This window comes from Brienomyrus brachyistius, chromosome 8 (assembly GCF_023856365.1).
Source record: "Brienomyrus brachyistius isolate T26 chromosome 8, BBRACH_0.4, whole genome shotgun sequence".
NCBI classification, from domain to species: Eukaryota; Metazoa; Chordata; class Actinopteri; order Osteoglossiformes; family Mormyridae; genus Brienomyrus; species Brienomyrus brachyistius.
In genome coordinates, this window is record NC_064540.1 from 1,630,380 (window position 1) to 1,772,440 (window position 142,061).

The following is a 142,061-nucleotide window of genomic DNA, read 5'->3' on the forward strand; positions in this document are numbered from 1 at the left end:
ATTGTGTGTCTAAGTGTCTGTATGAGAAAAACAATCATTCAGATCAGTCTAACTGTGTAACTAGGTTTGGAGGGGCAACGGTTATTTGGCTGCTCACACACACATATACATAGTGTTATGCAAAAGTTTGGGCACCCCTGATAATATTCATGCTTTTCCTTTATGAATCACTGGTTGTTTGGAACAGCAATTTCAGTTAAATATATCATATAGCAGACAAACAGTGATATTTTAGAAGTGAAATTAAGTTTATAGGATTTACAGAAAGTATGCAATAATTATTTAAACAAAAATTAGGCAGGTGCATAAATTTGGGCACCCCAACAGAACAATTACATTAATATTTAGTAGATCCTCCTTTTGCAGAAATAACAGCCTCTAAACGCTTCCTATAGCTTCCAGTGAGAGTCTGGATTCTGGTTGAAGGTATTTTCGGCGATTCCCCCTTACAAAACATCTCCAGTTCAGTCAGGTTTGATGGTTTCCGAGCATGGACAGCCCACTTTAAATAACACCACAGATTTTCAGTAATAGATGGTGTGTGAGTGTGCCCTGCGATGGGCTGGCCCCCCATCCTGGGTTGTTCCCTGCCTCGTGCCCATTGCTTCCGGGATAGGCTCCGGACCCCCCGCGACCCAATAGGATAAGCGGTTTGGAAAATGGATGGATGGATGGATTTTCAATAATATTCAGGTCTGGGGACTGAGGTGGCCATTCCAGGACGTTGTACTTGTTCCTCTGCATGAATGTAGATTTTGAGCAGTGTTTAGGGTCGTTGTCTTGTTGAAGTATCCAGCCCGGCGCCATTTCAACTTTGTCACTGATTCCTGAACATTGTTCTCAAGTATCTGCTGATATTGACTGGAATCCATGTGACCCTCAACTTTAACAAGATTCCCAGCACCTGCACTGGCCACACAGCCCCACAGCATGATGGAACCGCCACCAAATGTTACTGTGGGTAGCAGGTGTTTGTCTTGGAATGCTGTGTTCTTCTCCCGCCATGCATACCGCCCCTTGTTATGTCCAAATGACTCAATTTTAGTTTCATCAGTCCCCTGCTTAATTTTGTTTGAATAATTATTGCACACTTTCTGTAAATCATATAAACTTCATTTCACTTTTGAAATATCACTGTGTTCGTCTGCTATATGATATATTTAACTGAAATTGCTGATCCAAACAACGAGTGATTCATAAAGGAAAAGCATGAAAATTATCAGGGGTGCCCAAACTTTTGCATAACACTGTATATGGGAGGAAAAAGCTAACTCCATATACACAGAAAGGAAACTTGTCTTAAGGGCCTAACGAGGACATTAAGTTTTTGGTAAAAGGATTCGAACCGGTGACTTTCCGTTCAATGGCACACACACTGCTGAGCCACATACAGCCCTCCCTGCCTTGTGCTCTGAGTTTCCTTAGATAGGCTTCAATCTCACCACAATCCTGATCCATTAATTGGCTAATTGCGGGACATAATATTAGATACAGTTGTAATAAATCACATCGATTAATTCAGGCGGACAGCGGTTACGAACTTCTTATGACCCCTTTGAGTCTCCGTAGGCACCACATCCATCACTTCCGGTCGCGGTCACGTCCGGTGAATGTCGCAGCTAAGCGGAGAGCTAAGGGAAGTTCAACCGTGGAGTTCTGTATTTACGCCTTCCCATCACATCCAGGCTATAACATGACCCAATCTTTGCTCCGAATCTAACCATAAAAAAGACAAACTGCATTGTGTTTTAAAACGCTACGCTCTTTATGCGTACGTACCGTCCAGTTCGTGCGGATTAGGAGGTTTGAGGGCGAGTCTCTCTGGGTGTTTGGCTAGTTAAATAACTAGCTAGCTAGCCGGCTAGCCAGAGGGGACTGCTTTGTTATTTAGCAGGTAGTAATAGTTAACATCCATATTGCTTGAGGGAGGCATGGCAACTAGGCGCCTGACTGATGCCTTCTTATTAATGCGGAACAATGCAATCCAAAACCGGCAGATTTTGGCTGAGCAAGTGAGTACACACGAGCCCCGTCGTGATCTGAGTACACGTAGCAATGCTGCGGTGAGTCTAACGTTAACCGTCTGGATTGTTTTGACTTTTTGTGTGTGTGTGTGTGTGTGTGTGTGTGTGTTAGTTTGCTAGTCAGCTAGGTGATCCTTCTTTAATATTAGGTAGCGAGATCATTGCTGCTCCGCTTAATGTTGTTAATCTCCTGTTTAACGCTGTGCTGCTAAGTGGCTTGCTGTCAGCCTGACAAACTAAATTATTTGTTGGTTCTGGCCTGCAGGGATAAACGCATAAATGCTCCGTGCCTTTTTGTTATTGGGCTGTATGTTATGGATGATCCAGGGTTATGGAATACGCCCGCTTTTTCGAGTTTAAATATACTATGTTACTTGGTTGTTTGGCAATAATAGGAACAAATGCTTGTTGCATGTGATTGCTTAATATTCCTGTGCATCTAAATTGCTTAACTGTCGTTTCATCTGATAACGGTTTTATCGGTTAATTGCACTAAGCATTTAACCGTTCGGGTCAAGTACTTTCCCCTGAGGTACAACCCGCTCTCCTCGAATTTGACCCGGCCACCTTAGGGTTACGAGTCCATATCGTTAATTACTATGCTTCTCCTTGCATTCTGGGATATTTGTATTTTATGTATTTTTTTTTTTAATTGGAAGACAAGATTTAAGGTTTCATTGTATAATAATAGTAATAAAATCGCAAGTGTATTTAAATTCAGACGCAGCGCTTTAAGTACCGCATCCAGGCCCGCTGTAAAGGCTGGTTTACAGGATGCGCCTTTCAGTATTTTAAGAAATGGACGTCACGCTTATTCTCCGGTTATTTTGAAATACAGTCCGTAAGATACGTATTAAAGTGCCTGTGCGCTTCATTTCAACGATAGGATTCAAGCTGACATCAGCTGCCTGTCCATTTATCCCTGTATTGCCAGGCCAGTCTCCCGGATATTTCTCGATTTTACGAGTCTCCTTAAGTGTTTCCAGTTTTCTTTGCGCTGACGCAGTTATCAGTTTGATCAATTAACTGGCAATTTCGACGATTTAAAGTGGAAATGAAACGTCGCCTCATTTCTCTGACCATCAGTGTGAATGAACGACTGCAGCAGTAGTGACAGGTTTGAGTCATAAAGCAAAAATGACAACTCTGTAATAATGCTGTTACGTTACTATTAAAACGCAAATCACAGTAGTAAATATTTACTTGTGTTTTTCCGTTGTGTACACAAGAGAAGAAAATTCCTTATATAGTAGCGTGGAAGGCAAACTCACAGGTGCATATAGAGCAGCAGGTAAATATGCCTGTGATCGATTCAAACAACAAAGCATTGTTAAGGATATGCAGCAAAATCTATTAAGGTTAATGGGTTAAATTTTGAAACAGTGCAATATCCTGGTGAATGATGGAAGATTCTAGAATAAAATTGTGTGGTGTTAATGATGCGTAGGTACACTGCTGGGCTTCTCCCCTCGAGGCTACTCTGCTGTTCCGTAGGGATGACTGAGAGTAATGGTGCTGTTTTCTCTTTGGGAAGGTTTTTACATTCCCATGCTTGTGTTGGTTAGCAAAGTACAGTAAAAATGTACCAGTGGCCCACATCACTAGAGAGATGTACCACAGGGGGGCCCAGGCTGAATTCCCAGCATGCTACGCATTAGGGCAGCACTTATTTAAGCTAGTTACTTACGGCTTTGCCTTTGAGGTGTCTTTATTGCAGCTGTCTTTCGGTTTATTTAGCAAATAACCACATTTCTGAGAGATCGTGAATGTCTTTATTCTCTGCTGATCGGTGCACTTAGTTCAGGGAAAATCAGGGCACAAATGACTGACAAGGAATTTAACCTGACCCTGCCAGTGCAAGGCAAACATACTCATGAGGGAAATGTGTAGAATTCAATAAGAAATTAAATTACTAGACTTAAATTTCCAAGCAAAAGGTTTACAGGAAAGTCCACTGACAGAAGTTTTGACAGGAGTGTTTACCAGAGTCATGCAGATATTCTCATCATTGTATGTGTGTCTTACTTCATCTACATTTTGTATATCTATGCCTTATGTGCTGTGGTTTTTAACTCTTTTGGTTCTGGAGATAAATTTACATTAGGAGTAGAGATTTGTATCGGTATCGGCGCCGATCCAGACGTTTTTGGCGGATCAGGTATTGGCCGTAGGATATGTGACCGATCCATGTCACATATACTTACTCGTTTAGTTATTGGCAGTCTCTAAAAACCATAATTCCTATTTTGTGTTAGATCTATTTGTACAATCAGTCGCACAACAGTTCTTTCACATTTTAGATGGCAAAAAAAAAAATTCTTTGAGGTGGGAGTAGCGTTTAATGACACATCCAACTAAACAAAGCACACGCAATTGTGTGAGACAACGTGAGCAATATGAAAAAAGGCAATGTATGATTTGGGAGTTGCTGTCCCGGGCTGTTAAAAAAATATGAATATATATAAAGTATAAATATATATTACACATTTATTATATTAAAATATTAAAGTAATAGGAGGTCTTGTATCAGAATCTGTATCAGCATCAGCAGTTGTGTATCAGAATCAGATCGTAACTGGAAAAATGTGGATCGGCGCATCCCTGATTGGGAGTCACTCCCTTAGAAGGGGGCTAAGGTGACCAAGTGTGTGTGTCCCCCATAATCCATTTTCTTATTTCAGCGTGTACATTAAAATTTTACCATGGAATGGTCAACGAGGCTGGTCTTTCATTTCCACTTGACTTTTGGCTTCTGAGACGAGTAAATTTATTAAATATGTAGCAGCTAGACGCGCAAAGGGAACTTCTGTAAGGGTTTTTTCGTTAACCTTTAGTAGCAAGTGTTCAATTTAAATCCTGGACCTCGGCATAAATTTATTGCAGTGATAAGGCAGCTGCAGGCGGGCAGGAGGCTGAATCACCCAAGTCAAATACAGCAGCATCGTGTTCTGATTGCTCTGATTGTTCTGATTGCTCTTAATTTAGGGATGTGAGATGGGATTTGCCTCTGTTTTGTTTTGCTGCTGTTATCTTAATATGCCTGCTTGTTGTGTGTATATATATATATTGCATGCGGTTTGCCTGCTTTTTTGGAATCATGCTGATGTGTTCTTGCTATGAGTGTTTCAGTTTGTGTTTGCTGGAAGTTCAGACCATCGTAACAATCTGTTTTGTCTTGTTTCTATGTAGATATCCTTTAAAAATTGGTGTTATCTAATTTGGATGCAAACTTGGATATTATGATGTTTGTGGGCAGTATACAGTTTACACTTGTAAACATTTCAACAGCGTGGCCTTTCAACTATGTTCAGAGCATAATTAATTTTTTCACGTATTGGATGTTATTTTGAAAAGTTACCACCTCAGAAACGTTACTTGCACTACAGTAATAATGCTGACAAAATTTGGAGGGTAAGCATTTGCTTTATATGATTGATTTCATGGAAACGATTTACCGGAGGCCCTGCTTGCTGCCAGCGATCGCCCGCCTACCTTAAATATTTTCTGGCTGGTGCATATCTTCAGTGTCCAGAACATGCATTTTGCTCATGGGGCCTCAAGATGTCACTGTGAGAGATATTGCTGTCTGGTGTGAGCTGGCCAGTTGCAGAACTTTCTTGGGCTCGCTGCAGATCCATTTTGTTAAAAGCTTCCCATACTGTATTAAACCATACCGAATGTCTATTTTCAATCCGTAATGTAAGTCTGCCATTTCAGCCTCCCAAGTTACTTCCTCAGTCTTCTACAGTCACGATTTTAGTACTTCATTAGGACCATATCCATGTTCCTTTTTGCTTGCATTTTAATTTTCTTGATTATCTATAAATCTGTGAATGAATATATCATGACACATATTGAATATATCACGATATCATGAATATATCATGACACTTATAAAAATTATCCATTTTAGAACTGCCAGTCGCAAGCAACTGTTATACTCCAATCCTAATTTGTTGCTATATGTGATCATGTGCTCACATTTGTTAATTTGCCTTGCTGTAAAACATTCTTGCTTTAAAATTGCTGGTCTGTCTGTCTGATCATTAGTTTTGCTGCTAATCAGGCAGAAAATTGTGTGTGTGTGTGTTTTTAAAACCTTTACATAAAATTCAAGTGGCCACAAGTTACTTTGCTAACTGCAAATCCAACTGAGTTGTTTCTGTAAATCAAATGAAAAGCTGGCAGTATTGATTTAATACAGATTTAACTGTCATAAATAGAGAGTTTTACGTAAATTTCCAGTTCTGGTGCCTGGTTACTTGGTACTGCCCAGAGGGTTGTTATCCTGTGAATTTACAGAAACAAATCTGTGACAATACTTTGCTTTTTCCATCTTTCTCTCACTCTCTTTTTATGCACTTGTATTCATCGTCTTTTCTCCACTGAAATTTACCCCCCTCCCCCCATAAATGCTTCTCTCTGCTTGAGGTGTTTAGTCCTTTTCAGAGGGAGGTGCCTCAAGAATGTTGTTTTGTCTATGCGAGTTTCCACTTTGTATGATCTTACTCTTCAGACAGTATTTACTATTTATGTAAATGTCAGTAACTCAAGGGCACTTGTTGTTAGAGCTAGTTGTTAAAAACTTGACTTTTACTTTTAGGGAGTACAGTGGTAAGTTCTCCTGCCAATGTTTTTTGAAGACAAAAATCAAAATATTGGCTACAGCATTTTCAGAACATCACACTAATTTACTCTATCATTTTTGTAAGCATTTGTAACATAAACATTTTTTTTTTTTATGCATGATCGCCTTGGGATTTTTGAGTGTTTATTTCAGTGTTTAGTGACGCTCATTTCAACACAGCTTTCATTCCATATGATTCAGCGTTCAGTGTCACTGAGGTATCAAAATGAAATGGCATTTCCTGTCAGCTCTGGGCTCATAACGAGCTTCTGCATTAATTAACCAGCCCTTTCGGTTCTTGTCCTGACCCCGCATGCATAAAAATATAGCTGAATAATCCTCTTTGACTCCAAAGCAGTGTGATTAAGCTCACGGGTTGAAGATCAGCTCTTTTTCCACTGAGTGTGTACCTCATTCATGTGCTGACATAATCATCACCATCATCTTTTTTCACTGAGTGTGTACCTCATTCATGTGCTGACATAATCATCACCATCATCTTTTTTCACTGAGTGTGTACCTCATTCATGTGCTGACGTCACGGTTTTGCACGGCTGCCAGTCCGTGCCGTCGTCCTGCCTTCACGGCAGGCGAGGTGCGCGCTGCACCCTGTGTGCGTGCGTGTTTGAGCCGCATGTCCGTCTCTGCACAGCGCCTTCTGCTCATCTGCTCTCACACCTGTCCCCCTCGCTTATCTCCCTCTCCCCACTGGATGGGCCTTTTGCTGGGATCCTCTAATCACAGGAGCTGGATGAGGTACTTTGATTCCCATGATTCTCCTAACAGTGGCAGTGTCTTTGATCCTCTCTGTACCTATTTTTTTTTTATTTTTTATTTTTTTAAAAAAGAAGAATCTAGATCTACTGAAAGTATTATTTTGTACTTGTTGGCTTTTCTTTTGCTGTGTTTTGTTTACTGGTAGAAAAAAACACTACTTATGTCCCCAGTTCGTTAGTCCCTTTCGGTTTGCTTTGTTGTTGTTGTTTTGGTGGTGTCACAGTACCATTGTGAAATAGTTCAGGATGTCTTTTGATTAACCAGTGTATGTTAAAAAAATTGTACCGTTTACTTTGCCCCCCCCCACCTCCCATTGTCTACTACCCCTCTGTGTCAGCTGGTCGACGACCGCATGGCTCTGGTGTCGGGGGTCAGTTTGGACCCAGAAGCTGCTATTGGAGTCACCAAAAGGCTGTCCCCAAAGTGGGTGGATGGGGTGGATGAGGTAGGTGAGGAAGGAAGGCGTTAATTCTTAAAGCGACAGGGATCAAAAGGTACATAGTAGAAACTAGTTTTCAACCATTTCTGATGATTCACTTTAAGCTAGCATTAATTTGTTGATTATTTATAAGCGAGTTGAATCGTCAAAAAATGTGTTTTTTTTTTTGAGAATGTCTCGTGTGACCTTTAACCTGCCGTCACGTGCATCTGTCCGGCAGATTCAGTATGACATCACACGGATACGGCAGAAGATGAAGGAGCTCGCCAGCCTGCACGACAAGCACATGAACCGACCCACGCTGGACGACAGCAGTGAGGAGGAGCATGCGATTGAGATCACCACGCAGGAGATTACGCAGGTAAGGTGCCACGGGGCGGCTGCGGGGCGGCTGCGGGGCGGCTGCGGGGCGGCTACACTGGCGGCGGTCGTCCTCCGGCTCCTTAAAAATGGACGACCTGGCCTTCCCCAGATGTTCCACCGCTGTCAGCGCTCTGTGACCGGCCTGCAGACTCGCTGTGGCCACTGCACCCAGCAGGAGGAGCGTCTGCTCCGCAATGTGGTGTCCTCTCTGGCCCAAAGTTTGCAGGACCTGTCCACCAGCTTCCGGCACACGCAGTCTGACTACCTGAAACGTGAGTGTGGAGCCGCCCCTGCCCTGCCTTCATAGGCGTCGTATCCTCTCCTCATCCCCCTTCTTTCTCACTTGGACGTTCTCCTAGCATGTCGGCTTTTAAATTCCTTTTATTATTGATTTTATGCAGGCATGAAAAATCGAGAGGAGCGGTCTAAGCACTTTTTTGACACGTCCGGCCCACTTATGGAGGAGGATGAAGACATGGCCCTCTATGACCGGGTGAGAGACAGCTTAGATTCACAAGACCTGGCGCTAGTGCATATACGCTATGGTTGCAATGGGTTAAATATTTATTATTTTGCTGTGTGAAGTTGAATAGTTAAAAAATTAAGTAGTTTTCTCAGTTTTTAAGCTGATATTCTGTATTGGAAAATGTTGGTTGTAATGTGTATGAAATATGTAACTGTAATCCAAACAATAGATCAATGTAGTATTCAATTTTCTTTAGCCATGTGACGCTTTAGTGGTGAAATACTACTAAATTACACGCAAAAGACCTTTTTAAACAGTTGAAAAGTAGTGTCTCCTGCTGTGCTTTGACTTCTGTTCCAAAATCAGAGAGCTGTGGCTAATGGACCGTCAACGCCTTTGTTTATGGGATGTCTCGTCCTTCCAGGGATTCACAGACGACCAGCTGCTCTTGGTGGAGCAGAATACAGTTATGGTGGAGGAGAGAGAGCGGGAGATCCGGCAAATCGTTCAGTCCATCTCAGACCTCAACGAGATCTTTCGGGATCTAGCCTCCATGGTGGTGGAGCAGGTGTGTGGTGTCTGATGCATCCTCCCAGTATGGATAGCTAATCTGGTGGGGACATTCATTTTGCCTTTTCGTTGGGACCTAACGAGGGCTGGTATCAAGTTCAAGCCAGTTGACTAATGAACCAGACTGAGACTGGTTGCCTGTTCTTAGCCATTAGTATGCGAGTGAGTCAGTTAGATTCCTATAGCCTGGTTTTGATGAACTTTGTCGGTTCACTGTGGAATTTGACTAAGTTTGTGTGCTGGTTTGGTGGAGAATGTTGGTAGCGTTTACATCAAATCTGTCCATATAAATATTTTAGTGAAATGTAAGTCAACTCATTCACCGCAAGGCTTCAGAAAAACTTATATGGGCTGATCTCAAAAACAGGGAAAATTGAACTTACTTGAATTTAATTTTTTTTACATTTTTTTTAAACTTCTGCTGCTGTAGCCATACAAATCGGTTTTTGCTTATGTTGATGGTGAACTTAACCTTGCAAACGAGCATGTTCGGGGGCACAGTTTTGTATCCAGTCGGAGGGGGGGGGGGGCGATGATTTTTGAAAGGTTACAGTTTAGCAGAATTTTGTTTCCCACTCGCTGTCAGGGCACTGTACTCGACAGAATCGACTTCAACGTGGAGCAAGCCTGCGTCAAAACGGACGATGGATTAAAACAACTGCAGAAGGTGAGGAGGTGCTGCCGGGAAAGCCTGTGATCACAGAGCCTTGATCATTACCGACAAATACATGCACATGTGTTGTGAGTGAACCGTCCTGACATTTTTAAAGGTGCTGTTAATGCAGTTTTAGTCCAACCATTCAGCGATTTTCCCCCAGAAGGTGGGGGACATGAGGCAGGGCGTGCTCAAGACCCAATGCCACATACACGCACTCTCAGAGTTATGCTCTGTCGGGTATTAGGCATCACCAGTTCGCTCGAACCAAATTTTACGAGGGGAATCCACACAAACATAAGGAAAGTGTGCAAGCTTCACGCACCGAGAGCTGTGGTCAGACCTATAAACGGGTGTCTGCCCGACCACCAGGGTGACATGCGGTCAGTTGACTTCAAACCCAGTTCAGTACCTCATCATTTCTGCTGAACCTTGTTACTCCTCAGCAACAAGGGCTGCTGAGAGTTCTCCTTCATATACAAGCATATGCGTCATCATTATGGAATATGACTGTGCTAGATGGTCATCTCGGTCCGTTCCAGATCTTGGTGTCTGATCCGGGTGTTTATGCTTTGGGATGTCTGGCCCTATCATCCTGTTGACTTCTTGCAGCTCTCATGTTTTCCAGGTTGCATTAGGGCAGATCTGATGCCCTGAAGATCAGGTCTCAAAGGTCATTGATGGTCGTTATGATCCTCACGTTCCCCAATCTGGACCTGCAGGGTCTTAACTTTACTCTGCCAGACTAAATTTAAATGAATATATCATACAGTGTCATTAAGAAAGTAGGCCTTTAAGTCCAGGGGTTCTTGTATCCATGTAACAGGATGTCATCCATGTATTTCAAGCACACAGTTCAAATTTAGGTGAACTGGAGTGTCTAAATGTCCCATAGTTTGTGTGGTGCTGCTCTGTGATGGACTGGCATTCCAGCCAAGGAGTCCCTCTGCTTCGTGGAAACATCCAACCTTGTGTTGTATGTATGTTTAAGAAAATGAATTGATGGATGTAACAGTTACACAAATGCAGGATGTTTTGGAAACTTGAAGCTCCTTAGCCCACATTTGAGTTTTGTGACAATCTTCATCTCAATCTTTCATTCTTTTGTTACAGGCTGAACAATATCAGAAGAAGAACCGCAAGATGCTATTCATTTTAATTCTGTTTGTCATCGTCGTCATCCTGATAATTGTCCTTTTCGGTGTGAAATTACGTTAAGTGGGTTCTATGCTTTTACGGCGTGTTGTGTATGTGTTCTGTGTGTGTGAAAGTCTTGTGTGTCATCCAATCAGAGCTGCCTTTTCCGAATGTAAATTGGATCTAATCAGCCACTGTACATGTCTAACTTAAAGCCAGTTGCTGCGTCCTGTTGGCACCTTATACTTCAAAAGTTCGGGAATTTGTAAAAATGCATGAATCCAAAGCAGGAGGATCCCTTTTTATTTATTAACTGCCTGCCCCTTTAACCAGGCTGCTCTCATCTGGATTAAAAAAAAAAGGTAGAAAGGATGTTTCCCACCCCAAAAAAGGGGCAGTGACACTGTGGAACAACCGCATCCCTTGTCTAGTTAGCCATGACCTCATGCCACAGCATGTTTAAAGGCAAAGCACTACACACTCGGCTCGTCCCTGGGCCTCTCATTGAACTGCAGGCCACCTGCCATTGCCGGTGGTCGACGATGGGGCCTGTGGCCTCGCCGAACCGCCTTCCTCCGTTCTTCTCCTTTCTGCATCTGTGGCTTTCTTAACGAGGTCCATATCTTAATTGACCACGAGATTTATTTTGTCGATTTTTGTTTTGTTTTGTTTTTTCTTTGTGTTTGTTTCAGTCTTGTGAACGTTTGCACACATGGTTTACACTGAAAAGGAGATCTAGGGGTGGCACTGCAGTGGTCAACATCCGCCTGACTACCCGCACCACACGCTCCTCTGCATTAAGGCCTCCTCCCCTTATTTGTCTCTCTGGATCTCTTCAACCGATGTGCACATACTGAAAGACTGAGAAGTATGCTTTCCTCTGTCTGTTGATACGTTATTCTGTATCATTTCAAATCATATTTATTTAAAGTCTAAAATCAAGTTGTAAGTGTAAAAAATATATTAAGTTTTATGGTCTGTGGCTTCTGATTTAATGGGGTTGGTTAAAGAAAATTGAGCCTGAAGGTGGTAATGTTATGAAAGGTCAGCTCGATTACACACTGAGCAAGCAGCACGGGTCCTGAACAAGGATAGCTGATCTTTCAATGGGAGAAATGCAGCACATCTTACCATACTCTGGTGCTCATCTCCATTTAGGGAGGTGAGCGAAAGATGAAATATTTATTTAGATGAGAAAGTGTTAAACCTAGGCTTCTGTTCCCAGAGTTCCTCAGAAAGGCGCTTTGAATCTGTCTCAGCCTCAAAATTCTCCAGAATGTTAAGAAAATGGAGTTTGTTGTAGATGCTCCGCTCAGTGTTAGATCAGTCTTTATCATTCCTGTTCCTGGGGCGCTCCAAAAACGTGCTTCGCTTGCCCTCCCCCCAATTATAAATGCGTCATACATTCAGGGAGTTGTCTCTCACCTTTTCACTGAACATTAAAATTGACGTCTTTTCACATCAATATTTCTTCTATGTGAATTAATTGTACATGACAAATGCTTGATGATAAGTATACATTCCCCAGTGTTTCATTAGCTGGTACTGATCTGTACTACATATATAAAAGAAAACACAAACGTTTTTTTTTTTTTAACAATTGGGGAGGGGCGGGTGTTTTACACATACATCCCCAGGAACTTTTTTTTTTTTGGTCAATGTGTTGAACCAAGAGCAACAGCAGCAGAGTACGAGTTCTTTTGGAATATTCCACCATGCGTAGTTTGGTAAAGGTAAACAGACGGTTAAATCGGGGATGGTTAAAATGGCGGAAGACTCATTTGCTGTACCCTGTTCTATTTGTGAAAAATGCCATGTAAAATTATCTAGGCATTGTAATTCTGTCTGTGAACATGCATTCAAATGTCATGATGGTACTGTATATCTGCTGGGGTTTTATAAAGATTGTGGATTTTTAAAAAAAAATAAATGCAGAAATATTTATGATGATCATATTACTTTGAATAACTGGATATATTGCCTTCTGGGTTACGCTGTTGCGTAGGTATTTTTACATTAGCAGGATATTAAACAGATTGACTCCATATCGATTTTCTTGTAGCTTAATGTTTGTTTTCATCCTAGTGTTTTGGCTTGGTACAGACAATGTTTCTTTCAAGCCTTAATACAAAGTTATGAATAACAATCCCAAAAAACTGGCATTAGTGTTCAACAAGCAGGAGGGGATTGTTATGTATTTTGAATGCTAGTTGCATATATTATGAAATTGTTGTATGACTGCACAGTAAAGGATGTGTTAAGTCTGGCGATAAATAGCAAAATTGAAATATGGCACTCCATGAGACAATCTTACACAATATTAATTTTGTACTTTTGCATCACTCCTAATGATTGACGAATTATAGGAGGTACCTGGGAAACTGTCACAGGATAACGGGTGTGCTGCTCCGTCCGAGAACCTCTACCTAAAGAGTATTCCCGTAAAATACAAACACTGTTCCACTGTGAACTGAAGTCTTTGTGCAAATGCATACTGCCTATTTAAATCTTATTGTTCCGGTCAAATTATGTCCGTGTTCAATAAAGATGACCATCTGGGTATTTAAAAGACTGGAAGCTGTGAGTTTATTTTTGACCTGAATGTCAGTTATTGTGCTAAATATCCCCAGAGACCGTGCTTAATTGGGATGTTATTAGTTACCCTTTCAACCACTAACACTTTTCTGGTGTTTCTAGAACTTACTTCCGCAGATGGTTTTCCTTAACTTGGGACTTATCGCTGATTTGCCCTACGGACCCATCATTATAATGGTCTACCAGGCACAGGGCTGTGGTATCGCACTGGTTTTGAATCCTTGAAGATGACAGTTCTTTATATGCTAATTATAGTACAGCCAGGCTGACTAATAAGACTTAATTGGAGTTGGAAGATGGATGACCCAATTATTATATGTAGTTTGTTTTAAGTGTTTTTTATGTACTTTCTTCCCTTCATTAAGTTCATAGCTGTCCCTGTAACAAAATCCAATAGCAGACTATATTACCCAATCAATACAATACAGTAACAATTTAGTTACTGACTGCATAATTTGTGACTATGGGAATATAAACAAATCAGTGATCGTTAACATAATAAAGTCATATTAAGATTAATATGACGGTAACACTTTTGAGAAACACTGCTAAATCATAGTCGAGACTTAAAGGTATACGTTTTCTGAGTTCTTCGGACGTCGGCGACGCCATTATACGCCACGAAGGGTGGAACCGGCGCGGAGTGTTTGCGTAAGTCCCGGGTGACGTCACCAGCGCCTGCCCTCTTTTTGTTTCTCTGACTTCGGCCTGTCGCTGTAGGCAGCGTGGTGACCAATCTTGTTTTTTCCTTTCACCCAGTGGTTTACTTTGGGGCTCTCCCGCTGGCCCGAGGGAAGCTCGGCAAGAGGTCGGGAGTCGTTCGCCGGCCTTTCAGCACAAACATGGCGAACGTGGTGCTGGAGTTCAAGGCGTCTGCTGGAGACTCGGAGCCTCAAAGCCGCCCCGTGTTTTTTCTCGGCCAGCTGAACAACCTGCAGCAACTCTCATGGGCGCAAGTCAAAGGGAAGCTACAGCCGGTCGTCAGCAAGGAGGTATTTAAGCATAATGCAGGCGTGTTTTGTCGGGGGGTCTCGTATGCACGGAGTCCCGCCGACACACATGTAACTTTTCAGGGAACGAGGTGGTCCGTAAATCCACCACGTGCTGCAGACGTGCCTGCTGTGGTCTGCACTGTCAAGACTGCCTGCATTTATAGGCTTGATGATTTTTTTCACTAAGCAGTCGGTTCAGCCTTTCATAACACATACAGGCTGTTTTCAACTCCAGCTGCCATACGGCCTTGTAAAATGACATTTTTGGGGTTGTATGTCACCTGTGTGTGTGTGTGCTAGATTTATTTCTGTCTCTGGTGGCTGACGTATACATGACGGGTCTCTTCCCGTTTCCTCTCGGCCATTTACCCGGAGTATCTGTACATTGACCGAGAAAAATTGCGGACTAAGGATTTATTTGCTTAATTGTTAGCTGTAAGTTTTTATAAGAGGTGAATCGGTTTTAGACTGGGGTGTACTTTGCACGTTTATGGCACAGGTCGAAGTCTACTGGGAAAAAATGGCAGTCAGTGATATGAACTGAGTTTAAAGGTCCTCTACCTACTTATTCCAACCTTTATATTGCCTTTATATCATTTGCTTTACATTTATTGAAACAGTTTACAGTTATGACCCGTGCATCTAGAGCTTGTTATTTTATAGGAGTAATTCAGATGAAGCACCTTCCCCAAAGGTACAATAGCATGACCCTAGCTGGACAAATCCAGGCCTTTCAGCAATGAGCCCCCCGCTGATTTGTTAACAAACTTATACCGCTTCCTTGCAGACATGGCAGTTGGCGCTGGGTGCCCTAAATCCCAACCCCACCGACAGCTGCCCGCTGTACTTGAGTCACGCAGTGGTGGCTGCCCTGCCGTCCCGCGTCAGCAGGCACAACAGCCCCTCCGCTGCCCACTTCCTCACTCGCCTGCTGCGCACCTGCCTCCCGCCCGGGGCCAACCGCTGCATCGTAGTGAGTCTCTCCCGCTGTCCTCTCTTCCCCTTATGCTTTCGTCTGTCTCTGGATGTCAAGCAGTGCTTTGGGTTACGATGTCTGTCTATCTTGCCTTGAGAAACTTGGAGGAGATGTCATCACAATATGCCAGTCCTATTTTTATAAGAGAGTGCACATCATATAACTGTAACTTTGAAACTACATTATAGGTGTCAGGCTGCGAAAGGCTTGTTAGGGTGACAACATGGGTAAGCGTACAGGTATTGGGGCATTCAAAAAAATTTAGGCACATTTTAAAAATAGTAATTAGTGCATATAGTTGCTTTTTTTCAATGTGAACTGAGCCTAGATTAAATTGCATAAATTACTCTCCACCTTGTGCCAACATGAGTAAATAACAAGCATACTATTGCTGTTCCAAAGAAAATGTAACATCATCTGTATGTGTGTGAGAAACCGGAGACAGTTCTAACTATTTAGCCTTACATTTAGGTCTTAACCTTCGTATATGTATCATGCATTAGTTTATAGATTAAGTGAAAACTTCATCGCTCATTCAGATGAACTACTTTACTGTTTTTTATTTTTAAACATCCTCTTTAGAAACAGTTGAAGCTATATTCAAATTATTTGGGGAATTAAAAGGTAGTGTTTCACAGCTGTAAATGCAAACCGGTCCCTTGAAGAAAATAAAACGCATATCGCGATCTACGATATTTTTGACTTGTGATCCATTTCACAATGTTTTAAAATTTAAATGAAAGAACAAAGTAACAATGATACTTCATCTCCATCACCTTCCCCGTGAGATTCTTACTCGGTGGTTTGATTTTTAGCTGTGAGTTCTGGGAGTCTGTGCAACATCACACAAAATTAGAGGTTCTATCAATATACCATATAATTTTTGTATACTGCCCAACCCTAAGCAGCTGCAAAAACTGTTGGTAGGTAGCGAAGCCATGGGTGGGCAGACGATCTGCAGCTGTGACCCTAAGTAACATCGGCTTGATTGTTTTTGAATGGGCACCTTTATTAAAAAATAACATTGGCCTCTGCTAGATATCGTAACAGCGTTACACAGAGTATGTACTCAGTGTTGCGTATAGTTATGTTCGTAATGTGAACAGCAGCTCAGTTTGTATGACTGTTAGAGATGGAAATTGAAATTAAATAAAATTAGTGAATATAAAATGGTGCCTTACTGTGGGATTAGGATATTGGCCTAAACTGGTAAAAATATATATATGATTTAAAAAATTTCTTCAAAGTCTTGGACAATTTTTGCCCCATGATCCATGTTTTTTGGGTATTCTGACGTTTCTTGGGTCATTTTCTTTTTCTTACCATAACTTTCCGACGCTACTCCTAGTCGAAGTCCACGAGATGGTAATGAAGATGCGTGCGGTACCGTTTCACCCCTCCGATGCTTCCGGTGTCCTGTATAAAAATCCTGAGCGCCTCTGCAATGTCGCCCCCTGGTGTAGATGGTGTGTGAGCGCACTGAGGTGTTTGCCTCTGCCTGCGCTATTGCCCGGGCCTTCCCCCTCTTCTCCCGCCGCTCAGCTGCCTCCCGCAGGACCGAAAATAAACTGGTGACAGTGGAATTTATTACCGTAGGCCAGGACAATGGTCCCCTAGACCTCACAACCTTGGAGGTAAAACTGCAGTGTGTTTTTCCTTTTTAATCCTTTTTTTTCTTGTATTTGTGGTATATGCTGCCCCCTACTGCCAAGTGATCTGTTTCGGTTTATCCCATACCCCCCCAGTGCCTGGCTAACGCAGCTGATGGCGTGAGGCTGGCTGCTCGGATAGTCGACACTCCCTGCAGTGAGATGAACACTGATCACTTCCTGGAGGTGAGTCTGGCTTCTGTGTTTAGGGTCCCGGCCCTGTGCTGTATGGAGGGGTGGAGGTGTCCATTAGGATAGCAGGATTGGGGGGATTGGTAACTATCCACACATCTGTATTAATATGCACCCTTACCGTTGACGTTTTGCAGTTTTTGGCGCTAAGACTTATGATCTGTCTGTCACTTCGACCTGTGGCACTGCACAGGTGGTGGAGAAGGTCCTACCATAACCTCCTGCTTTCCCTCATATCTGCTTCTGATCCCGTCTCACAGACTTAAATGGGTTTGGTTTTGTTCTGCTGGTGTTTGTATAAGCTACACATAGTTTTCATCAGCGAATTGTTTCTGTGCTGGGGGGTGGAAGGTCATTGTCTTTGTGCAGTGAAGCTTAGTGTTTGATGTGACAAAGTGACTAGTGTTAAATGCAGTGCTACCGTTTCTGGTGCAGTGACTTATAGCTTATGCATTCAAAGCTATAGGTAACTGTATATTCAAATGATTATTGCTATGGAAATCATAGAAATTCAAAAGATTTTAAGCAGATATGTTTCATTGTATTTCATGATTTTAGGCTGAAGGTTTCAGTAACGGTTTCTTACAATTTCAGTACTGCAAGGAAAACAATTTGTTTTGAAATCTCTTATTACATATGCAGCAACAATGACAGTTAAGACCTGCTGTAAACCAAAGTCATTGCGTCTGCTGCCGTGTACGATGCTAATTTGCATCTTGTAAACAAATATGTAAAATTAATGAAAAATATAACAGCATGAGGGGGTGGCATGGTGGTGCAGTGGTTAGCACTGTTGCCTCACACCTCTGGGACCTGGGTTTGAGTCTCCACCTGGGTCATGTGTGCGGAGTTTGCATGTTCTCCCCATGTCGTTGTGGGGTTTCCTCCGGGTACTCCGGTTTCCCCCCACAGTCCAAAAATATGCTGAGGCTAATTGGACTTGCTAAATTGCCCGTAGGTGTGCATGTGTGAGTGACTGGTGTGTGTGTACCCTGCGATGGGCTGCCCCCCCATCCTGGGTTGTTCCCTGCCTCCTGCCCATTACTTCCGGGATAGGCTCCGGACCCCCCGCGACCCAGTAGGAAAAAGCGGTTTGGAAAATGGATGGATAACAGCATGACAGTCATAACGAGCTAAATTCCATCTTAGTCCCGTGTTCTCTGCTACAAGGTGTGATCGCGTATTTGTATCTATAAATAACACCTATAGTCGTGTTGTTTTTTTGTTTGGTTTTTTTGTGCGTTCTGAATTTCCTGGAAAAGCACCTCGGATGCCATGGGGGAGAATAACTTGCAGAAGTAGTTTCTGCCTCCAGTCATACACACTCGCATGATGTCGTCTCAAATGAGTTACTTCATACAAGTTTCCAGTAACACTCTCTCTGTTCCCTATCCGACCAGTTATGACTGTTACCAGCATTAGCCATAACCAGCTGAAAGCTACAGATTTGCTACAGATAGCAAATGATGTTGGTTGCTGTGGGCTCTGTAGTCGCTGTCTACACACGCCCAGGAGAGTCTAAAATATATTTCACACTCCCAGCTGGCAGAGTTAGAGGTTTCCAACCTGAAATTCTGCTGAAGACGTTCTTCCCAAATAAGTTATTGCGGAGATCGAGTTTAAACTCTTCTCCACGTCAGGCTGTCTGTCTGTTTCCGGGCCTTTCTGTGGGCTGCCTTTGGTTTTGTTAGTGGCTCTGTTTCTTTCGTAGTTGTGAATCAAAAGTGTTACTTTACATTGTCTTCATTTCTCTGCTTTTGCAGGAGATCAAGGCTGTCGGGGCTGAACTCGGGATCGCTCCTACCATCATTCGAGGAGAGGAGCTCAAACAGAAGGGATTCGGAGGTGCTCCTTGTTCATTTTTGAAAAACTTTTGGGAACATGTTTAATCTTTGGTTAACTGGAATGCAGCCTGTTTCAAAGGCCACACTGGGTGTTTGTGTATCTGAGGGCTGTAACTGAAAATGATACCTTGTAGCCTAGAACTTTGCTTAAATTTTAAAACATTTTTCTTGACAATGTTTTGATCCCTTCCTACAATACTTGATGTCACGGCTGGCGTGAGATTGCGTATGGTGCCCTCTGAAGTGGGGGAGACCCGTTTATCAAGGCATTATCGTCTCTCAGGGATTTATGGTGTGGGGAAAGCAGCGGAACACCCTCCAGCCCTGGCGGTGCTCAGCCATACACCAGAGGGCGCCACTCAGACCATTGCGTGGGTTGGCAAGGGTATCGTGTACGACACAGGTGGCCTCAGTATCAAGGGAAAGGTGTGTGCGGTCGGGGGGGGGCGTCTGAGTAGAACATACTGAACTTATTTAAAATAAGAAAAAAGAGGAACACTGCTAAATGTCTTGGCGACAGGTGGTAAGCGGTTGCAGCAGCTTCAGTGCACCGCTGAGGGGGCAAACAAAATAACATACACAGTACGTGCTGGGTTTCAATATAAGCCTGCTAATCCGCCGTTAATGTAGTGCATACTGTATGTATACATGCAGACAGCATGCATGCACTTGGACGCACACTAGTTGCTATCTTTTACATCACCTAACCTGGTGTGCATTATCCACACACTCCTGTTCGCAACTTACATAGTTGGACCCATTAAGTTGCATAGTTTCAACCATGCAAATTGCTAATGTAATTGACAAATATGCTTTCACACAACCCGGATGTTTATTAATGATGTGTCTCGACACTCGCCCAAGTTTAAAAACTATCAAAGAAAATGCATATCCAAGTCCCCTGGACATTTTCTTCTTCAGTTTGACACAACTTTTGGGATAGGGTACCAGCTGTCGATGTGTATACTTCAGATTTTCGCAGAAGGTATTATGTCATCTGGGTGCTGTTTGCCTGCTGTCTCATCCATACTTTGCATACTAAATTTTGACTACTACATAGTAATCAAGTACGTTACTTCAGGACGTGTCGTTAATGTCACTCGTGCACAGGGACGAGTACAAACCAGCTGTGTGCTTCCTCTGCAGACCACCATGCCGGGGATGAAGAGGGACTGCGGGGGGGCGGCGGCCGTCCTCGGGGCCTTTAAAGCTGCCGTCAAGCAGGTGAGCTGTGCGTTTAAACGGAGCCCCCCTCCCACCCAAGAGCTCTGCCATTTGATGTGACCCTTGGCCTCCTGAATGCGCACTGGCTGTCCGGACACGGAGCTGGGGTCATGTGGTGGTGCCGTCTGTCTGTGACTTTGGTTTATCTATGTGCCCCCCCCCCAACAGGGCTTTAAAGACACCCTCCATGCCATCTTCTGCCTGGCGGAGAACGCCGTCGGTCCAGCTGCCACAAGGCCTGATGACATCCACACGCTGTACTCCGGAAAGTGAGCGCATGATTGGACGCCTGTGTCGCACGTGTGCTCGCGGTCTAAACCGAGTCCGTAGTCGGCTTACGGTTAACTAGCGGTGAAAGCGATGGGAATGAGGTCATCCATAGTTTCTCATTCTGGTTCTTGACTGCGAACAAATGTCGGCATTTTATTTTTTTGGGTGCTAGTGCCCCTCATTTAGAAACCGAGCTCGTGTTTTTATTGGTTGACGACACTGATGATTCCGTCGCCATGGATACAGACGTAATTGGCGTTGTGGGCGGCGCCAGTGGGCTGCCTTACGGAGCTTGTGTGACGGTTTCTGGCAGGAGAGCCCCCTCACCCTGGAGCCACCCCTGATTGGCAAATCCAACTACAGTCCCCTTCAAAGTGGTGGCTTTGTTTTCTGAGGACCTGGTTGAATAGTAAACAAAGAAACAAGCCCATGAGATACTCATTCAGTTGTGTAATTAGTCCCAGCATGGAAAGGCTTGTCATCCTCTTCCAAGAGAGGCCTGGGCGTTAAGGCTGTTAAGTCGCTTCCCCTTCTCTCTAGGACAGTGGAAATAAACAACACCGACGCGGAGGGCCGGCTGGTGCTGTCCGACGGAGTGGTGTATGCGAGAAAGGACCTTTCTGCAGATATCATCCTGGACATGGCCACCTTGACTGGAGCGCAGGTCTGTGCCACCCAGTCTCATACTCTCATTGCCAGTTTATCGCGTGAACTTGCTTCTTGCGTTACTTTTGAAAATATACCACACCTAGTGTCATAATTTTTTCAGAAATGATTTTTGGGTCATAATGGGATCACCTTTCCCGGACTGTCGCACGACGCGAATAGCCGCATTTCACTCGTCGTCTGACTGCTTTACACTTTCTGCTGGTCAGCTGTGGCCGTGCTGAATGCTCCCTGCTTAGGCTCTTGGTAGATGTGGAGTTCGGCCCTAATCCGGCGCTTCTGCCCTCCCTTTCTCTGCTGCAAAGGCCATTTTCTCGTGGGAGACCTTCTCAGTGGCCTGTGGCGGTGCTGGTAGCGTTTGTCGCTGTTGTTGAGGTCAGGTGCTGCTTTTCAGGGGATCTCCACCGGGAAATACCACGCGGCGATCATAACCAACAGTGAGGAGTGGGAGGCTGCCTGCGTGCGGGCCGGCCGCAGCAGCGGAGACCTTGCCCACCCCTTGGTCTACTGCCCTGAGCTGCACTTCAGCGAGTTCACGTCCGCTGTGGCCGACATGAAGAACTCAGTAGCTGTGAGTAGCTCACCCCCCCTGTGCCGTAGCTAACTGCTTCACTGCCTTCTGTGCCCCCCCTCCCCCCCCCTCGAGGGGAACACCCACGTAACCAGTTTCTGTCAACATTCTCTGCCTTTATAAAAGTCACGCTGATGTGTCAGTTTCTAGAAACCGAATATAAAAACCTTTTTCAACCTTGATATGTTGAAATTTATTTTCCCTCTGTATGTATTGCTGTGTAATGGTGCTTGACACGGTTAATTAACACTTATATGCCGTACTTTTCGATTGCTTATTCTATGAAAACATTTAAAAGGCTTGAAATTTCAGGAACAGTTGTGATGGATCAAACAGCTTCTGTTCATCTGTAGTGGGGAAGGTTTCAGTAGCGACTTAACACTCAAAGTTGTTTGAGGGGTTTGTTGCCCTGGCAACTGTTCTGTCTGCTGACATTGCAGGTGCAAATTTCTAATTATATATTAATAAGGAAGTGAGCTTGTATTTCCTAGTTCCTCATTTCTTGGGCCTGGGAAAAAGGGCATGAGTTTGCATGATTGCAGGGACTTCAGCGTTTAGTCGGATTCATCTGCATTACCCTGGAATAGTGATGTGGATGGATTTTGGGTTGTCTTGAAGGTGTCGCGTGGAAGGACAAGCTGTCAGGGCGCTTCTGTTTATTCACCAGAAATGAAAGTAGAACTGATATGGAGGGTAGCTGTAGGGGGCGCTCCGTCAGCAAGCTGTCTGTCTCCGTCTGGCAGGACCGTGAGAATGCTCAGAGCTCCTGCGCAGGGCTCTTCATCGGCTCACACCTGGGCTTCGACTGGCCGGGCGTCTGGGTGCATGTGGACATCGCCTCCCCAGTTCACACTGTGAGTAACCCCCCCCCCCCCCCCCCCCCCCCAAAAAAAGAGACCCAGTCGGCTGCCACAGCTGGGTGTGAAATGTTTCCTCATGCCCATAGCCATAGGAATCACAGCTAAACATGCCGACCTGTAACCCACCCCCCCCCCCCCCCCCCATATCGCCTTAGTTTTTAAAGCAGGAATTTACGATCCGGTAGGCCAGCAAGTCCCATGAAATCCGTGACGCACATTTAACCTCCAATTAGGCAAAGCGTGGTATTTTATTGACAGTGAAAAAGATGTAAACGGCCACGTCTTAGCGGAATGTTCCAGTTGGAGCCGGGCCTTGTCGGCGGCTTACACCAAAGCCGGAGTCCAAACGAGAGAAGGGGAATGCCCTGCTGGCATGCCGGGGGTCCTCCGGGATGAGCGGCACCTTCTTCCTGCAAGCCCGTCTGCTTTGGTCACCGCAGCGCCAGCGCGAGGCGCTCAGGAGCTAAAAGGATCTCGGGGTGCACGCGTGAAAAACTGCAAATGCGTTCCATCACCGTAGCGAATGTGATCTATGATTGGTTCATGGGGGGGACTCAGATCTGGCTTGTGCATTTAGTGTTGGCTTTAGTGCATTTCTAGCGACATTAAAATAATTCCATACAACAGAATTTTTTCCAGCTGTTAAGTACATGGGTGTGCAAACTTGTATATCGACTCCTTTTCAACAATTGGCCAATACTGATATTTGGCCGACACAATTGGTGCATCTCTACTGAAGATCTGTAAACCCAGATTTCTGTGTTTTAGTCCCCTCCTTTTGCCACCGAATGCCCATTAAATTGGGTTTTGTATGCACCTTGCGTTGTGGGTCAGGAGTGGATCCTGTTGTAACAGCTCTTCACCTGCAGGGGGAGCGCGCCACAGGATTTGGCGTGGCCTTGCTGCTGGCCCTGTTTGGACAGGCCTCTGAGGACCCCATACTCAACATGGTGTCCCCACTGGGCTCGGCCAACTCTCAGCTGGGAGATCAGATGGAGCGCGACTGCAAGAGGCGGAGGCTGGTGTGACTCCGGCCGGCCTTCCTCCTGGCCCATCCACTTCCTGTCGTCGTGTGCTGCCAACACCACAGAATACCTAATGGTCTTTGCGACTCATTTCCATCAGTTCATTAAACAACTGATCTTCACCCCTCTGCACTAACTATACATGAGCTAGATTTTTACAGTGTTTTAACTAATTTAAGAAATACCAACCCTCTGTACTGTGGGGAAAATGTCTTGTAGGATTTGATGGTAGGGACATCAGGGGGGGGCCCTGTTTGGTTAATCTTCATTTTCCGTTATCTACGATAAGCTTTTGTGATTGCAAAAAAAAAGGGCCTGGTGTGATGTCCAGACCAGTGGTTAGGGATGAATAGTGAAAGGGGGGGGGGGTGCTGATGGTTGATGTGAGAGAGCCGGGTCGGTGGAGTTTGAACTCCGCTGCAGAATTAATAATTTGTCTGACGCATCATCTTAAATGATTTTAGTCTGTAAACCAGATTATAGCAGAGGTGTGTATCTCTATGAAAGGAAGGTAAAGAGTTGTTGAATTTGCATCTGAAAATAAATATTGAATCATGTTTGCATGTGGTTGGAATTTATTCCGTTATTGAGTTTGGTTGATGGTGTTTACACAGTATCACCTTCACTAGTTTTTTTCTTTGCTTTGAAGTGGCTTTGCAACAAATAGCGTGACTTGTGTCAAGCGCCCGTCATATGACTATATCATGAGAGACCGCTTTTGACGTCTTGATTAGGCTTTTTCCCTTCCTCTTAGCTCGACGCTTCTCTGCAAAGCCCCGCCCCTTTGCCAGGACACGCCCTTGCGTAAAGCCTCCGCCATGTACATAGTCCCGCCCCAATCTGAAGCTCCGCCCACGTCGCGCTCCGCGGTCACCGGGTTTTCCGTCGGGTACTTAAACTGCGCCGGAGCGCGACGGTGGTCAGATGATCGTCAACCTGCTAGAAATGATCGGGGGATTGATCTTATTTTTGTGCTTGGGCTCCGGCGCCCTTGGCGGCCGGTATTTTAACGATCAAGAGCCATGCTATCGACCCATGCCGAGGAAGAATCACTTCGGAGTCAAGTATGGTTTAAACTTACCCTTTTCTCCTGCTATACTAAATATTTTATCTCAAATGATTTCCAAGAGACTTTAAAGTAAATGCACAGCTTCTCTGTTTCTTATTATATGCTTGTATAGACTTATTTATCCTTGTAAACGATCTGGTAATTACTTTGGTTAGGCTCGGTAACATCGCCCATCTGTACGAGTGGTCAAGCATTGATTGGGTACAGACCGGCTTAATGTATGCATTTTAAATGTCTTTACATAGACCCGGGTTCGAATGGATATAGTATGTTGTATACTAACGGCAATCAACGGTGGGAGTTTGTTTAAAAATGCACTTAAATATACGGAAGGGGAAAGTGCTGGTAGCGGTTCGTGTACTTTCGATTTCAGCTGTTATTCTGTGCTGCCTAGGAAATTGTTTTTTCCCCCCATTTCTCGGAAAAATTGTGAGGATGAATGAACTCACACATATGGACGGCGAACTCAGGTTGGGGATTTGTAATGTTTCGCATTTATTTGCCATACACTTGTAAACTAAGTAAAACGGGAACACGTGATCGCTTATTGCGCCAGACCCGCAGACCGGCATTCCAACCGCTGCCGGCTCCCCTTCCCGGCAGTGATACGTAACTGGTGATCGGTGGCATTTTGATTGACTGACATTTAGATCAAGCCCTCGGCCTCACGAATACCTGGACGTAGCCCTGCTGCCCAAGGTTTGGGACTGGAGGAACGTCAACGGCACCAACTTCGTGAGCACCACCCGCAATCAGCACATCCCTCAGTACTGCGGGTCATGCTGGGCGCACGGCAGCACCAGCGCGATGGCAGGTACTTTCTGCTTTACCCCGATCAACCACCACTCCCCATAACCATGTATTAATTGAATGTATTTGTTTTCTTTAAACAGTGTGAATGGGGAACTAAAAAAAAATAAAAATCACGGGAAGGCGATAATAAAGGAAGTTATGGGGCAGCAGCCTGGCAGGTTCCTAGTTCCGAGTTCTCCGGATACCTTCGCGTGTTTTTTCCGCTATTATTGGGTTTCTTTTCACGGTGTAATAGATCACTAAGTAGCGGTTAGACAGCTAGGAGCTATCCTGTGACGGATGGTTACACCTGATGTCACACACCTTTAGACTCCCCAATGATATTCATAAAAAAGCTTTAACTGTACCCAAAGTATCATTTAATCAGTTTGGGTAAAGGTAGCATTTTTGCTGATTATTCACAAATGTGAGTCAGGCATATGTCATCTGACACCAAGACTTTAATCCTGGTTACCTGAAGTAACAAACACTCTGTGCGGGTCATATCCCAGTTTATGACCTTCACCTGTTTGTTTTCAGCATTCGGAATGTTTTTAGTACCGTAAAAATTCAAGATTCAAAGGTCAGTTCATGATAAAAATCAAACCGATTTAACCAGAACGAATGCACCAATGCTATGATTAAATTAGAGGTCAATAAAATTTGGTTGACTTGACAGAGATTCGATGAAGCACTTCATATTTAATTGCAGGTCTGAGATGGATTGAGAAACTTAAAGTGTCTCAAAACATTCCACAAAACAAACCATTGACTATAGTTTTAAGAACCCCATGTTCTGAAATATAACACCTTATGATATGTGGCTATATCAGGAGTGAATCCCCCCCCCCACGGACTTAGCATTTCATGCAGTTTCCTTGTCCCATCAGACAGGATAAACATCAAGAGGAAAGCTGCCTGGCCGTCTGCTTACCTCTCCGTCCAAAACGTCGTCGACTGTGGCAATGCGGGCTCCTGCCATGGAGGTGACCACTCGGGGGTGTGGGAGTATGCCCACACTAACGGCATCCCTGACGAAACCTGCAACAACTACCAGGCGAAGGACCAGGGTAAGGGCCGTGCCCGCGAGCAGAGAGCGCATGCAGTTTGCGCTTTGCATACAGTGTCTAGCGTTTGTTTAACCTTTCTGCTGTGAAAGACCGAAGCAGTAGCTCTGGGGCGGAGTGTGCAGGGGTAAAGTCGACATCGGTTTGCTGTCTTTCGCTTATGACTGGAATGGGAGATGTCATACCTGAGTGAGCCCCCCCAGCCGGGATGGCATGGCCTCTGAGCGGCGCCCTCCAGAGTTGGATATACAGTTTTTAGGCGGGGGCTTTGTGAACCCCCGGGAATTATCTGTATTTCTGTATACATGGCTGTCATGTGATATGGGGCGTTTTATCATGAAATAAGTATGACAAACTCGAGAGTGTTCAAGCTAGCTGGCTGGAGAACAGCAAACACTCCCAGACCAGTTAATCAGTGTTATGATGGTGGTTAGGGTCTCGCTTTCTCTCACTCTCTCTCTCTCAGGTGTTGTTTGTGTGGCGCATAAAAGGAGCAACAAGGAGAGTGACTGTATTCATAGTGGTAAAGCAAATTATTGTGAATCGTTTTGAAGGGTTAGAATGGATCCTTGAATAGGAACATGGAGAAGTGTGGCCATGTTCTAGGTTTTTACAAAAGGAATTTACACCTTGAGATGGAATGTGAGAAGCTGCAAAAAGCATGTGTAGCATAAATAGCTTGACAACCTGCAAATTTAAAATCAATTAATGATGTTTTCCTGTCAGAAAAACACAAAATATAGTGTGGCAGAAAATAAGGACCGAAAATATTTTATTTCGGAATAAAACTTTGCGCCCTAACCCACCCCCTAAGGTCATGCCTGAGAAACTCCTCCGTAATGGAGTCCCTGATAGCTCTGCCATTAGGGGCTCTGTGCTAATCAGGTCCACTACATCAGAGGGGTGTGGCTCCATGTCCGGCAGCTGCTCCCTGATAGTGGGACAGTGTTTGGAAGCACATCCCGTGCTTCCCACTGATGTCACGTGCCCTGCTTGAGTCATACCAGTAACTTTAACCCGACTTAAACCCAAAGATAGCTGGTTAACCCATGGATCAGTCATAATAATAAAGAAGAACTTAACATACATACACGGTGTTGTACTTTGGCATATTAGTTTAAACCTTTTGTTCAGTAATATCAAGACTATTGATGGGAAAAGTATGTGAACCCCTTTGTTTGGTAAATATGTGAATCTCCTTTATCTGCAATAGCTTAAGTCTTTCGACAGTCGCTCGACAGACCTAGCAGCAGGTATATGCAAAACTATTATGATTCTTATGTTTTTGTGATGTCTTCCTTGAAATGCCCAATCACACGATAGCATTTCAGTGGATTAGAGGTCAGGTCTTGGAAGATTGTAAAATAAAATTTCTATACTAAAAATATTTCTGTACAGGGTTCTGGTGTGAAATAAAAATCAGGTTTTAATATATGTGGAGAAATTCAACTGCAATGTATATAATATATATGACATTATTATATCATATATAAGCGATTTGCTCGATGAATCGTCAGATTAATCAGTAGATTACTCTATTAATGTAATCGATAGTGACAGCCCTAGTTTAAGTGATCTCCATGTTGGTGTAAAACTGTGATATGTCTGACAAAGTGCATCAGCTTAAGCATTTCGGCACGTCCTGCGTCGTCACCTCAGTGTTGGCAGCAACCTTGTGTATTTCTTGACTTGCACACCTTGTATAGCTAATCTAAACTTCACTGACTTTAAGCGAATTAATTGAGCTGGTGGCGATTAATGAATGCATGGAATGGCTGAAGTGCCCCTGAGGAGAGGTTTGGGACCAAGGAGATGTTGTTCTCCGACAAGATACCAGTAACTCTTTGGAGAAGAGAAGAAATTATCGGTTTTTATTGTGTTGCTCTTAATTTCCATGCGTTATGTTATTTTTCTTCTGAGCAAATAAACACTTGGCAAATAGCCTTTAGCATGTTCTGTGTGTTAGACATGCACAATGTGCATATGACGACTTTGACAGAGGACGTTTTTCCATGTTTCAGAGTGTAAGCCATTTAACCAGTGTGGGACCTGCACCACATTTAATGTCTGCAACATCGTAAAGAACTACACGGTGTGGAAGGTGGGCGACTACGGAGCCGTCAGCGGGCGGGAGAAGATGATGGCCGAGATATACGCCAGAGGGCCAATCAGGTGAGCCGCGAGCCAGAGGACCAATCAGGTGAGCCGCCAGCAATGGCCGGGTTTCTCACTCTGTGAATGGTGCCTCTCTCCCCCCCCCCAGCTGTGGGATCATGGCCACGGAGACGCTGGACGCCTACACGGGGGGGCTGTACTCAGAGTACCAGGAATACCCCTTCATCAATCACATTGTGTCGGTGGCCGGCTGGGGCGTGGATGAGACTGGCGTGGAGTACTGGATTGTCCGCAACTCCTGGGGGGAGCCGTGGGTGAGAGTCTCGCTCCTGCCGCCTGACGCCACACCAAAAGACAGGCAATCGGATACAGTTCACACTAGAATAGCTAAACTTGAGTTTACAGTTGAGTTTGAGTTAAAAGTTGACTTTTTATAGAAGTGTGTACTCCAAATCTTGAACCTGCAGCATTAATGTTTATGTTAAACGAACACTGTGTTTCACATCTCCGCCACCAGGGGGAGAAGGGGTGGCTCCGCATCGTCACTAGCAGCTACAAGGGCGGCAGCGGCAGCCACTACAACCTGGCGCTCGAGGAGGACTGTATGTACGGGGACCCCATCCTGCCCAAAAACTACCAGTAAGGCTGGAGGCCAGGCCTGCTTTCCAGTCAAGGGAGAGCAAGTGGTGGCCCATGACTGAACTGACGGCGTTTTTAAACCACTCTCATCTTTCTGTTTCTGGGAATCACTCCTCAGGAGGTGGGAGAATTTACATAAGGGGGAGTACGTACATTTCCACTGCTGTATCTTAATGAGTGGCATCACTTTTACATGATTTTAAATCACTCAGGCTGTTGGAAAATGACCTGCTTAAATGATTTAATGTTTTGAAACATGCTGCTGTGAATGATTTCACAAGATCAGCCTTAAGGCAGCAGTTGTCATCACCAGGGAAGTTTGATATAAGAGAAGGTGTAGGTGATTCTTCCCTGAAACCACTCAGCGGCGTCACAGGGAAAATTACTAGTGACACCAGCAGCCTTCAGTACTGCAATAAACATCTTTCATTTGTTATGAAGATCAGGGTGACTTCAGCATCCATAATGGACAGTTTGCCTCATATTTCTGGCACTTAATGGGAAAATATAATTTAGCAAACCCGTTGATGTTTTTGTAACAAATGCGGGTGCATGACGTGTGAAATATCAGGTTGTATACTTCATATGTGCTGTATACGCCATGTTTGCCATATCAGTGCCATAAATACATATTTTTAAATTAATGCATGCTGATGTTTAATTTTAGGCAAGAGCAGAAAGTGGAGGGGGGGCGGGGCTAAATCTAAACATTTATTTTTTACATGTTCACATTTATACACAGTGACAATATTTTGTAAAAAAAAAAATTCAATGTTTACATTGTAATTATGGAGGAAATGGAAAAATGGCGTTTTAACTCTCCCAAAAACAAAAAAAGCACTTTACAGCTACAGTGTGTGACTTGTCCTCAGTCCTGCTCTGTGAGATACTGACCAGTTTGCTGCGCTGATTTCCAAACGGCCGATCTCTTCATCCATATGCACACCTGCATCCGCCCCACATCAACAGGAGCCTGGTAATTTGCCCTCCACTCAGTTCCAGCCATCCCAGTTACGGGACGCGCAGGCCTACTGGGACGACACTCATCCTTCAGTGTCGATCAGAACTGCCCTCCCTGCAAGACGGGCCGCTCCGTCGCTGCCTGGTCCGGGGGCTTCAGTTCATCATGATGAAGTTGGATTTACAGTGAGCTGAAAGATAAGGGGAGTGTGATTCCGGCCCAGATGGGATAGAGGGAGACAGACACTGGAAAAGGGCAAGAGAAAGAAGCCAGCAAAAGGAATGAATGAATGAATGAATGAATGAATGAATGAATGAATCACTTTTGTAGGGCTTGAAAAACTAACGTCTAATGTACAACCGTCCTGCTCAGTTTGCTCAGTGTCATTTACTGATCCAACACCTATGTGTAGGAAATGAAATACATGAGGCAGCTGTCAGATAATATGGTAAAAAAGGAAGGGGGGGTTGCAAACAGATCTCAGGGCAGGGGGGGTGTAGCTCAGCAGATTATGATGGTGTCCCTTTGATCAGATAGTCGTCAGTTCAAATGGTGATTTCACCATTACACCCTTAACCCCCCAACGCACCAGGGACTGTCTGCCCCCTGCTTTCCCAAAAACAATGGGGGGGGGGGGGGGGGGGGGTACATTGGTTTTTTTTTGTTGTAAATAAGTAAATGAATGACATTTATATGCAAAGAGAGAAGCCTGACAGGACCGGCTCCCCGCTCCACCTCCGACTCTGCCCAGCAGGTGGCGTAAGCGCAGCGAGGCTCACCAATGAACTCGGCCACGGGGTCGTGCTCGCCCTCGGTGCGGATGGTGCCGGCGATGCTGTCGTTCTCCAGGATGGGGAGGAACAGCTGCACGAAGTCAGAGGTGTAGGGGGGCGCGATCACATCTAGAACCTGAAAGAGGAGCAGCATCGGAATGAACAACACCGGCCTCCGGCTACCACACGACTTAATCACTGCACTGACTCTCAACCCAGTCTGCAGGATCCTCCAGATTTTTCTTGCAGTGAGGAGGAGATTCCTTTGTAAAAAAATATAAAATATATGGCCAAACCCCCCCCCCCCCCCCCCCAAGTGAACAGCTCTAAAACCCCTTTCTGTAAAATCCATAACATGGATGTCATGTAGGTGCCCATTCCACTCCAAGGCTTCACCTCCGTAACGAAGTAGCGGATGAGCGAGATGTCAGTGTTGAGCTTTTCCAAGCACTTGCGGATGTAGCTAACCACCGGCAGGACGTAGCCTCGGCTGAGCAGGTGGACCATGCGGTCCAGGAGGGTCTTCTTCAACTCCAGCTGCAGGGACGTCGGCATGGTCACATGTCACGGCACCGCGGCAACCAAGGCGGAGCAAGAGTGGAACATGCTACACTTGTGCACAATGGGTTAAGCCTGCAGCTAATAGTGTTTCTGTCTCTGAGTGAGTCCTGCTATCATACAATTAGTCCAGGGTAGATTTCCTGCCTGTCTACATGCGTGTCTCTCTGCCCGTCTGCGTGTGTAGGAGGCTCGTTGCTCTCTCTCACCTGCTCCATGACATCCAGCTGCGAATGCTCAGTCTCAAACAGCTTGACTAGCAGCTGTAGAACTTGAGGGTGCAGGAGCTGGTGACAAGTGCTTATCTGCAGAAGGAAAGGTGTGGAGTAGCAGGAGTACATCGCTATGACAACAGAAAGACACACAGAACAGGCGCTCCCTGTTTACCAGAAGCAAAGCGGGATCGGGGGGGGGGGGGTGAGGCCATACCTCATCCAGCAAAGCCAGGTGGACGGGGGTGTGGTCTGTCTGCAGCTGGAAGTAGCGAGGCTCCGAAACGGTCCAGTCCACCCATTTGAGCACCCCCATGGCCACCACTGGGAAGCTGGGGACGAGCATCATGCGTTACCACGGAGACGGGGAAGAGCAAGGAGACTGACACCCCTCCCCCAAGACCGGGGCCCCGGCAGCCCACCGGATGCACTGGTACAGGGTCCCCAGCTCAGCCACCAGCTCGGTGGCTCCCTTGTTCTCATTGCAGCACAGGTTGTGCACCGTCTCGATGGCCTTGGACGTGGACTTCAGCTCGTCCTTGTTGATGTTCACCCGCTTGTTCTGCAGCATGCGGAGGACGGAAATGCTGAATGGACAGCATGGCAGGGGGCACCCCAGGGTCACACAGAGACACAACTGGGCCCCTGAAAGTCATCCCGCTTCCTCCCACCCATTATGATCAACACTAGGGCTCTCGCATGTCTCCTGGAAACAGACCCGGGTATAACAAGCTGACTCTGATCTCCCACTCAGAATCTGGCCCCTTTCCGACGCGAGAACTTCACAGCCTGATGCCCACCCACCTTCTTCCAGGTCTCCACCACGCTGGCGGCGTAGGCCAGGATGTGGATGTACTTGTGTTTGTGGTCCTGGTTTATTTTGGCCCCAGGCTTAAACAGAGAATGCATGAAGAGGTCCAGGAAGGCGGGCACTCGGATCTGGGCACAGAAACGCACAGAAGCGCACTTCAGCACAGGAAATACCCACAAACACTCACACACACACACACACTCACACACACACACACATGTGGGAACAAAGCTTCTCTTGTGCTCATCTTTATCACACTTTCCATTAATAAAAGAACAACAATACAGAAAAACAATAGAGGGAGGTTAATTGAATATCACAGAAAACATTATATATAGCAAAAATAGAAGCAGAAGAATTAGCTCGCATAAGAAATTAATCCCTCTATCTTCCAACTGTTTGTCCAGCACAGGGTCAAAGGGGGTGTGCAACCCGTCCCAGGGACCAGGCAAGGCAGGGGGCACTATGGGATGCCAGTTCATGACAGGGCACAGACACACACATACACCTCATGTATTCCAATGGGGATTCTACATTAATTTCTATAGGCTTAACCCTAATCCTTACTAATTAGGATAACCTTTACCCCCTACCCAGCCCTAACCTTAACCATAAGTAACCAAACAAAATACAATACTTTTGACATTTTTAGTTTTTTGACTACATTCACAAATTTATCTTTGTGGGGACCGAAAAAAAATGTCCCCACAAGGTAATTTAAAAAAAAAAAACTGTAATTTTCAACGTGAGGAAATCTGGTCCCCACAATGTAATAAATTACAAACACACGCAAAATCTAAAAGATAGAGTTTTCCTTTTTCATCTGCATCAGTCACCACACGCCACTAGGTGGCGTGCTTCCCACAGTCTCCCTCACCAGCTCCACTGGAGGAGGGTCCATACTGCTGAACATCTTGAAGAGCACGGTGATGTCAGCGGGGTTGAGAGCGCCCTTGGACAGCATGGCACCCAGGGCCTGGCACGCCCGGGGGTAGGCTGCAGCCGTGCCCAGTGCCAGCGTGATTTGGCTGGCATCGTGGCCCCTGTTATGGGGGTTGGGGTTAGGGCACATGAGTCTGCATCACGAACCCACATGAAGGGCAACCGCTTATAACATGAGGGGAGGGTACCTCTGATGGGCGGACTTCTGCACCTCCTGGCCAATCCGTCGCATGGCCGAGCCGCCCTGCTCTTCCTGGGCCAGGATGGACATCATGGCCTGGGCAAATAGGTACGTGTGCTCGCCATGACACACCATCTTCTGCAGGGGGCGCAGGGGAGACCGGGGACAGGAGAGATGTTAGGGGCACAGCCTTGGGACTCGCAGGCGAGTCTTAAGTCACCCCTGGGCAGCTGTATCTTTGAACGAGGTGTTTATACAAGAAAGATAACTAGATGTATAAAGAATAAAAGGTTTTTTGGTCTATGTACTTTGCATCCGAATAAGTTTAACAGAAACACATACAAAAATGCATTTTAACTGCAGCAGGAAAAAAATCAGATGAGAATCACAGCAGGAGGTGAACAAAATAAGGATACAGGTTTAAGAAGAAATTGCTGTCATACACTAGACCAATAAATTTTGGGTAAAATTTCAGTAAGTGCCCAAAATAAATAAAATAACTGTTAGGTAAGCGATGCACGAAAATTTGATAAGGTTGGTCGATACAAAACCAAACAGGCATCGATTAGGATGAGGTGTTCAGGGACTGCAGAGGGGCCTCGAGAGCAACTCACAGCAAACTCGGGGAGGTTCTTCTCCAGGTTGTCCTCCCCCCCATCCAGCAGGGTGGCCAGGGAGGTGCGCAGCACGCGGGAGAAAACCTCCAGCTGCTGACAAGCTGTGGACACGCTGGTAATCTCGCCCTGGTAGCCAGCGTCCGAGATAAGCTGCAGCAGAGAGAGGCGGAGCGTCAGACACAGGACTGGGCTGGGGACGCCCTCCAAAAACCAGAGATAGGAGACGGGGAGGAAAAGACAATTTGCATCCATTTTGTAATATCTGGTTTAAAAAAAGAAAAGACTAGGACACATTGCGGAACCTGACATAGAACCAGCTGCACTAGCAGGTAAAAACTACACATCTTTGCATTAATCCATAAACCAAGCAAATACATATGCAAAGAATAAGATATAACAAGAACATGCTGAAAATACTTTTTTTTTTCTCTCCAAAGCAGTACATGATTTGTCTACCTTCTTGGAAATCTATGCATTTTATAATGACTGTACTTTAAACACAATAAATACAGAATTCATGCTAACATTTTCATGAATCACAGGAATAAATTCTACGAGACATCATGGTGTTGACGTGCTGTGATGCTTCATGAAGATATTTCCTAAGTTACGGGTGGATAAACCTGACCGCTGTACTTAAGGGTGTGTGTCACTGCATGGGGAAGATCAACACGCTACTTTGACGGTGAAGTTGAGCATCAGGCAGTCGGGATGGGCCTCGGCCAGCTTATAGAAGAGGTCTCTCCAGGTCGTGTGGGCAATCATCTGCTCAAGCCAGGCTGGGGTCTGAGCAAGGAAACAGAGTGCCACCTCACACCACAGGCCCTCACACCAATGTCACACACACACAGACCTATATTCATATCTTTGTGCAGATGGTCATGACAAACTTAACCCCTATCCAGCCCTAACCATAAGTAACCAAACAAAATAAAAGTCTTTTGGCATTTTTAGTTTTCTGTATTGTATTTATTGCATAGTAATGCACATCTGACCTGACCCCCCCACACACACACACACACGCACACAGCAGAATCTTACCTCTCCTTCCACTGTGAAGATGGAGTCAGCTTTTTGGGGGTCAAAGTGTTTGATCAAAAGACTCTTGAGGTGATTCTCCACCCGCTCCTGCACCTGTGCCGGCTCCATACCTAGTCAATCACACACACGCGAATAAAATAATTCAAGACCATCTCCCAAACATCACTGCCGTGTGACAATGCAGTGGGACCGAAAGGCAGACCAAGCATTTATGTGATGACTCAAACCTTACAGGAAACCATTCCATCACCAGTCATATTATATATTAAAATATACCTGCCAAAAATTCAACTGAGTGCAATTTATAAAAATGGAAGCAAGAGTCAAAGCAAGCACGTACCCATCTGGATTAACCATTCAGCAAGCAGGTTAACGGTCTGTGCCACAGCAGAGTAGTTTTCAGAAAGGAGCTGAATCACATGTTCTGGGGATCCGCCTGCCTGAAAATACCTGTGTGCGGATGGGTTCTGTAAAACTTAAATACACTCACAAATGTAACTGATACATCATTAATTCAGCTCATCGTATATTATAATAAATTACTATTATCAATGCAAATGTATGCGTCATTAATAACTGCATTATTGTTATTGTTATGGCACAATCCGTCGCAGTGTGCTAGATTGACTACTTCTGTCGCCACGTACATTTTTAGTGTGTTGAACACGGCGGGTTCCATTATGTAATCTCTGCTGGAGAATTTCTGCAGACACTCCTCCTGTATTTTCCCGTCCGACTCTCCTTCCGCATAGCCATCCTCCTGCCAGAAAAGCACGAACACCTTCACCTGACCTTCCTAAGCAGTTGGTCAGCAAGGTTCTCTAATGATTCCCGCCATGTTCATGATCTCCATGAAGATACATGTATTGGGCACATTTAGGTAATTACGGTATTTAGCTATGATGCGTAGGCTAAAGACAGTCTAATACCGGAGTGGGTCAAAATAAATAACCAGCTGGATGACTAGCAATTTCTATTCTGAATCGCTCGGTGTTAGCTAGCCACAAACAGAAATCTACCGAGTTGCCATCTGGAGCATCCCAGTCTCCAGCCGTGCCGTAATACTCCTCTTCCATGACACGGCGACTGGAAAAAAACATTAATCGGTGATTATTAAAAATGAAATGATGAAAATACAACACAAGAATCTAGGTCAAATAAATGTGCAATATTGGTGAAGAACTGACCTCTCGGCGCACTCTTAATGCGTCACGATAACTGCGCGCATGCGCTTGTGGAGGTGTGGACTGTAGTATAACGCTGGTTCTAGGCCCAGAGTTTTAAGATTACGTTTTCTTTTTTGTTACTTTTTCAGTCACTGAAGGATATTCAGCAATCAGTATAGTTTACAAACTTAATGGATTTTATACGTTTTACACATTCGGCTTGCTAGCCAGATGTTAATCGATCTAAATAAAATACAGAACTAAAGAATAATGTTACCATTAACACTACTACTTGTAACCGCATTTTTACGTGCCATTTGTTGGTTCGCCAGTTTGCATATTTTCATTTAGTTGCGGTAACTCTTTCAACTTAAACGGGGTATTTTGGAGCAAATGGGAGCAACGCCAAATGAATCTAATTCTACCAGAAATGAGCCTGGGATTTGCATTTTCTCAGCCAACGAGTATTAGTAACAATACGTTTAGCGAATCGCGATCAGATCCTTATCTGAAGGTGGTTCCGCTTGTATCTCCCTATTTCACTAAAGAAATCGGCTGAAAGTCAGACGTGTGGAAAGGAAAGCAGTACGAGTCGCCAAGCAGCGCAGTTAAAATGGCAGCGTAGAAAGCGCCCTGCAGGGGAGGCGAGCGGACATGGCCGTCCGCGCAAACGGCCGCTTACGATGCGCTCCCTAAAGTCACTACGTTTCGTTATACCTGCTACCTACACTGGCAATAAAGGCATTGAGTTCTGTTTTGTTGATTTTTACTCTCTTATTATAACAGCTAGATCGGAATAGAGATACTACCACTAACATTTAAAAAAATAAACTGGGATGTTAGATTATTCGTCACTGTCCCGGGCAATTCAGCCAGTAAAGGAGAGATTATTACATTGTTGTGCCTGCAGAAGATCCACTGATGTCTGTGGGAGCAGTGAAAAATAAAAAATCAACTGTTCAATCGGTATAGGAGCTGAAAACATGTTGAAAAATATCAGTATTATATTAATAATGATGATAATAGCAACATATTTTAAGTAAAATTATTTGCTCCAGGCACTGTAGGGTTATCCTGCCCTTTACATCTATGTACACAGAACAATGTGTAAACATTAATCCTTAAATATGCATCAATATTGGACACTTGAAGCTTCAGTTGGAGTCCGACCCATCGCTTCCATAATTTTAATCATAGCGGATTCATGATTTTGGCTATAATGTTCAGTGTGTGTGTGAGCGCGTCCGTCCTGCGAATTGTTACCAGTGTTTGTTGCCGCCATGGCCTTTGGAAAACCGCCACCTTTATTTATAATCGTTTATTGAAATCTGATGAATGGATAAAAAAAAAAATCATACATGGCGCAGTGGTTAAAAAACAAATACTCGTAACCAGCAGTGTGTTGGTTCATAACCCAGGTTTTTCTTGCCGTAATAGTGGTGCGAAACGTGTTTTACCCAATTCAATACAGAAAAATATTCAGCTGTATCACTGGGTAAAAACTTCGGCGTTAAAGCGTCAGTAAAGGTGATTCGGATAGATAGCACGACCTGCTGTTTAATTCTACACAAGGCCTACTTAGCAAGTTTTTAAACGTAATGCCATTTCAGTTGCAAATGTACTATAAGAAATGTATGCGTCCCTATACGTAAAAAAAATCTTCCATCTCCTGTTTTGTCCACGTTGGCCTATGTCACGTCTTCCTCTCTCCCAAAGGATCTATCTACAGTATAATAGCCCTGTATACAAAATTTGTATACAAATATAAAATAGTACAAAATTTGTTGGCCAATTTCAAATACGTTCTTCAATAACTTAAAAGTATTTAACAGCTTATTTCGGTTCCTTGGCCAGTTTGGAATAATGTTACTGCACATGTACATACACACAGCGACTATATACTGTATAAAGTATTGACTAATAACACACAGCTTGTAACGCTATCACATTGCAGATGGCTACATCAAAATTTACCAAAAAAAAAGAGCAAAAAACCTTGTAGGCCAATTAGAAGAGTATTCATTCCATAAAGAACTGACTGCTGGATTCTCAGTTCCGTCACTTCTAATCAATTCATCTCACACAAACTGTGTTTATATGTAAATTTGCATAGCTAGAAAATCCTATGTCTGAAAACAGGGGAAAATAGTTTGCTTGAAGATCACCGTATAAAGCAGTGAATCTCAGTTGCTGTTTGTGTGCGAGATATTTAAGCGTGGCAAATTAAGATATGTGGAGAAACGCAGTAATGCTAGAGCAGACGCAAGCAGAACTGTCATTTTGGATAATTAAATCATTTTAAGTACAGGGTAAACCTCTGCCTTTATACAAAACCTGAATCCTTGAGAGGGTCAGGTAAATGGTCCGATCTCTCACTCTCAGCGATTATGGACCTCCAGAGGCATGTCCTGTTTTGACGTAGGCCATCAGCGTCCCAGCACCTCTTATGCTCAGTACTGTGCGGGTGGAGGAAAACCAGGTACCAGGTTTTGCAGAGGATTAACAGATCGCACCAGCTGGGCTGGCGTAATGTGTTTAATGTGACCGGGACGACACACTTAAGTCCCGGCCCTCCCATTGCTGTAATTCAGCCCCCCCTCACCCCCACTGTACAGAAAGAGCTCGAAACAGTGTCCTATGCGTGAGCCGTCCTCGACCCCACGGCATGTGTCACTCACACAGTACTGGACTCCGCCTTCACAGCTGTAATTGAAATCTTTGTACAAAATGTCCGGGGGAGGGGGGAGGGAAGCAGACACATGGAAAGAGCAACATACACCGAAAACATTCAATGTAAAAATGTAGAAAACCAGATGGTTTTTGGTACTAAAATTACACTCACTTATTGCTGCAGCGAGTTTAACTTGAAAACATAATAAAAAAAAAACTGAAAACTAAAATGAATGGAAATCCAAACTCTTGTAAAGCCACTTCCCATTTCCCACAGTACCACGACTCAACGACATTTTAACAACCTGGGGTCTGGGGGGGTTGATGGGGGGGGGGTCGGTAGGGTAATGAGTTTCTCTGCTCTCATTATTAAAGTATGACAAGGAGGAGCATTGGAACATTTAAAAATAAATGTTAAACGCACATGCAGCCAAAGAGTTTGTACACCAGGTTGGCCAGACAGGTCGGGGTGGGAGGGGGCTAGGGTTACAAAGGCCTGCTGGGATCATCTGCAGCAAACACCCCCCCCCAATCCCTGCAGAGCAGTACAAGGAATGACCCAGAACACTGATACCATTTTTTTTCTCTTGTATAATAAAAAGAAAAAACTAGTGATAAATGTTTTTGCATTTAGTTTTTTTTTCCTGCTCCTTTAAAAAAAAAAAAAAAAAGTCGGAAATGAAAAAGAAACCCCTCCCATTGCACCCACTTTAGCTTCTCCAAAATGTAGGCTGGTCTGGGGGGGCGGGGGGAATAAAAACTTAATTTATATATATACACACACACACACGTTTATTTTATGTATATATATATAAATAAATTCATCTTCATCCTATTATAAAGAGGGTTGGGAAGAAAGGAAGAAAAAAAAGAAAATAATGAACAAACAGGGGAGGGGGGGGGGGAACCTAAGCTATGGACAACGGGCTCCCCTCTCCCCCAGGGAGTGAACAACGCAGTGTGTGGTGGGGGTGGGGGGCGGCTCAGCTGTACAGCGCAGTGAAACAAACCTTAACATCTTAGCTCATCATTTAACACGTACAGTCGTGATCAAGGCACAGGAATCTTCTACAAGTTCTGTTTTTTTCTCAATAAAGTTGTACAAAATAATACATTTTACAGTCTGTACAAGAGTAATAGTCCAGCAGTAAAATATAGACAGACATACTGAAAGCCGGGATGAGGGAGGGGTCTGTGTGTGTCCAGGCGACCGTCCGATTGGTCTGTCTCACGTTACATTTTTTTCCTCATTTATCAACTGTTGTTAAAGCCTCCCAAAATAAAAATAATTAAAAAAAACAAACACTTCATATGGCCAAGAGGGGAGAGGTGGACAATGTAGTTTAGTAGCAAAGTACGGGGGGCTGCGGGGGGGTAAGGGTGGCTGAGTGGTGCACAGCTGGACACAGCACACACAGTGTACACCAGCAACTTGGGGGGGTGCAGAGGGACACAAGGGCTGACTTACAGGAAAATAAATTTATATTTTATATATATATATATTTTATATATATATATAAAATACATACATATTTATACACACATAAATATCTATATCGTAAATTTTTTTGTTGGTTTTTTTATTATTTTTTTGCACTGCGTGTATTTGGGTTATACGCGGTGTCCATGCCGCCGCCTCCTCTGCTGGCGATGCGCTGAAGCCCCGGCCTGCTGTCCTCCCCCCAAAGGCTTTACGCTCCTGCCCATCCTCCTATTCATGCTGTGGGACTCCTCCTGGCAGTGGCGGCCGTCTCGGGGAGTGCGGAGCAAGAGGAGCCGGCCGGCCAGACAGCGGCCTAGGCCTGTCAGGACAGAATGAAAGCCGGTGTGTGTGTGTGTGTGTGTGTGTGTGTGTGTGTCAGAGCGTTGCATGTGTGACAGTTTTTATGAGCCCCACAAAGCTGGGTGCTGACTGAGGGGAAATGTGGGGTTTTGTGGCCAGAAGGTTCCTTGCAGGGGAAAGAATAGGGTTTAGAGTACCGCTGTGTGTGTGTGTGTGTGTGTGTGTGTGTGTGTGTGTGTGTGTTACAGTCCTGAGCGCAGTGGGGAAAGTGCTTGGAGTTCTGCAGTTCTGGCTTTTGTCTCTTTCTCTCTCATTTTCATGGTTGCTGCATGTTCAAGTCTATTTAAATGGGGCCGTATTTGACTTTATTGAAACTTCAAGAAAAGTCGTCCTCGGGAGAGCACAGAATGAGGAAGGGAGGGGGGCGGGAAGGTTAGGGCGGCGGGGCGGGGGGGGGGGCTGTCTGGAGGCAGAGCCTGTCTTTCCCCACCCTGCTCCCATCACAAGAGCTCGTACTGCCGCAGGTGCATCCGCTGGATGATGTCCCGGCAGTCGTTGAAGACGCGGCGGATGTTCTCTGTGTCCACGGCGCAGGTGAAGTGTGGGTAGCAGTAGTGCCTCCCGTCCCCACTGGCTGTGCTGATCCTCTGTGAAGTGGAAAAATATCGTTATGTGTCCGTCTCAAGTGCAGTAATCGGGGCCCTAGGGGCAGGTCAGACTGGGATGTCCAGCAACATGCAAATTGCGGAGGTTTGTTATGCTACAAACAAAGGCCATGTCACTCACCAGGAACTCGTCTCGGATGAAATACTTTGCCCTGGTAACTCGTGGATCCTCCCCTGGTTCAGGTGATGCTGGAGATGGGAGGAGAACATTTTTAAAATTGGGGGTTGCTGCCTGTTACTCCTACCCCACCCCGACCAAACGCGTGCAGCAAGTCAAACCAGCACTCACCATCATCTGGGGTTATGTATCGCGCAAACTCTGGGAAATAGTCCTCGATTTTCGATTTGGCTGCCAAAACCTTCTCGGCCAGTAGGTCCTGCTTGTTGAGGAAGAGGATGACAGAAATGGTCCGTAGCCACCTGGGGAGAGGAAGAAAAGGTAAGATTAAAACTTACCAAACTTAGCACTAAGGTGACACCGAAGTCACTGAAACCGCTGCCACAGCCGGATGTGTGAGACACAGATCGGATCCGATTAACACCAGGGTCCACCTGGGACATGAACCAATATCCTTGAGGTTAAGAGTCCATGCCTTTAAACTCCACTGGCCTATCAGCTGCTAACTGTGAACTTTGTCTGTCATATGGCACAGACTATGTGAAATTATAGAATCCATTCAAATTGCTCTCTTGGCTATAGTTCGTAATGTCACTCTAAACATGGACGAGGGTGCTGGCTGAGGCAATGTGCAATGCATTTATTCAGAGAAACACAAGGCAATAAACAGTACATACACTTTCATCAGTAGCGATTTGTACACCCAGGTACACTGGCTCAGTTAATCTATGGCTTTTTCATGCCAAACCGCTTCTTCAGCTGCTGGCCATACCTGTTGTTCCAAATGTTTTTGAACAAGTTGAGAGCCTCCTGAAGGCGGTTGGTCTGATTGTCTTCCCGGATGACCATGTTATAGCTGCTGCTGGCCACCACAAAGATAATGGCTGTGACATCTGTGAGGACAGAGTGGGGGGGGGGGGGGAAGAGTCCAGCCTTGCTCATCCAGCCGCTCGGAACACCAAATAAAATGAGAAAGGGGCGTGTCCTCCTCACCATTAAAACACTGAATCCACTTTCTCCGCTCATCCCTCTGCCCCCCCACGTCAAACATGCTGTTAGGGAAGATGAGAAAGAGGACAACATTTACATCCATCTCCTTCCTCACAGCTCGATTCCCAATAACCAGAAGATCACATGTAGCATATCTGCTAAGTGATGGATCCAGGAATATAATGTTCCTTCTTCCCAACTTACTGGAAATTGACTTTGTCCACCTGAAATCTTGTCTCGAAAATCCCCGAAGTCAGAACTCGGCATCTCAGCAGGTCCTGGGGGGGGAATGAGTGTTTATGAGTGTTTGAAAAGATGTTATACTCATTAAGCACTATTACATATGGGAGGCATACAAGCACAATGCCAATTATTTTTTTATTTTTTTAAGTATAGGAGATGGGTGGCATGTTGGGTCATTTCAAACCACCAGAGGTGGGATTCAAACCTGCAACCTACTTGTGTGTGGAGATCGCTGCTGGAAGGTGAATAGTTATTGTGAGCATTTCGGCCGTTTTATTAACAAATGCTGGCTAGGTAGCTAAGGATCACAGCTGCGTTACCTACCCAGCATTTATGAACAAGACTGATTTACATGGAATTAAAAGTTGGGCTTTCAGGAAAGCATGCCGTTACTTCCTATGAGACCCACCTCTGTTGTTTAGTGCGGCAAATCACTAAAGTGCGCATTTATGACAAGTGGTAAACACTAACCTGATCAGAGGGAGTGTAGTCGGACTGCTTCACAATGTCGATCTTGTCTAAAAAGCTGAAAGGAGCAGAGAAACAGTCGAATTTAAGGACGTGGGTCAGTTGGTGGGGATACAAGTTTTTCCACTTGTAGTTTCACAACTGGTCAGCAGAGGGGGCAGCTTCTTCCTCAGCAGTGCAAGGATACCAGGAGGCAGTGAGTCACCATTAGCTGCTCCAGTCAAACACTGTAGGCAGTGGAGCTCCTATGGTAGGAGGGATTCGGGGGGGGGGGGTACCCTGTTAGGCCTCTGAAATGAAATCAGCCCGAGATCTGGACACAGGCACCGAATAAGAGCAGTATGCCAGCCCCAAGTCTTACTATACAGTACGGAGTTATAATGAGAGCACAGGTAACATTAACCATGCAGCTTTATGCATGTTTTTTCTTTGAACTGACACACTAAGCTGGACCCTCATGATGATCACTCTATACAGTATTAATTACCGCATGGTAAACTGCAGCTTCTTACAGGTAACCAACTGCATGTCGCCGTTTCCCCCATTCAGAGTATGGAGACCTCAGCTGCAGCAGTAGGTCCTTGATCAGGGAGACCCTCCATTTTGATTCCAGACAGTTTGTGTGTAACCTCCCTCCACCTCACCTGTACGTCTACCGTCTCCGTATGAGTTCTGCAAGGGATTCATCACTGTTCAAGGCCACCGATGCTCGTCACACGGAGGATTATGGCTACGTGAAAAGCTCACATCCAATAATTCCATCTGCGGAGTTCACCGGCGCTCACGCTGGACGTCCCTACACCGGTGGAGCAGCTAACACTAAAAATCTCCATGTCAGCCCAGGCATGATTATTTGGTGGGGGTGGGGGCAGGGCCAGGGGACAGAGAGCACAGGCCCGGGGGACAGAGAGCACAGGCCCGGGGGACAGAGAGCACAGGCCCGGGGGACAGAGAGCACAGGCCCGGGGGACAGAGAGCACAGGCCCGGGGGACAGAGAGCACAGGCCCGGATTCGCCAGCCTGCTACAGGAAGAACTCCGAAAGCGGGACGGGCAGCCAGACGGACGGCCGCTCCAGTGCAGCGTGCAGCTGCGGGGAGCAGGTGAGGAGGGGCCGAGGTATGTGACCCCTCTGAGATAACAAGGAATGTGGCGCAGAAGGCCGGAATGTAACGGGGAAGCAGCAGCTGCAGTGGTGGGGGAGGGGCTACGGGCGCGTCACGGGACACGAGCACCCAGCCCGCTCTGAAAGGCACGCCCGCTGCTAAAATCCAACTACGCCGACTCAATTATAGACGTTCCTTCTATTAATAGGCCCATTCCAATAACAGCTCGCCCCGGTGGTCAAATTAAAACAGCAGAGATCTCTCTCATAGCCTGGAGGACATTGCTGACTGGGCCTCATCTGCAGAGCCGCGCAGATGCTACTAATCGGGGTCTCAGTCCTAGCAGGCGCTTTTCACCGGCTGTGTGCAGGGAGAGCTGGTCACCTTGCAGAAGATCTTATGGATGCTGTGGAGAAATGGACCTACTGGTTCCTTCAATGTCAGTGTACAGACTGCAGAAGGTTCTTTTTATGCGGTGAAATCACGCAAGAGTCACCATGTTCACCACGTCGCACGACAGCCAGAATCCACCCCCAACCTATCGATGCACGGAATTAGTCAGTTATGTATGAAAAGCACCTGACTGGCTGCTGGACCAATCAATGTTGACCAGCGACTGTCCGATACACCATCACGCAAAGGTCTCATTAACAAACAGAGGCACTGTGTGTGAAAGACTCCACAGAAACAACCCTGCGTCTTTCCACAGTGACTCTCCGATCTGCGACTCCATGCCTTCATTACCAGACATCGTTATGTTTGCTACAGCGCTGCTTACTTTGATCCAAAACACAATTTAACCTAGGGGTTACATTTTAATTCCCCAAAGATTAAACAGTACGCTGATCCATGTCTTGCAGTGGGACACACATCACAGGGCAGAGGAAGAAGTCTGCGGCTGCAGTTCCGCATTGAACCACCAGAGGGGCCAGTCTATCCCACAAGTCTTCATTCCAAACAGAGCATAAAGCAGGCCTGTCTAGCTGGACTTTGAAAAGCAATTTCTTGCTACACTTAAAGCACATCACATGGAAAACTGTTTGCCACCTACTAGTGAAACTGAGGCTTGTGAAACAAACTATGAACATTAAGTTCATATTTACTAAACCATGTGCAGTTAATGCTAAAGAACAGGCAGATGTTGACGTGATAATTGCCTGAATTCAGATACGAGGCCTGTTCTGAAGAAAGAACAGAATACGAGCAAAGGAGACCCATCAAACAAGAGCAAAAAAAGGCTTTTCTCCACTTCCAAACCAAGAAATGAAAGGTTCTATTAACACTTAATAGGAGTGTAGTGCTAATTAACATAAAATGTATCTAACAAATCATAAATTGCAGGAACATTCTGGGTCCCCATGAATTCAAACGAAAATCCATACACCTTGAATGTCAATTTAAGTTTTAGGAAAATGTATTTTGCATTTCCTGTTTAACCTTGAAAACTGACATCAATAAAACTTCCAAATTTCACAGCTGAATTTAAGTGCAAGATTATATCTATGGGTTAAACCAGCGACGCGCCTCATGCTCCCAACCTCGCAGACGGGTCAGATGGTGGCACTACAGCATAAACATAAAATTATGCCGCAACTCGGCCTGACAAAGTTCACAAGCAGCTCACCGGCTTCCCATCGCCAGGACCACACCTCTCTCCCGCATAGACTTTTCCACCATTGTGAACCTTTACTGAAACCTTTCACACGTGACCGGCTAGTTCATTGATCCAAATCAGCACTTGACTAGATGCACGCGCCAAGTTGAATAAAACTAGTCGAGGGTTCAAACACGACTGCTTCCAGATGCCAAATCTATTACAGAAGGTGGGCAGGGCCTTTTGCATTTTACACATTTATATCTTGCTGGTAGAACAGCAACGCAGAGAAAAGGCAGAACCGGCAACTCAATGAGATTAAATCAGGCAGAAACTTACCACCACGGTCAATGGTGTCTATTTTCATACCACACACCTGAAATACGTGACAATCTGCTGCCAATCCCACTCCCCCAGCCCTGTAATCACCACTTCATTCTCATCTTATTATTGTTGCATTTTCGACTCATTTTCCTCATTTTAAATTTTTCGAGCAATGAGTCATTAATATAAATCATTTGGCCCCCACCTCCCCCCGCATGACTGTGGCCAGTCCACAGAGCTCTGCAGCCCTTATGTGCTGCCCAATGCCCGCTTCTTACCGCATCCGATCGAACCTCATGCCACTGTGCTCAACAGTGATAAACTCTGTTCCCCTACTCATTCCATTTCTCTATTCAGGACACAATTACACTTACAGCAAAAGTTCACTGGTGGGAAAGAGGGAGGAGAAAGAAAAGAAAAGAAAAAGAAACTCCAGTACTCCCATTTGTCGCAATAATACTAAATAAAGGTTATGACAAGTTCAGAGATTTCTCTGGACTGCGGTGTAACTGGGCCATTCAACATTAACCCCAGAGGTAGCAGGTGAAAGGAGGCCACAAGTTCTGAGATACAGAACCACGACTGACTGTCCTGAGCACTGCTCACCGGACGACAGGCCAGGAGGCCATCTTCAGATTCCTGTCCCGTGGCCTCCAGGAGGAGTCGGCCTGTGCCAAAACCTCCAGGGCCCCCCCAAGTCCCCCAGACAGCGGGGGGTGACGAGAGTAAGAACCTCAAAAGAAGGGACGCAGAGCCACAGACCTGATAATGGCCTCACTACGCATTCATCTGGTTAAGGTGAAAGAAGCAGGGACCGGGATTATGGGGCCTGGGGGTAGAATCGAGAGGGTATGGTGACCGACCCAGGCCCAACAAGGGGGAAAAGAATGGGAACAGGTGACAGTGGACAAGGCCTTAAATCAGAAAAGGTCAAGTTCTAGCACATCGATTTAGCGATGATTTGGCCATATTTAGCCACATTAGGGTGTCTGGCCAGTTAGTTATATTTCAGACTCTCCTCTGGGGATTCCCCACTCTGACCCAAGAAATGAGATTCTCCTGTGTTGCCTCTCTTTTGCTCAGGGACCCACATTAAAATGTGAGAAGCGCCTTTACAGTACTGCCCAAAGGTCTTAGACAGTCAAAGAAAATGTTTACATGATTTTCCTGCTGATGTAAAACTATGATACCTGTCAAAGTGTGTCAGCTTAACCATCTCAAAACCTCTCCTAAAATGAGCCCAGTACACCAGGCACTGGACCACTGCCCCCATCTCTTTGAGCTAAATCGACAGCATATCGACTTTTAAACTAATCGAATTACAAGTGAACTAGTTGTGCGATGTAAAAAAATGCCGGGAATGGCGGGTTTAGGAACTGAAGCGGTGTTCTAGCCACCTAACAGGTTTTTGGTAACTTTTTGGTGGACACAAGAAATTCTTGTAACATGTTTTGTTGTGTTAATCTTAATTGGCATAAAGTTAAGCGTATTTTTTGCTCGGAACAAACACAATTTACTACCCAGATAAAAAGCTTTAAACATTTTCTTAGATTGCCTCAGACTTTTTCAGAGTGCAGTAGGTTCGTCGAGGCCTTTGAATGTGACTCCAAACTACGACCACGTCTCAAAAGCGACCCACCCAGCTCACTACGGGGACAGAGGCGTCATCCTGGGTCAGACCGGCCACCCGAATTCAAATTAAAATCAAATCAGATCTGGTCTGTATGATCTAGGCTATGGCAGCGTAACAGGGGACAGGAACAGGAAATCAGTCTCACAGACGGATGTCCCACCCCCATGGTTATGACGCCACCCCCCCTGCTTCCTAATGACTGTTCCTCAGACAATCTGGAGCTTTTCCATTTCTTAATAAACAAAGTCTGACATTTAGGTAAAATACCTTCCATCACTGGGTACATGTCACAGGGCTGCATGTGATCAGAGGGGGGACAAGAGTGAGAACTGAAGAGGTTCAGCAAGAAACATGCGAGCCCCCCCACAAAAAGAAATGTGTTTATTTTCGGTGAATCCATTACAGCCCAATGCTTTGCTACAGCAGCTCGTTCACCTTAACTGCCATTAATCCACTCCTCTCTGCATGTGCAAACACCTCTCCGCAAGTCAGGTCTGACACACAAAAAAGGGAGGGAGGCAGAGGCAGAGGGAGGGGGGAAGCAAAAGAGAGTGAGCAAGCGAGCGAAAGAAAAAGAGCAGAGCCTAAGCTCTGTCTAACATTACAGAACGGATCCAAAAATAGCTCCTTGGCGCCCTGGCCTCCAGCTTGGTTGCCATGGCGACAGAACCACGGGCGCTATAAATAGACTATCAGCTCCAAATCTTGTGTGACTGGAGCTGAGCCAGAGAGCGAGAGAGCGAGAGAGAGAGCAGGACTGAAGGGAGAGGGGGATGGATAGAGAAAGTACCGCCAGACATGAGGGTACACAAAAAACAGAAAATAATGAAGGGAAAAAAAGCCAGAGAGGGAAAGAGAGGAGAAACACTTAACCCTTTCATAGACACAAACCAATACGCCTGCGCAAAACCCCCATTTGGTGAGCATCCTCCACGTCGATGGACAGGGCACTTTCATATGCGGCCACTGGACACAATGTACGCCATCTCTCACACACACACACACACACACACACACACACACACACACACAGTCAGGGCCAGCAAACAGCAGAACTGCTCCCTTTCTCTCTCCTTCCCTCCCTCTCTCTCTCTCTCTCCTGCACCCTCTCTCCCCTTCCCCCTCTCTCTCTCTCTCTCTCTCTCTCTCTCTCTCTCTCTCTCTCTCTCTCCCCCACTCTCCTCTGCTCGCTCATCCCCGCCCCATTTCCAGTGAAATCTCTTCCTCTCTCTCCCACACACACATACACACACACACACACACACACACACACACACACACACACACACACACACACACACACACACACACTCTCTCCCTCCCCATTTGATGAGTCAGTCTCAGCCATTTTCTGTCACAGCGGAGACGCGACTACGGAGGGGAGGGTGCGAGGAGCCCCCGGGGGCGGAAGCACATCAGCTGGCCGGGCACGCGCACACAGGCGACGCCATCACCCCAACCCCCAGCAGGACCCCGTGTCCACACCCCAAAAGCGAGCTTTGTGAGACTCGACAGAGCCTGACGCCTCTGGTGAACTTTCGAACCCAGGAAAATCTGGGGGGCTAATTTACATTATATTACATACATTTATCACACGCTTTAACCAAAGCAACATTTGAGAAGGTACAGTCACCACAGTGACATCACTCTGCCGACCTTGGGGTTCAAACCAGTGACCTTCTGATCACAGACACAGGACCCTACCCCACAAGCCCACTCTTCCATTGCCCTCTTTAAAAAGATTTCCTGTTCCACATGACTAAAAATCACACGCAAACATCCAGTATAACGTGCTACATGAGCAAAATAAGTTGTATGCATTTTATAGGTTTTTAAAAAATGTGCCCACTGGCTTCCAAGAGGCATCACAAAAACAAAATTTAAATCACAGGTTGCTAAGAGCAGAATAAAAACCTAATCAGGGTTTCCAAGTCTGTGCACGTCATGCTTTCAGAAACTCACGCAAGAAATCTTATGGCAAATCTATATTATTCCATTACAAACCTAAAATTAGCTACATCAAAAGCATAGTTTGCAAACCCTGCAGACTATTTACAATGTAATATAACTGTTACATTCATTTAAATGCATGTACATGTATGTAAAAAATCCCACTCCAGCCAGCTGAGGTTGGTAACCCTGACTTATGGTTAGATAATCATTTTAAAAACAGTATACTGGTTTAGACAGCCGATCTCTCAGATCCTCGGAGCACTCCACGCTAACCAGAACGCCTTGCGACACATGCCACACGCTTAAATCCCATGAAAACGTAGCTTAATACCAACTGTTCACAACAGCGCCACCTTGGACAGTGCATGTGCTGTTACACACGTAAACCAGAAACCGGAGAGCCCTTTCCACGATTAAAGGAAAAAAACTTTTTTTGCAAGGTTTTTCACGAAATGACTGGCGGACTGTCACAAACCACTGTGCACTGATATTCTATCCAGAGGGGTTTCAGTGTGTCCTGATACACTGCATTTTTTGAAGTACTTAGTTGTTCAGAATCAAATATTTTCCTTTTGCTTTACTTTGTTATTAATTACTGTGTTGACAGATGTTGATGCTTGACAATGGGGTTAGAAGCGTCTAGCTTTATTACACGATGACCATCTGCCTTTGGAAAAACTGCAGTGGCCCAGAAATCACTCGGCACCTCCAGTTACGTTAAGAGCCGCCTTTATTTTGGGTTAGCTGCCTGTTGAGGCACTCTGCTACGATGCTACGCCACTGACCGAGCATCTTGGAATTAATCGGTCACAAACGGAGGGACCAAAGATTCGGGGTCCAACACGGGTCCTAACTACAGTTCGGCTATTAATGAAACATTGGTATAAGAACTACTTTTTTTGCAGCCACCATTTACACAGAGAGGGAAACAGGAATAGTGTGCATGTTTCCGCCGCTGCTTGCCTCAACTCTCACCCGAAAACCGTGACCCCCCTCCCCCCCCCCCCAGCCCGCTGCGGCCCAGTGAGACTCGGGCGCGACAGACATATGACATCATGATCATGTGGATGGGCGGAACACGTCGTCTCTGTAAACAAGCAGCGTTACGCCGAAAGAAACAACTGAAACAAGAGGAAAAAACATCTAAACATCCTCCCAGGCCAGACATGTGCTCTGACCTATAAAGGAAGGATATTTTATATTATGCATGTGGAGAGCACATCTCCACATATATGTGTATATAAACACGCATTACCATGCACCATCAACACAACTGGTAGCAGGGTCCAAACCAGATACAAAAGATTGCGATCAAAGCGATTTCTTCACCACATGCAAAAAAAAAAATGCGAAAATCACAGCTGGTCTGTGGGTCACCGGCCCGGTGTCAGGAATGTCGCCTTAACGCAGCACAAAAGATGGCCTTTGTCTCACTGACATTCTTAAAATAATCCCTTAAGTATTTCCTTATTTAGCCTGGTTGCTATTATTTTAGCACGGCTGCTGACCGTCACCATGGCTTCTACAGCAGTGATTCCGTCTCCACAGCGTGCTGTCAGGGGGGATAAAAATAGACCCACCGGCGGAATTTACCTGCCGAATTTGCTATTTAGATTTTTAGAGTTTTGCGATTAATGATTGAGGTATTAGAGCTGGCTTAAGGAATATAACAGGCTATGAAAACTAAAGCTCAAAAGAATAGAATCTCAAGGATCAACACTGAACCACGCCAAACGCGTCACACCATGAAAGTGTGCCCCTCACTAGTGTCCGACGCGTCTTCTCACATTCAGAACTACCCCATAAACTTAATGCACCCAACCCCTCCCACGGATGGACCAAGCTTTGTTCAAACGATCAGTCGGATGCGTCAGCTTTTGATAGGACGCTTTTCTCATCGGTAATTCTGGGTAATAAAAACTACCACTCCACCGTAATCAGGCTTGATAAGGCGGTCAGCTAAGCTGAAATTAACAAGCCGCATCTTCCAAAACTGTTTTGCCAAAGTCCACAAAAACGTGTGTGGAGTTGGTACGTTCTTCCTGTTTTGGGGGGCTTCCTTGGGGCGTTGTGGGATCACCTCACAATCCAAAAGCATGGGGGGATCAGATAGTCAAGTCACTCAAGTGCTGAACTTGTTAGTTAAAGCAACGATCAAACACACTCGGACTCCGCCCTTTCTCCCCCTCACAGTGCCGATATAGCAATGAGGAGACCAACCACACAGGCAATTTCTGTCTACAGCGGCAACCTAGGTTCAACCAAAGCATATACACAACCTCTGTGTAAAGATACACTTGGGTAAGGGAACCATTGGCGATTATTCCAGACTTGTACCAAAGTCCTACAACTAGTAAACTGAGACAGAACCAACACTAGAGAGACGCTTCCAATGCAAATCCACTGACAAGCAGGTCAGGGCGAGCAGCACTGCCGAGCCAAGCATGGGAGTCATGTGACAGGAAGCACGGAAATTAATCGCTAACTAACCTCCGAGTGCAGGATTATATCCACTGCACACCAGATTCATCGATGCATTGCCCAGCAAAGCGTGTGGTTTCGACGTCCAGACGAGGGTGAGAGGATGAAAGGACCCCTTAGTTCTACAGCTGAAGAGGCCCTTTCGCTGCTTCTAATCCCTCCAAGGGAGAAAGACAGCCACCTTTGCTATGCCTCAGTCTCTCTCTATCAGTATCTCTCCTCCTGCAGCCATCCTGGGCTATAAATAGCCTTCCCTCTTGCTTTTGGCCTCCCCCGTTTACATAAGCACACTGCACGGGGGGGGGACTTCCGGTCTGGCTGGGCTCAACGCAAGGCACGACAGGGAGGGCCGGCCATGCAAGTGCAGGTAACCCAGAAGGAAAAAGGGCAGGATGGGCTGCCGCGGGGAGCAGACACCCCCACGGTCACAGCGCCGGCACTCGCCTGACGCCACTGCGCACCACTAATGACTTCTCCTGAGCAGGAGCACCCGTGTCATGTGACTAGGGCACTGCCTCGAGATGGGGGCGGGAGCTAGAGAGAGAGAGATTGGAAGGATAAGGTAGGAGAGAGAAAACGGGGCCTGTATAAAGGGATAGAAGATGGCATTATGCCTTCTGCTGTGGAAAAACCAGATGGGAACTGCCAGACAGTGGCACTGCACAGACAGACAATATCCAGCCTGACTGTCACTTACACAGCTATACAAACCAATTAAGATGCAACTTTGACAAAATGAAGCAATGATCCTTTATTTACCATTTGTACACATACGAGTATAAGTACATCAGATTGCTTCTCACTGTCTACCCCATGTTAATCTCCATTAGACACAGAGACACACATGGAGGTGAGAGCAAGCTTTTTTTTTTTTTTTTTGGGGGGGGGGGTCACAGTGCAGGGTCAACCAGTGTGCAGCGCCCCTAGAGCTGGGGGTTAAGGGCATTGCTCAAGAACCTACGAACATGTGGCTACTCTGCCAAGGTTGGGGTCTGAACCGGCAATCTTCTGATCACGGGCACAGAGGCTCGGCTCACTAAGCCAAGTTCCTGCACATGGATGCAATAAGCTTTCCAGAATGTCGCGCTGGCCCCGGGCGGCGAATGTCACAAAAGGCTAAACAAAGACAGGGTTTCCCTGAAGTTATACGGCCCGGCGTGGGTACTCACTACTGTGCGCAGTCTATCAGCTGGTACTCGTTTGACCTCTCGAAGCAGGCTCGCACACCCTCATCCTGCCACAGGCACTTCGTATGCTCGTAGAACTCCTGTGGAACAGAGGGGGGGGAGGGGGGGTTAACCGGTGAGACTGACAGCGACTCCTTACGTGCATGAAAACTAACACACAAAACTCCCGGGAGACACCGTTCAACCCAAAGAGCGCGACATCACTGGGAGTCGAACAACTAGCGCAAACTTCGAACAAATGAGCAAGGGAGGGATTTCCAAAAAGCAAGAAGTCCACGATGGACAAATCTGTTTACAGCCTGTTATCACTCCCCCCCCCCCCCCCCCCCCCCCACAGCCTCACCGCCAGGCCTTGCGGGTGGGCTCGGAAATGATGAGAGTCATCCGCTGGGTCCCTCAATGGAGCCCAGCACAGAAGGTTACAGGACGTTCTGGGGCCAGAGGAGCAGCGATTCAAAAAAAATAAAAAAGGCGTACAGCCGACCAACTCTGCGCCGTGCACTCGGCCTTACAGACACCATACATCTGAACGTATAAACATCTCAGCCGGCAGGCCGAGCTGCATTAAGAATGGCATCCTAGCTGAAATCCTCCATCCCATCTCTTCTGCTCCAGAAAGCTTCACCCCTCCCGAAGAGAGCAGTCATCGAGTGTCACATCAACAGAGAGTTTCTTTATAATCAGTCACATGCACACGGCAGAGGGGTGGGGGGGGGGGGGCTCCTTATTACATTACGAGGCCCGCCTACGGTCCTCTTTGCGGCCGCTGAATGCTGCATTGTTTCTCTGTGTCCATAGGCCTTCCTGCATGGTAGTATGTCTCACTGTCCCTCTTTTGTGACCGAAGATGACCAGATGGAGAGCAGCTCTGGACATGCAACGCGGCTAAGCTACCTCAGCTAGCTATGTCCACTGAAAAACAAAGTATCAACCAAAAAAACTAGAATTACAAGCCATGCGTGTGTGTGCGTGCGTGTGTGTGCATGCGTGTGTGTGCATGCGTGTGTGTGCATGTGCGGAGTATAAAACTGAAAGATACTTTAAATTTCCCAGAAACCAAAATGACTCATCTGTGCTGCGATCAACATTCGTTGTCCATTTCACTGCGTCGAAGGTCCGTTTAATGTCATCCAAGACTCAGAGGCTTTAAAAATCCAGGTCTAGAGCTCAGTCAGATCTTGGTCAGAAGATCCAAAACATTAATGAAAATGGAAAACTACTGAAGATGAGCATCGCTGCAAGTCACCATCTGCTATCTGTGAAATTACAAGTAAACTAACATGAGTCAAGACCTCATGCGTCTGAGAGGTTATAGATGGTGCGTTTCTGTGGGGCTGGATGTTCAAGTGAGCTGCATGTAAGCATGGGTGACCATCAGGCCACGATGAAGATGTATGAGGAGATGGGGAAGTGTAGAGGGTAGGGAGAAGATGCACGATCACCTGGATATACGAGGCAGGATGCAGGGACCTTAAGAAACTGCTCTGTCTATTTGTGCAATAATTACATGCAGCCCCCCAGTGCTCAAAGCCCCCCAGTCCCTTTCTAGACTTAAAGAATTATCATGTTAGTTCAGAACACAAGTAAATGAAGCCAAAGGAACAATAGAAGATTGTTTTCCCAAAAAGAATAAATAAGCACCCAAAACATTTCTGGCAATGTTCTGGCCCACTGAAATCCTGACATGCGCGGCCAAGCGGAACCAACAGCAGCCGGACAACCCACGGAACCAGGAGGATGACAGAGGCCTCTCTTCTCCTACAAGGATATATTTAGAGGGGGCCGAGAGAGAAGAAATCAAGAAGATAAGGACAATGAACAGGCCGCTGTGGGCACTCGGAGAAACGGACAGCATTGTACTGGAGGTGAAGACGCTTCGATTTCCCAGAAACCAAAACGACTCAACCGTGCTGTGATCAACATCCATTGTCCATTTCACCGTGTCGAAGGTCCGTTTAATGTGGGTTTAGTGCTCTAATGGGGGTCAGAGCCACGGACGGACAATCAAGCCCGGCCACTGCTGATCAGACAGGGAATTCTAACACATTCTAACAATGGTGACTTCACTCATTGGCGTTGGGGGTTTCGAGCGGCCGGAGGATCTACTCGCTGCCGCTGAGGGAGCCGGAGCTGGTAGCATGTGGCACATTGCGCGCCCGTGCGACACCCCCCCCCCCCCCACCGGCTGCGAAGCCGCTCTCCACACGCCCTCACCCTCCCACACGCACGCCGGCATCTCAGTGGACCAGTCAAACTGGTTCCCAGTGGAGGAGGGGGGGCATCCACTTCGTTCAGGCACAGCTTCCGCTGTCCTAGCCCGCACCCTCGCCGCAAACAATGTGAATTAAACGCTGATCTGGAACGTTCTTTGGTAGCCATGTGCCCACACTGTTAAGCGCGTCTGTAGTCAGTGGGGATTAATCAGCAACCAGGTAAAGTAACCACAATTTTCTTTTCATAAGAAGCTACTTAGGAAGTCAAAACTAGTCTAAAAACTAACTGGAGATCAGGCCCCGCCCCCTCCCCTCTACACCCCTCCCCCACAGCTATGCTGAGACACAGCAGTGGCCCCACAGCCCCCACAGGTCCCAGTGTGCTGCAATTCCCAGCACCATGTGGAAGCATCCTCACAGGGGGCAGTTTAAGGGTCATTAGCACACAATTGGGCTTAATGAGTCAGACTGCACAGAAGCGTGTGACTCTCAGGTGAGACGCTCATCCGTTCAATTACCCCCCAGAAGGCAGGGTATACCTGCTAATTACTGCAGCAGAGCCCAGGCCACTAAAGACCTTTACCTGCTTTCTATAGTCTTACGGGGAAGGAGAGGGGGTGCTTATCAGTCTGTGCAGAAAAGTGCAGAAAAGTACAAAGTTCATCGGGGGAGGGGAGAGGTATTAGGGAATTCAACCTCTTTACCTGGGTTCATTTTACGAAAGACTCAAAATAGAATTGTGCATTGCTTTGTTCAGATTCCAGCCCCAGTGAGCTTCCTTAAATTTCTCACAAGGTGGCAGATTTATAAACTGAAAAGTGCTCTGCAGCTAAATGGAGCCCCGTAAGTGTGAGGAGCCCACAGTGCCCCAGGCGGGGGGCGGGGGGCTGTGCCACATGCATCCCCGAAGCAGCGTGAAGGGAAATGAATCTCGAAAACAGGAAGAGACCCACCCCTGCTCCCCCAAACCTTTCACCCTCCATTCACCCTATTTACAGGAGGGTCTCCTCCTAGCTAAAGCGGGGCCAGTCTCCGGAAGGACGTCCCGCTCGAAGGAGGCAGGCAGAGGCTACGTGGGGCGGCGTCTCGGCCCGACCCTGTGGCCGTCTGCTCCATGTGAAGCATTTGATGTGCGTGCGCATGGGTGTGTGATGGCGGTCGCACTCACAGAGGGAAACTCAAAGTCCTTCTGATTCGCTAAGTTGAGGATGTACTCGATCCGAAACTGGTTCTCCTGACAGGCGAGCAGGACTGGCGGCGCCAATGTGTTCATGGCAGCCACAATGGTCTGGGGGGGGCGACATGGAGCGCATTCGCGGGTTTAAACGTGAGACACACACACACACATTAACAAGGTAACACTTCGGGTACAAGAACATGTTCTTAAATACATTTAAGGGCAAATTACACTTACAAAAGGCCTCATTTACATTCCCCCAGTACAGACTCTCGTTAAACTTCCAGCTCTAATTAGATCCCAAGTACTAATTACTACTATTACTATCATTACATCAATGTAAAAATCACAAACTTGTGATGAAGTCGGAGAATAAAATAACCGGCTAGTTTAAGTTCCTCACAGGCCCCATGAACAGTTACAGACTCTTATTTCAATAGATCTAACAGGAGAGATTACAAAAGCACAAACTTACCTCTATAGCTTCTTTAATGTTATTTTTAATATCCTGAATTTTCTGTTTTTTCTCTCTGTAAGGCAAAAAGAAAAAAAAAAATTGAACTAAAAAAAAACACTATAAACCAAATAACAGGTAAACAGGAGATAATTAAAGCATCTTTATTAAAGTAGGGGATTGTTTTTTTTTTTCCTTTACTGGTCATTTGGCTCATTGCTCCAATCAGAGCCTGAAGGTGAGGGAGGGCTTTGAGCCAGAGAAACAAGGAGCCTATCAACAGTCGCTTGCACATCCACCCCTGGCTACATCAGACAAGCCACGAAGCTGCAGGACATCCCTGCTAGCCTGTTTCTGACCCCCAGAACGTCACATGACCATCGGACATCCAGACAAAAAGGCCTGCTTAGCAACGGAGCTCCTGTCACGACACAGGGAACACGCTAAAAACCTCGCCCGAATAAGAGGTAAAAACCGGGCAGATCCTACCGCTCATATACACCAAGTTTGCTAGATGCTGTAACTCACACCACACTCAGTTCCCGGCTTATAACTGGGCTGTAACGTGCCCGACACCGCGCAACACACCAACCATAAGGGGGGGATAAAAGGTCACTAATCGTGCCGAAATCTATTAACTGTGTGAGATTAGAAAATCGTTTTTTTTTTTTTTTTTTTTTTTTTGCAGGATTTCATGGCCCCCTTAGGCCCTGGATCTCACAAGGTACAAGAGCCATAAAAAGGAACATTGAACGTTTAAAGCAAGCTTTTGTATCACTCATGAATGCGAATGCTATTCACCAGCAGACAAAGGCTGGTCCGTGGACATGCAGGACGAAACTGGCAGGCACATGGTATCTGGAGCAGGATCAAATAGGGCAGACATGCCGCCCGGCCTCAGAGGCGCGCCTCGATGCACACGCCACCTTAACTGATTAACATATTTCCCAGAAAGCCACACCCCCCAAAATAGCACGTTGGAAAGGATACAAAAATCACTCCCCTACATACATTCCTTGCCTCTCCTCACATCCTTCTTCCATCACCCCACATCTTAATTATCTACAATAAACCGAAGACCATGCTAATAAAGCAAGCCAGAACATCGAAATAAAACTGCACACAAAATTTCCCTGGATCATAATATCTATGAGGGGAAAAAAAAAACACTAAATCGTACCATTATAAAACTTGGAAATTCATTTAATTGGAAGACCTCAAACACTGGAAGAAAAGCAAACTGCAAAATTCACCAAAAAAAAAGAAAAAAAAAAAATCTAGCTCGTATCTCCTCATATGTTCTCATATATTTAATCGCCCAGTTCTTTCTGTACCTTTCTACTTCTGCCGTTTCCATAGCAGATCTGCAGACAGATCTGCCAAACCCCTGGAAGACAAGGGGGCAACTCTGCAAGAGACAAGATTTTTCACATTTATGGTGACCTAGACACACAACATAAGAAATCCTTTTATGGGGGGACACCACGATTCAATGAGCCCTAACAAGACAGTACAGACAAACTTCTGATATAAAGTATTACACTAAGCTTGACCCAAACAAAGCCAGCTAGATGGGATCAGACTGTACACTTCCTTAGTAGTTTGGGCAGCGCAAACTTTCACGGTTAAGGACACCGATGCGAATTTTACTGGTTCTGCATCCCAGGAAGGGTCCTGCAGACGATATTTAACTGGCCTAGCGTCCAGGTCGTGTTGGATACCAGCATCAACTAAACAACAGAATGTGAACAGCGGTACGTTATTAGTGCCTCACTTTGTTAATGCTTCCACTACACTAATATTTATGTACAGTCTGAAAGGAGTCTGCTAGCAGATAACATTTCAGCCATCGCCCACAGAGAAAAACCTGTAGTCTTGTCTAGACACATATGGACCTCATACACACTCAAGCACGGTGTTTTAAGGTGGAAGTCTATTGAAAAACTATAAAAATCAAGGTCCCTTTTGGCAATCCTGAGGATGACCTTCTTTGGTAAGTTTTTAGGCCCAAACGACAATTTTTATGATTCAGAGGGTATTTCACACACTCATCACTGGGGATGTTTGAACGGTGACACTGTACCCGTAGGCCTGGGTTTTAAAACAAAGAAACAAATGATGAATTATTAAATCAGACACTACAAAATACAGCTTATTTGGGACCAAGGGAAGCACAGCCCAGAAAAATATTTCATACAACTGGGAAAACCCAGAAACCCAACTTCAGCCAGAACTCGAAGAAAAGTTCAGCAGCAGATGCATGGTGAGCATTTTTTGTTACTATAAATGTCACAAAAGGGCACGCAGACAATTAGGACCATGGGAAGGATAACCGCAAAACGCACCGGGGGCAGAAGACTTCCCTTCGCAACACCTGCAGTTAGATCCGTCCTCCGCTTCCGCAAAATGGGCATGGAGATCCTTATCTTTCACTGACCTCTTCGTCTGAGCGTGAAGGCACACCATATGCTAACCTTACGCTGCTTAAAATATACGTGCACGCAAACTAACCCAGGACATTCGCCCAGGAGATTCAGGAATCTCTCACCCTGCTTGGGGGTGGGGGGGGGGCATAAACTCCACCTTCAAAGGAAACACCTACTCAGACAAGCACAACATTATAATGTCACAATTCATAGTAATTATGACGTTTAGACATGTTTAAAGCCGACACTTAATTCTTCTTCTGTCACAGATGAGAAACAAAAATGCACGTTCAGGAAAACTGCAGAGTAACTACAGCATTCCTGTGCCTCGTTAACTGTTTTGGACTAAAGTGTGCGGAAGTGCACAGCCAATATTGTGCATTTTACAGTCTAAAACAAAAGCTACATTGCTTGAAAATCACTTGACTAATTAACAGGACACTCAAGCCAAAAAGTCTGTTCAGAGTAGCCATGACTGCAAAAGGCCAGTATATTCACAGCTATCAGTTAAGGCTATTTCTTCGGTAATCTGCTGTTAAATTAGGACAGTTGGAACTGGACAGAGGAATAGCAATCCAAATATACATATTAATAGAACGACGGAATCATTTTCATGAAATGAAAGTAAATTCCTGGATTTCAAGCACGCATGCAAACTGGATGAAACGGCACATAAATAGAAGATGCATGGGGGGGGGGGGGGGAAGCCAAACACAAAGTGATATTCTAACCTTCCCTTTTCTGTTCAGAGCAGAAGTGACGCTTGTCATTCACAAGTCCAAGAAAACAGGTTACACGCAAATATTTTGCTCCACCACCTGTCACTAGCTTACTGATGACACAGAAAGAACAGCAGCCCCAAAACACAACCCTGAGGTACCCCATTCATTACAACAGGGGACTGTAGGCTTCATATTCAACACATATTTTATTATTAATTAATATCTTATAACTACCTGACGATAAGAAAGTTTAAGAAGTTCAAGACTCAGTGCATTAAATATAAAAGATCCATCTGTTATAGAATCCCCTTGAAAAGAAGTTCTGATTTATATAAAATCAATTTTATATAAAATTGAAAAAAATTTTATATAAAAATTATGCAACTTCAAATGGGACTTCAAAAACTAACCTAATTTTCATAAAGCAAAGCAGCATTAAATTAATCCAAATCATATTCATCTACAAAATTGTGTTTCTTGACCAATGGTGTTTAATAAATATCCCGTAAACCCATTGTAATTTACATTATTTAAACACTGGATTATTTGCTTGTTAACTTTCCAACAAGCCATAAATCTTATTTCTACACCGAACAATCAGAGGGGAAAAGGTTGAACCAGAAGAGGAGGTGGGGCTCAATCTTCTAACGTGATGAGCCTTGAAGGGTAACACCAAGGGAAAAAAAAAAAAAACATTTTGGGACAGAAAAAGAGGAGAAAGTTTCTTCTGCCGTGGTTGGTCTGTACATCTCTACTCATGAACGTCCTGTTCATTGATAGTCTTGCATATTTTCCACACACAAATAAAAACAAAAGAGCCATGGTAGGAATGCACCTAACATGCAAGACATTGTTCTTTGCCCTTGGGTTAAGAGAACAACAAGACCAGGAACATACTGGAATGCACCTCAACACTGTCCGTTGACCTTCTTTGGAGATAAAAGCTTTCCACGTCTTATATTTGTTTTTTATATATTAAATTATATTATATATTATATATACACAGACTATTTTTTTAAAGATTTGGCAAGGTTTTACTTCCTGCATGGGGGTAAAACTCGGCCGGCTTTAGGTCACTGTAGATGTTGGCGATTCAGGGTGTTTCATAAGCCACAAACTAGTCCAACTGCATTTCACTCAGTTACACGCGAGAGAAAGAGGGGATGCTAAGATACAACTGCAGGGAAAACACACACACACCCTTTACATTAAAAATGTATTTGCCCCGACTTACTTGAGTCCTTCACAACCTTCCCAAACATTAAAATAAAACAAGCAGAAACACAGTATATTCCATATGTTTAACATTTAGAAAATTATATTTTAAAACAGGTTTAATAATTTTTTTTTAACACCAGCAGAACCATAGGACGTCACGCGGACTGCCACAAGCCTCTGTTGGCACCTCATCCACATTCTCTCATCACAGAGGTACTTAAATCGCAGAAAAACTATGAAAAAAAACCCACACAGCACAAAGAGAGGTGTGCTTTCCTGTTCCCATTTATTTAATCGGAAGACATCAAAAAAAAAAAAAATCCAACCCATCTGCCAACAGGGAGAGCGACCAAACACACAAATGTGGGACGAAAATGAGAGAAGGACGGAAGGGAGACGACACCACCGACGAATCAAGACACTCCACTCTTCCTTTTTGTCTTACCATGCAGACCAGGGGAGCTCGTCAGTAAAATCCCTGCCCTGTCACTAAAATGCCACCAATCGCCTCTCAGTTCAAATGGCAGTCACACCTGTAGGGTATCCCGTACACGCTCAAAATTTAAATTTTGCTTAATCTGAACGGTGCTAGCAAAACTGGCAAATATTACTCAGCTGTGTCCAATTGAAAAGTACAGCGACTTCACAAGGCCAGGGTTCCGTTCAAACTAAAGAAATCGGGGAATAGCGAGTCTTCAAGTCTCGTTATGCAAAACGGCAAAATGGACACGAAACCAAATCGATTGACGGCATCTACTAAAAATCCAAATACTATTTATGAGAGTCTACCGCTGCAAGACAGAACTAAAAAAAAATACAAAATAATAAAACATGTGAAACCAATAAACCTGACGTGACTGTATGGGAAGGGCTGACAATCACCTTCCCCAGCTTGTAGTGGACTGTCAGCAGCCAAACTGGTTATTTCTACCTTTACATGCTGCAGTCTTTTCATACTGCCTCTAATTCCCTCTCAGGGATGCTTAAAAAAATTTTTAAAAAGTCTCACACACTGCAGTAGCCACACGGCTAGCAGGAAAACCAACAACGTTTTGTGACATTTTAATTGGCCATTCATGAGGACTGGGCACTGTCCCTAATTCCCTATGAGTCAATGGATTGGTCGGTCAGCACTTGCTTTCAGCCCCATCTTTTTAGCCAATGACAGCAAGCAGGTGATATGTGCTGGTACATCCTGTGGCAGGCAACTTTCTGAATGAGCATGTACACATGGTGCCGTTCTCAAAGGAGTCACAGAGGGTCAGGATACGCGCCTCTGAAATTGGACACACTTGAAAACCACGGTCTCCATTTTCAGAGTCATCTGCGATTTGTTACTAGGTCAAAAATAAATAAATAAATAAATAAAGACACATCCAGGACCATTATAGTACAAGTCACCAGCTAAACTAAGTTTAGGTTAGAGTCTAAAAAGGTCCCAGTCTCTAATTTCTATGGCTAAATAAAACCACGGTAACATGAATAGACATGTATTGGCATGACATGACGCTTCAAGTATGAATCAGATGTAGGGAAAAAGGAGATAAATCGAATGAAAGACAAAAGAAAGGAAAATAAATAAATCACAGAAAGACTGCAAGAATAATCGCAAGGAGGAACAAATATGATGGATACTGTGATTGCAGCACTGATATGGAAGTAGGAAGATAGAAAATGCTGGAGAAATCAGGAGTTGTGGAGAGAAGAGGGGGTACTTACTCTGGGTTGAAGCCGTTGACATGCAGGATCCGCATCTGTTTCACTATAGTGCTCTTTCCCGACTCTCCAGCCCCTGTGAACAAAACGGGAAGGGGGTGGAGGTTACCGGTGTGTGATCACAGGAAGGACAGGTCTTAATGTCTGGAAAGATTCGTCCCACGTCTTTCATAAACCAAAGAAACAACACGTATTCACGGTCCTTAATTAACACCAACACAGAACCAGAATCTACCAAAAGGCAATCATCTAACAGCTTGTCATGGAGACAAAGTTAAAAACAACACACGATTTGCACAACACAACACCTGACGGAGACTACAAACATGGGTCTCCATCCGTCCTACAGCCCCAACGCTTCCCAGCAAACACATAACGGTATCGGTATGCAAGTGATTCTGGCAGCAGGCAGGAATTTGGTTATAAGTAACCTATAACCATACTACCAGTGGTTATACAAGGCTGTGAAATACAGAGGTATAGTTAGGTGTTGCTGGACAAAGCACATCTATGCATGTAAAACCAGAGCTTTGCACTGGTTTGTGCAAGAAGCCACACTCTGCTAGATATAACGGGGGGGGGGGGGGGGGGGGTTAATATAATCAAGAGAGGCATTTTCAAGTCTAATGATCCCTCCCAAGGAGAAAAAAAAACCAAAGACATTAATATAAAAAGCTAGAGTGAAAACACACACAGACAAGTGGTTTTCCCTCAAGTATAAAATCAGCTGCTAGCTAATAAGCTAAATGTTAGAAGCATCACAGACACCTGAACTTCTGAAGTTCTACAATAAGGAAGATACAGGTTTGTAGGAGAGCTAAGAATAATAGGAATCTAAGTTTCAAGCAAACATAAGAAGGTCTAATTATACTTAATGCAGCATTGATACCAAACATTTAGATTTTCAAACCTGCCACCATTATGCAAAAGTTTCTCTTAAGAATTCAGGAGGCTCCGAGTGTTAGAAACACTAGTTACAAACGCTAGTTAAATTGACCGCGTTCATTGGTGGGTATAACGCAGTGGAGATAAAGGCACCGATCCACGCATTCTGCGTCAATCTTCGAACGGTCATGTTTTCCGTGATACTCTGAGCCACACTGAACAAACCGATAGGCTAGAGATAAGAACATGTTTAAAGCTCAGAGACTGGGGGGGGGGGGGGGGGTGGAACTACAGGGAAAAAAATGGCCGCCTGTCAGGATGGAAAATTACGGACATGAAGAACCACGCGAGACACAAACGGGAAACAAAGAAAATCATATGTAGGGCTCCCAAAAATCGTGGGATTCGGGGCGGATAAAAAGCCAGGGTTGATAACTCTAGCTGATTTGCTGCAGATGTCTTGTACACATGGGAATTATATTTTGAGAGAGTAATTCTATCCTAGACTAAACAGTTTTAAAAGGTAATAGGAGCGACTGAATAAAATACACACTGGTCTATAATAATCAAAGATAACAACGTCTTCACCATTTGACTTTGCGGTGATGCACCCCATCGCTGCTGCTGTAATAAATGTTTTTTTAAAGCTCCCCAAGATCTTTGGCACGTGGGACCGCATGCAGCGTTACTGCCAAACATCTCCATGAGGCTGCCATAGAATCTGCTTCTGAAACTGCAAACCAAAGATAAACATGATGCAAGCAAGGAAGTTTACATCAGTACAGTGTTGCTCAGTCTGATGTCCAGTCCATCGCATACCTGGTCTGTTATCAACTATGGATCTTCATAACCAAGACTGGACAATCACAGAAATTAGCTGGATCCATAAGTTATGTTCATGCAACTATTCCAATTTTACTTCATTCTGTTAACTTATGAACCTGCAACCAAGCAACCTGTAAAATGTTCCAAGACATATATGGCTTTTTTTATTAATGACCATGGATCCAATCAGCGATCAGGCTTTCGTATCATAGATGAGTACACGTCATTCCTATGGCATGAGAAAAGGTGCTCCTCACGTTTACCAAAAGGCCAAGATCTCTCCTGAGTTCCTTGCGAGTGAGTGAACACACTTGTACTCGATCTAAGCTTCACCGAATGGGTGACACGGCAGAACAGAAAGTATTACGGGCTTAGACTTACATACGGATGCCTGCTAAGACGCACAGACAGCACACGACGTCGGGCCACCCGACCGAGCCATCGTGTCATTTATTAAGAGCCAGCTTGGCTGGAAAACCAAGACCTTGTGACTCAACAGGACGGGAAACAGCATCCCCGAAAAAGCCCTACTTAAAAAGGCCTTGAAGGCATCATCAGAAAGTATACAGGAGGGGAGGACAAGTTCTGAAATGGGAGCATGTATAGATCATGGTGGGAGCTGTACGCATCTTTATCAACAGAAGCAAACGGGGGAGCCTCACAGGGTCGGATACTGCAAACGGGACACACAGGTCACTACAAAATCCTCACGCAGAGGTTTGACACTTCAAGAACTCCACAGACAAAGGCTAGATCTCCCAGTATGGGTGGGGCGTCTTCCAGTAGGACAACACCCCAATCACCAGAGCTCAAGTTGCCAAAAGGGGATTTAAAAACCAGAGACTCCCTTCCAAATAATCCAAATTTACTTTCAACAACCGCAGGGGTCTCCAGAACAGTAGCTGTAGAAAGGCGGCTTCCATCTCGAGCCGATGGAAGCTGGAGGCCTTCCCTATATAGACTTCCAGGTCCTTGCTGGCTTCGTGCCATCCCATAATGTACACTGCCCCGGTTGGAAAAAAAAAAAACACACAGACCCACCATGCAGGTACATGCAGATTTTAGTCCTCTCACCACCTGCTATAAAAACATGAATATTACATAAACTGCCAGTTTGATTAACCACAAGCCACCCAAAATGTATGTCTGAGAGATCAGCTTGCAAAGTGACACCTGTTATGAAGTGGCATGTAAGGAAGAAACCAGGGCATTACAGTTACTACAACAGCACTGCAGCAACAGTGCAGCAACAGTGCAGCCTTGGTGCAAAAGTCACTTAAAGGGAAATTCCACCCAAAAAAAGCGATATTAAGTTCCTATTGTTCACAACCAGATAATATCCTGTATTGTATTGCGCACACACCTTGTACAGAGAAGTGGATGTTTGTTTAACAAAAACATTTTATTCTCTGACATCAACAAGAGGCATTTTTGTTCTGAATTGTGCCTCGAAATTGTGTAAAGATACAAACACTCTGGGGGTAGAAAAATCAAACAAAATTCTTCCAAATTCACTCAGAGCTATTCCTTATGGCACCCCATTTTTTAAAGGAAATAATAGAAGTGTTACACTTCTATTATAAGTTTGGGATCGACTAACTCTGGCCTACAATCCTTGGTCATCCACAAATCGCTGGCGATATGAACAGGTAGAAAGCAGTCAAGGTGACAGGGCAAATGGTCACCAGAATTCTGTGCGATTGCACCCAACACACTTGTATGAAACTAGCAGCTACATTTCATGTCACAAAACCAGACATTACAAACACTCATCCAAATATGAAGAATTAACTTTTAGGTAAATCTCACAAAAGCTTCCCTCCATATAAATACGGAACAGGACACATTTACTAACTCTACAGATTTAAAAAAGTACTATAAAAGGTGGTTATTAAAGAATTACATTTTAATTCTAACATAAATGCAAGATGATACCCAAAAGGACAGTTTACACATCCCACCTTTGGGGCATTAAACATACAATATAATGTACTCACACCTCAGATTTTACCAAATTAATATCCCAAAACAGACAATTAACCTCATCTGTCAGCATAACAAGAAGCCAATTAGGAATAAACAATTCACTGATGGGGAGGGGGACTCCTTCCCCTGAGAATGGACTGTTCTTCAACTCAACTCCAAAAGCTCACATTTGGGTTGAGAAAAATGTGCTAAAAACAAAAAAATAAATAAACATCCAAAAGATGCCTGACGTGGCCTTTGCTTAGCTTAACAATATGCTGCATGAGTCCCACAGCCATCCACACTGCGTTGAGGTTAATTTCACAAAAACGGCACGACCCCCATCACAAAAGACGTGCGATGGCACGGCAGCCTGGCCCTTCAGCTGAAGGGCTCCAACTGTTACTCGATTTTACAGCAACGGCAGAGTCCCCAGCACATTAATCGCCGGCACCCGGCCCGGCTAAGCAGAGAGCAAAATGTGTCGGACAAGAACACTAAATTAACAATTTAGAATTTGAGAATAGTGTCTCAGCTTTTTCGCCCCTCCGCATAAAAGCACGAACTTTTTCAAATGCCGTCGTCTGCGATGGTGTTGAATATCGTGCGATGTTAGCCAGAGATGTTCTCCGCGGAAACACACTTAATGGGAAGCAAAAACGAAACATTTTAAGCAATGGGTAGCTTCCGAATGGAAAGGCTTTAGCATGGTGTCCAGTTTGTGCCTTATTGGTTTTCCTGTGAATTCCCTTCTGAAGAAGCAGGGATGCCTCCACACACACACACACACACACACACACACACACACACACACACACACACACACACACACACACACTCCTTTTCTTTATTTCTCCACATGACCAGTCATGTGTGCCTGCGTCACAGAGGCCCAGCTCTTGTACCAAAGACGTTTTCCTGCCCCACCAAGCTCCGGGCCCTTACGATCACACGGCGGGGGCGAGCCAGGGTAGTATCAGGCTGGGAAACAGCAGAAACCCAATCGGTCCACAGCAGAGTGTACAAGTAAATCTTCAGAAAAAAAAATAACCTAAATATGTACATAAATTCATACAGGAACCTCCTCACCAGCACCACACCCCCCAACTGTCAGCAGTTGATGTATGTATGTATGTATGTATGTATGTACACACACACCCCCTTTCAAGTTCACGTCAAAGATAATATAAGGGAAAAATAATATGTTTTCCCACACTGAAAATGATCACCTGATTCAACTAATGCAATATTCCTCTATGCCCGCAACCCGCTTCTATACTTCACACTGTCACACACATTATATATATATATGACACACACACTCTACATAGACCCTGATCTTCCGGACGCTTTCTGAAATCTGAACAGGAGTGAATCTCGAATTGCTCTATGCCTTTCGGGTCCCGTTAAAAGGTGTTTTGTCATTTGTACTCCAGAACTAGGTCGGGAAATACACAGGAGGACATTAAAATAACCGCCCAACAACTGACTCCGCGTACCTCCAATGCATTAATATGAACTGAATGGTGTAAAACATGAATCGCACGAGACTGTCGAGCTGTAAAGGTGCATGAAAACAGCACGATGGCGTCTGTAAAACGCAGAGATCGCGGTGCCTGTGCGTTTTTCCCTACGGCGACCCACCACTTCCTCGTACACGGAAATAAGTCTTCAAAACACTTAAAGGCGAACACGTCCAGCCATTTTCACCAGGTGCTTATTAAACTATCCGCTTTTATCAAGCTGGTCTACGGTATTAAAAAAAATCGGCGACGAAACGAATCGTAAACAACGAACAACGCAATAATAAAAACACGCTTATAAAACCGATCGGATGGTTTAGCAAACATAACAGCACAACAAATCTACGCAGTCTGGCCTTACTGGATCACATAATCCGGAAAATCTGGTTAACATTACCCCCGTTAAAGGATGGACTATATTCTCCATAAAAGTGGATATTAAGGGCAGATGATCTCGGTAAGCGGATGGCAGCCCTTTTCACGGCCTGCACAACATGAGCGATCGCTCCACATCCGTCCCTATATAGCAGACGTGCAGCAGCCCAGCGATCGGGCACGACTGAATGCATTAATACGGCATAAAAACACAGCATGCATGTGATGTCCGAAGGGCCGCGTCCCCCGCGGCCGCCTCCCGGCGCAGACACCTACCGAGCAGGAGCAGCCGGTGTGTGGCCCGGTATATCTGCTTGTCCTTCTGCAGCTGTTTCTCTATCTTTTTGTTGGCCTCCCTCTGCGCCTTCTCCTCGTTTCGCTGGTCCTCGGTCTTACCGTTGCCCAAACAACCCATCTTCCCAAAAAAAAAATAAAATAAAACCCCGGTACCGGGTTCGGGGGGGGGGAGGAGGAGGAGGAGGAGAAGGAAGGGAGACAGGGGGGTTGGATGGGAGGGAGAGGTGTGGGGTGGGATGGGGGGAAGGAGGAGGGGGCTGATAAAATAAAAATTAAACTATTCCTAAATCCCTAGGCTGGCCCACCGATTTAACGCCCCGCCAAGGATTTGTGACATTTATATCGCCGAGTTACGCCAGCGGACTGCGCGAACGACGCCGTTTCGGTAACGTAATTACTGTTAACTGCGTGAAATTGCCTAAAATGTATCAGTCTGTGGGGAAAAGGTGGCAGCGCCGATGACGACAAGCCGGGCCGCCCTCCTGCACGGCTAATTACTCTTATTTTTTTGCTTTTTTTTTTTTTTTTTTTTAAATCACACTGCACACGTTTTATGCACTTAAAGGCATTAAATGTGCCGCTAGCATCCTCGGCTCCCCCGCGAAATGACGGACGGCAGTAGCCTAATATCGGGACCTTTTCCCCGGCGAACAGATATCCCGACACAACCGATTTAGCAAATTTCCTGCGGCGAATCCATTCACTTTATCCTGCACGAAACAAGAATTTCCTGAAATGTAAGTGTAAGAAAAAGGAATACAAAAAAATTCAAAAGGTCCGAAAACGAACGATGTTATATATGTTTTATATATATATATATATATATATTTTTTTTTTTTGCCGTTCTTTCTTTCTTTCCAATCTGTCTACCAGCACTCGGAGGCAGAGGCACGGAGAGCAGAGAGAGCCTTGGAAAAAAAAAATAAAAAATAAATATTTCCACTAAAATGACGGAATGTGGATCATTTTTTGCCTGGTTCACGTTTGGTTAGAACCTTTTAAAATCCGCGAATAGATCCAGTTGATCCCACAGTGTCTTTCAAATTCAGTTTTTTTGCCCAGAAATGTATTTCTTTTTTCCTCCCCCTTTTTGCGACGGTTCTTGCTCGCTGGGTTTGCCCGAATCCAAAAAAGGCCTTTCTCGCTCTTTTTTCCCCCCTCTCGCTGTAATTTTGTATTTCTCCTCACATCCGAAAGCTTCCCCGGCAGCGGTCACCGATCCCGTTCGGCTCCCCCCTCCTCCTTCTCCTCCTTTCCGCTCCTTTTCGGTTTTATTCGGCTCGTCCGATTTAATCGAATTTGCTGGAAATCCTTCAGTATTTCAGGGCTCTTCGCAGGCGCAGCCGTATGTCAGTCCTCAGCGTTGAATTCCTCCTGAAATCGGATGGCAGTATACATGTGCACATACATACATACATACATGGAGAAGCCGTAGCTCGCCAGAAGCGATCCCCCCCCCACCACCACCACCCCTATGACAGCGATCTCTTCATCAACAGGCCGTGCCCGCTCCCGAAAAGACGCCGAGAAATCGGTTTATTCGGGGTATTAATAGGCTTTTGCCCCCTTTCTCTGGGAATTATACATTGAGATAGATAGCGCCGAAGAGACGGGGTGGGGCAAAAGGCTCTCATTGAACCCTGGGAACGAGCAGCTTCTAATCACATGATTACCCAGGACGTCAGCAAGTTGCAATTCTGCAGAGAAAAGGCGCCCTCTTCAAAGCAAGAAGAATATACACACAAGGAAACACAGGCCTCAAATCCTACCTACATTAAAAAAAAACATATAACATTATTCGGTATTTCTAAAATGACCAAAGACTTATAATAAAAGTAGAAAAATACAGTAACACTATTGTTTCCAAATTCTTGACAGTTGGATGACAGCGCTATGGTTGGACCAGACGGAAGCACGTTTTCAAAGAGTAGGACGTAATGTAATAATTTAAATAATCTTTCTTGACGTTATTCATGTGGTTTTCAAGGAAAACAAGCGGGTGATTATTCCAAGTTGTGCAGATGATGTATTTCAGATTAAATCCCATTACAGACCTGTAACAGACTGCAATTTAAAACACCTTGTTAGTAGGTAGGGACAATAAAAAAATAAAATCTCAGGATTGATTGGTTGATGAGATTTCCTTATGCCAAACACTAATGCAGCAAAGCAAATTATGCCATGCCTACCATGCCTCCTTAACTACATCTTAACAACACACCAGTTAGGCTAGCAGGTAGCATAATGGTTAAGGGCATAGACTCATAGCCGAACATTACTGCCTGAAGCACTAGTACTCCTACACTAGTACCCTCAGACAAGACATTTTCCTGAATCTCTCAGACATACGATTGTATAAATGGGTTAAAAGCCCATCTATCCTTCTGTCCACTCTTTCCATTGTCCATGACCTGCAGTGCAACATGACGACAACGTGGTAAAAGTCCTTCAGCTGGAGGTTTTGGAAAATTACATTGATGTCTGGGGTTCGGAGGGGGACTTGGAGGTTAATATGCTCCTGTTTAGCATTTCACTTTTGTTTAACTAGGGTGAAAATAACAATTACCAGAAAGGATCTTTGGTTTAAGTAGGCAGGGTGGAGAAAGTATAACAATACAAACAGAAACAAACGTATGAACAAAGCAACAGACCATTGTATCATCGTTTGTGGAGGGCATACGGTCAATAAAAAAAGCCCATCCTTCTCAATAAACACTTATACTGTTAGGGTTAGGGTGATCCAAAAACTCTCTCAGGAAACATGCAATAATCTCCAGACTTAAACAGAATGCAAAGCAGAACACATAGTTTATCAACAATAAGTGAGCGACAGCGCACACATTCTAATACTAAGAGCAAAGTCTTTGAGGTTCATTGAGATTTGGCCAATTCATTTCTGATGTGTCAAATGTCAGTGAATCTCTATACTTCTCATGTATATTAAGTCAGTAACTATTCATTTACTACCCATCCATCGTCTGTAGCCACTTATCGTATTCAGGGTCACCAGAGCTTATCCCAGAAGCTACAGGCACAAGGCAGGGAACAACCCACGATGGTGCACCAACCCATCGCAAGGCTCATTCACACGCCATTCACACATATGGGCAATTTGGTAACTCCAATTAACCTCTACATGTTTTTAGAATGTGGGGGGGAGGGGGGGGGAGACCAGAGTGCCTGGAGAAACCCAAGGGACAACATACACACTCCACACATATGAAGCCATATTAGAGACTCAAACCCAGGTCCCAGAGGTGCCAACCACTACACCAGCCAACTCATTTATTACTGAAGTACAAACCATGAATGAATATAATAGCTACTTGAGATAAAAGATGCATCATTGTTCATTAATGATGAACAAACATGAGATCAGTATTTTACTTGTTATTCATTACTTGTTACTTCAGTAGTTCGCAAAGGATAGCAGAATTAACAGACATAGTAACAAATATAGTGACAGTTTCAGATAAAAGATGCATCACGATTCATTAATGATGTACAAACATGAGATCAGTACCACTGAGTCTACCAGAGATCATTGATATAGTAATTTTATATCTAGACACACCTAATATCCAAGCCGAGTACATTTTTCAAAATGTAGTGATTGTAAAGCTTTGTGGTTTGGCCAACTAGCAGGTTAATGCCAAATGCAACCACACCTTATTTTCCTACAGACCCAAATGTGGTTGCTGGCACTTACTGGAGACCGAGTTATCCTGGAGTGAGTACAGACAACTCAAATCAGCGGTTGAAATTTGTGTATTTAAGATAATAATCTAATTAAGATCAGCCAAGGGAATTCACAGGGCATGCTCATAGGCTAGCTAACATAAAAATGTATGGATATGATCACAGCAGTTATACCAGTAGCATTCTGAGTAAGGACATGAACCTGTAACCTGATGGTTTTTGGTTCAAGTCCCAAGAGGCACTGTTATTGTATAAAGGTATTTAGACAGTAAAATGTCCCTTAATATGGTTTTTAAAGATGCACATTATTGCACAGGAGTGTCCTCGAAACATCTAAACAGCCATGAGCAGGTCTGTCGTTTCTGGGGGCCGATTCGAAAAGATCTAACAAGTGCCTCGTTCCCCCCAGTGTAGTTACTGTATATGACCAAGATGGGCTCCACAGACCTGGTTTGTACACACCACCGCTAAACACACCGCACACTCTTTTAAATGTAATCATTTCTGGAATGAAGATGTGCTGTTTTTTAAGGAACATTCATCACAAAGAATCTCAAGATACTACTGGCATTTAAGCCGATTATACAGGCCGCACAAAGAAGAGTTCCGAGATGGCCGGCATGCTGAGAATGACAATGCACGCTGCAAAAAATGCAGAAAAGTCAGATCGTGCATGCGCTGCATGTGTGACATGTGCGAGAAAATGTTTACTCGCGGGCTTCAGCGGGCCAACAGGGGTGTGTACTAGTAAGTGTCAGTTGAAAATGCACAAATCTGAATTCTTGTTTAGTAAACAATGGTTAATATTATACTTACATTCAGTTTACTCTGGCCAATAACATCAAATAACAAAATATGTAATGGGGAAATACACAAGGAAACACTGTTTTTTTAACATAAACCAGACGGGTTGTGTGTTTTAAATGGAATTCAGCCACCAAAGACCGTCTTTTCAGATACTCCAGTTGCATCCATGTTGATTGTTCAGTAAATTGGGTTACTAGCGATACAGCCGGCACTGACTTTACGTAATACAGCTACACCTACCACGGGACACCAACGAACATGGGATCCATGTCAAATGTGTGTTAAAAAAATGCCAGTCTGAGCCACTCTTCTTAGGGCTCAGGCAGGAAGCCTGGCCGATGCTGTGCATTATGGGAAAGAACAGGTCAGTCAGTTTAAGCAGAAAGCAACATATATTCCTTCAACTCCAAATTGTCAGATCTCACCCACATTTTTATAGAGTCATCTTTAATTCTGCAGCTAATAATATGAATATAAATACACGTAAAAACACAAGTCTGATCTGCCAGACTTAACATCAGACACATTTACATTGTAATATGTTTTTTCCTTTTTTATTTAATTACATGAAAAGGGGTGGAATTATTCAGATTAATAGATTACCAAATAGAGATGTGCATTATCGTTCTCATTATAGACAAGTCTGCATTTTTATCTTTCGTTAATATCATAATTTATTCAATTCATCTTCTATAATGGCTTATCCATTGTAAGGTTGCCTGAATCCCATCCCAGAGAGCATTGGACCAAAGTCTGGAGGCACCTTAGACAGGATACCACCATTTATTTCATCAGTTAAATGTAGTTTACCCTGGAGTAAGGCATCAACAACTATGTTTAACAACATTATGTAAACGGGTACATAAACATGGAAGTGAGAGGGGACTATATAAGGATATGTGAAATTATAATTATATGTCTAGTAAATAGGGGGTGGCATGGTGGTGCAGTGGTTAGCACTGTTGCCTCACACCTCTGGGACCCGGGTTCGAATCTCCGCCTGGGTCACATGTGTGTGGAGTTTGCATGTTCTCCCCATGTCGTCGTGGGGTTTCCTCCGGTTTCCCCCCACAGTCCAAAAATGAATGGATGGATGGATGGATGGATGAATGGATGGATGAATGGAAATATGTAAATATGTTACAGAAGGGGAAAAGGAAATGGGCAACCAAAGGTACAAGTTCAACACAGAGCAACAATGTCATTGATGAAGGTGTCGGCATCAGCACCGGTGCAACACCTAACATGGTCTTCAAGGATTAATGTTGCCCAATTTGATTAGGACGATGGCAGTAGGACCCTGTGAAGTACTTTGCCTTCATTGATCCACTAAAATATCTGTGTAAAAATGCTGAACCAGAAACCATCAGAGATGCTTCGGTGGAACCTCAACAGCAAAGCCAACACGCTTAAGCTACAATGATAACGTCTGATCATTCGAAATGAATCTCTTATTACGGCCTTATTATTCTGTAAAGGCTAGAAATCTGACAGTAAATCGGCTGGTAAATAAAGACATCGGAGCGACACGTCAAGGACGACAACGTAAGAGAATAACTTTTCTAGCTTCGTTACTCTCTTTCAGCGCAGAGCTCCACCTCTTCCCAGACTCACCCTGGTACAACGAGACACATGCTATTATAACTGGGGCTGCACTTTGACCTCCTTGTTTATTTGCAGCTCCCACCTAAGATTAGCCAATAAAATGAGTCATTTCCACGTGGGCGCCTGATAGGCCGGGATTCCCCAAATCTTTCATCTTATTGACATCCACTGAAATGTTTGCCTTACTGTTTCATTATGATGCAATTATTCATTTCTAAACCCCATTCAGAAATCACCAATAACTGAATATAAAACACTCTGTTTTATTAACAGATAAAGTAAAAACGTTTGTTTTGCAAGGGAATCCACTCAACGTTCATTTTTAAGCAGTTACTGCCATTGTAGGGGGCAGTTTCTCAAAATTTGTCCACACAAAAGACAGTCAAAGCGACGCACATGGTTCATATTGTTTAGCTGTGTCACTCCTCGAGAAAGACAAACAGTCAAAAAGCAAATACAGAGGGATTCTAGGCACAGCTGATTTCGGAATCGTGGGTACTTGCCTTATTTGCTGGTTATGCATTACACACAGATTTGTTTGCAGGCAAAGTAATGCAATGTGGCCAAACTATTACAGCCATTTACTAAAAACCACACTTCCAACTTTTCATATTACAAGGCAGACATACCTATGATTTACTATCTTGTAACTATATTGTCATGGATTAAAAGGAGAAAACACACAGCGGCTCAAGATTAGGAACGTACATGGAGAGTAGAAGCGAATTAATCATGTAGTGAAGTTTTATTCAATGAAAAGAATATGACCAAGCCTTGGGCTGTTTCGTCTCGCAAAGCATTATGGGTAAAGCCAGAAGGAAAACTGCTAACCGCCATTTTAACTGCTACCACAGAAAGCTTGGGTAGCTCTTTCCTAGTTTTCAGTACTGAGCTGAATGTTTTCCCTCATATTTAATAATGCCGGGCCGGCTGTTTATTTTTGGGACGGCCAGTCGTCTCTCCCTGAATGCATAGCTTCCACACCCACCAAGACAGAGCAAGGGCCAGCGGACTCTACTTCCCCCTCCTGTTCCAGCTTACGTTCTCCAGGCCACTGTCTCAAAGACAACCAGTAGGACATGCTTTCGAACCCCGAGCCCCCCTCCCTCGTGCGCCATCTTCTCATACTTTTCCCCACAAATAGTAAGTTATCTCAGACGACACCGGCATAATACATGGCAGCCATTTTGTGGAAGGACGCCCACCATGCATCCGCTGAAGATGTCAGGACTTATTCGTCCCCCTCGATATGTTTTAATGCCTCTGGATTTCTGATTGGACCTGAAATGAGATCTGGATGGGAGTTACGCTCCTATGTGAGGTTGTCATGTGATCTGAATGACCACAGGGACTCAGTTTAAAAAGTCATATGAAGGCTAGTGCCCTCATGTTAGCCGAGCTGTAATGCGGGGATTTCAATTTGTTCAGAAGAAAGAGCACCTCCTGCTGGTCAAACAATGTAACATCATGAAGAGCAATATTCATGACTATGCAATTATTTAACAGACATTGTTCCTTTGAAGACTGTAAATGGAGGAAGTTTTCATTTCAGAATAAGCAAACTTTTAAAGTTGATTAATCAAATCATGTTCTCTAGCATAAAAAACAGAACTAATCAGCTCTTTATCTCTGAAATAAGTCTATATTTGCTCAGAAAAAAAGATATTTAGCATTGGAACATATGAAACTGGAAGAATTCCATGCATTTCTTAAATTTCACCACAAGCTGAATTAATTGATTAACCTAATTATTTAAATAAGTGAAGTGTCGATTAGCCAAACAGGGCACGCTAGTGGTCGAGTCTTAAAACACATGGGTGTATTGGACGGTTGCTGCAAACGCTGGGGTGATTTCTGAAGAGGTTTTGAAACGGATAAGCTGACAGACTTCGACAGACATAAAATCATAGATTTATACCATGAAGATAATATGAATATCATTTAAGCGCCATTTAGCTGCCCTCTGCTGTGTCACATACGGGTTAAATGCAGAGGACACATTTCATTGTTGTGCACCATGTGCTGTGGTGTCTCAACAATGACAATTAATCATTTTCACTATTGAAACATCCCCACTGCCCAAGACATGCACCGTACATTTCATTATACATTACTGTACCGTATATTCCATTGTACATTTTTCAATATTAAAAAAAAACATTTGGAGTAGTTACTAACAGGTTTCATTGTAAACAAAACCTAGTAAGATGCCGTGACTAGATTCTACCTGCGTGCTGCAACCTTACGCAGCGAGAGCCCTTCCAGTACCTGCATGTGCAGACACTCCAGGCTGACAGTGAAGAATGTAATTATACTGGCAAACTCGCCTCATAGCTACGCTTAAGTCGACCACAACCATATTTCAGGTCACATTCCACAATTACTTACATGCAAGCCGTCTGAACGTAAGTCATAAAACTACATTAATACAGCTTCGGTTATAACTCACTGCACTGGCTTTTTCATATTTACGTTCTAGAGCAGCTGATAACTTAGTTCCTCAAAGGAAAAACACGGCCTAGCGCATTTAGCAGTCCTATATTCGTAAACTCAAATGTTAGAAAACGTTAATCAAATGAGGACAAGTATTGAATAATAAAGCAAGCAGTTGTTATCACTGTTTCGTTGCATATGGCAGTTAGCGAAACTAATAAAAAAAAAAAAAATATATATATATATATATATATATATATATATGATCCAAAGGTGAATCAACGTTTTGATAGAATCCTGATTCATGGATGCCCTACTTTAGCAACCTTATATGAGATACTTCACCTGATATGCACCAATAAATACCAAACTATAAAAATGTAATATAGACGAAGATACCGCGTATATAAAGCTGATAGAATTCAAATTCAAGAGCAGTTGCAATATGAATTCTGGCCAGCAGAGGACAGGCGTTCCACTTAAGGTGGAGATGGACACAAGAGTAGTATTCTTACGTTAGTTTAATAAGAGAAATTAGTCCTCCGTTAAAGGCTTAATGACCTTATGGCTAAGATTTAATACAGCTGAGGAAATATTTAGTTTGACCAAGTGCCACTGAAGAAAAAGGTTGCACTTACACAGTAATTGACATAACAGATACTAGATTATATATCAGATTGTAGTAGCATTAGCCTCTTTGGTACCTAATGTTACAAAGCAACCTTTCAATCTGTATCTTTCTGCGGCTCATGCAAAACAGTGCAGTGTTAGCATAGCTCAGCATATATAACCTTTGCCTTAAAAATAATTAACCTCTTCCTAGCTACACGTTCACTGATACACAAATTCTCTTGACTATGCTCCCACAGCCTATTAACATGCGGAGCTTGTTTAGAGTCAGTAATATATTGTTGTGGGAGTTATTTATTTCTATGAAAGTTCACTCTCCAAAGAAAGACAAACCTGGTGTAAATCGTGAAGTTATTTTATGCTGTTTTTAAAACGGTCCAAAATCCAATTTTTCCAATTAGACTGAATGCCCAGTGAAATTAAAATTGTAATGGAGAAATAAACATCTGTCCGAGTATGTTGATGAGTCAGTATCTTTGATGCAAATTCCCAGCAGCCAACTGCTGCGTCATCCACCACCAGCACAAGACCGTCTGATTTTGGACTCTAAAGAGGACCTTTGCAAATGATGACACCTACTTCCTTTGGTCTGCGAAAAAGCTGACTGCCCCTCTCACGGTTTGCAAAAGTTCACCACGGACCAGAAAATGCTGGATTTATTCGAAACAATAAAATTCACGTAAACCACACAGTACTTAGCACAAACACGGCATGTATCAAATCGATCTGCTACAGGTGATCCTTCATGTGAACCCATCAATCTCATGGCGTTATAGACCCTTGGAAGTTAAATCGCTCAGGCAGCTAGGAGCAACATGGACAACATAACAAGGAACGCAAAGGATTCTGGGTTGAATGAGTAAAACAAAACAACAGGATCATTGGCTGATCTGGTAAGAATGGAGAGCTAGGAAATTCCATTTGGTTTGCTGGTATTTTCCAAACATTATAATATTTCCAACTTATATTTCTCTTTATTTTGTATTTTTTCCTTACAGGTATGTCTAAAATTTGACAGAAGCTAGACGTATTATAAAAGAAGCTAAGAGGCGAATTGCAAATAAACTGTATAAAACAACGTGTCATGCAAAGCTTTTTGTATGAATAATGGAATGTGTTTGAATAATACCCACAGAGAGCAGAGAGATAACTCTGAAATAGCTATATGCATTAAAAGATGCAGTGATCAAATTAACTAATTAAATTAAATGGTCGACTTAGACAAAATTGAAGAACAAAAAAGACAAAACCTCTGTCAAAACAGGGATGATATTCGACATGGTGCTTAACATAAAGGCTTCAATCAAGGCCCCAGGAAGGTTCCTGCAGTTGTACCTTTGTTCCATATTCCTAGCACAAATTACATATCCGGCAACATAAATAGGTACAAACATAAAAAGAGTGTCTCGACAAAAAAGGGCCGCCTAAACATAGTGAATGTGAAACCTCTGATATTCTTATCTATAAATAAAAAAAAAAGTGCTTAGCTCGCCGTTCTTGTCCCCATCGCAGAGACTTTTGCAGATACAGCAGCGCAGGGGTTTGTGCCACCGGGCAAATTATTTTCAGGACAAAGCAATTAGCAACATTGCTAATCGCAAGTGTTTGTACATCAGTAAATTTTAGTGTCAGACACCGCTCACAAAGGATATCAATGTACACCATCTGGTCATAAGATACACAAGCACTGAAAGGGTCGGTTCTTTAAGCAGTGCTTAATTTAACACTGTTAGCTTCCAACTTTGCCTGATGACAAAATAAAAACGGCTTTCTTTGTGAAAGAACGCACAATGCCCCAGGGGATTCGAAGGGCACCGTGGATACGACCGCTCCTTAAATTTCAAATGACATGAAAATCTGGTTTGTTTACAACTGGAAAGTAGCTTGAGCACGAATGTCACCATTTTAACGTCAAATTCCGAGCACTTTAACCGATTAGGCTGCTTTCGGGTGTCAGTGTGGGTCTTATGAAATGGCTCACATTTCCCTGCAAATGCTGTGCACTGAATAAAGGAGAAATAAGATAGATAACATGACATCAGCCTTAATCAGGATTGTAATGCTCCAAGATTCACACTCCTGACATACAAGGTGCTTGTTCTATTATCTGCATGTTCCTCTAGTTGTCAATGGTACTGCTTTGTTCGCAGGACACTGGATGTCTAGTTGAGTTGCTCCAGGAATAGCAAAAACAAAATCATGTGGTAGAAGGTTTTCCACACATGGCACTTCTGCTGGGGGTGTCTGTCCTGCCTTTTGCAAGAATCACACAAAATCTCAGCCAATGAACATAGTCTAAATACCACAGCAGTTTAGCATCTTGTGTCAAATTAGGGCACCAGAATTATGGGTCCTGGACATATCAGGTGCAGTAAAGGTGACCTTTGCTGTCATTCTCTTACCATTGGACCTACCTTCTACCCCAGAAGTTCTCAAGCTGCTCGCCTCACTAGACATTACACATCCTAGCCACCTACTGGCACCAACTGAACCTTATGTTTGGAATGACTGAGGTCCCCAGAGGAGTTTTCAGAACCACTGTCCTTCACCACCAACACTTCACCCAGGGCTTGGTCTTACAGGAAGATGTTGGACAACCTTTATTTTATTCTAATAAATACCACACGTCCTCTCCTTCAACTGGCTCTGCATGATGCAACTTCACTAGTGCATCTTCTGCGTAGAATCAAAATGCACAAGATGCAAGGAAGATTGTACGTTCCTGCGCAAATCGTCCTCACCCTCCTACTTCATCGCACCCCACTCCTATTTTCTGCCTTCCCCTCTCCCACGTGTCACCTGAGCAGCCGATGCATGCCGTCCCTGCTGGCCAAGACATGAGAATGAGTGTCCAATCGCCCACCCGCCTCGGCAGAGCTGGGAACTGGCCACGGACACATCTCCAGCCACCGGCAAGCTGTCGCAGCGCCTTGCTTTACTTCAGCAAATTGCATAACCGTCTACTCTCCACCCGTTTATTTTTCATAACGTTATTTCCCACTCTTTTCTTCAGCTACCAATTCCTGCTGTCATTTTTTCGCTCATTTGCTCTCTTGAATCCTGCATTTAGAGTTTTTTTTTTTTTTTTTTGATTGATCAATTAATATCTACACTTGGCTCTTGAGAAGGACTTGGCCTAAGCTTTCACCACCCATCGTGGTTTTTCCACAGCACGGCATGAAGTGCACAAAAGGATTTAATTAAAGAAAAATGCACAGTTCGCCCAACACCAAGTTAGTGACCATGAGCAGTATTCTAGTACAGTAACTGCAAATATCCACATAGGAAACATTTATTGAAATGATCTCCAATAATCTTCCTGTTTCTGCTGGTGTGTCTTAAACCTATGAGGAGAAATGTCAATGCTGTACATCATTGTTTCTCAGCCCAGTCCTCAGAGACCCCCCCCAGACAGTCCACATTTTGGCTCACTCCTAGCTGCCAACCAATCAGGAACACCGAATCCCTGGTTCAGGTATGCTGGGTAACTGGGTGGGAGCGAAAATGTGGTCTGTATGGGGGTCTCTAAGGATTGGGTTGAAAAACACTGCAGTATATAAATCATGGTGTATTTTTTCCCCCTCATTATCAGGGTAAGTTAAGAAATTAAACTGTCCAAGAGAGACAAAATGTCAGTGTCTGTTTATACTTCAGTTTTGACTAAATGTCCTGAGAGTCCCCCCACCCTCCCCCAAACTGAGTTTTCCTACCCTGAATATAAAAAAAACGACAAAACATTTCATAAACCTTCCTCTGCTCTGCTTTTTCTCTCCGCGTCTCCGTCCACCATCCACGGGCATCCAGGCCTGCCCACATCTTCCCACAGGTCGCTCGGTCTCCGCTGCCCCATGTCAGCGTAAAACCACTCCGTCACATTCAGAAATACACACAGTAAATGAATTAATTAATGAAGCCCAGGCTGGATGGTGGTGGGGGGATGTTAGCGATCTGTGGGGACCATGATTGGGACACGGGGGAATGCAAACAGCTCATAGCTCACAGGGATCCTTCTGTTTACGTCTTCTTTAAGTTATGGGAGTTTTTACTTTCCATTGTTTCGACCAGTTTATCTTTTATTTCTGCCTTTTCCATACTTGTCATTTGCCTTTCTTGCCTCTCAGTACACCTCTCTCATCTCGGCCGGCCAGCTTACTAATGACATTTAATTCACTAGGGGTGACAACGGATGGCAGAATCATCACTTAGCCGAAAACTACAAAAAAAAAGATACATACATTAGTTCCAGATTTGTTCCTTCAATTAGCCCCCTCCCTAATTAGCCCCCCTCATTTGTTTCAAGAACATCTGACGGGAAAAAAAAAATCATCTAGGTCATTAAAATCAGAGCAAAAATCATATTTAAAATACATTTGACTTTTAGTTTTCTAAGGGTTTAATTTGATTAACCGAATTAAACGCTTATTGCAGTTCGATGAGTTTTTACTTAATGGGTAAACAACTTTTCAGTTTATTCATATAACTATATATTTAGAAATGCCATTTAAGTTATTTGCTCAAGGTATGAAAGAACATGCCTTGAAGGGGGGGTTATTCTAGGATTTGACTACTGAGGGGGGCGATTGTGGCTGGGGGGGGGGGTCCCCTCATAATAAACATTTCCGGAATTTTACGATATGTAAAGCCTGGGAAAATCGCTACATGGCTCTAGAAACGCCTTTGCCTTGGACTAGGGGCATAGTTAGAGATGAATGGATAGGGGGGCTGAGTCTTTATTGGGGGGGGGGGGGGGGGCGATGACAAACATATTTAATATAAAAAGCTATTGATGACTTAAGCCAATAAATACACATTTATTTGGAGGGGGGGTTGTAAAAAATATTTGGGGGGAGAGGGGGCCTAAAATGCGGCCAACGACTCCCCTGCCTTGGACGAAGAACATATAAAATTCAACTGATAGTAAAATAGTACCAATGTAAAGGATCAGTTAGTACATGAGGTGAGGGTATCTGTTTGTGGTATCGACAAAGTTTTTGGCTTAGAACCCTACGGCTGTGCTTCCAAATCAGAGGATGTCCAAGAACAATTCGTTTCATGTCCTTTGAGAAGTACAGCGCGATGTTTCAGTTAAGATTCCCTGACTTGTCAAACAATCACATAAAAAAAAAATTTATTAAATCAAAGACAATACATCTTCGGCGCAAGTAAGCATTTTAAGAAGATATTTCATAGCGTATCTGTGTTGGAAGATGTATCTGCAATGGCAAAATAAGTTCTTTCCCATAAGATTTGCAAAAGACTATTTAACTTTCCTACATGGAGTTAGGCTAATGATTTTTTAATGTTTGTGTTAAGAACCGTCACACAATACAAACTCTGGTCTCAAAATGCTGAGTTTCTTGTCACCAAAAGCTGGGCCTGGGGGGGGGGGGGCACACATAAGCAATAATATGCCCCGTTAGGAAGTCAGTTTTCCATATTTTCTCATCCCTTTTGCCATTTCTCCCCTCTTTTCCCTAGCTAACCACCTGCGAACGAGACATGAGCAAATGAGAGGATGATTAAATTGAGACAGAATGACTCAGAATCTCAGAACTGCGCTTCATGAGGGCGAGCCCCCCCAATAAAGCGAGGCTGAAAAGGGGCGCAATCACCGCTATAAAGTTTCACTTCCACTTCCAACACGACATAAAGCAAAGCGAGCTTCAGCAAGACAAGCCTTAAGAATGACTGATTCAGGCGAGGGGGTGGACTTGTTTGCCTGGCGCCGGCGGTGCAAGGTTGAAAGACAAGCTTGGGGCTCCATAAATGATCCACTCACCTAAGAGCAGCAGCCTGTGCGTCTGTTTGTACTCCCTCTTCTCCGCTTTGAGGGTCTTGTCTATGTTGCGGCTGCGCTTGTTTTCAGCCTTGATGCGGGCTCTCTCCTCCACCCTGCGCCGGTCCCGCGTCTGCGGATCGCTGTCCGCCTGTCCGCTCTCTCCATCTAACCCGGCGCCGGCACCCGTCCGTCCAGCATAGGTAATCGCAGACTGGGGTCCTATTAACCTGGATCTCAGGCTATAACACATCCCCATAGCTCTGGGCCGGTGTCGGGAAAAAAACCGTTATCGTTAGCTCAGCTGTCAGATGTGCTCATTGACGGGGCGGAAATACCATAATCGCGATGCTATAATCCAGGGGATCGGGTGGGAGGGTGAGTTGCACGGTACCGAATAGCCAAGAAGCGCCGTCCACTCCACCTTGCTGGGCAACCAGCTGTCCAAACTCCCGTCCCAAGGTCTTTTTTTTTCCTCCCCCCGCACCCCCTATCCTCAGCTCTGACTCGAAATCCAACCCCTTTCGTCGAGCCCGTCTTCCGTTTCCTGATTAAAATCTACAGATGGAAACACGACTTTCCTGTCCGAGACGGAATGGCTTTCCTTTTGCCCCTCATCTCATATGGCTCGCCCTCTTTTTTTATTTTTTTTTCTGTCTTCGGCTTAAAGAAGTGCCCGGGGGGGGGGGTGTCAGAAAAACAGCACTGCGAGCCACGCTTCGCGTCACGTGACCCGCAAACGCAAACCCGTGTCAGGCTTCATGTTGCGGTACGCGGGTTATACACCTCGGCACGCTGGCTGCGGACAAACTTTGATTCTCTTACTAATATTGCAATTTAAAATCAATTTAAATCGTTAATTTAAAAGATAACTACATGTAGGCCTAGGCTACTTTAAATTGTTCTTTCGAACTCTATTTGCATGCAGAAAATACATGTGGTTATTCTTTTATTCTGGCTTCATTTTAGGTTTAGAACCTAACTAACCGTGACATGGAAAATTGAGTATTTTTTCCTTATATAATACTGGTACTATCCCGCGTCATACTCGTTAGTAATATTCTTAAATACGCTTATATTATAGCTGTATGGTCGCATGTTACTGTTAATTTTCTTTGTAATTTGGTGACTCAACTTGGAACTATTGGAGTCAGATCTTGAATAAGTTTTACCTACGAAACACCGAAAATGAAGGTAAAGGTAGAATAGGCTACCTTTTAAACGCCAGCCTGCCTAAGTAGCTGTGTATTTTCACGTAAGTTGACCTTAGTAGACTATGCATCTGCAGATGTCTGTTTATTCCTTCTTACTATACACTAAACAGTATTTCCGTCGTATATTTTTGTTAGCTAGTAATATGGTAAAAGTAACTCCAAATTTCAAATTGAACTCCAAATTTTTATATGAGAATATTAGGTTGGCTTATACATTTTATGCTTATTTTATATACATGGTTTTACATGGGGATAATATGCTAACAAAATTAACGCAATATCGTTTTTCATATAGCAACTTCTAAACTAATCCGGTAGTAAATAGTCTTTCCTTTTTGTAAATGATGAGTTTTGCGATCAGTGTGAAACGTTGCCGTAAATGTAAATCGTCCATATGTGCATGATTTGCGCCCGTCATTTAACGCTCATTCAATTTTGCACCGAAAACATGTGACCATGGTGTGAATGTCTGGACGTTACTGCAGAAATGTATACCATGATTAAAGCCTAAATTTCTAAGACACGACGTTGTTACTTGAACTATGCCGTTTCTCAAAACTACATCAATACAAAAATAAATTTGTAATTATAGGTCGCCTCCTATGGTCTGATAACGGACGATTTTGTAGTATTAACGGATGCATTTTGCTTAAGGTTAGGATGATTGGCCTTATAAAACGGTGACGGTTGAGAGAAGTGTACTTTCGTTTTTAATGTTGAACTATGGAACAAGCCGCGTCATTGCAAAGTTTACATCTACTGCTCAGTGGTTACAGGTGTTTAGCAATAACGACGTGAAACCGAACTGAATTCGCTTCCATAAGTTTGAAATATAATACAACTTTCTGAAATAGGCCAAATTAAACAGTGCAACCATTAAATGATTAAAATGTGTTTCTAGCCTATATAACTTAAGATATCCTATTAATATCCCTGTCACAATCCTATTTGAAAACCATAGGCTATACAAACTTACTGTATTATGAGTGTCCTTAGTAATTTTAAAGTCACAAGCAACAGCGATTGTTCCAGGAATTCGCAGTGTTTATTCTCGTAGTTGACATGTTTATTCAAAACAACGTACGGGCCTGTCTGTTACCCACTTAAGCGGATCTCACTCGAGAGATACAGCTTAAATTAGTTTCTCTGGAGTCCCTCTTGGGACTTAAAACATCCATCTCTTTAGCCTCACAAATCCTGGTATGTCTGCAGGCTACCACCGAAAACGCCAAGTTACACTGTTATTTTAAAGCGACCCATAACTATAGTTTTAACCAGTTGTACAGCAGGTTCATGGGAGTAATGGGTGAAGTATCACATTGACTGCAGGAGAACTTTCTGGGAGGTTTAATGATGAAATAAAATCAAAGATCAGAATCAGTTGCAGAATCAATGCCTTTATAGCTATGCCAAATTTGAGTTTTTCCACTAGATTATGTTGTGATTGTGGTTATAGTGTCTGGTATGGGCCTAGATAAGTTAACCATTCAAGTATAGCAACCATTCATATTAAATCGCTGGTAAACTATGAAATGAGTAATAATTACTTAAAATATACTATTAGTAACGTGGTACTAATAACACCACTGTCGCAGGTTTGATTACCTTTGGGGGCAGAATCTGACTCTAGTGTCACTTGTAAAACTTTGATTTAGGGGGAAAAAATAAAGCAAATGTGAGAAATAACTCGATCGCTGCTGTTCAATGAAATACAGTCCGTACTGCTACAAGGCGTAATTTCACATCGGCAAAATGCTCTAACGCGGCTTACGTATTATACCCAAGTCTAATACTATGCGGAATAGCATTTGTATGATTTTCAGTAGTAGAGAAAAGCTCAGTGTGAACTACATATAATGCGATAGTCCTTACGATGTTTGCACGCAAGACCAGCTGTCCAAGTGAACAGAAGCTTAATTCGGTTCTCTTAAGTGAGTCGGTCGAACTGTTTTTCCATCCATCATCCTACTGGATGCATCCTAATGAGATCATCCATCCTAATGAGACTCATATGTGCACTCACACCTACGGGCAATTTAGCAACTCCAATTAGCCTCAGCATGTTTTTGGACTAGGGGGGGGAAACCCAACAACGACATGGAGAGAACATGCAAACTGGAATGTAACCGAAGCAGAGATTCGAACCCGGGTCCCAGAGGTGTGAGGTAATAGTGCTAACCACTGCACCACCATGCCTCCCCCGACCTGTTTTTCAGATTTAAAAAAAATCCATCTTTTTGTAGCCTACGTCCATGCACTGCGCAGGTCAAAGTATTAGGTTCTAAAAATCTAAAAACATTTGAGAAATTAACATATAAAACACACAGCTAGTTTATTATTACGATTATTATCTATTTTTATCACTTTTAATATCTATTTTATTGCAGCTGTGCATGGGTTTAGATTCTTCCCACGATCCCAAGATATAACGTTCGTCTGAATCGATGACTTTGTTGCCCTTAGTGTTACTGAATGTTGTGTGTCTGTATGTGTGTGACTGGAATCCCATACAAGATGTATCTGGTCCACTGCGAACCTGACAAGATATTGCAAAACACAAGCGTATAGAAATTGTTCATTTAGATCTGTATTCTTTTTTAATATATCTATAGCGGTTTTTTTGTTTGGAACGTTTTTTACATGGTTATCGTGTTATAAAACAATATCGAAAAGCACCTCCATAGCTGAACTCTCTGTACTGTTGTATTGTATTGTATTGTTTGCAGTGAAATTCCTTCTTATGCTTAAAAGAATCTATCCATCCATTATTCCCTCTATTTATGTATTCTCCTGTTCAGGGTCGCGTGGCGTGTTGTGGGGAACATCCCAGACTGTACAGAGCTGATATAATTATTCTGGCCCGCTAGATGGCACAATTCCTCACTGAGTCTCATTTTATGTAAGAAGGTTTGCATGCCGAATGCCATGTAATGGAAGGGAAAGAAGGACAGGGAGAGCGTCTCTCCTGCACCACTCAGTCAAGTCACAAGTATATCCATCTGCCGAGATGCGTTCAATTACATGGTCTAAACATACCAGGAGCCAGGTGGCAGAGGACTGTGGTATTTCAATCCCGTCCGATTCCTAGACAGAAGCAGAAGTCTTACTTGCTGAAAAGCTTGATATATGCATGCTGTAGGCCTGTACTGAACCCTTGTAATTTTCCCAGCTTGCAAAACCAGGAAAACAGGGCACAAACAGAGGAGCTTCTGTTAGGTCATTAAATATTCATTATCTTCCCATTTGGGAATGTTACATTTTTATAGGTTTAAATATTTGCTGCTCTTTGTTGGTAAATGGATAACCTCACACAATGCTTATTAAAAAAAATAAAAAATCATTAATAAAGGTGTGCAATTATGACCATCAAATAATATGAAGCCTGAAATTATGGCACTTTTTTCTAGAAAGTTCTTTTTTTGGAAAGGACATCCAGCAAACATAAAGACTTGTTGTGTAGAGTAAATTACAGAACCACACATTAAGAACCTGCATACTAAACATATCAAATTGCAAACTGAATTTCACCTCTGCTCTGCTGATGTGCAGTGTGCAGTGTGCAGTGTCCTTCCAGTGTTGTGCAGCCTCCTTCCAGGTTCTCCAGTGTTTTCTCTCATCTATAATCATGCATTTAGGCTAATCAGGGTCTCTAAGTAATAGTGCAGAATTGAGTCTGTTTTTTTGCGGGGGGGGGGGGGGGGGCAACTTAATATTTTAAATACAAATGTCTATTTCTTGGGGGAAATGAATGACATCCACCCCCCTACCCCTGGTCTTTTGGGCCCGTTTCTGAGTTGCATGCATTGCATCCAGGTTGTCCTCCAGCCCCCCCAGTGACCCTGCCTACAATCATTTCCATTAGATATATTATTCTTCACTCTGCTATATTAGGTTAATCTGTTGACTTCACAGACACAGTTTCTTTATCATTTTCTCAGCAAATGAATAAATAATCCTACATGTACTGAATGGTCAGTCACTTTTGGAGGAAAGAATCCTCAAAGTAAATGTGTAAGATTATAGCGAAAATGGGGTCATGGATGGTCACAGAATGTCATCCTGGACCAGTGTCTTCACAACACACAAGTAATTCACAGACTTGACCTTCACGCAAGTATATCTTTCCGCCACACATTTCAAAAGCATACTCCTGTTCCTATGTGACTGATGGAGGGACTGACAGGAAGAGATCGCTGAGTGTGGACCGGTCAGGCAGCATGTGGTATGGGGGGGGGGGGGGGGCTGATGACCCACCCATGTGACACCAGGGGCCTGCTGAGCGATGCAGATAGGGTGAGAGTGCGTGTTATCTGAGGCTCCCTGACAACAGCTCACACATGCAGCTTGTCTGGGTGCTTCGAGTATCTCCCTCTGAAAGACGCCAACAAGCCAGGCTTCCGTAGTGCCCTGATTAAGTCACCATTTCCCATCCATCTATCCATCCATCCATTTTCCAAACCGCTTATCCTACTGGGTCGCGGGGGTCCGGAGCCTATCCCGGAAGCAATGGGCACGAGGCAGTCACCATTTCCCAATCCTGCTTTTCTAGCCATTTTCTATATCGCTGTAAGCATTCATTTTGTTTTCTAATAAATATATTAGTATGACACCTGCTGACAATTTTCTTTCATTTTTTACAGAAAAATCCATTATGTGTTTGTTGAGCGTGATTTTGATATCGCTAGTGCTTTTTATAGTGCAATTTTAATTGTAACGAAGCCTAAATTTGAGAACAACTGACTATAACTGAGAAACATGGCTAACTTTGACGCCATGTCAGGAGTAAGATCTTGGCAGTGACATCAGCGGGAGTATAAGAGGCGGGGGCGCCCCTGCGGCGTGTCAAAGACTCCTGCCAGCGTCCGCGGGCCACCATGCGTGAAATTGTGCACCTGCAGATCGGACAGTGTGGAAACCAGATCGGCTCCAAGGTAACGATGACCGTCAAACCATTAACACGGGAGCGACCGGCTACCGTGGTCAACTTTAAAATCTCCTCTGACATGACATTTAAGCGGTATAGAAACCAGGGCAAATGTTATACTTAAAATAAAACTCAAAATTAGCTTCTCATGAACATAATAAACTTGATTGGAAAAATTGTTGGGTAGTTTGAAATGTATAGGCATACAACAATACTGAAGTTCTTTGAGTGTCTATTTTTTTAATGAATTTGAATTTTCGAATAGATATGCAGATACTATTATTATTATTATTATTATTGGACTGGAAAACATTCTCAGGTTCATGTATGGTTCGGCTCTAAATGAGATATTTTGGGCCATGTCTTCGCATTCGGGGTTAATGCACAAAGCCAAGTCCTGCCTGACTGTCTCAGGGAGTTCAGACCGACAGAGGACGTTCCTCCTCAAGTTGTTTGCCTCAAGATAAGGATGAGGAAGGTTTATCTCAACTGCAAAAGACGGAGGACTGGGCAATAAATACGGGCTTGGACTGTATATTATTATACTGCATTACGATCAGAAAAACGTATAGATATTTTCAGGAATTTTATCACCATATTCTGTAAGTAGAAAATTAGAACGAAATTGCTAATCAATTAAAACTTAAAAAGTGTAATATAAAACCTTATTTTTATTATAATTGAATATATTAGTTTTGGGAAGTCATCAGCGATGAACATGGAATCAACGTAGTAGGAAATTACGAGGGTGACTCTGACCTACAACTGGAAAGGCTCAATGTCTACTTCAATGAAGCGCACGGTAAGTATAAACAGCTGCGGGGTTAATACTGCAGTCCTTAACTCTAGCCGCATCTTAAAGAGGTCAACGCGCTTCTCGCTGGTTAGGGGGGAAGTACGTGCCACGAGCTCTGCTTGTCGACCTGGAGCCCGGAACCATGGACAGTGTGAGGGGCAGCAAGATAGGACAACTGTTCAGACCCGACAACTTCATCCATGGTGAGAAGTCCCCCCCCCCCCCCCCCATTACAACATCCAAGTGAGAGAGTTTGTGAAACGTGACGCATTCATATCTTTTACCGTTATGAATTCATAACACCAGTAAATAAATTAAACATATTAAACATTACTGCAATCACCTTTCACCAGGAGTAGTCAATTTTCAATAAGTATTTTTCCTAACAGCTCATTACTGCTATGATCAATATAGTGATATTTAACCATATAGTTCTTGAAATTTCCTGCTTTCTAAGCTAATTAATGTATCATGTGCTTTTCTCTCCACCGGCAATAGGTAGTTCTGGAGCTGGGAATAACTGGGCCAAAGGGCACTACACAGAGGGGGCGGAGCTTGTCGAAAACGTGATCGACAGAGTCCGCAACGAGTGCGAGAGCTGCGACTGTCTGCAGGGGTTCCAGTTCGTGCACTCCCTGGGCGGCGGGACCGGTTCAGGCATGGGAACGCTGATCATTAATAAGATCCGCGAGGAATATCCAGACCGCATCATGAACAGCTTCAGCATCATGCCCTCCCCAAAGGTTTCGGACACAGTAGTAGAGCCCTACAACGCCACACTGTCCATCCACCAGCTGATCGAGAACACAGACGAGACCTATTGCATCGACAATGAGGCTCTATATGACATATGCTTCCGCACACTCAAGCTCACCACACCTACCTACGGTGACCTTAATCACCTAGTGTCCCTGACCATGAGTGGGGTGACCACCTCCCTGCGCTTCCCTGGGCAACTCAATGCTGACCTTCGCAAGCTAGCGGTCAACATGGTGCCCTTCCCACGTCTGCATTTCTTCATGCCGGGCTTCGCCCCACTGACCAGCAGGGGGAGCCAGCAGTATCGCGCACTCACCGTGCCGGAGCTGACGCAACAGATGTTTGACGCACGCAATATGATGACGGCCTGCGATCCTAGACATGGCCGCTACCTCACTGTGGCGGGAATGTTCCGTGGACGCATGTCGACCAAGGAGGTGGACGAACAGATGCTGGCCATCCAGAAGAAGAATAGCACCTACTTCGTGGACTGGATCCCACACAACGTCAAAGTGGCTGTGTGCGATATCCCCCCACGAGGACTCAAAATGGCCTCCACCTTCATCGGTAACAACACAGCCATCCAGGAGATATTCCGTCGGGTGGGCGAGCAGTTCTCCGTCATGTTCCGTCGCAAGGCCTTCCTGCACTGGTACACGGGGGAAGGCATGGACGAGATGGAGTTCACTGAGGCGGAGAGCAACCTGAACGACCTGGTGTCTGAATACCAACAGTATCAGGATGCCACTGCAGACCAAGAATGGGAGCCAGAGGAAGGAGAAGAAGCAGGACCATCACTGGCAGGCACTACATCTCACACCAGAACAGAACTTAAGACTGAAATTATAAGTGAAACTGAATGATGGGCCAATTAAAATTCTGCAAATGACCATTACAACGTACATCCCATCATAGTGACAGTTTTATATGTTTGGCGGTGTGTGTTGTCTACCTGTACTAATATATCATCGTTATCAATAAGAGACCAAAGCAGGGACTTAAGACCATCAAAATATTGCCGATAAATATTAAAGATGCCAGGCACAATTCTCAAAATTATTTTATTGTAATTTCTGTAATTTATGCATTTAAATCTTACTGTTGAAAATTAAAGAGTTGTGATGTGTTGCCATTCGAATACCTATATATCATTATGCTAATTCATACATATGGTTAATTATTACCAATCAAGACCTCAGTCTTGGTAATTGAATTGGTAAAATATTTCTCTTCATAATCAAAATTTCTCAGAATTTTTATATATTGCCTTGTGGTTATGAACAATTGTAAATAAACAGCAAAAATATATCTAATTCCCATTTGTAATGTTTGGAATGGAAACTGGCTTTATAGAAATTTCTATTAAAACTGAATAAATTGTCTCCTGATAATTATTTCGAGGATTTGATATGTAAAAAGAAATGTTTTTAAGATTCAAATATTTTTAGGTGAAAGAACATCTAAACCTTTGAGAATCCAATAACGCTTTTCAAATTTATAAAAAAATAATAATTACTTTTGAAACACTACGTCTATGAAATGTTGTTTCAAAAAAAGTGCAATATATTTCTTGTCTCTGATAGTCGACATCCATTACATTGGAAGATGCTTGGGTCAGTTACATTTTCAATTTAAAATCAACAGGAATTGTAAAAGTAAGCTCACAATTGGGCTATTACGCGTTAATAGCCTACACTGGGAAACTGTTTTTCGTTCCTAAAATACAGCAGCAATTCAAACACAGAGAATAAGCGAACAACCCCTCCCTTCCAGCACGCCTGACTGTGAAAGATTAACTAAACGGGAACAGTGCGCACACAGATAAAACCGTCAATAGACTTCCTCCCCACATTAGGGGGATCCCCACCTAAATACCAGTACAAAAATCGAACATATAAAAATGAAAACTTTAAGCAGAATACATATTGTTCAGCAAATTCATTTTTATTTAAATTAATGTCTTGACATTGTTTTAACTATTGAACTTAGCTGCATATACGTTGTATACGGGATATAATACATTATGCCGTTTGTTTTACATTGCAGTGATAATGTGAAACACTGATGTAGATGAGTCCGAACAAACAGCAGTACAAAGTCGTACAGTTTTTTCTTTATTTTACTCATCCAAGTCCGATCATGAGTATGTTGTACATTTATAATCAAATAAATTCATGTGATTCTCCCCGGAGACAACGAGTACACGCTTGCTTCTTTCCCGCGAAACAGGCAGATCTCTCTCCAGGCTCCTGCAGGGGAAAAGCAGCATATGGTTTAACTTTATTTTCCAATTTTTATCGAGTCAATTAATTCATTCGTCCCGCTTGTCCTACACATCGAATCAAATTACGTACACTGTCTACTTTAAAACACGTTATTTTCCCACGAACCACAGATGCTGGCTGCCATTCACTTACATGCCGACTTCGCTTTGATGATCTTGACGTTTGCTTCGGCAGATTTCTGCGCCTCCACTCTGAGCTGCGGCTTCAGCGCCGCCCGGAGCACCCTGGCACAGACTGCCGAGTATCTGATGTAGCTGCAGACACGGGATGGGACGCTTTCATTAAACCCCGAGCATCCTTGTCCGTAACTGGTCGTGCGAGACCAACATCTCACTTATTATTTACACAAGCAACACATAGTGTATATAAAGCACGTATCCAAGTATCGAATTCGCTCCAGCTTCTCAAGAAAATTCGAATTATTCACCTGTGAGTGATCAAATTTATTAGCATGGTACAGCATGAGGAGACTTTTATATGCCGTTTTATATGACACACACACACATGCCCGTACAAAAAGAAAACACGTTACTGTTATATTTTACCTGAGGCCAGCTTGTCTCCAATAAGCAACCATTTTCCCAGATAAAATGTTTCACTCAAACCTGGTCAGTTGCTCAAGGACAACAGGATTAATGCCGGCGACCGGATTTCCGCTCTCGGTTCCGCTCTTCTTCTTTGAATTTCTTGAGAACCTATAAATGTGACTCACCACTGCCATCATCCGTTCTGGAGGCTATCGACACATTATGTTTTGACTTTGGGAAATGTCGGTATGGCGATTTAAAGCACCTATTACTAAAACAACAGCTTATACGGGTTGTACGAAAATACCTCTTATCATTTAATTTTTTTTTCAACGTTCAAAGTATCATTAATAATCTGCAAATAAACGCATCAGTGACACTGGTGACCTCTATTTATCACATGACATTACTCTTTGAATTTAGAATAAACGCCACTTTCACTTATTTCACTTACTGGTCTATATGAGGAAAGGTAATTTCATTTGATATTTGGGAAGAGCGTTAATGTTAACTTCATACACAAAAACCGTTTGTTCCCATTTAAAAGGGCATTTGGTCTCAGAGAACAGCACTTGGCTTCTAGTTCCACGTGACAGGGGGACCTGAAGGACAACATACTGTGTCAAGGGTTGATAAAACCGTACAGCAATGTCTGCGAACCAAAATCTCAAATGACAAGGAGCAGATCCCCACCCTGTAGGTAATAACTCGTGGAAGCACAATTTTTTCACAAAACGTTTACATCTAGGCCACTCTGCCAGAGAATCCTCTACCTGAAATTAATCCAGAATAATTTCAAATTCGACAATGGCCAGTGGGAACGGAAAAAAGCGATCAGAGGTCAGAAACTTTGCTCATAACGTTTCACTTCAGATGAACCAGTATGTAGTCTGGTGACTCAATTAAATTTGCTCAATTACCGATGCCGCGGCAATAAAAGAAAGCCATAAAACTGTGGCATGAAGTGTAATCAGTACTGCATATCATGCTCGCCTTCCAAGATAGAAATAAATAGCAACATAGATGAACCTGCAATTCTCGAGTTTATTGTAATCTTCGTATGACCACATTATTTACAGTCAATTTCAGAATACTGGATCAAGTCGGTTTATTAAATGAAGTTTTTCAAAAATTAGAATAAATAATACAAAAGTTTTATATCGTTGAAATGATCTGAATTGCTTTATGATTACGTGCAAATATATATTTAGTGGAAAATGAACCTGCACCACTGCATGATATTAGCCAGGAGATCTGTTCAGCAGGTATGCTAACACAGAGTAATCTAATTATATAACCATATCCAACCGCCACTGATTCTGTGGAAGACCCTATTTGGAATGAAATAACCTCTTAAATGCCTTCTTAGTGCCACCGCCCACTTTAAGAACAGTATGCGGAATTGCATCATAGCGACCACGTGACTTCCGGAAGATTTGAGGCGTATCTTGGGCCGCCCTCTTTTTAATTGACTGCGAACGACATTTTGTCTGCAGTTGCCGGGTCCACTGCCTAGAATATTCCATCTGAACTCCGGAATCAGACTAAATCATGAAAATCTGGACATCGGAACACATATTCAAGTAAGTGAGCTGTTACTGTAGAGCCAGTCTAGTTGTTTTTATGTCTTTTTCCACACGTTGCTGTCATGTGGCGTGAGAACGTGGGACGAATTGGCGCCTTATCGGTTACTTCCCTCAACTGTTAAGTTATTGGCATTAGAAGTTTGATGGTACCTCAGTAGTTAAGTAATCAACATTAGAAGTTTAATGGTTATACTAAAATAGCTCAAATGCACACTTGTGTGCTCGGTTATACGTTAAACTTTTATCTTAAGTTAGTGTCTCGAATCTGGGAACCCGAATCAGTAAGTGTGCCTCTAGTTAAAGGGAACCGTTCTTTCTAGAATGGCTGGCTAGTAGGTAGCTGGTACGATTACTATAGCTAATAGAGTCTTTGCATAAACTCTTCATTCATACTGGATTTGCTGGCAACTGACTGCTACATATAACGTAATTAATTAATTTCATACGCACCATTTGCAACAGTGCCATTGACTTTTAACGTATAAATAGCTTACTGATTATTTCGATTCGCTAGCATTGATACGCATCCTCACATTCATACAGCATCGGCGGTACGTTGTTGTAGTTCTTAGAGCCATATTTAATTAGCTCTTGTAAGAATTGTAGTTATCCCATATTTATAGTTGTAGTTATCCCATATTTATTTGTATATATTTGTATATTTATTTATATGTATAAATAATATAATAATGATCATAATAAAAACTTGTAAGGAATAATTGTGATAATACTCTGACAGTTCCAGCATGGCCGGTCTATAAATGTCTCCCTGACCTCGTATCACTCTAAAAGTATTTCGTTGCAGCAATTCCGCAATGTTAGATTGCATAATTAACCTTGTGAAGTGTCAGGCGGCGACTTGACTCTAGCCTTTACCCTCCATTCTCTAGCCACGACCTCAATTGCGTCACCTGCCGACGTCAGACAGCTTCCGGTATCCATGGCCACCGACTAGATGTATACGTCGGGCGTGTAATTTCGTTACGTGCGTGTTAAAGTAACTTAATACGACACACCTCGTTAGTAAGCTTTCATTCACAGTTTAGTTTCTTTTTTTCCTGTAGCTTGTAATGGTTTATCAAAATGCTGTAGTCCTAGCTTTCTGTGTCGAGACCAAGTGTTTCCGAAAGTTGTATTGTTATCACGATAGACCGGTTTGTGCAGGTATGCCCTTATTTGCTCGTGCTGAGCATTCTGTACGATAAAAGTGCCATTAAGCAGTTCTGTAAGACCGGTATGCCATCAACATTTAACAGTCCATTGGCTGGCTGCGGTAACTTTAGCTTTTCCGTGATCATTAATGGTTAACGCCTGTACAATGAATTCCAGTTGTGCGGTTGATTTTTAGAATGCATTTTAAGCATAATATAAATTCTCAAGCACTGCATGTGAAAGATGGTGCTTGTATTAGGGTCTGGTGTGTTCCAGTACTAAGCCCTGTCTCCCTTCTTTCCAATTCAGTCATCCATGGGAGACTGTAACCAAGGCAGCAATGCAGAAGTACCCCAATCCCATGAACCCGAGTGTGATTGGAGTGGACGTGCTGGATAGGAGTGTGGATTCGCAGGGTCGTCTTCACAGCAGCCGGCTTCTCAGTACAGAGTGGGGTCTTCCGTCCATTGTCAAGTCTGTAAGTGTGAAACAATCCCAAATGAGATACTGGTTCAAAATTCTGATATTTCAAAACTGCTGTAATTCTGTAGTTCTAATGGTAATGCACTGGAACAAATGGAACTCCATAGTCTGGAGGGGAAGAACTTTTTCAAAATGTTGAAGTTAACAAAGGTTTGCTGTTTTGGACACCGAGTTCCAGATTTTACCTTGAAATGCTTTGGCTCAATTCTGCATAATACTGCAGTAACCAAGAACATAATGGTATCGCATCGGTTATTTTTGTTATATATATATATTTTAGAAACTTGTCATTGTATTGCAAATTCATCTTTTTCCACTTGTTGGCTTTTTTAAATCTGACTTGCTTTGATAGTCACATGACACTTTTCTGTCATGGGTCCCCTCGTTATCTTGTTTTAGCATGTTCCCAGCCAGCTCACGGGACCCAGTGACCTTACAGGCAGGCTATTTCTATTGGGGTGGGGGGGGGGGTGGTGGTGGAGGTGCTGGCTGCATTGGGGGGGGGGTGTGGCCTCGCTGGCAGGCAGCACACGGTGTCCGTAACAGAACGTACCATTCCACAGTCTCTTGTGCCGTAACAAGTGAACTGAACCCTCCCCTATATGGGGGTTGGACTTGACCGACTGCATGGCTTGTGCACAACCTTCCGTCACGAGGAGTGTATTAAAATTATGTTCAGAAATGTTCGTGTCTGTCTTTCAGAGGGATGATAAACCAACACCCCTTTAGTGTACTGACAAGTTAGGATTGTGTTTCCTTCTAAGTTTGGTGTGATAACTTTCAGTGTGAAGTTTCACACAATGTGACAGCGTCGGTCAGTTTGTTTACCTCCACGTTTGATAATGGCATTAGGCACTATACAAGTAACTCCATCTATTGGGGGGGGGGGGGGCTTACAGCTTGAGGACAGAGTTTGACTTTCACCCATACATCGGTTCAGGGGAGTAACACAGTAGAGGGGGCTATTGTAGACAGTGGACATGAATACAGTCTAATGCAATTGGTATGTTTTAATACAGGCCATGGACTAGATCAGCCTGAGTACTGATGAGAAATCAGTGTTGGGGTAATGGTGGCTTGATGTCGGCTCTGCCAACCTGTGTGCATTTCTCTCCTCAGTTGATAGGGATCACGAGAACATGCACGTACATCCAGGAGCAGTCGGTGGTTGATCCCAAGGGGAAGACATTTGAATTGAAATCTACCAACGTAAGTTCCTTCCGTCCTTCGTGATTCTCGGCGCTGAGACAGATTGGTGTTTCGAGTTGGTGGGTTTGTCTGCTTGTCACGTGCCTCTGCAGGGCTGCTTACTAGGCACCACGAGCCTTTTCATAAACGGCGACCTTTTTGTGTTGACATTCGTGGCCTTTTCCTCACTTTCGCAGCTCACATTTACCAACTTGGTGTCCGTCGACGAAAGGCTCGTCTACAGGCCGCACCCCCGAGACTCGGAAAAGTAAGACATTCGTGGACTAGAGCTGTGCTTGTTGTCGTCGTCACAAAGTGTGGCTGCTTGTCTGGCTCTATCTTGCTCTGCTATGTATGTGGCAGCAATTGAAACCATCTCCTCTTGTTAGTCTGGTTCTTCCGCTTTTAAACATATAGAAAAGAAACGAGTGATTCTTTTAAACTTGGTGAAGGGACTGTTTCATTGGAACAATGACCCTCACTGTTGTTGATAGTGAACTGGCCTTGATGAGTGTCTTGTTACCTTGCAGGACAATATTGACCCAGGAGGCCCTCATCTCTGTGAAGGGAGTCAGCCTGTGTAGCTACCTGGAAGGTCTCATGGCTAGCACGATCTCAACGAATGCTGGCAAGGTAACACCACTCAACAGCATGTTCTGTGTGGAACGTGGGGAGTTCTATTCTGTTCTAGTCACATGTGGAGGTACACCTAGCATGGATGCTCACTGTATGGGCCGCCCTTGTCTCACAGGGCCGCGAGGCGATGGAGTGGGTTATCCGGCGGCTGAACACCGAGATCGAGGAACTGGCCGCGACCGCACGGGGCTCCATCCGGACGCCCATTGCTGCAGCAGTCACGGAGGAATGACCCTCACTATGAAGACCCCAAACCCCCCCCCCCCCCCCCCAAGGAACCACCACCATCACCCACTCTGCTCTGACTGGAGGGGCACTCCCTGTCTCCAGCAAACACTCTCTCAGCCTCGTCCCGCTCACCTCAGCTCTGTGTCTCCACACTGGCACCAGCGGTCATCGTCTGCAGTGCTGGGCGATGCTGAGGGAGGCGGGCAGTATTTATTACCGGGCAATCAGACCCTGACGTAGCACTGGGTGGCTCGACTACGGGATACACGGCTTGTATCTTGGCATCGCTTCAGATATGACGGAGGGGAAGAAGTGGTCTTGATGAGGTGCTTAGTGAAAACAAGTGGAGGTCTCTGTCAAGCCAGCGCACGGTCGCAATTCTGCATGCCATTAAATGCACTGACAACATTGCAGTGAATCATGGAATTAAGATGGAATGTGCATAAGCTGGATCCTGAATGAACAGGCCTCGTGAGCTGCCTCTCTTACTGGTTCCCAGTGCTCCGCCCTTGTCTGTCTTGTCTGCAGCATTTACCACACTTGCTTGGTTGCCTAGGCAAGTATCTCTGCACTTGAATGTCAAGTACTGTACATTTCTATTATAATTAATGATATTTTATTTTCAAAGTGCAAACTGAAATGAAGGGAACATGTTTAACAAAGGAAATCCTGATTTGTGGGGGGTTTCTTCTGGTTTACAGAGGACCATCTCAAATGCTGTGAATCAGCTTAGGGGGTAACTTGCCCCCCCCCCGCTCGTATTTATATGGCAGGGAGGGATATGACGAGGAAGTCTGTTAAGGGCCGTTAATAAACGTGCGGTTTTCCGGAACATTCCTGGGAAGGTGTTCTCGTGCGTTTGCGGTGGTCCTCTGACGCCATGCCGATATGCCGAGATATCACATGGATCGCATGTTCATATGCAATTTCTGTTCTACATTTTTAAGTCCTTGTGTTTGATAAGAACAAAAGATTATTTTTGTTTTATGTAGCTCTGGCGACTAGGAAAAGTAAAACAACTAACACTCGTTGAAGTGTAGGCAATGGGAAGTTTGCTTTTTTCCGGTTATGCTACAAATGTAGAACTTTTAAAGTTTCTTTAAAACTTTTAACATAATACTACAGCGTATTGGGGACAGCTTAAAGCATTTATACGCACAATGACTAAAAATGATGGACAGTAGACAAGTTCCTTTGTTCTCAGTTGGGTGAGTACTGGAACAGGGGGAAATGCAGGTACATTTTGCCAGCTCTTTTGTTTGTGATATTGGGGCAATTCCTGCTATTCTGATACAAAATAATTTATTTATTTATATAGCAATGGAAGTGACTTGTGTGTGTATCTCCTTCAGCGACGATGACGAATGTGTGTTCTGTTCTGCCTGATTCACTTCACTTAATTGACTGGTACATGTAATAGTTTATATGTAGTTCTAATGTAGATCTGGAGTTATTAACAGTAATTAATGATACGTGTTGGCAGCTTATTGCGAATCAACATTGTATTCTGGTATATTGTTTTGTTCATAAGTGAACTTTGGATGCTAGCGATCTTGAGTACTCTGCTGTTATTGAAATAACACGTTGTTATGTTACAGATTGTCAAACACAGTTTGGACATGGGGGTGTTATTTAAAATGTCATGGAATAGACCTCTAAACTGCACTGACCTTAATGCAGCACTTAAAGCAGTACTTTTAAACGGAATGCCTGCTAGTGTATGTTACCCATGCAAATTTCTTAATACTACATTTTTTTTAATGTAGTAGTGCAGTGATGGGTTTTTTTTTTATGAATTCCGGTTCGGACTCCTCTTTTCTTTTGGTTAAAATCGTCAATTTAGGAAAACGTTTTGGAGTTGTGTTGAGCGGTGCCAAAGACGCCCCCACCTGGTGTAAAGTGATGATACATGAATACTTGCTGCTTTTCGGACTCATCCGGTGAGATGTGACCGCGGAGACCAGCCAAATCAACGCACGTGTCAATAGCGGCTGATTCTGGAATAAACTGAAGTTTTACAGTCATTCCTCTCGTGTTTATTTCTTGACAGCCCGTGCCTAAAAACCTGATCATTTACGTACTGTACTCCCAAGAAAGCGACGGGGAGAAGTCGATTCCCTTGCCACAGTGATGACACAGTATTTACTTTGTATGATATTAACTCAAGGACGGTTCATCAGACCCATATAATTTTAGTAGTAAGTGTATATTTACATGCATATATTTACATGTCTAAGCATTATGAGTGATTAACGGTACACCGACAACTAAAATATACCATCACAATAATGTTAATCCATCCATCCATTTTCCAAACCGCTTATCCTACTGGACTGTGGGGGGAAACCGGAGTACCCGGAGGAAACCCCACGACGACATGGGGAGAACATGCAAACTCCACACACATGTGACCCAGGCGGAGATTCGAACCTGGGTCCCAGAGGTGTGAGGCAACAGTGCTAACCACTGCACCACCATGCCGCCCCTAATAATTTAATTGACCGGTTAAATTACTCGGACCACGGGGAGGCGTAAGGTGTCCATCAACACTCATTTTGCACGGAGAATTGCGCAGCTTCCTTGGCATAGCCTATTACGTCACGACGCGCATGGCCAATGAGAAGCCCGGAAATCGCAGCCAGAGCCAATCAAAACCAGATTCGGTTTAAAGGCGTATGGCGGAGGGATTTTTGAATTTAAACACTGGAGCGAGCCCTGAGCTTCTGGGCTGATGGTCGACCTGTCATCAATTTCGGTGAAATCCAGTCAACAATTCAAAAGGTTCTTGAACTGAAATTAAGCCATTGTAAGTACTAGTATGTTTGTTTTCATTATATTGTAAGATAATGTTAATTACGTTGTCTACGGATAGAAATGCCAGTTTAGCTTATCTTAGCAGTCAGAGCTAGGAAGGTTACACGCATCGGCTACTAACTTAAGAGTGTCAGCAAGTTAACATCGAAACTAACTTTTAATCGATTTTTCTTCTTGGGTCCCGCCCCGATGATGTCTTAACGCTTATAAACAGTTAACTTCTAAACTGGTTACTGCAATTGACTCCGTTAGCTTAGCATCGAAGCTAATCACTTCCTAATTCGATGAGAGGTTTTGTCGTAAAAAGTAAAAGTAGAACATTAATCTGACTGCTTCACTGAGCAGTGCAAAGGTTTTTGACCTACACATAACGAATAATATTCACCTCATTAGAACAAACTGCTTTATGGGGTAGATTGAACAATGTCGTGTAAATCCAACCGGGAGGTGTCTGTGTTACCGGCGCTTTGGGTTTAATTTGCTTGATAGTTATTGTTTTGGCAGACTAAAACATGTTTCTTCAACTTTTTCTTTTAATCCTCCAACCGCATTAGGTATGATGGATGCTGCAAGAATAAAGACTATACAGGACCCGAAAAGTCAGAGAAATTCAGGAGGAAAGATGGTGGGTGACTTCTTAACATGGCCGCCGGAATAAGGCTTAGGAAGGCCACGCGTTAACTTCTAAACGGGGTTCACTGAGCGATTAAACGTTTCATAAGAGAAATAAAAGTATTATATGATCGGCAGCTATGGTGCCCTTTAATTTTCCATTAGTGATCTGGTGCAGTTATTGTATTTCTATATATGGCACTAAACTTGCAATATTGGTTACATGCTGGCTTGGACTCTGGATGATCGTTAATCGCCTTAAACTTCCCTCTAAAGGCCAGCAGTGAGGTGCCGAGGCGGGTTCCCATATCGCAGAGCTCCCACATGCCCGCAAAAGCGCAGCCTCAGCGGGTTCTGGGTGCATCCAATGGGCCACAGCGCGTACAGCGTCCCATCGGGCCGCAGAAATCTGTGCCCTGCGCCCCGAGCAGCAAAGCAGCGCAGGCCGGAGAGCAGAACACCCCAGTGGGTCAAGCTCAGAGTAAGAACGAGCCGAACAGGAAGGAAGCCGCTGCTCCAGATCCCAGCAGGAAACTGGGCACTTCTGCAAAGGAGAAGGCACCAGGTACGTGAATGAAACTGCGTGGGAAAGAACTGAAGATGTTTCTTAAAATAATCACTTAACAGTGAGGTGGGTTTGGGAACAGTGGGAAAAAAAATACATTTTTATTTGAAATTACAGATAAAACTGGGACTGTGGAATCGACAGAGACTTCAAAGTAAGAGAGATTTATTATTTACTGAGACACTTGAGTTTTCAGACATTCAGTAAGAACCACCATGTGCCATATATGCAGCTTCTTGAAGTTGATTTCCATAGGGTGGGGTTAGGTTTGATTTGAGGGTTGTTCTGGAGTGTAGGTTCTTATAGTGCGATACTGATTGTAAATGTTCACTCCTTGCATCCCTAGGAAACGATGGAGCTTGGACAACTTTGATATCGGGCGTCCCTTGGGCAAAGGCAAGTTTGGTAACGTGTATCTGGCAAGAGAACGTCAGTCCATGTTCATCCTGGCCCTGAAGGTCCTCTTCAAGCAGCAGCTGGAGAAGGCTGGTGTGGAGCATCAGCTCAGGAGGGAGGTGGAGATCCAGGCCCACCTTAGGTAGGTGACTGAGTGCAGTGAGGGCCGGTCTTGGGGGGAAATGCTGCATAACAAAAGTGTTAATGTGCGGTTTTCAAACTAATGTAGTTCTTTGTACTACTATGGTTAGCTATCATCTATTGTGTATAGAAAATAGAATATATATGGGAATACATAGGTCTCGATATAAAGTATGGATGTTCTTTGCTTTGTGGTGGTTCGACTTATTCGACTTTATGATGGCGCTGTAGCGATGTGCATGCAGCGGTCAGCCTTGAATATCGATCTCTTCACGGGCTAGCCGTCCTCTGTGTGATACTTTCCACTGATGCTGGGTAGTAGCAGCTTCACTTCCAGTCTCTAGCAATTGCAAGTGTCAAATATCTCATATAGTGTGTAACAATGTATCATACAGGTTTTTTTTCCCTCCCATGAAATAAATTTGTATTTACTTTTCAATTGCTCGTATTTAGTTACAGAATTTTCCCCCTGGGGTCAATAAAGTTTAATGTTAATCATCTTAATTTTTTTTTATTCAGTGACTAGTTATTTATTTACTTAGGATATTTTTCACTTGCATTGGGTACTTGGAACATAACCCCCTTGTTGAGGAGCGTCTGTATCTACATGTTGCGTTAAATATCCCAAAATGAGTCAAATAATGACCTCAGGTGAATATAAGTAAAATTGACTGATCTTAAAGGTTACATTGTAGATTTCCCCTTTAATGACCTGCTCCTCCCCCCTACCCCTTTCCTTAGGCATCCAAACATCCTGCGTCTCTATGGCTATTTCCATGACTCTTCCCGCGTTTACCTCATCCTGGAGTTTGCACCCAAGGGAGAATTGTACAGTGAGCTGCAGCGCAGTGGCCGTTTTGATGAGCAGCGAACTGCCACGGTAAGATCCGGATAGATTCGGTGTCGGCACATTGTAATGTTACATTGCAGTATATAGCTGATGCACTGCGTTGTTACAGGGATGCCACATTATGCAGTAATTGATGAAATTGCATTGTGTATTACTGTGATGTTGCAAATTCCGCCATTTAGCAATTACACTGGAGATTCTGTAGTGTGTCTGTACTAAGAGATTTGCAACAACTTATCACTTCAACTGCTTATTTTTGGTTTTGTCTTTCTGTTGCATGCATTGAAAGTTTTTAATGATTGTAAGCTAGGTGTGGTGTTTCCTGTAAGTGTATCTGTGTTGGTTTTCTTTTTTGTAATTCCCCCTCTTTATAGTACATCACAGAGCTAGCAGACGCCCTTCAGTACTGTCATTCCAAAAAGGTGATACATCGGGACATAAAGCCGGAAAACATACTCCTCGGTGCCAACGGGGAGATAAAAATTGCTGATTTCGGCTGGTCTGTCCACACTCCTTCCTCCAGGTAATGTGTTAATTTTCTTTATTTTCCTTCCCTTTAACCAGAGGGCACTGCATTGACGCCACAATTTTAAGAATTTTTAAGAACTCTGAACTTATTTTTCCACCTGGTCTCTTTGGCAAGTTTTCACCAAGGTGATGATGTTGGCGTGGAGAGTGTACCGAGGATTAAAAACCTTTGTAAAACCCTTTTGTTTTTCGTGTTAAATCAGCTCCCCTTAATTTTCTGCTAGAAAACATTTCAAGAATTCAGTTTTTTTGAAAACATCAGTCATTTTTGGAGAAATCCACATCTGATCTTTTTCTTTTTTTTTTAGGAGGTCAACTTTATGTGGCACTTTGGATTATCTGCCACCTGAAATGATCGAAGGCAGGACTCATGATGAGAAGGTGGACCTGTGGAGTTTAGGAGTTCTCTGCTACGAGTTTCTTGTTGGGAAGCCGGCCTTTGAGACAAAAAGCCACGAGGAGACCTATCGCAAAATATCAAGGGTATGTAGCTCTCAGGTTGCCTTAAGTGTTTGCATGTGTTTCTGGGTACTCAAACCAAATGATCCCCCCCCTGCCATAGGTCTTTAGGTCTGAGTTTTTGGTTTTTCCTTTCAACACAGGTGGAGTTTAATTACCCTGCACATGTGAGTTCGGGAGCTCAAGACCTGATCAGCAAACTGCTGAAACACAATCCTTTGCACAGGCTCCCTATCCATGGGGTGCTGGCCCACCCATGGGTGGTGGAAAACTCTACGAAGAAGCCCACCTACACGCCCCCAAGTCCACAGCCTGCCCCGACATGCTGATCACAGCCGTTAAGGAGCTTTGCTGATCTTGCGGTTTGTGGAGATGCAAACCGTACGATGCTTAAACTCTCTCGTCAAAGCTGAAACTGGTCGTGAGTCTGACCGATGGCATTGATCGGCTGTGACTGGGATTTGGCTCAAACTGTTCCCATGGCAATTGCTTGAAAAACTTGTAAAGTATTGGTGTCTGTGTTCTTCTGTTGAACTGTACTTTCTTTAGACTTGCTGTTTTTCACTTGTCTGATTTCGTAAATGTAAAAAGGACTTTGTTCATCAGATTCACTGCAATAGTTTTGGGGGCTTGCACAGAGTCTCTGAACCGTGTTGGACTTTGAGGGTAGGTAGCTCCATTTCGCTGCATACCAGGGTTTGCAGTTGATACAAGTTGCATTTTTAATGTGTACATTAACGTTATAAATACTTTATAAATAAATGTAACTTTCTAAATCATTTAAATTACTTCAAGGATCCTTCATTTGTGAACAGTGTCAAAATACTGCAAATCAGGAAATCTATCGCATACCAAACATACTGTCATGTATGAACACGTCTTGAAATTACTCAGGTGATCGTGCAAATACAAACTCTCTCTTTGCCTATTTGTATGTCTACCAGTTATTTTAGGGTCGGACATCTTTGTCCTGTGATGTTGAAATCATAAGCAGCTTCTGATGGGGGATTAGAGCCAATGTTGGGGTGGGGGGCTGTCAATGAATAAACTTGGAGTAACGAAAACCACTCAAAAAACAAACAAAAAAAAACCTGCTAATTGTGACATTTGCAAAAAGGAAAAAAATAATCTTCCACTGCGATGTTGTGAAAGTGCTGTTTAAGCCCAGGTGGCATTATAGACAAGCTGACTTCCACCCCCCCCCCCCCCCCCCCCCAAGGTTAAGCTAGTCAAGCAGGGGGTGGGGGGCGGTTTGGCTCCTGACCTTTGCCAAGTCCGGGTCCCCTCAGAAGACGCTGCTCTTGGCATCATCTTGCGCTTGAGGCAACTGCAGAGAAATGCTGGCTTTTGGTTTAATGAAAGAAGACTATGCTACATATTTTGTATATGAAAGAAAGCACGCAAGATCTGCCTGCTTAACGGATCTCACCCATGCCTGCCGGGGAGTGCTAGTAAGGTACCTTCTAAGTGTAGTCAATCATTAATGCACAGAAAGGCTTGTACCAAATAAGCAGCTTAACGCATGAATCCCAGCCACCGTACAAGCTGTGCATGAAGTGTTCCTACATCAGCTCTTAATTACTTTCATAATCGGGTGGAAACTGATCTGGTTTTCCAGGTGTAAATCAACTGCTAGCAGAAAAGAAACTGGAGTGAAATGGTAGTGGCCCAAATCTAGCACACAGTCACGGCATTGCTGCCTCCTTGGACTCCGGCTCTGGGTGTTATGTTGCCTTAGGCGAGATTACTTCTAGAGCGGCAGAAAACAAATATTGTCAGTACATTTATATTGGAAACATTTCAGTAGCACTGGGCATCTGGCTGCGAGCGTTTCACAAGAAAACGGTGCAATATTAAAACTAATGTAAATAACGTCACGTAATACAACCACAGACATTTCTTTTGATTCTTTTTCGCTCGCTCTTTTGCGCTAATCAAACGGCGCCCTAGGCGGTCTGACCTACTGTAATATATAGCAGTGAGACTCTTGTTAATAGACTTGTACAGAATCATACTTGTCTATAGCATATTATAAAAGGCTTTGTGCCGCGCCTTTTTTGGACAGTATTAGTTTTAACCCCGATTGGTTACGGCGTGTTGTAGAATTTTAATTTTACGCACAGCTGTTTCACAAGAATTGAAAGCGACGGAAAAATATGACTCTTTTTATCTTAACGTTTCTGAGAAATTATATTCAAGCAGTTTTATTCATAAAAAAAAAAACATTTCGCAATATGGCCACGCGGCGGCGGTGTTGCACCACGGTCTGTACAGACTGCAACTTAAGGGTCTAAAGGGAGACGTAACCGTCTTCTTCAATAAATAAATAAATCGGACATCGCTTAATCACTTAACCACCAGCTCTTTTAAATGTATTTTTTAAACACACAACCTTCCTGCACCCTTAAAATTGTGTGAGGACACTGAGCAGATACACGGTGTAAGGCATTGTCTAGGAATGCAGCCGATAGTTGTGTGCTCTGAAAGGTACCCGCAAACGTTTCGGTCGTTTGGCCTTCGCTTGGAATGAAAGTATTGTTCTTCTTTGTCGAAGTCTGAACTAATATTTAACTCACCATCATCCTCATCATCATCATTGTTGGCGCCCCAACCTGGGTTGTTCCCTGCCTAGCAACCCTGAATGAGATATGCGGTTTCAGAAAATGGATGGATGGATGGATCATCATCAACATCATCATAATCGTCATCACAAGCTAGTATTGGCCGCATTTTGGAAGTTCTGACTTATATTCTTAAGTCATTTCTGAATAGCGTGATCGATTGTTTTACCTATAACCCTCAGAGTGGGAACTGGAGGCTGTGACTCTAATATTTAATTTGCCTTCATTCACCCCCCCCCAGTAAACATGTAGTTGTACTACGTTGTGTCCCCACCAATCTCAACCTTTCTCCCATGCCATTAGCTATCAGAAATCCTTTTAAGCTGCCAGACACAAAATCAGTTGCTATGTAAAAATGTTTTTTTTTCTACCAAGAATATAACCAGGACTAGATTATTGAGGGTAACGTGTCTAAACTCATTTTTATTAGAGGTAGGAGACAAGCATAAATTAAACTGAAAACCTTGTCTCATCCATCCATTTTCTGTCCCTCTTTGTTCTATTCAGTGTCCTGGGGTTCTGAAGTCTACGGGCACAAGGCAGGGAACAACCCAGGATGGGGCACCAACCCATTGCAGGGCACACTCAGACCAACAATCCATTTCTGCATTCTGTTAAATGTGTTTCCATGTTCATAGATTGACATGTTTCTGAACTCAAAAAATGAAAAAACATAACATCTCCCATTCAAACTCAGTTAGCAGCTACACTTGTCTGCATTGCAGAATTAATAACAATTTTATGTACAAACGTACACACGTACACCACATATAATTCCAAAGAATATGCATCATTTGTGGAATATTTTTTATGAAGCACACGCCTACTAAGGTTTAACATATCAGTCACTCTTTGGGTGACAAAAGTAATAAGGTTGTAGATTTGGGTGTGGGTGGTGGGACGTGTCTTCTGAGCTGCTTTAGGTATATAATATATATTCTTTAAGCATAACTTTTTAAGGTACCTTACACATGTTATTGTGTAATGTTTAAATGTAGCCCAATTGATGTTACCTTGTATAACAGCTCCATCTAGGGATATAAGGGGATTCTACCTCAGTGAAACACCCGTATGAAAGCGTGAATAATCTTGAGTCTTGGTTACCTGGGGAAGCAGCACAAGGGGCAAAAACTTTTATAAATTATGAAATTAAGACGCTTCTGCTATTTATCGTTTTCTGCTATTTAACCTTTTCTTAGCCATTTTCAAAGCATTGCATATGTCACAAAAAGTAATTGTACGTAATACGTAAAATGCAGTCATTTTAAATTCCCAACGTGAAACTATTCAAAGCTTCTATCTATCTATCTATCTATCTATCTATCTATCTATCTATCTATCTATCTATCTATCTATCTATCTATCTATCTATCTATCTATCTATCTATCTATGTGTTTATAATGATCACCGATCCAATACCAATTCTCAAGCCAGTCCTACTCCTGGGGAATTGATAGAGCGCAAAACTTGGACCGTCTGGGGGTCCCCGAGGGCTGGTTTCAGAGACACTGCGTTTAAATGATGTAGATGAAGCAAATGCCGAACAACCCCACGTGACCTGATTTCTCAGTCATAGTTGGTTACGACTTGCCCCCCTGGAATCTTCCGCGAGGAGCTTAATTAAGAGACAGAGACATCCTACCCCCGCTGCCCTCCCTCTTTTCCACAACACAGCAACTCCTCTTTACAGGTGACACATCTTTACACATTTTTGGTTACATTACCAACGAATATTATTATATACTACAATATTTAAACACTACATTTATTTCCTTGGTTTTTGACACCCTTATTACACATTTCTAAATAAATTATTTTATTTCCTGCATGAAAGCATTTGGCAATATACCACGTTTGCAATAGTTTTCACTCAAAATATTAACACGGCACTGTCTCGCGTTTTTTTTTTTCTCATTTCCAATCCAAGTCGGGGTGGGTGGAATAAATGTCAGCGCAAGAAAATGCTAATTAGACTTAAAACGTTATTACTTATAAATCGAAATGTAGTAAATCTGTTTAATATAAAAATCAATCAAAATCCAGTAAATGTATCACGTTTCTGTGCATCTTGCCCAAATACCTATTTAAATATATAACATTATTTTTTGTTTTAACCTTTACGGTAGCATTGCATGTTTAGCATTGCATGTTTAGCATTCCACGGGCGTATACAACTAATTAATATAAAACATGTTAAAATATGATAACTTTTTAACATTGGGCCATTTTGATTCTAAGGCGATCTTCTTAAGCTCGAGCCTGCCGTTTGTAACAGTTTTTTTAAGGAAATAAAAACTTTGCTGGTAGTCATATTACTGTGCTCGTCGGTAAAATAAGTCAGCATTTCTGTCCAGATGTCGATACAAGATGTGCAGAAGTCATTGGCCTAACATATGAAACAGGTACCAGGCCTCCCAGCAGCAACAAAATCTATAAGCGCCGTTTGTGTATTTGTGCATTGGAACTACTAACGTTTCTACCGTTGCAGTCAGAAAATATATTTTGACGCTTTATTTCGGAATCATGTGTCTCCATACCTCCACCCGAGCGTTTGGTTATTTAATTCAGAACTGGACTCTAACCAAATACACAAATGTTTTTGAAGAACTGTTTAGTGTAAAACATATATACATACTATAATATATATCTGCGCTCCTTCAAAAATAAGGTATTTGAATTTAATATATCCACATTTTGAACAACCTTCGATAGAGAATCCTATTGAATATTACAATGTAGATTGTTCATAAAAGGAGATGCGTATTGTTCCATATTCAATGGGACATAATTAACTTTAGTCGTGCAACGGTTTTGGACTAATAAAATACGGCATGTGATGCATAAAAATGACGGGCCGTATACATGCTTTATTTCGTACAAGCAGGACCGCTCATTCATCCGTTCATGATTTCACAATTGATAAAATCTAAATCGACGCTCCAGACGGGAATCCTTCTTATCTGGCATATGAATAAGCTGCCATTGGGCAGAGAATCCCCGCCTGAAAGATGCTGATAAAGGACACGTTAACACAAAAGTTATGCTAGATGTTTAATTACAAATATACACGGATTTACTGGTTGGTGCCTCGTTTGCCCTTTGATTATCTCCGGTCCGTCTTTATATACAATCTCAGTACATAGAAATACTCTGTTTTTCGAGTATTTTTAACACTACGATCCTACCTGAATTATTGTCTTGGAAAGCCTGAAGATATCTCCGTATCCACATTGTGAAATGCTGACATTTATGGTTGATCGCATTTTCATCAGTCCCCCTTTTTACTTGTTCAAAAATCCGCCGCTAACGTTGCGCTGTTTGCGTTATCGCCACGACGATGACGCTTTTCACACAAGGTCCTGCTCAAGTAAAAAAATAAATCTTTCTTCTCCACGTAATGTTTCAGCTTTTATTCTGTTTATAAAAGAAAATACAGATCTCTTACCGATTCCGTTGTCGTCACACAAACAAAACACAGTAAGTACAATATTAGTTCACGTTTATTTTTCAATATATTTATTTTCACAATATATGTTTACGATTTTTGTGATATACATTCCATCTTTTTGAAACCACAATAACACTACACATACGGCTTATAACAATTCCACAGGACCTGTTGGATTGCACAGAATGAAAAAATGTCCTCATTTCTTCATTTTTAAAATTAAACTTCAGAATTTATGACCCAAACAATTGAATTACGGAACATTAAATATTTAAGTTCATCTTGTTGACTGGAAAAATGCATACGGAACTGGTGCGAGAATATATGTCGGATAGGACATTGTATTCATAGACGAGTTTATGAATTTATGATAAAATTCTTTTATCTTAAGGTTCTCATAAGTTATTAAATGCTTTAAAATATTACCTCTGTTTTAAATTTCTTCTTTTTCCACCTGGGACGAAAGGGGTGTAATAATCCTTCGGTATTCTGTATCCTATTAAAGTTATATTGTCTAGTATTAATTATATAATATATTCTTTTGTTAGTTGCTTCATTATTTATATACTTATTTAAAAATTAAACATTCATTTTTTTAGGTTTGAATTTGCTTTACACTAAGTAAATTTCTGGGCGTTGATTGGTTTCTTGCTGGATATTTTTCAGATTCGTTTGAAATACATGAAGATTGAAGATGCATAGTTCACATTTGTCTACATTATTTTCTCTTAATAAAAATAACGTGCAATGATTACGGTCCTCGTTACAATTATCAGAAGGACAGATTGCACAATTGATCTACGTGACATTCTAAAATCGTAGAATTCTGTTTGATTTCTCATTTGGCTAATATATTCATTCTATATTTCTGGTCTGAAGGGCTTGACAACCACAGCTGTATTTTTCCTTACAATTTTCGAAATTATTATTTACAGATATGATGGCCTTCTCAAATCTTCAGCCTCTTTATAAATAGATTGCATTAATATAGAATAATCTTGCCTGTCTGATTTTATTGCCTTAATTTCGATTTGGGAAGTACAAAAACCCAAAATTACTTGGAAATCATATTAGCACAAATCCGATCTCTATTTGAGAGTAAAGATCAGAAAGTTACCATTATGTCAAAGCCCATTTAATTATAATATAGCATCATGTGACTTGTGACATCATTTGTTTTTTTCTCAACTTTCACAGTTCAGTGCTGCATCAGGTAGAATGTTTCATGAAAATAACAACTAATATGACAATGCAGAGATGAACTATGCCTGCTCCAAAGTGTAGTTTCATAAGCACGTTTCACATGTTGCGTTCCTTAGTTGTAAACCCTTTACTCAACATAAAATCCAAGGAGAATCATTTTTTATAGATATTGTGCATGTTTGTGTGCGAATTTGCGTGTGCCACTTGTGAATTGCCATGGGGGTTCAGCACATGAAGGGTGCAGACCTGTGATAGCCTTATTTTCAGTGATGTTTTCAACCAGTCCTTGTTAATCTTGTATATTATACTTGTATGCCTCTATGAGACCCTCCATTGAATGAATGAAGCCGGAAATGCTGCATATACCCCCTATTACAAATATAGCCACATCGAAGAAGACTTGGTGCCACAGGAGCTTCCTCCAGAGAAGCTTCAGATGAAAGAGGCTGGGAAGCAGAAAACACAAGCCGGCTCCTGTCAGGCTTCCAGTGAGACCCATCAGGAGGGCGAAGTGTGGAACATAAATGGCCATGAGCAACGTGAAGACCACCAAGCCGCACCGAAGCGAGAGACCCCAGGCCTTCAGGCGTCCATCGCCTCCATAGCAATCTGGAAAGACTGCCCGTCCGCCGTCCTGGAAGAGGGATTTCTCCAGGACCTCCACCGCGGCGAAGAACGGCAGCGGGTACGACAGCAGCGCCTTCGACACCAGGAAAAGGTTCACCACGGCCCGTATAGTTGACGGCAGGTTATCTGTGATGACCTCCTTGGTTTCATCTGCCCAGGTCAAGTAAGCCACGAGGGCAAACAGGCCCTTGAGCACGCAGGCCGCGATGTGGGTCCAGTTCATCATGCAGTGGAACTCGCTGGGCTTCTGCATGTTCCCCTCCAGCGATGGCAGGAAGATCTGTGACGTGTAGCTGAACACAATGATCCCGATGGAGATGGGGAATTTCTTGACGTCGATGTAGAACTTGACCTTATCCCAGGCCCAGTCTCGGGCCCTGGATAGACAATAAGCTATGACAAGGACGTTGATGACGAAATGGGCCAGTGTGCAGAGTAAGCTGAATTTGGAAACAGCCTTAAGGTTCTTGAGAAAGGCGCACGGCAAGAGCGCAGCCGTGGCGATGATAGCCCAGGATTTCTGCGACACTGGAAGGCTGGGGAAGCTGTTGTACATGAGATTTCCGCTGACCACCACGTACAGGATGCAGGTCATCACCAGCTCAATTATCTGGGCCACGTTCACCACCCTGCCGCCTAGACTGGGGAACCTCGGCGCACAGCAAGCGTTGGCGATGTCCACGTAAGAGTCCCTCACACGCACCAGCTCTCCATCCTCATTCTCTTCGTATAGACAGGCGATTAAGATTTTCCCAGTGTAACAGCAGACGACCGCAGCGAATATGATGAGGAACAATCCGAGGTATCCACCATGGAGTATGGCATAGGGCAGCCCCAGTACGAACATCCCCTACGAACACAGAAACAGCGACATGCAAGACTCAAACAGTCAGTCCAACACTGGGATTTCACTAAAACCAGGCAGAACAATATACCTACGTGGATATTGCTCCGATGATTCTTGGAAATATCTCCCTTTTACCTCATACTTCTGGTAAATAAGACTAATTTTCAAGATCTATGAAAAATCTGTACACAACAATTTTCAATGAATTAAAAAGAGTAAAATTGTTGAGAATGCCTTTCAGTTTGATTTATTTAGCATTATCTTATCTTTTGAATTATAAATGAGATTAAAATAGGATTTATTTATTTATTTAAATCCTTTTTTTCTCTTAGAGCACCGCCCGCTTGCCTGGTGTGTTTTTTGCGTCATATTTGAGGTTCTGGGGGATTCGACGTGACGTAACGGTGACCGCCGTTGTAGAGAACGAAGGATGGAAGGAGGAACGGAATATTTCATGTACGATATTGTCAGCCAAGGGAAAAAACTCTTGGAAATGCTGGAATGTGCATTTCATAAACTTAATACCAGCATTTCGTTGCATGCACATTTTCCAGCTCTTGTACCCTTAAAGAAATTCAAATCACTAATTTATGTATGACCTTGCGAAGGGCGTGACGTTGAAATACGCATTATACGGACAGAATATCTATTTTATCCGATATTTCCACCATTTCTGTTGTGAAACAGTTGATGCTAAGTTTCAGAAATCTAGTTACGTAATTTCCTTTCATTTTTAAACTTATTTTTCGTTCAATTAATTGTATCAACAAAATTATACATGTGTGTCGTCGTCTCTACCACAGTTCAAATAATTAAAATCAAATGCCAAATCAGTTATGAATTATCGTCGTGTCTAATTTTTTATAATTAAATATACAGTAATGTATTTATCGCGTTCGCCTTTAGTAAACGAATAACAGCTATTTTCTTTATCTGAACGTAACGCACTTTTTATAGATAATCAACTCGTAGCATTTCAATATCGAAAATTCGTACCACGAAATTTTCCAAATAAAATTAATGTTGAAGGCAGTAGTTTCAAGACAGAATCTTCTCAAGGGGATTTACAATGAACGGTGTTCTTTCCTCTCCTGAGCTGTATGTTTTAATCCTCTGCTTTTGGAAACGATACTACGCTAGTCGCCCTCAAATGCAATTTACAATTTAGTGTAATTAAAACATTCACGTTAATTTGTATTGACAGTTTCTAACAAATGCGAAATGGATCGCTGGTCGAAAAATAAAAATAAAACAATGAACGTCAATGCAGGCTAAATTTGACAGTGCAGGAGCTGGTTGGCAGAAATGTACTGAGTGGCGCGTCTTTACCTGAATTGCGTTGGTAACGTTCCAGCCGGCTTCCCAGGCTGTGATTTTGGGTTTGTCTTGGCCGCCCAACTCGTCGCATATCCCACCGTCTTTGGAAGAGGAAGGCGGGGGACCAGTGCCGTCCCTCTGGTAATGGCTGTCCCCTTCGATGGTGCCGTCGCCAAGGTCTCCACCGCCCTCCCCTCCTACCTCGTCCGTCTTGAGAATGTCCATCTGCAGTCCTTGTCTGTGGTCATAATCCAAATCATCGCAGGCAGCGAAACCCAGCGCCTCTTCGTCGGTGGCGGCCTGGAAGCCCATTCTGGCGAACATCCCGCTCACCTTAGCCTGTGACTTATTCGACACCGTATTAGCCGCATTAGATATCTTATTGGAAATCTTGCTTCGGATTAACGTCGCCATGGTTCCGACTTTAAATGTATTATATATATATTTGTAAATATATGCGTTCAATAATGAATTACAATTTTCTCTTGAAACTGGAGATCAGATCCAGAGTAACACCATGCGAATGATACCCCGACGTCTTCGAAAGCCTTTCGGATTGAAGTTTTCAGTTGTTATCTCCAGCTATTGCGAAAAGAGTGCGTTTTCTTGGTAATCCTCTGTTTCATGTCACCTTCAGATGTGTGCCCCCACTTCTCGCATCTTGTTTTCAACAGTATATCTCTGGGAACGAAAACAAAGAAATTATAAACGGTTAAGTCAGACTATACGAACCAACTAAGAGAGAGAAATTATGACGCGTAATTGCAATGGGCGACACCTTCGGGTCCTTCCTTCTTCTTTTTGTTAATATCGGTTGTATTTTTTGTTTATTGGGTTTTCCCTTACGGTCGTAAGCGGCAGCGATCCCACAGTTGGTTTCCCTCAGCCGTCACTGATGCCAATGCGGTAGCGTAGAGCCTGGGGGAGGCGAGGATAAGGCACGTGTCACCATCAGCCTGCCAATGCAAAGACTCCACTTTGCGAGGCACGTCTCCGGCCCCCCACTCGCAGCCACCCCGGACCGCTGGAAAGAGGAGAGATTTGCTGCATTTCTGGGGGAGGCGCTTCCTGTCACTACAACCCTCTCCACCCTATAGTCATTTGCAATATATTTATTCCAGCCCCCAATCAATGACATTCTGATGCTCCTGTCGCGCATAACTTTGCTTATATATAAAGAGACGGAAAAGGCTAACTGACCCATCCCCTAAACGGGCTGACTTACTGATTTTATTTTAATGCCCACCCTACAGTCAGTCCTTTATTCCGGTGTCCCTGTTCCCATTGTCCGCATGACACTTTTTAAAATGCCCTTTTAAAGTCTCTGGTTTCACGAGGCGAAGAAGACGCGCATTTTTCCGACGACCATATTAGTTGAATGCAGTTATTTTCCATCTCGAAATCAGTTTTGTATTAGAAAACGGCCGTTTCTATTTCTCAAAACAGATAATTTTTTTATGATCTGGTTGTATATGAAGAGGTTGGAGAGGATATAAAAATGTAATACATTTGTTCCACACCAATAAATTGTTTTCAACGACATGTTTATATATATATATATATATATATATATATATATATATATATATATATATATATATATATACTTAATGTATATACATTAAGTAAAAAACTATTGCACGTAATAATTGTCTGGCGCGTTATGCCGCCATGTTTCTATTCGTTGGTGAGAGAGACTCGCACTGGGTTTTGTTTAATCTTTGGATGTAAATTTAATTTCTCATTTTATTTACTCCCCCTCACAGGCAAATAAGAATTATATATATCGCAAGAAATGCAATGACAAAGGTATGCAACCATGTACGTCCATTAACACAACATATATTTTGTATTTACTTAGGCCTATTCTTTAAAAAGATGTTTTAGAACTTTAACAGCACAAATTTATACAACAACGGATATAAGTCCGAAGTCCTTGAAAACCGATTTGGATACATATTTACAAGACTGAATATTTTTAAGGCAAACATACAGTCTTGCATTTTCGACATTTCCCTGCTGGATCCTTGCGCAGTATTTTGTATGGTAGTATTCATGTAGGCCCATAACGAAAATATTTTACATATTCGCAGTATTTTTTTTCGCAGTTTTTCCCAAGAAAATGCACAACCTGTTTTGTACAGTTCCTTGGTTTTAACCACAATGCTGTATTTCTAACGATTTCTGTGATTATTGGAGACATGTAATTACCACAAACCGACGATTAACTATGATTTCGTTCTATATCACTGTTTGTTATATACAATACAGTTTATCTTTAAGGAAATGTTCTCTCCCCCATTCTTTCCCGCGTACACGTTGTACCGGTTACATCCTTTGTCTCTGATTCCATTGCGTAACGCAGACGCAACATTTCGAAGCATGCCCGCGTGCTTGCACAAAACCGACGGGCTGGCAGTACAATGCCGTCCTAATTGAGAATGAGCCCCTCACCCATTGGCGCGTCCCGATTAATAGGTCACCCAACCAAGCAGTCGGATTTTTTTTTCTCTCTTAAGCATTCCTCTGAATACTGTGCGATGTGTTTGTGTTTTCTTATTTTATTGTATAACTCCAGAAGGCCAATTTGTAATTGCAATATAAATGATCATTAATGACATCATTTGATTTTTTTAATCAAGTGTACACTATAATGCGTTAATTTAATCGTAAAGAGGACATTCTATTTTATTTTCATCTGATACGTCACCGTATAGGCTACTTCGTGAGAATCAGGGGCGTTTCTATAATTATTGAAAAAGAAATCAGTGGCTAAGTCAAGGTTACCCGGACCTTGACGTTTTCTTTGAAGGAAGACTGGCATCGGGCTAAAATACTCGGGACTACAGCCCTCGGTGATCGAACCTAACGATGATTTAGATAAATATTTTTCCCACGATCATTTTCACAATCACTTATGTGCATCTTTAATACAAGCAGCGCGGCAGAAAAGAACTAGAATGACAAAATAGTACACAAAGTAAGTTGACGACATAGTATCAAAGTGTTTTTTCACACCCAAACTGCGATTTCAACTATTCATCAATAATGAACAGTCTGCAAACATATTTTCCGTCATTCGGCGTTTATTACATTTGCCTTCTATCCAGCTATGTACGCAACTACTATTTTGCTTTGTCGTTTATCATCGATGTTACAGACGGGCATACTGAGATTCCTGTTTACTATTGCCACTGTTTTATAAAGGGGGGGGGTTAGCGAGTGCGAATTCCAGTATCTCAGAATTCGACACCGCTGTTCAGCACCAAGCAGGGGACAGCGACCAAAAGAATAATAATCATTTAAAGAAAAGCTTTTTGATACACCGCCCTTCCTGTGCGGCTTTTACCGCATTTATTTTTTAAATAGTTAATTCGCTTCCCCAAACTCATTTCGCAGATTATATTAGCAATGTTTAACGTTCACTCATTCTCTGACAAAAAAAGAGTCTAGTCTAAAACGCCGGGAAAAAAACACTGATTGCGGAGTAAACGAAAGGGTTAATGGGACGGAACGTTATCAGCAGAATACAGACCCCCTACGATACGTACGACTGTCTGATTTAATACGCCGTAAAAATACAATCACAAAAAGAAAAGAAACGCCGTGGCAGAAGGAGCCTAGAGACAGAGGTCATTTTGTCGGAAATCAATTCACATAGCCCATCTAGTACATGAAAAGCACTAATAATAATAATAATAATAATAATAATAATAATAATAGCATTTCTGTTGGAATTAACATTATGCAAATTTGACTTATCGTGTTAATATAAATTTTAGAATGATATCTGTGATGGTGTCACGTTTTGCAGAATTTTATATGAAATGCATTTTCAGGCGTGACGTACTATTTTTGTCACCCAGCATAAAACCTTACAAATGGAAACACCACACGCGAAAATCTCCATCCCAGCTTCACAAAACATAGGCCTACCTCACAATTTTTGACAGCTTTCAGACGCTGTCAGACATCTGTGGTTTCTCTCACCGATCCTACCTAGGTAATCATGGTTTTAGCTGACTCTCTCTATAACGTCATTAGGAATGCTGCGACGGGCTCGTTTGCGTGATTATTGGGGATAAAAAGTCGAATTGAGATTAACAGCTCGGCAGGCTTCTGTCTTTTGAGTGCTTTAATTCCTGGTCTTTCTGTGCCAGTGTCACTCTTGTGCTCTGTTCACCAGCGCTCTCCGCGAGAGAGCCGCAGATGGATTTTTTGAATGCGCATCAACTCCACACCGCTGCGGTTGTTCTTTCATTTTTATGAACTATGCACAGAAATGAAATATTTCATAACATAGCATTGTAACAAAATGCGTGTTTACCCTATCCATATTAAAACTACGTTTTTCATGCAGGTCCTGTCCTGTTTTTTTTTTGTTATGTCTTCTTTTGGATTTACCGAATAGGAAATTAAGTATATGCTTTAGATATATTGACCGTTTCTGGAAGAGTAATATTTTGAAGCCAATTACTTCAGTTTTGAATTAAATGACCAAAAAATGTCAAAACGAACGACGGGTGGTTCAAACGCGGTCTCCGTATGGTGTTTGTCCATTTTCCCCTACCCAAAGATACCCCACCTCTGATATTTTAAAAATTGCCTATTTAACATTCAGCAGTTACATTTTTACGTCGTGCTCTTTCAGCTGTAAATATATGTACGTCCGTTTAAATAGCATACTAACACATCACCGTACGCATGTTAGTTTAACTTGAAGAAAACTAATTTTAGCTAGTACACAGCTGTTGGATCATCTTCGCTTCTGACATATTATTGACCGTAGATTCGTGTGAAAGCAAGAGATCGTATTTTAGAGTAAAGGTGCGAAGAGCTGATGCAGTTCGCCGGGGTGGAACTGATGATTTTCTTCGCTCATTGCACAGAGTTTATTACCTATCAGCGAGGGCAGTGCGGGGTCAGCTGTCTGGTCCTGGGAGGATTCTCTGCACATTGTTGTCACCAACCTATAGAGACTGACTACAGACTACTGACTTCGGTCAATCAAGCCGTTGTCCGCTTGTCCTTCTTGGTGTCCTTTTTCCTCGCGAGGCACGTTATCACAAGAGACATGCATCTAAGGTGCTGCGACAAAGCGCGGGGTATTCTGATTACGGTCTGCAAGCCATGTTTTGTGTTTTAATGCCAATCATAACCATAGCCAATCTGATCCCTTTCTCGCCAACCCTTCATTCTCCGTTTCCCCTGCCCTCTTTTGCTCACAGCCTGCTCTGCCCCCTTTCCCATTACACACTTGGGTGAATCTGAGCACGGCTGGCAGGCTCTGTGTCTCTCCGAACTAGAGAATGATAATTAATTAGCTTCACACATATCGCGTCACTTACTAAGCTGGAGAGATTGTGTGTGTGTATCCTACATAACAGTGTGTGTGTGTATATATATATAGGTTATTATATATATAATATACAAATATGGGTGTGTGCTGTAGTCTTCAGAGCCCTTTTCTTTTCTTCTCAGAAAGGATTGTCCCGCATTCTGAAAGGTGTTCCGACAGCTGTGTTTGCTACGGCATACATTCTGCCTGCAGAATTAATGTCGACGTCATTGAGACCCCTTAAACTGCCGTTTGACGCAATGATTGTTGCGTTGGATATCAGAAAATAACCAGATTAAAATGTACCCACTGCAGCAACTAAAAAAAAAGATAAGTGACAGCAACTAACTAATCTGTATTGTATCTACTACGCCGTGTGAGTGAAAATACTACAATAACACATCAGATTGGTCAGCTATTGCCTTGTCGGAATCTTGCAGATCTGTATCATAGGCTGTCAATTCTTATCCTTCAAAACCAGTTCAGTTGTTTCATTTTGGGTTATTTTGGGGTGTTTTTTTAAATGTGTTCTATATGTATATGTATATAAATTCTATATGTAAGCATCCACGAATGAACAAACAAAAGTTTCGTTTCTGTATAGATCGATTCACTAAAATAGAGCGGATTCCACTTCTCCCCGCGTTTTGTTTCTCTGTTTCTTCCCCTCTCCTTTAACCTATGCCTGGCTTCGTTGGCTGGGGGGCTTTGACAACCCAGCGAGGCGGAAAATAACACATAACACACTTCAATTAATAGGCGAAACTGAAAAGACACGCGGCGTCTCAAGGGGGCTGCGGGGGAGGGAAATTAGCCAAGCCTTTGCTGCGGCCCGTCTCCGCATGCATTAGCATTAGCATCACAATCACCAGGACATTATTGTGCTGATTAGCCGCGCGCGAGGCGAATTGCGGTGATTGTCAGATTCACCGAATTCTGCGTGTGATAGTTTGCATGCACATAGCTTTTTTGTTTATTAATCTACACACACTGCATTTTATTAATTTTCACACACCAAAATCTAATAACACAAAATAGCAGACACACGAGTTTTTAAGGCATACTTGCGGATGCAAAATAAACGGTAATACTAGGAGGACCGTTCAAAGCTCATATATATAAACAATTTTTAGATGACTAAAATAAATAAGCCCACCACAAAAATTTAAATGGACCTTTCTATGTCATCCAAACATTTCCTCCCCCAGAGAGATATCCAGGTGGCCTTGTGGTAAATGCTTAAAAGCCTTTTCATTTATCCTAATGCGCCTGTTTAATGGCTTATTATGAGGCCCCAGGAGGGGTGTATGAAGTGGTTTGTGGTGGGCCGGCTAATAAACGTTGCACTGCCGCTTTGCCAACCAGTCAGTGCAGCCATTTAAGCACAGACGTTTGCGCCGACCGTCCTGTCAGAAAGCATACACAAGCATAAATTCACTGTGTGGGCAGCTGCATATAAAGGCTCACCAAATACCAGACAAAAGATTATAAAGGCATGAAAGCTTTCATGGCACGTCACGGTCGATGCTATAGTCATGGCGATGGACTGTTTATTTTGTTCTGAACGCAATCGGATTGTGAGTGTGTGTGTGTGTGTGTGTGAGAGAGAGAGAGAGAGAGAGAGAGGGAGGGAGAGAGAGAGATAGGGAAAGAAAGATCGTATCGGGACTTTTCTTTTCCCTGCCGATAAGTGGCATGTTGCTGTTGCCTGGTTCCTGAGCTTCTCCCCAGACGCCGCTCGCTGTTAACCTGAAGTGACTCGACTCACTTTATCACCTTTCACCCCCCCCCCCACCGCATGCCTCCCCCCGCATTCCTCCCCCCGCTGTGACCGATTAACATTGTAATTGCCTTTCCCCCCATTTTATTTGCGGACGGCGCAAACCCGGGCGCAGCAGCACGGCCCCGGGGCGAGCGGCTCGAGGCCGCCTCAATCAGCAAAGCAATCTGTTTCTATTATTAGACCCATTACCGCCATCGACAATGAATATGGAATTCAAAAACATACAGTATGTGGTTATTTAGTGTTGATCAATCTAGAAGGGAAGTAAATAAAAAACAAAAATGATCAACTGCATTAAAAATGTAGGCCTACTTGGTTAACGTATCCGAAATTTACATCTAGCCACAATAAAATGTGAAAGTTCTTTCTAAAGGCGAATGCGCGACAGCCGCTAGACACGAGATTTTTCAATTTCGTATAAGGGTTTTCAAAACATTAACTCATTTCAAATATATCTACCCAAAAAGATATCAATTTAAAAAACCGATTATGAGATAAACGAATAAATGTAAAATGAAAAAAAAAAACACTTGTATAGTAAGTTAGAACTACACAGACATTTTAACTGTTAGCAGATTAATTGACGTTATTCTCTCTTATGTCTTTTAACGTTTTTAATTGGCATATTTAACAGAACGTCAGCCTAATTTAAGCTTGATCCCGAGAAATTCCACCGTGGCCATTTATCCATTTTCAATCCATAACGTTGAGTATTGTACACCATACACCAAAATAACATTACTAGGTTCAGCTCAGTTTTGCCTGGTGGGCCTGTAAATTGTTCTGTCTTTGGCTGCTGCTAAAGGTTCTACATAGGTCACGTTTTGGTTTCTGCCGTAGCTGCACGGCTATGCTGGATCAGCAAAACTTATCGTGCTGTTTTTTTTTCCCCGACAGGAGAAAAACGTGACGTCACGAAGACAGAAATGACCACCTACGACTTTGGCCGCGCTCAGCTGCGCAGCAGCACGGCTGCAGGTGATGACGTTTCTCAGTGCAAATATTCCTTATCCCGTTTCCTCTGGATGCTGCAACATTATTTGATCTGACTAATGTGGCACTTTAAAATTTCAGTGAATACAGGTGATAAGAAAATATCTTTATCAGATTTAATATTTAGCTGGAGATTTTTTTGGAGACCTAGTTACGGCTACCGTACGAGGATACTGCAGAACAAGGGTGAGCGCCCCCGGAGTCCAAACTCCACCAGTATGTTATACATGCAATATTTTCAAATTAATGCTGCATAGATCCAAAGAAGCTTCCTTTTTAAAATATATAACTGCGGGTACATATCATTATTCACAGGAACAGATTTTAGGATACGAACCAGCACCTTGAATGTTAAAAATCTGTTTCCTTTCCTGCTACCTGTGGGACGGATTTTCATGGGAGACATTATAGTGACACAAACCCAAAAGTTCAAAAGTGAGCGAGACGCTATTAATTACTTTTGAAGAAAATGAGCCTATTGTGTATGTGCGCGTGTCTCTTCGGTAATTCATGCGTGCGAGCATTACACCAGGAACTGAGTGGAGCTGCTTTGTAGCTATGAAATTTTAATGGTGTAGGAGTTGCAGCTGATTCCCTTTGCAAAGATGCATGGAGTATCAGTATGTGTGTGTGTGTGAGTGTGTGTGTGTGTGTGTGAGTGTGAGTGTGTGTGTGTGTGTGTGTGTGTGTGTGTGTGTGTGTGTGTGAGTGTGAGTGTGTGTGTGTGTGTGTGTGTGTGTGTTGCCAAAAAAAACAGACAATGCCATCATACTGCACAGTAACAACGAAAATTACTTTTATCCGGCTAACCCAAGACTCTGCGGTCCCCTCCTGACATTTACATTCCTTTTGCGTTGCTGAAACTTATTTGGGCACATAAAAGCCACATGCCTGAAAGAGATCAGAAGGGCTTATTGAAAATCTATACATTTATTGAATTAAATTTACCCTCAGGAATCTTTGACTTGGCTGTGAATAAAACCTTTTTTTTTCATGCATGCCTGCTGCTCCATACGCTTGAATGAGAACATGCATCCACTGTAACTTTTTGTGAGGGAAAATGGTGGTACAGTAACTCATTGTTTCCTTAAATTTGCCGCCCACCCTTACTGGGAGTAGCGTAACGCTTACATGTACTAGTGTGCTTCCCCTATTTCTACTACTAACTGAGTGATTCATTGACATGCAAAGCTTGTTCTATTGACTCCGTAGAAAAAACCGGTTTGAAAGGTTTTTTGGCTCAGCGGTGCACTTTTAGTGGAGCAGGCGGTTTAATTGCAGCCATCAGGACTGGAAAACACCGAGGTCCTTTGCCATTGGTTGGGACCATGGTTGAAGTAGGTTTCCTTTCAAAGCCGAGCATCTCCCCTGTCCTAACACCCCCCTCCCACCCCCCCCACCCCATCTCCTGGACGTCATTAACTGCCATTGTCAAGCGGCACAATCGCACTCAGGACAGCCCTGGTGCTTATCAGCCACCCGTCGCACGCCGTAACTGAACAGCCGCTGCTATTGATTCCTTTGTTGTTCCAGGAGATGCCGTTAAAAAATAAATAAAAAATCACCGGGACCTCTGTTGCCAGGAGATACCCTCCTGAAATGGGATCGCGGTTCCAGGTGTCCACTCTGCCTGGCCGGCTTTACTTGGCGATGCAGCACCATTGCCAATAAACCCGCCTTTGAATGGCGTTTGTCTGATAGTTCTTGCGGAACACATCAGCATGCTCCTGCATCTCATGATACCCCTTCCCCTTCCCTCACATGTATGTCTAATCTTGTCACCTGTTAAAGTATCGCATTTACAGACCCCTCCAGGTCTTGCTGCTTACCCCACGTGCCGCTTAATGCCCTTAGGGTAACTTGGGGCAGCTGTAAACACTCCCCAGACAAACCTGTCAATATCTAGCCCTTATATACTCCATCACACCGCCGCCCACCCCCCCCCCCCCCCCCCCCAGGGCGGCCCGGTCTGTTTCCAGAGCTCCACGGAGATTGCTTTCTGATTTCACAGCCGCGTTGTTCAAACAGCCCCCTGGCCCCCGGGCGTGGTGGAGCGCTGGTGGTCCCCTTTGAGGGCCCCTCAGCGTCTCTGACCTTTAAAAAACACGGGGCCCCTTCTCACAGGAGGTCGGATCAGAAGGTCAGGTTTGCACGTCTTTTCCTTACGAGCGCTGGCTGTTTGAAGTGGAATTATAGGAAGCAACAGAATCACACGCTGCACAGTGAGAACGCGGCCTGGTGCCCCGGTGAAGATTAACAGATGAGTCCATGTGTTTTTTTTTTATCAGGCTGATGGTAAATGGACTGCATTTATATAGCGCTTTTCTGCTCCTACGAGGACTCAAAGCGCTTTACATTTCATGCCTCACATTCACCCATCCACACACTCATACACACACCGGTAGCGGAGGCTGCCATGCAAGGTGCCAACCTGCTCACCTCCCTGCTCACCTTCTCCATAGTAGCATTTCTACCAGTGCACCACTGCTACTAATAATAACAAAAATATAATTTTTAGAGTTGTATTTATATAAGGCCTTTCTCACAATAACAAGAACAGCAATAATAATAATGCCACTCTGCCTGTGTGGAGTGCATGTCCTTCTCGTGGGGTTTCCTCCACTCATGGGGGTTTTACTTCTACGATCTGATTGGTTATCTCTCTGAACCAATCATTTTTCGTTCTGCCCTCAGAACAGTTTTGTGTAAGTAAAACCCCCATGAGCGTTTCCTTTGGGTTCTCAAGTTCCCCCCCAACAGTCCAAAAACACACAAAGGTAAGCTGGAGTTGCCGGATTGTCCATGGGTGTGAAAAGTGTGGCTGTGTGTCCTGTGTTGGGTCAGCGCCCTGTCATGGATTATTCCCTGCCACATTCTCATAGATTCCAGGATAGGATCTGGACCCCCCTGACCGTGAATAGTACAAGTTGGTATAGAGGATGGATGGATAGTAATAATCCATAACTGCCTGTCCTGTTGTCAGAAATGTAATTACAACAAAAAACAATAACAGAGGTTGAGAATACCATATTGGTCAATAAACATTTCATGGCTGTAATTAATTTCCCATAAGCACCTGGCAGACACTGTGACCTTTGAACCAGGAAGACATCCCAGCTTTTTTAGCACGGCTACGTCTGTACGTTAGTCTCTTCCTTCATTTATCCAGAACCCATCACCACCGCACATGCACACAAAGAGGCACAAGCTAATATATATGGTAAATGTGAGTGCATATTACTATATTTATAAATGAAGCCATCATTTTTGTAATAGAGTAAGATAAATTAGGAGGACATTTATACAAAAATGTCTTTTTTGACAAGATTGGGAAAAGATGGAGCACTTGACTTGATGAAAACTGCTCTTTGTAATCCGGAGACCCGGTTTCAGTCAGGAAAGCTGAATGTCTGAGACAGTGGCCGATAGTGAATTCAATATTCTTTCTCTCGCAGGGGGGAAATCACTGCTCCATTCATCACTGCCCATACGCTGTGGTGGTGGTGGTGGTGGGGGGGGGTTATACAGTTTGCTTTGGGGACCTGAGTCAGGGGACGGTGGTTGCCTCTGCCAGTTGTCTCGCCTGCTCCATTTCACGGTGGCTTGTTTGCACGAGATGGTGCCACTTTGACTTTTCTGCACCCCTCCAGTACCCCTTTTGCAGTGCACTGCAACTGTACACCCGAGCCTGTCCCCATGGAAACCACAGCTTTATCATTTTCCTTTCAAGAGCAGACCCAGCCACCCCAATAAACGCTGTGAAGACTTACCTCAAACGAAGTTCCGGTCGAGTTCCGGACTCTCTGTCTAACACGGTTCTGTTCCCATTCCGGTCTGTGCGGGTTCTCCTACACAGACATTCTGTGCGCTTCAGCAGATGTGAACCTTCTCTTAAAAATACAAGGGAATATAAAGCGATGAGATGTTTTCACACGAGCCCGGCTTTCAAAAGAGGAGAGATGAGGAGAAAAGGAAATGGGTAATTATGCAGCCTGCCAATATGTTCCTGGGATGCAGACGCTCAGAGTACGTTTGAGTCCTCACAGCAAACCCTCTTTTGGTTCCCACCATTTTCCTTCCATTATCCGTGAGGCCGGGCAGCAGCTTGAATCAGTTGTTCTTACCCACCCAGTTTGGCTCCTAATGGTATTCTGGGGCATCGGTAGTGGCCACAGGATGCCCGGCTTCAGTCCTGTGGATAGATTGTCTACTTGTTCTCTTTCGAAACACTCAGAAGGAGGCAACCACTCCTGTGTGTGTCCAAAAAAACCAAACAGGCCAGCCGACTCGGTCGGCGGACAAAAGGGGAAGAGCTGAAGCGAAAAGCGAGGATCATGCAAATATAATCAGCTTCTGCCACGTCGGTCGATCTTACGGGAGGCGGGAAGTACAAAGAGGCATTTACATTTAAATACACAAACCAATGACGCTGATGAAGCCTCAATAAAAGCCTATTAATAAAACTTAATAATAAACCGAGGGGTTTAGAACACAGTGAGAAGGATAAAACAAGTGACTTCCTTCTCGCAGAAGGATCTCCGATGAAGGTAGAAATATCGCCTTGACCTTCATGATGGATTCAATCAAAGCGTTTCAGCTGGCCTCTCTAAAACAAGCCAAGCCAGATCTCAGCCAGCAACCCCCCGGCCAGTTCATGTCTTTGTCGAATCCATCCCTTCGTCCATGGGGCTGAGGAATGGCTTGAGAACTGTCTTTAAAATGGTCTGTTTGGTGCAAAGTTGCTTGCCATTCCCAGGGCTGCCATTGGCGTAGAAGTTCAAGGTTTTCACAGAGGTCTCCAGACTCTGTAGCTCAAACAGAAGACAAAATTCCAAGTAAAGTGCACTTTCTGTATGTCCTGTACGTCACTCGTGTAAACCAAGACTAAGTTCGGCTGCAGTGAACGTGGCAGCCCTCCTGAAGGACTATTTCCATAATGAAAACGATTCAGGGTGTTAAGGAGCTAACAAACCACCAAAAAAATAGGACTGTGAGCTTCTTACAGTCGTTCAGGGAGTCAAAATTTTGTCAGAGTTGGAAAATAATGATGAATTGATAAAAATATTCTAAAAATCCATGCACGGACTGTTAAAGGTTTGTTATTGTGTGTGATTTAATTGGTTTACAAAAGGAAGCTCAGCAAATGCTCTGCGCCGATTGTTAGTACGTCCTGTTAATAAAGACAGAATAATCCCAGGAACCTGGAGCTGTTGTGCTTCTCACAAACGCCACCAGCCTCTCGCTCAGAATGTGCCATCAGGTTAACCGAGGGCAGGACGAAGACAGGTGTGTCAGTGAGGAATTCTGCTTTCACTTTTCAAAAAGCAGCATGATGCCAATCGGTGGCTTGATCTGGATGGTTATGGCTGGTTGGCCGCTTGTTACAGCCGCAATTTGTTGAAGTAGCGTGGCTATTTATGGAAATGACCTTAAATTAGCGCTGATTGTTCTCTGACCGCACTCCTCCTTTCAGGGTAACGTGCCTCGCCCCTTGCGTAGTGCATTTCGTGCACGGAAAGCTAGTCCCACCTTCAGTGAAACAATATTTGCTAATGATAACTAATACTTAGCAGTAGGACACAGATTAGTTTAGAGTTATGATGTTTTTCATGATCTTTTTTTTACGCGTTGATCTGAATTTTGTCCTTTTTGTTCTTTGCCCGTCTCTCCTGTGGACGTCTGAGACACGCACGTCGCATGTCAAGCCCAGTTTCCATGAACGGCAGATGGGTCGACATTCGGCATTTCCTGTCGTGCCGTACGCCTCGTTCCGGTGTCAGCCCGCTCTCTCCTTCCCCTACACCTTTACAACCTTTTTTTAAAAAAAGACTTCTTTTTGAAAGCCTCCTTCACTTACTGTTCGTCTGGTCATTTAGCAGAAGGGTGGGATTTAATTTTTGTGCCCCCCCCCCCCCCCCCAATTAATCATGGCCAGGTTCAGGCTCTTTGTTCCTGCACATGAATGCAGCAGACTAGAGAATTGCTATCATTTTCACAGTCTGTTCCCCCACAATACACAGCAACCACCCCCCCCCCTCCCAAAACCACACGCGACTGCCTTTCATGTTGCCTCATTGCACATGCTCTGTCATTACCCACTGCCCGCTGGTTCCCATTCCCCCACCCCCACCCCCACCCTCTCACTCTCTCTCTCTCTCTCTCTCTCTCTCTCTCACTCTCTCTCTCTCTCTCTAGTCCACTCCGGTCATACCTATGTCCTGGCTTTCTGATTGGAGATAATCACCCATAAAAGATCTGTCCCTTTTTTTTATCTCCAACCACAGCTGCAATTCATTAACGGAGTGAACAGGAGCCCCTGTTAGCCAGATAACCCCCCCCCCCAGCCCCCGCCCGGGCACTTTCCTCCTTTCTGTGAGTCTTTTCATGCTCATACAGCTGCTGATGCCGGATGAGTCCGCCGCCGGGAATTGTGGAACATCCCTCCAGCTCAAGCCTCCTGCTCGTCTTGCCAGCGCCAAGTCAGATGATATTTAAGCGTAAATACAGACACCCTACAGGCGTGATTAAATTGCCATTGTTCCTGAACCACTCCTGGTTGCTTGCTATTGTGTATATTCTTATATTCGTTGTAAATGACTGCTTCTTTAGTAATATTGTGTGGCAGAGATAAAAACAGAATCCCACTGGATTTAAAGTGAAAAAATATATGATTGTGATAAAATGTATGATTAGCAGGCCTCATATTGCCCATCCATCCAACCATCCATCTTCTGTGCCACTAATCCAGCACAGAGTTATGGTGAATCTTGAACCAATCCCAGACTGCATAGGACATAAACCAGAGGATTCCCTTGACTAGGGCACATGCACACAAACATGCACGGTTTAGTGACGCCCATGCACTTAGCTGCATGTTTTTGGTTCTAAGAGAGGAAATCCATGCGAGGCAGTGAGATCATGCGAGGCAGGGAGAGCATGCGAGGCAGGGAGAGCATGCGAGGCACTGAGATCATGCGAGGCACTGAGATCATGTGAGGCAGGGAGAGCATGCGAGGCAGGGAGAGCATGCGAGGCACTGAGATCATGCGAGGCACTGAGAGCATGCGAGGCAGGGAGAGCATGCGAGGCACTGAGATCATGCGAGGCACTGAGATCATGCGAGGCAGGGAGAGCATGCGACGCACTGAGTTCATGCGAGGCACTGAGATCATGCGAGGCAGGGAGAGCATGCGAGGCAGGGAGAGCATGCGAGGCACTGAGATCATGTGAGGCAGGGAGAGCATGCGAGGCACTGAGATCATGTGAGGCAGGGAGAGCATGCGAGGCACTGAGATCATGCGAGGCACTGAGATCATGTGAGGCAGGGAGAGCATGCGAGGCAGGGAGAGCATGCGAGGCACTGAGATCATGCGAGGCACTGAGATCATGCGAGGCACTGAGATCATGCGAGGCAGGGAGAGCATGCGAGGCACTGAGATCATGCGAGGCACTGAGAGCATGCGAGGCAGGGAGAGCATGCGAGGCACTGAGTTCATGCGAGGCACTGAGATCATGCGAGGCAGGGAGAGCATGCGAGGCAGGGAGAGCATGCGAGGCACTGAGATCATGTGAGGCAGGGAGAGCATGCGAGGCACTGAGATCATGTGAGGCAGGGAGAGCATGCGAGGCACTGAGATCATGCGAGGCAGGGAGATCATGCGAGGCACTGAGAGCATGCGAGGCAGGGAGAGCATGCGAGGCACTGAGTTCATGCGAGGCACTGAGATCATGCGAGGCAGGGAGATCATGCAGGCCCAAGAGCCAAACTCCCAGTCCTGGAGGTGTGACGTTCATATTTTCCCTCTAATTGCAGCTCGTGATATTAATTCTGCATCTGTATTTTGGTGAAACTTTTATTTTAACTTGCGAGGGGATGGAATCAGTTACCACAGGGCGTATTTTCTGATTGTTTTCAAATCTCAACAAGTTTGTGTGTAGAGCCTGAAGCCCAGGAGGTCCTAGTTTGCTTAGCAAACTGAAATTATGGTGCTATTTAGCTCTGAGTCCCCCCGGGACGACCAGAGTGGGGGACCATCCCACTCCAGGCTGTGGGGTAGAGCTCTGCAAATGGCAGGAGGGCTGGACAAACACTCTGTCAGGACGAGGGAAGGTTCTGAGTCTCCCTCAGCATCACAAGCTCAGTATAAAAATACGTTTTTCAGGCATATTTACGATTATCACAATAATAATCCATCCATCCATTTTCCAAACCACTTATCCTACTGGGTCGTGGGGGGTCCGGAGCCTATCCTGGAAGCAATGGGCACGAGGCAGGGAACACCCCAGGATGGGGGGCCAGCCCATCGCAGGGCACACTCACACACCATTCACTCACACATGCACACCTATGGGCAATTTAGCAACTCCAATTAGCCTCAGCATGTTTTTGGACTGTGGGGGGAAACCGGAGTACCCGGAGGAAACCCCAAGACGACATGGTGAGAACATGCAAACTCCGCACACATGTGACCCAGGCGGAGACTCGAACCCGGGTCCCAGAGGTGTGAGGCAACAGTGCTAACCACTGCACCACCATGCCGCCCCCCACAATAATTATAATAATAATAATTAGCCGTGCTTTATTTAGCACTTGTGTCTTTTTATTGTATTTCTTGCAAGATCTTATTGTAATGATTCTTAAACACACCATAATATTTATGCTCAGATTTTACCCCCACAACCCGAAACCCACAGTATGGCCGAAGCGCATCGATCAATTCAAATAGGCAAATCTCTCACTGCCCATATCGATCGTTCATGGAGGAGTCAGCAGGTCTTCGCCATCGGGATCGTGACCCTGTACTGATCCAGTCAGCCGGTGCGAAGCTCCCCATTTTCATCCAAGTTGTTTCACACTGAGTAGAGACGCGTTCCGTCCAAGGACACGTGGAGTGTAATAGCAATCTGTTCTGTGACACGCTGTCCATGAAAGCCAGAGAACGGAGTACGGCCCGGATCCAGCCTCTTCCCTGAATAAGTTCATTTTCCATACAGAATACAGCTGCCACTACAGTGACAAAGAGCCCGGAAAACGACCCGCTACATACAAAAGCAGCTCTGGGCTCATTAAGACCGTCACCCTGGATAATATTATTTTATGATTTTCATGTGAAGACAAATTGCAGTTGGATTTCAGTGTATAAGCCTTGTTTGCCACATCTGCAACATCTTTGAGAACATGAATGTGTGGTCCGTTGTTCCATGCTTGGAGAGGAACCTGTATTGTGTCCATGAATCTGACTCCCTAGGACTCTGATACATAAAGGTTAGAGGAGATGGTGAGTGAGGTGGTTCTTAACACTGACTAAAGAAATTAGTCTTATGAGACAAATGTCATCTGGCTTTATTTGAATTTGCAATAATTCACTGCTATTTAATTTGCCATTGATGGTATTTATGCGTGTGGATCATTTACTGAAGATAATTTAACTAAATATCATGAAAACAGTATTACCCTGGTGAATGTTCACCAGTTTGTCTGGAATCCAGCTGCGTGACCAGTATGCCAATAAGAGGCTATAAGGAGGCTGTGGATAGTGAAAGTATTTTGCCAACAAGTGACTCTAAGCCAACATGACAGCCTCCATCTAGTCAAGGACGCTAATTACAACTCCTTCTTGGGATCACATGCTATGAGCTGTGCTGTTCTGCCTCTGTCTCCTACCCATAATTCCCAGCGTCTCTTTCTCTGACTCACTTTAAAAGGCAGGGTGGTGGGACAAGAGTGGAAGGAGGGGATGAACTGAAAGAGTGCTAAGTATAGAAGCCGATTCTGAGGAAAAGAGAGAGACTCGCTAATTTCGTGCTTGACTGACGGTGTTTTGGCAGCTGTCAAACCGGATTGGGGGGAAAGATGTGTCGAGGTAGATGAGTTTTTTTGGTTTCTGTGTGCGTATAGACTGTCTGTCTTCAGGTATCTGAGGGAGTCAGTTATCGCCCCAGAGCATGGAGAAAACCAAGATGGCGGCGCGATGGTGACACTGATGACGGCCAGTCATGCACATGTGTCTGCGGGAGGCAGGTGTTATAGCATTTATACGGTAAGGAGTGTAAAATGAATGCAAGCGCGAAGCCATCCAAGAAAATGCAAAGGGAAGATACTGTATAACATTGTTGAGAAACCCACAAACAGAAAACATTTTTCTCTGCGTGAAAAGAAACAAAATGATTTTTTTTTTCCTGGGGTAATTTGGGGAGCAGCTAATACATACTATTACTGAAATTGCTTCAAATTGGTTGCCATGGTTATCGGTTTAGCTTAGGGCCATGACAAGCAACATGGTCTCTCTGCAAAGCGACAAGCAAGAAAGGAGAGGCAGAGAGAGGGGGGGACTTTGGAGGGGGGGGGGTGGAGGGGGCAGAACTGAGGCGGGGGGGGGGGGGAGACAGACTGGCGGGCGATGACCTGGTAATAGAACGGCTCTGACTACAGGCCATATTCCAAGATAGTTGCCATGGTCACAATAATTGGGCAGCGAAAAAGGGGGCATGAGTAGTCTGCCTGAGCGCAGAAAGGAATCGTGGGAGAGACGACCTGAGGCAATACTGCCTCCTGGCAGTGGGAAGCGGTACTGCGGTGTGGAGATGGAGAAAGAAGCTGGGTAGCGACTGCCAAGCAAACGAGGGCATCTCTCTGCTCCGGAGCTGCTACACGCAGCCAGCGAACGACGCCATCGTCATGAAGCCGCACGGTGCCGTTTTTTTCCCCCATATTTATTTGCTTTCAGGACTTCTGAATCCTGAAACTTTTATATCTGGCTGATATTTACATGAGAAGTGGAGTTGACCTTGGCCATAACCTTCAGTTTCAGTCGACAGGGCGCCGATTCGGTATCCAAGAACAGCAGATGAATTACCGTCGGCGACACCGGACTCTTCCTCCCCGCACCGCGTCCTGTGTGGGAAAAGCCCTGTGAAAAAAAACACAGCAGGAGATCACGCTCCTTCCTCCCACATGCAGCACGGCGGAGTTCTGGGCGTGACTTCTGGTGGGCGTTTTGGGCACGACGGCGGTGATGGAGTCAAGCGCGGGGGCCCGCAGGGGGTGGGAATGCGTTTTACTCATGCGGGGGGGGGGGGGGGGGAGACCAGACACACCTCTTCCTCTTATTGTTTCACTCTGAGCCAATGGCATCTTCACATTCCTATGACGCTGATGAGGTGAGGTAGGCAACACCAGTGTGGTTAACTGGCTTTGGGAATCCCCATTCCCTGGCCTGGCTGAATTCAAATGTACCGTTAAGCTGAACAGCAAAAACACACACACACACACACACACACACACACATACACACACACACATGCACACACACACACACACACGCACACACACACACACACGCACACACACACACACACATGCACACATACACACACACACGCACACACACACAAACACGCACACACACACGCACACACACACACGCACACATGCACACACACACACACACACACACACGCACACACACACACACACATGCACGCGCACACATGCACACACACGCACACACACACACTAAGCCACATAGTAAAATCCCAGTGACAGCAGACCTGCGGGAGTTTGAGTGTGTTATTCTGGAAAAGTCTTATATTGCCTTTCTTAAAAGGTTCAAAATACTAATTTTGCATCATAGCTTTCCGTGGCTGGCATTACAGTACAGGCTGGGGTGCAGTTCTGTAGCCTCTCCCAGCATCAGCAAACTGGCAGTGTTAGGAAATCGTGTTTTGTCATGTATCGCTGACGTCCTCCCCAGCTTTACAATGAAGTCACTCCTACAGAACCTGCTGTCATCCTGGACTTCATTTAAATTTGCAACATAATGAAACAAACCAGCTATTCACTAGCAGAACAGGCAACAGATATTCAAATGTTATATAGTCACGAAAGGTCTTATAATTTTTCCATAATAGTTCAGATATTTTGTATGTATGTTGTGAAGCAATTCCTTTGAGCTTCGAATTTGACCCAGTGAAAGTAGTGACTCAGCGCTATTAAAAGCTTAATTTATTCGAATTTTTATTGTTGTCACCTAGTGGTTGTTTGCGGTCATTTCTGCCCATGAACCACAAACTGAACATCGTATCCAGCAACAGAATCTGAGTCAGCTGCATAACGGCTTTCTATGACATTCTGGGAGGAGACCCTTCACTGTCGCTCAGCTGCAGTGGCACAGCAAATAAATGGCGCCCAAGGTGTGCACATCCGCAGGCGCGCGCGCGCGCACACACACACACACACACACACACACACATTCACACACGGATAATTTGACGCGGAATGGAGCAGAGTGCTAAAGGCGCATCGCTAAACAGAGCTGGCACATAGGAGTGCAGAAAAATGGGTCTGAGGGGATGATGAATTATGGGTAACGAAATGATCCATGTCATGTTGCTAGGTAACGCTAGGGCTGGATGGTGCAGATAAACGCAAGAATTCCACCCCTGCCTGTGAGCAAAGAGGGAGAATACTTGTTGGGGGGGGGCAGCATGTGACAGAATGAAGGACATTTGTAGACCATACAGACATGCACCCATCTCAGAGATCCTTCTAGATCCCACGTCCTGTTCTCTCCCCTGCTGTCACCATCTTGATTTTCACTGAGCGCTGGTTTTCTGTTCTCACATACGTTCGGCTCACTCTAATACACACAAGCAAAAACACACACTTCATCGCCGTAACTGTAGCCATTTCTCCCTGCTCATTTTATCCATTGTCTCCTGGTCACACGTTCACGCGTCTGCATTACGGTTTGGCGGATATCATAACACTCTATCCTCCATACAGGCAGGAATCTCCGCATGAAGCACACTGACAGCATGGTGTCATGACAGTCTATTCTGATGGATGCTTCTTTCCGGTTATCTAGTGACTGAGGGAAGAACATTCATCTGAGAGATTAGCCTGTGGTCCATGTTGTTCTGGGAATTGATCTAATGCTCCTTTAATCTCTACTGGATGTGTTCGATGCAGCGCTCCTTTCAGTATTCCCTCTGGGGATCTTCAGCAACATTAGCTGAGAAATGAGCAAAGAATTTAACAGCAAACCAGCAAGCTCAACCACTGCTTAAGATACGCACATACGAAATCAAAGAGGTACCAGGCGCCTTCGTTTTGTAAAATGGCATTTTTCAACCAAAACGATCCATTCAGAACAAAGACCACTGTTTCTACGTATTGCAAAAAAAAGCTAAAATACTGTGTTTTTTTTTTTTTTGAAAGTGCGCGCTGAAAAGTGTAAAGCTCTTATTCGTCTAAGTTTATTACTCTATTGAGTGATACTTCTTGGGAAAAGCCACCAATGACAGAGCGCTTAATGGATATTGCCTGTGCAACTACAATGACATCACATGGACTTATATTTTCACTGAACAGCAGCATAATAATATAATTCTGCATTGACCTAGCTGGTACAGGAAAGACAGACCAATGCTGCATAATTTATTAATTATCTGAACAGCGTCTATGACATGACTAAGTATGTTTTTCTGGTTCAGCAAATTACTTTAAGAAATTAATTCATCAAGTAACACCGGTGGATTTTTATGACACTGGCTTCCGTTCCTAATAATTCGACGCCGATGGTGAGACTGATGGAAAGCTGACGGCATCATAAAATATTTCTTGTAGGAATAAATAAAGAACTGAGCGTAAGTGGTAATATTCCGGCAGTAATACAGACATTAGAAAGTGAAGATTTGTTATGCAAATACATACGCAGCGGCTTTGAAACGTGTGGCTTGGTTCCTTTGTGCTTTTAGGCAGCATAATTACACAGTCCTGAATGGGAACATGCAGTGACAGGGTGACAGCGGACTGATCAGTTTTAAACACTGTGTTCAGATGCTTTCTCTTGTAGTTAAGGGTTCCTGACCATATAATGGCGATGCTACTGTTTCTTAGAACATGACATCTTAGTCGAAGAGTTTCATTAGACCAGTGGGTAATGTAAGAGATAAATCAAGACGAGCTCTGCGGTTATTCGAAAATGATCGACAACTTGGATATCAAGGTGGAGTCGATTATTTTCTTATAACTGCACACCTCAGAGCTTATGTTACGGCTAATGAACAAAAAATAATAACAGAATGAATTACTCAAGGTTTATTTTTTCCATTAGCATTTAATAATGTTCCAATGCGCTCTTAAAAATAAAGTCCCTAAAGGGACAGAATGTGTGGTCAGGCGACTCACTGAAAGCGGCAAGTCGGCTGGTTACCATATAAACTAGCAACAGACAGGGGCTTGCTAATGAAAATGCCTGCTTATTCATGAATAAAACGTCACACAGGTTTTAATATTAACATGTCTAATAAAACGTTCAAAAGTATCAATATAGAATTGTTATTAGGCTTGTTGACAGAAATGTATAATGTGCTCTCAAATTGTGAAGTGTATATATGTGAAAGAGTTTGTATTGATGACCGATGGGTGGCAGCTGTGAGCTAAGCCGATGTTGTAAAAGTGTTAATAAAGTTTTTTCTTTTTGACGGTAAAGAGACAGGAGTTTAACGTGTGTGTGTCAGTCCTCCATAAAAGATGTATACATTCGGTTTAGTATAGCATTTTACACGCCATAACTGCTGCAGCATGTATTTCTGCTAACAGGTTATGGGCCCAGAGCAAATGAAAAGGTTTTCAACGATTATTTTTCTCGCTAAGAAAACCGTGGCAACATACCGAGTGCGTTTTCGTTACGTGATATACTAGAACCATGAGCGGACGGGTAACCGAGTCAAGTAGTCGCTGGTCCCGGCTAATCTTTAATGGAGATGAGCGTAATTATGAACTGTGGGAGACAAAATTTTTGGGCCATCTTCGGCTGCAAGGACTGAAGGATACCATTTTAAGAGGGCCCATCCACGACGAGGATGAGGAAGAGGACGAGCAGAAAAATGCGGAGGCATATGCTGAATTAATCCAATTCCTGGATGATAAGAGTTTATCGTTGGTGATGCGAGAAGCAACAGACGATGGACGAAAAGCGTTACAAATACTGCGGGACTACTATGCAGGCAAAGGGAAGCCGCGTGTAATTAGTCTGTATACTGAACTAACTTCACTCCGAAAGTTAAGCAGCGAAAGTGTGATCGACTACATCATACGGGCAGAGTCGGCCATCACGGCACTGAGAAACGCTGGTGAAACACTGAGTGATGGACTATTAGTAGCAATGATTCTAAAGGGACTGCCTGAATCATTTAAACCATTCGCGATCCATATTACGCAAAGCGAAGTACCGATTCCTTTTGCTGAATTTAAAACCAGATTACGGAGTTATGAAGACACAGAGAAAATGCGCGTTGCAACGTCTGACGACAACGTGATGAAAGCGCGGATACAGCCGAGTGCAAAACCTGCTTCGTTGAGTACGAGTGATCGGGGAACCGAGAGTACCGATATAGTGTGCTTCAGATGCGGTATAAAAGGACACATGGCAAAAGCATGTCGACGCAAACAGTGGTGCAGCCGGTGTAAAAACTCCACGCACCGCGACGCGAACTGCAGACGGAAACAGCGAAGCGACAATGCAAGACAAGTCTCAGAGGAGATGAGTAGCAAGGAATACGCATTCCGTATGAGCGAGGGAAACGCAGAGGTCCAACCAAGGCGCGACATAAAGCTGACTGGTCTGATGGTAGATACGGGGGCAACCTCACATATCATCACGGATATAACGAAGTTCAAGAAGTTTGACGATAGCTTCCACGCTGAGACACACTGTATAGAGCTGGCCGATGGCACAAGATGCAATGGGGTGGCAGAGCGCAGGGGTGATGCAGAGCTCAGCTTGATTGACAGCAAAGGACAACGCCAGACCACGACATTGAGACAGGCGTTGTACATCCCCTCATACCCACAGGACATCTTTTCTGTAAAAGCAGCCACAGCCAATGGAGCAACTATTATCTTCAAACAAGGGAAAGACATCCTTCAACATAGAGATGGTACAACATTCCTAATTAATGAACAGAACAGACTGTACTATTTACAAACACTGAATGATGAGTGTGTTGATCATTGTAAGAGTTGTCATGACCTGCAGACATGGCATGAGATTTTGGGGCACTGTAATTATGATGACATTCAGAAATTACAGGGAGTTGTTGATGGTATGACAATCAAAGGTACACCAGACAAACCAGTACTACCCTGTGAGGTGTGTATCCAGGGAAAATTTGCTCAGACGCGTAACAGGGAGCCAGATGTAAGGGCCAAAACAGCTCTTGAGTTAGTGCACACCGATTTGGCTGGTCCAATAAAGCCGGAGTCTAGAGATGGGTACAGATTTGCATTGTCATTCACTGATGATTACTCCAGTACGATTTTTGTATACTTTTTGAAAAATAAGAGTGACACAACGTCTGCAACAGAAAAATTTCTTGCAGATACTGCCCCATATGGGACAATTAAACGCATTAGGTCAGATAACGGTACAGAGTTCACAGGAAGGAATTACCAAACCCTACTCAGCAAAAATAGGATTAGACATGAGACCTCAGCTCCATACTCGCCTCATCAGAATGGAACTGCTGAGAGAAATTGGCGGACATTGTTTGATATGGCACGGTGCATGTTGATAGAGAGTGAATTGCCAAAAGATTTGTGGACCTATGCAGTACAGACGGCAGCTGTAATAAGAAACAGATGCTATAACAGACGCACAGGACAGACACCTTACTTAATACTAACAGGGAGGCGACCTGATCTCTCTAGGATGCAGAAGTTTGGGTCAGTGTGTTATGCCTATAAACAGGACAAAAGAAAGCTTGATCCAAAATGTGAGAAAGGAATCTTTGTTGGGTATGACAAAAATAGCCCAGCTTATATGGTTTACTATCCTCAAAATGGGAAGGTACAGAAACACAGATTGGTGAAATTCATGACCAAGACTAAAGTAGAGCGGGAAACACAGA

General features: G+C 43.9%; 10 protein-coding genes across 24 annotated transcripts; 6 read left to right on the top strand and 4 right to left on the bottom strand.

Moving 5' to 3' along the window:
• Positions 1-1,545: 1,545 nt before the first annotated feature.
• Positions 1,546-13,629, top strand: stx16 (syntaxin 16). 3 transcript variants are annotated; one of them, XM_049023152.1, is made up of 8 exons: positions 1,546-2,063; positions 7,766-7,873; positions 8,088-8,228; positions 8,340-8,502; positions 8,632-8,723; positions 9,121-9,264; positions 9,853-9,933; positions 11,035-13,629. In XM_049023152.1, the coding sequence occupies exons 1-8, from the start codon at positions 1,932-1,934 to the stop codon at positions 11,137-11,139; spliced, it is 966 nt and encodes a 321-aa protein (XP_048879109.1). In that variant the 5' UTR covers positions 1,546-1,931; the 3' UTR covers positions 11,140-13,629. The 3 variants fall into 3 exon arrangements, with proteins under 3 accessions (XP_048879109.1, XP_048879110.1, XP_048879111.1); XM_049023153.1 differs by having other exon boundaries at positions 1,548-2,012; XM_049023154.1 differs by having other exon boundaries at positions 1,921-7,407.
• A 695-nt stretch (positions 13,630-14,324) lies between these two features.
• On the top strand, positions 14,325-24,479 carry npepl1 (aminopeptidase like 1). The gene is made up of 12 exons (XM_049023146.1): positions 14,325-14,645; positions 15,433-15,618; positions 17,085-17,255; positions 17,367-17,456; positions 19,226-19,307; positions 19,590-19,732; positions 20,453-20,530; positions 20,699-20,799; positions 21,341-21,464; positions 21,861-22,037; positions 22,781-22,891; positions 23,767-24,479. Exons 1-12 carry the CDS (start codon positions 14,496-14,498, stop codon positions 23,923-23,925), a joined length of 1,572 nt encoding a protein of 523 aa, XP_048879103.1. The 5' UTR covers positions 14,325-14,495; the 3' UTR covers positions 23,926-24,479.
• Positions 24,480-24,791: 312 nt separating this feature from the next.
• On the top strand, positions 24,792-30,248 carry ctsz (cathepsin Z). Its single transcript, XM_049023155.1, has 6 exons — positions 24,792-24,986; positions 25,642-25,805; positions 26,674-26,853; positions 28,872-29,022; positions 29,114-29,279; positions 29,483-30,248. The coding sequence occupies exons 1-6, from the start codon at positions 24,847-24,849 to the stop codon at positions 29,606-29,608; spliced, it is 927 nt and encodes a 308-aa protein (XP_048879112.1). The 5' UTR covers positions 24,792-24,846; the 3' UTR covers positions 29,609-30,248.
• Positions 30,249-30,302: 54 nt separating this feature from the next.
• On the bottom strand, positions 30,303-37,517 carry nelfcd (negative elongation factor complex member C/D). Of its 4 annotated transcripts, none has more exons than XM_049023145.1 (16): positions 36,888-37,517; positions 36,720-36,786; positions 36,348-36,457; positions 36,041-36,150; positions 35,701-35,810; positions 35,338-35,445; positions 34,657-34,809; positions 34,050-34,180; positions 33,797-33,962; positions 32,913-33,047; positions 32,531-32,670; positions 32,326-32,440; positions 32,106-32,201; positions 31,735-31,875; positions 31,345-31,474; positions 30,303-30,755 (listed from the first exon to the last, which is right to left on the bottom strand). In XM_049023145.1, the coding sequence occupies exons 2-16, from the start codon at positions 36,774-36,776 to the stop codon at positions 30,721-30,723; spliced, it is 1,737 nt and encodes a 578-aa protein (XP_048879102.1). In that variant the 5' UTR covers positions 36,777-36,786; positions 36,888-37,517; the 3' UTR covers positions 30,303-30,720. The 4 variants fall into 4 exon arrangements, with proteins under 4 accessions (XP_048879102.1, XP_048879101.1, XP_048879100.1 ...); XM_049023144.1 differs by having other exon boundaries at positions 36,348-36,460; positions 36,888-37,516; XM_049023143.1 differs by lacking the exon at positions 36,888-37,517 and having other exon boundaries at positions 36,720-36,881.
• A 1,836-nt stretch (positions 37,518-39,353) lies between these two features.
• Positions 39,354-85,511, bottom strand: gnas (GNAS complex locus). 4 transcript variants are annotated; one of them, XM_049023147.1, is made up of 12 exons: positions 84,830-85,511; positions 64,010-64,082; positions 57,946-58,000; positions 57,462-57,581; positions 54,063-54,160; positions 43,807-43,861; positions 43,297-43,370; positions 43,096-43,154; positions 42,875-42,995; positions 42,274-42,404; positions 42,106-42,173; positions 39,354-41,966 (listed from the first exon to the last, which is right to left on the bottom strand). In XM_049023147.1, the coding sequence occupies exons 1-12, from the start codon at positions 85,083-85,085 to the stop codon at positions 41,820-41,822; spliced, it is 1,257 nt and encodes a 418-aa protein (XP_048879104.1). In that variant the 5' UTR covers positions 85,086-85,511; the 3' UTR covers positions 39,354-41,819. The 4 variants fall into 4 exon arrangements, with proteins under 4 accessions (XP_048879104.1, XP_048879107.1, XP_048879106.1 ...); XM_049023150.1 differs by lacking the exon at positions 84,830-85,511 and adding an exon at positions 69,856-71,525; XM_049023149.1 differs by lacking the exon at positions 84,830-85,511 and adding an exon at positions 69,602-69,820.
• Positions 85,512-90,683: 5,172 nt separating this feature from the next.
• tubb1 (tubulin, beta 1 class VI) lies at positions 90,684-93,900 on the top strand. 2 transcript variants are annotated; one of them, XM_049023156.1, is made up of 4 exons: positions 90,684-90,971; positions 91,658-91,766; positions 91,853-91,963; positions 92,259-93,900. In XM_049023156.1, exons 1-4 carry the CDS (start codon positions 90,915-90,917, stop codon positions 93,380-93,382), a joined length of 1,401 nt encoding a protein of 466 aa, XP_048879113.1. In that variant the 5' UTR covers positions 90,684-90,914; the 3' UTR covers positions 93,383-93,900. The 2 variants fall into 2 exon arrangements, with proteins under 2 accessions (XP_048879113.1, XP_048879115.1); XM_049023158.1 differs by lacking the exon at positions 91,658-91,766 and having other exon boundaries at positions 90,877-90,971.
• Positions 93,901-94,442: 542 nt separating this feature from the next.
• On the bottom strand, positions 94,443-95,508 carry atp5f1e (ATP synthase F1 subunit epsilon). The gene is made up of 3 exons (XM_049023162.1): positions 95,350-95,508; positions 94,937-95,058; positions 94,443-94,768 (listed from the first exon to the last, which is right to left on the bottom strand). Coding segments are annotated over exons 1-3 (156 nt in total). The 5' UTR covers positions 95,382-95,508; the 3' UTR covers positions 94,443-94,766.
• Positions 95,509-96,757: 1,249 nt separating this feature from the next.
• On the top strand, positions 96,758-102,628 carry prelid3b (PRELI domain containing 3). 2 transcript variants are annotated; one of them, XM_049023160.1, is made up of 6 exons: positions 96,758-96,914; positions 98,379-98,547; positions 99,672-99,761; positions 99,938-100,008; positions 100,271-100,373; positions 100,492-102,628. In XM_049023160.1, exons 1-6 carry the CDS (start codon positions 96,883-96,885, stop codon positions 100,606-100,608), a joined length of 582 nt encoding a protein of 193 aa, XP_048879117.1. In that variant the 5' UTR covers positions 96,758-96,882; the 3' UTR covers positions 100,609-102,628. The 2 variants fall into 2 exon arrangements, with proteins under 2 accessions (XP_048879117.1, XP_048879118.1); XM_049023161.1 differs by lacking the exon at positions 96,758-96,914 and adding an exon at positions 97,601-98,081.
• Positions 102,629-103,255: 627 nt separating this feature from the next.
• On the top strand, positions 103,256-107,748 carry aurka (aurora kinase A). Its single transcript, XM_049023159.1, has 9 exons — positions 103,256-103,410; positions 103,973-104,043; positions 104,307-104,595; positions 104,713-104,749; positions 104,942-105,133; positions 105,874-106,012; positions 106,357-106,505; positions 106,819-106,993; positions 107,113-107,748. The coding sequence occupies exons 2-9, from the start codon at positions 103,975-103,977 to the stop codon at positions 107,296-107,298; spliced, it is 1,236 nt and encodes a 411-aa protein (XP_048879116.1). The 5' UTR covers positions 103,256-103,410; positions 103,973-103,974; the 3' UTR covers positions 107,299-107,748.
• Positions 107,749-112,986: 5,238 nt separating this feature from the next.
• Positions 112,987-129,103, bottom strand: slc32a1 (solute carrier family 32 member 1). Of its 5 annotated transcripts, XM_049024039.1 has the most exons (4): positions 121,933-121,990; positions 117,880-117,951; positions 117,046-117,714; positions 112,987-115,719 (listed from the first exon to the last, which is right to left on the bottom strand). In XM_049024039.1, the coding sequence occupies exons 3-4, from the start codon at positions 117,445-117,447 to the stop codon at positions 114,532-114,534; spliced, it is 1,590 nt and encodes a 529-aa protein (XP_048879996.1). In that variant the 5' UTR covers positions 117,448-117,714; positions 117,880-117,951; positions 121,933-121,990; the 3' UTR covers positions 112,987-114,531. The 5 variants fall into 5 exon arrangements, with proteins under 5 accessions (XP_048879996.1, XP_048879998.1, XP_048879994.1 ...); XM_049024041.1 differs by lacking the exons at positions 117,880-117,951; positions 121,933-121,990 and adding an exon at positions 128,918-129,103; XM_049024037.1 differs by lacking the exon at positions 121,933-121,990 and having other exon boundaries at positions 117,880-118,074.
• Positions 129,104-142,061: the final 12,958 nt, after the last annotated feature.

Coding starts and splice junctions, on each gene's coding strand:
- prelid3b (XM_049023160.1), top strand. CDS start 96,883: ATGAAAATCTGGACATCGGAACACATATTCAA. Junction 98,548..99,671: donor TTCCGTCCATTGTCAAGTCT/GTAAGTGTGAAA, acceptor TTCTCTCCTCAG/TTGATAGGGATCACGAGAAC. Junction 99,762..99,937: donor TTGAATTGAAATCTACCAAC/GTAAGTTCCTTC, acceptor TCACTTTCGCAG/CTCACATTTACCAACTTGGT.
- gnas (XM_049023147.1), bottom strand. CDS start 85,085: ATGGGGATGTGTTATAGCCTGAGATCCAGGTTAATAGGACCCCAGTCT. Junction 64,083..84,829: donor GCACAGGCTGCTGCTCTTAG/GTGAGTGGATCA, acceptor TTTTGTTCACAG/GGGCTGGAGAGTCGGGAAAG. Junction 42,174..42,273: donor ATACATAACCCCAGATGATG/GTGAGTGCTGGT, acceptor TCCCATCTCCAG/CATCACCTGAACCAGGGGAG.
- nelfcd (XM_049023142.1), bottom strand. CDS start 36,800: ATGTTTTTTTCCAGTCGCCGTGTCATGGAAGAGGAGTATTACGGCACG. Junction 35,446..35,700: donor TCTTCACAGTGGAAGGAGAG/GTAAGATTCTGC, acceptor TTCCTTGCTCAG/ACCCCAGCCTGGCTTGAGCA. Junction 32,671..32,912: donor TGGTGGAGACCTGGAAGAAG/GTGGGTGGGCAT, acceptor CGCATGCTGCAG/AACAAGCGGGTGAACATCAA.
- ctsz (XM_049023155.1), top strand. CDS start 24,847: ATGATCGTCAACCTGCTAGAAATGATCGGGGGATTGATCTTATTTTTG. Junction 24,987..25,641: donor AAGAATCACTTCGGAGTCAA/GTATGGTTTAAA, acceptor ACTGACATTTAG/ATCAAGCCCTCGGCCTCACG. Junction 25,806..26,673: donor CAGCACCAGCGCGATGGCAG/GTACTTTCTGCT, acceptor TTGTCCCATCAG/ACAGGATAAACATCAAGAGG.
- tubb1 (XM_049023156.1), top strand. CDS start 90,915: ATGCGTGAAATTGTGCACCTGCAGATCGGACAGTGTGGAAACCAGATC. Junction 90,972..91,657: donor GAAACCAGATCGGCTCCAAG/GTAACGATGACC, acceptor TGAATATATTAG/TTTTGGGAAGTCATCAGCGA. Junction 91,767..91,852: donor CTACTTCAATGAAGCGCACG/GTAAGTATAAAC, acceptor CTCGCTGGTTAG/GGGGGAAGTACGTGCCACGA.
- stx16 (XM_049023152.1), top strand. CDS start 1,932: ATGGCAACTAGGCGCCTGACTGATGCCTTCTTATTAATGCGGAACAAT. Junction 7,874..8,087: donor GGGTGGATGGGGTGGATGAG/GTAGGTGAGGAA, acceptor TCTGTCCGGCAG/ATTCAGTATGACATCACACG. Junction 8,724..9,120: donor ACATGGCCCTCTATGACCGG/GTGAGAGACAGC, acceptor TCGTCCTTCCAG/GGATTCACAGACGACCAGCT.
- aurka (XM_049023159.1), top strand. CDS start 103,975: ATGATGGATGCTGCAAGAATAAAGACTATACAGGACCCGAAAAGTCAG. Junction 104,750..104,941: donor GAATCGACAGAGACTTCAAA/GTAAGAGAGATT, acceptor TTGCATCCCTAG/GAAACGATGGAGCTTGGACA. Junction 106,506..106,818: donor GTCCACACTCCTTCCTCCAG/GTAATGTGTTAA, acceptor TTTTTTTTTTAG/GAGGTCAACTTTATGTGGCA.
- atp5f1e (XM_049023162.1), bottom strand. CDS start 95,381: ATGGTTGCTTATTGGAGACAAGCTGGCCTCAG. Junction 95,059..95,349: donor TGGAGACAAGCTGGCCTCAG/GTAAAATATAAC, acceptor CCGTGTCTGCAG/CTACATCAGATACTCGGCAG.
- npepl1 (XM_049023146.1), top strand. CDS start 14,496: ATGGCGAACGTGGTGCTGGAGTTCAAGGCGTCTGCTGGAGACTCGGAG. Junction 14,646..15,432: donor AGCCGGTCGTCAGCAAGGAG/GTATTTAAGCAT, acceptor GCTTCCTTGCAG/ACATGGCAGTTGGCGCTGGG. Junction 20,800..21,340: donor CACACGCTGTACTCCGGAAA/GTGAGCGCATGA, acceptor CCTTCTCTCTAG/GACAGTGGAAATAAACAACA.
- slc32a1 (XM_049024041.1), bottom strand. CDS start 117,447: ATGGCGACGTTAATCCGAAGCAAGATTTCCAATAAGATATCTAATGCG. Junction 115,720..117,045: donor ACGTTACCAACGCAATTCAG/GTAAAGACGCGC, acceptor CTGTGTTCGTAG/GGGATGTTCGTACTGGGGCT.